The 124,112-nt window shown below is 47.1% G+C and overlaps 5 protein-coding genes and 2 long non-coding RNA genes across 11 annotated transcripts in view; 4 read left to right on the top strand and 3 right to left on the bottom strand.

The window, feature by feature from the left end:
• Positions 1-35,688, bottom strand: part of MIB2 (MIB E3 ubiquitin protein ligase 2) — a 43,173-nt gene extending 7,485 nt beyond the window's left edge. The window contains exons 1-13 of one of the 2 annotated variants that reach the window (XM_020782323.3): positions 35,547-35,688; positions 17,379-17,705; positions 15,845-16,016; positions 8,412-8,518; positions 7,778-7,972; positions 6,255-6,397; positions 5,915-6,022; positions 4,500-4,604; positions 4,024-4,186; positions 2,506-2,639; positions 1,532-1,680; positions 1,154-1,310; positions 661-815 (exon numbers count right to left, since the gene is read on the bottom strand). In XM_020782323.3, the coding sequence (XP_020637982.3) occupies positions 661-815; positions 1,154-1,310; positions 1,532-1,680; positions 2,506-2,639; positions 4,024-4,186; positions 4,500-4,604; positions 5,915-6,022; positions 6,255-6,397; positions 7,778-7,972; positions 8,412-8,518; positions 15,845-16,016; positions 17,379-17,625 (1,835 nt within the window). In that variant the 5' untranslated portion in view covers positions 17,626-17,705; positions 35,547-35,688. Of the gene's footprint in view, positions 1-660; positions 816-1,153; positions 1,311-1,531; positions 1,681-2,505; positions 2,640-4,023; positions 4,187-4,499; positions 4,605-5,914; positions 6,023-6,254; positions 6,398-7,777; positions 7,973-8,411; positions 8,519-15,844; positions 16,017-17,378; positions 17,706-26,054; positions 26,148-35,546 lie in introns of those variants that run through there. The other variant, XM_020782324.3, reaches the window with a different exon arrangement.
• A 5,125-nt stretch (positions 35,689-40,813) lies between these two features.
• On the bottom strand, positions 40,814-43,035 carry LOC144584090 (uncharacterized). The gene is made up of 2 exons (XR_013538130.1): positions 42,685-43,035; positions 40,814-41,232 (listed from the first exon to the last, which is right to left on the bottom strand). It is a non-coding gene; the product is annotated as an uncharacterized LOC144584090 (long non-coding RNA).
• A 324-nt stretch (positions 43,036-43,359) lies between these two features.
• Positions 43,360-44,561, bottom strand: LOC110073302 (uncharacterized). The gene is made up of 2 exons (XR_012080548.2): positions 44,440-44,561; positions 43,360-43,408 (listed from the first exon to the last, which is right to left on the bottom strand). It is a non-coding gene; the product is annotated as an uncharacterized LOC110073302 (long non-coding RNA).
• A 230-nt stretch (positions 44,562-44,791) lies between these two features.
• On the top strand, positions 44,792-69,270 carry LOC110073301 (uncharacterized). 4 transcript variants are annotated; one of them, XM_072977653.2, is made up of 15 exons: positions 44,792-44,855; positions 45,082-46,083; positions 54,465-54,539; positions 55,534-55,583; positions 55,853-55,906; positions 57,205-57,355; positions 58,031-58,113; positions 58,310-58,462; positions 59,105-59,407; positions 60,239-60,387; positions 62,141-62,349; positions 64,288-64,376; positions 65,586-65,756; positions 66,177-66,248; positions 67,416-69,270. In XM_072977653.2, exons 2-15 carry the CDS (start codon positions 45,897-45,899, stop codon positions 67,515-67,517), a joined length of 1,848 nt encoding a protein of 615 aa, XP_072833754.2. In that variant the 5' UTR covers positions 44,792-44,855; positions 45,082-45,896; the 3' UTR covers positions 67,518-69,270. The 4 variants fall into 4 exon arrangements, with proteins under 4 accessions (XP_072833754.2, XP_072833755.2, XP_020637978.3 ...); XM_072977654.2 differs by lacking the exon at positions 44,792-44,855 and having other exon boundaries at positions 45,004-46,083; positions 62,144-62,349; XM_020782319.3 differs by lacking the exon at positions 44,792-44,855 and having other exon boundaries at positions 45,004-46,083; positions 64,288-64,355.
• Positions 69,271-71,613: 2,343 nt separating this feature from the next.
• Positions 71,614-75,681, top strand: FNDC10 (fibronectin type III domain containing 10). Its single transcript, XM_020782000.3, has one exon. It carries the CDS (start codon positions 71,940-71,942, stop codon positions 72,684-72,686), a length of 747 nt encoding a protein of 248 aa, XP_020637659.3. The 5' UTR covers positions 71,614-71,939; the 3' UTR covers positions 72,687-75,681.
• Positions 75,682-80,848: 5,167 nt separating this feature from the next.
• LOC110073140 (uncharacterized) lies at positions 80,849-84,033 on the top strand. Its single transcript, XM_020782010.3, has one exon. It carries the CDS (start codon positions 82,796-82,798, stop codon positions 83,894-83,896), a length of 1,101 nt encoding a protein of 366 aa, XP_020637669.3. The 5' UTR covers positions 80,849-82,795; the 3' UTR covers positions 83,897-84,033.
• A 1,714-nt stretch (positions 84,034-85,747) lies between these two features.
• On the top strand, positions 85,748-122,627 carry SSU72 (SSU72 homolog, RNA polymerase II CTD phosphatase). Its single transcript, XM_020782317.3, has 5 exons — positions 85,748-86,025; positions 104,657-104,800; positions 119,354-119,493; positions 121,090-121,208; positions 121,922-122,627. The coding sequence occupies exons 1-5, from the start codon at positions 85,946-85,948 to the stop codon at positions 122,021-122,023; spliced, it is 585 nt and encodes a 194-aa protein (XP_020637976.1). The 5' UTR covers positions 85,748-85,945; the 3' UTR covers positions 122,024-122,627.
• Positions 122,628-124,112: the final 1,485 nt, after the last annotated feature.

The raw sequence follows: 124,112 nt of genomic DNA, 5'->3' as shown, positions 1-124,112 counted from the left end.
ATGATCTAGACCAGTGCTTCCCCACCTTGGCTCCCCAAATATTCTTGGATTACAACTCCTAGAAATCCTGGCCAGCCCAGCTTGTGGCGAAGGCATTCGGGAGGGCTAGTCCAAGAACACCTGGGTAAATCGAGGATGGGAACCTTATGGTAGGCGTTCCAGACGCCCGGACTACTTCTGCCATAGAACAGGGAGGTTCAGTCTACCTCCACCACAGAGCGGGATGAAGAGCCTCCAGGTCTCCCAGATGCTCAGTCTAGTTTGGCGCAGAGCAGGTAGACCTGGCCTCAGGTTTTCCAGATGCCGGGTCAACTCTCAGGTAGACTGGGGCCTTCATCAAGCACCACAAAAATGTGGACTGCAACGAATCAGTGCTATATGGGGCCACATTATGCGTGGTATTGGTGTAACGAGAGGAGTAATGACTTCTCTCTTCCCTCATGTAAGTTTGACCTGTTTGTGAACATTCCGATGCTGACAGATTTTTCTCCTGTGACATTAAAACGTTCCCGGTACTTTTTCTCTGACATCACAAAAGTTCCACTAATGAACAAGAGGGCAAGACGGGGGGCTACCGTCAGCATCCGGTTTAGGAAATCTTAAGTTCGACAGACAAGATTGCGTGGTTTTAGATGTTTTAAAAAGGTCTCGACTGCTCACAGTTTGTTCCCCTTTAGAGCGGCGTGGTGCAAGAGGTTGAATCCTTGCCGGTTCTGGATGGTGAAATCGATATTGGGGACTTCGGTGAGGGCCTCGATGATGCACTTGAAGTCGGCGGTGATGGCATAATGGAGCGGGGTGTCGCCGTACGAATCCTGAGGGGGGGGGAGAGGCTAGACGTGAAGACCGTTCGCATCTCTGCATCAGACAGACGGGTTCGAGATTGGCTGTGTGTTTGTCGCGCTCACAAACGGTCGCTTTACCGAAAACAAACTCTAGAACTGCACCTAGCTTTGGCGCGAGACCCGGCCTGAGGGCAGGGAGAGTCTCAAGCGGCAGAGGAGTTGGAGGCACTGGCGGCGGCGATGGCCGCTTCCCAGCCATTTCTCACAAACTCCTGGACCCCCGCACACCGCCGGATCCCGAGGCACGCTGCCCCGCCACCCTTCTGCCTTCACGACGCAACGCTTCATGCGACTGTCGGGAGACTCACCGGCAGGTTGACATTGCAGTTGTGTTCGCACAAGGCCTGCACGACTTCCGTGAAGCCTTTGTTGACCGCGATGTACATGGCCGTGCATTTGGCGTTGTTCAAGAGGTCAGGGTTGGCCCCTCGACTGACCAGGACGCTGGCAATCTCGGCTTGGTTCCTAGTCAACGAGAGGAATGGAAACAGGGAAACAGAAATGTGGGCTAGCTCAGGGGTTGAGGCCTCTGTCTGCGGAGCCAAAGGCTGGGGGTTCGATTCCCCCACTGGGGCGTCCCTGACCTTCCACCTCCTGCAATTCTAAGATGATGGTGATTCTAAAACATCTACAGATCCCTGGCGCTCTTCTAGTTCTAGATGAAAGCTGTTCCAAGGGTCACCTACCCGAAGGCTGCGTAATGAAGGGCGGTGTCGCCTTCCTCATCCCGCAGGTGGATGTTGGCGTGGGCCTGCAGTAAGATCTTCACCACCTCCACCTGGCCCAGGTAAGAAGCCACCTGCAAAGCCGTCCTGCCTTGGTTCTTGATATCAACCTGTGGACAGAAAGGCCAGCGTCCCCTCACGGAGTGAACGTCTAAAATGACAAGCGATGGGTCTGCCTCCCATCCAACGGTGTCATTAGTCATAACACCCTTGAGTACCCTCATTAAACTCCCCCATTATTTAGACCATTAGTCGTATTCCATTAGGCCTTAACCAGTTCCTGGTTAAGGTTATCCTCGTTGTTAGGTGCCAACAAGTCACATCCGACTTACGGCGACCTTATGAATGAATGACCTCCAACATATCCTGTCTTCAGCTATTATAAACTACAGCCCATGGCTTCCTTTATGGACTCAGTCCATCTCATATCTGGTCTTCCTCTTTTCCTGCTGCCTCCCAACTTTTCCTACAATTATTAAGATCATCATTGTTTTAGATCTTGTGGCAGTTTCAGTTCTTGGGGGGGGGAGGATGACAACGGATGCCACCCCCATTCTATTTTTGCCCCCTATTACTGACGGATGTGTTGGGAAAGACAATAATGCCAGCAAAGTAGAAGACAGCAGGAAAAGAGGAAGGACCAAATGTGAGATGGATTGAGCGAGTAAAGGAAGCCATGGCCTACGAGTTTGCAAGAGCTGAGCGGGGGCTGCTTAAAAGAAGAAATTTTGGAGGTCGCTCATTCATAGGACGGCCAAAGATCATGGCACTTAACCATATAACAATTTTTTTAGTTTTGCAGATATCGTGAGTCTTTCAGTTCTCCAAAGCTGGAAGCTTCCTCAAGAGCGCTTACGAGGCAGAAGGGGAGGGGATGAATAAAAATAAATCAGGGTTAAAAAAAAACAAGCCTCTCGCCACCGCTGGGGACCTACCTTGTCCGGATATTTCTGGACCAGGTCCCGGACTTTGGAGATGTTTCCGTGGGCCGCCTCGATGACCAGCCGCCCCGGGTTGTCTGACTCCATCTTCTGGGAGAGCAGCCTCCCCAGCACAGAAAGCAACGTGCCTGTTGATGGCCAAAACGAGAAACATGGCTTTCACGATGGCAGCACTACAAAGCCCATCCATCACAGCCGGAGCTGCCTTCAAGCACTCAATGAACCCCGGGGGGGGGGTGTCCCTTCCAGTTTTGCAGGTCTGAGATGATCATGATGATGATATAAATTCCCTTCTTCTTGTGGCACCCCTGGGAATTGTGCAGCTGGCCCGAGGCTACCTAGGCTGGCTCTTCCCTCAGGAGGCCCAGTGGGGGTGGGGAATCGAACTCCCAACCTCTGGCTCCCTCCTAGCCAGAGAGCTAAACCACGGAGCTACCCAGACCACTGGGTTTCTTTAATACCCAGAAATCTTAGCTCTTCTTCCCAAAATGTTGAATGCCTTCCATTAGAGCCCAGAAGGAATGGCTGGAATTTTAGTTGTTTAACTTGCCAGGCGCGTGGCCGAGGACACGTCGCAACACTTTCCCCGTGGCCAGTTATGCAAACCTTGCATGAACACCAACAGGATTCCAGCCGAGCTGTTACAAACTGTGTGCTTTCCTGAAATAAATCAACCGGCCAAAATCTCTTTGTACGGGGGTAGTAAACTGCATCAGAGCAGACCCACTGAATCCGGAGGGATTTGGCGAGTCAGTTCCTCCCACGAGATCCTTGATTCGAGTGGGCCTACCTCTAACTGCAACTTACCTTACCATACCAAGCTGCGGTTAGAGTAGGCCCGTTTGAATCAAAGGAATTTACATAGACGTTGACAGGATCGGGGGCCATAACGGGTATAATTAAGCAATGTTTCAGCGCCAAGGTGGCTTGCGAGTGGGTACAGCACTACTTAATGAGGAAAGGCTTTAAGTACTTTAAAAAGTTACTTTTGTGTGTTTGGGCTATTGAAGTTCCTATGACTTTTCAAGTTTTGCACCCTTCTGCTTTGAACCCTAAGGTTCAGTACAGTAAGGAGAAACACAGTGCATAATGCGAAGACGTTACTTGGCAAACCCTGGAAGGATTTAAGGTGAGGAATTACTTTGCAAACATTATAATGAGTAAAGAGAACAAATTATTCCCCCCCCAAGTTGTGCGTAATGCAGTCGTGTGCATCTGCCAGCGCTGTAACTCCCACCCAATATTTTCCCTTTCAAACTCTCTCCTGCTTTCAGATCTCCTGCTGTGTAAAATTTCATTCCTGTTTTTTTGCCAGCCCTGCAAAGCATGGGGAAGGCAACGTTTCCATTTCCATCAAAAGCTGGAGTCCAGCAGCTTTATTCCGCACGACGTTGGAATGTCTCTGAGCGTTCCGTGTCGCCACACCAGCCCCAAGACCCCTGGCATCGAGTAACGGAAAGGGAGAAACCCCATTGAACAGACAAGAGCTCAGCCGGCTTTCAGGCTCCTCACTTTTAGACTCTTTCGCGTCCTCCGTGGTCATGAAGTTTGCATCTTCCTCTCGCTGGTAGGCTGTCAGGCAGGCAGGGTTGAACGTCCAGGACTGGCCAGCAAAAGACACCCGAAGGTCTCCATCTCCAAACACTTTAATCACCTTCCCGATGTGCCCCAGGGTCTACGAAAGGGAGAGGAAAATTCCTTTCACGTGCAAGCAGAGAATAACAGATGCGTTACATATTTTTTGTTATTGGAGTCTACAGGGAAATGGGCAGGAACAGCAACAGAATGTTGTAGTGCGGGATGAACACCCCACAATTTCAGCCGGCTTTACCTCCTTTCCAAGATGCTCCATTCAACCCCTGTCTCCGCCACCACAAAGTGCTGTTCAAAATAGGGGGAACCCCCAAACAAAAGACCATGCGATGGAAAACCCCGAGACCGGATGTTTTAAAATCACTGCACGGCTCTTGGAAAAGAAATGTACTTACAGGAGCCATTTCATCTGTCCATTCCCCATGACCAGCTTGTAGCTGCTTGACTGCCTCTATATCATCTATCACCCGAACCACATCATCCACCCAAAAGGTGTTCAACTGCAAGAAAGGTGTAGGTGGAAAAAATAAGAATAAACAGAACCATTTAAGTATGCAGGAAAGACGTATTAGGCAACGAAGTCTCTAAAGCATCAACTTGGAGGGCACGGGTGGGGGTGGGGGTAAAAAGTGCGATAAAAGAAGAAGCCTCCTATCAGATTTTCCTTGGAAACAAGAAATATTAGTATACCAGTAATCAAGTAAAGAGGGATGTGGTGGCACTGCGGGTTAAACCGCAGAAGCCTCTGGGCTGCGAGGTCGGAAGACCAGCAGTCGTAAGATCGAATCCACGCGACGGAGGGAGCTCCCGTTGGTTGTCCCAGCTCCTGCCAACCGAGCCATTCGAAAGCATGTAAATGCGAGTAGATAAATAGGGACCACCTTGGTGGGAAGGTCACAGCATTCCGTGTCTAGTCGCGCTGGCCACGTGATCACCGAAACTGTCTACGGACAAACGCTGGCTCTACGGTTTGGAGACGGGGATGAGCACTACACCCTCAAGTCAGATACGACTGGGCTAAATGTCAAGGGGAACCTTTACTTTTAGCTAATCAAGTAAAAAAGGGCTAAATCACTGCTTTAGTATTTATGTTCTTAAATCATTTTTAAGCTGCCTTGAGCCCCTCTACTGGAAATGTGGGAACAAATTACAGTAAATAAATTCTCTCCCCCCCCTCACTCACTCACTCAAAACTGTATATTGTTTTTTTAATACTGTGAATGTTCAAAATGTTGACAAAATGTCAGCATTCAATACAAATGGCAATGCTATTTTTTTAGCTACTTAAAAAAGAGGGTGGCTTTAAAACCATCTCTGCTCTCATGTAACGTACATGGAGATCTGCTTCTGAGACAAAAGTCTGCAAAGACGGACCATAATTTTTAAAGGACTGATGGCATTTTACTGGAGTGGCTCTTTCATTTCGTACATTTATCAGGTTTGTTTGGAGTAATCACCAACATTCAGGCGCAGATTGCCAGACCTTGGGACACCCGCTGAAATATACACATGCAAGAGGAAAGCCAAAATTTTACTTGCCCCTTCTTATCATCACCCCCCCAAAAGGGGGGGGAAAGAGAGAGAGATAGAGAGAGAGAGGAAAGTCCACTCTGATTCTAATTTTCTAAAAGATTCCCATTCAATTGGTGAGAAAAGTGCCGAAGAGGCAAACCAAAACTAAATCAGGACAAAACTGAAGAAAACCTCATCCTATGCACGATGCATCTTTTTCTCCTGGTTCTTCCCCACTTCCCCTTGAGTTATAACAAGTTTTGTGTTCCATTCATGGTACAGACAAAGTGCCTCTCACCTTGGTAAGAGCACCAGGATGAAATGTCCACCGCGTATCACTGTTGAACTGGACTCTCACGTCCCCTCTATCCGTGATCCTATGTACGGTTCCAGTTTGGCCAATGAACTTTTGAGGGTGTGCAGGAGAGGAGGAAGAGATCAGAATTGATGGGAATAAAATGGGGGGGTGGGATGGGGGAGTACGCAAAAAGTTAAAAGATTATCATTCAAAAGCAGTAGACACATGATCATCATGTATTTGACATACCCTATCTTTCTCTAAGATCCAAAGTGCCTCATAATAATGGGTGTGGATTCTCTTCAAAGCCTGGGGCAAGAAACAGGGAACCGGTTCTTACCTCGGCCATTTTGGGGTTCCAACCCCCATGTCCTTCCTGCATCTCCCTTAGGATGTCTATGTCCAGCAAGCATTTCACCTTGTCCCCGTGTTGGAAAGGATGACGGTCCGTACTCTCCTTTTTCTGAAGCTCAGCAGGCTTCCCTAGAAAGGGGAGAGAAAAGACAGGCAGGTGGGCTGGTGGATATATGCAGAAGATCTTCTGACAACAAGACCGGTCTATGAACTTATTCACGGCATCCTGCCACAGACTGCTGAGTTGTGGTGAACTTTTTCTTACTGCATCCAACAGGAAAAACAGCTTTCATGCTTCTAGGCAGGATATTGAGCATCTCTTTCTTCCTCTAGCTATTAAGCCACTAAGAAAAGGAGTGTAACTCTCCTCTTGTCCGTTTCCCCTAACTTTGGGGGTGCTTCTAGAGGTGTCAGAGAGGAACCTAAAATCCACAGGTAGGTAACTCTCCTGAACTTTGTCTCACAACCAGAAGATGTCGATTTGTCTATTAAGGATGGGATTTTTGGATTCCCTGGATTACATATACTATTATTCTCCCTTCTGGGAATTCTAGCTACTTGATAGACACCTAAATGTGGCTCGCCTGGGAGACAGGGCCTAAACAGGAAGACTTTGAGGCCTAGCTAGGCCTAGTTCCACCCAAGCTTCCTATTTCTGCCCCAAGGCTAGCTGGGAATTTTTCCCCCCAGCTTGGGCAAAGCTAGGCCTAGCTAAGTCTCAAAGCCTTCCATTAAGTCTTGAGCCACATTTAGGTGTTTGTAAGGCACATGTAGGGTAGGAAAAACTCCCAGAATGGAGAATTATGGGATGTGTAGCCCAGAAAAACCCATCTATATTGTATATATAGCAAGTGTTCAGGTTTCTAAGAACTTTCCCGCTGGGAGAAGCCCAGAAGCCACTTTAACTGAAGGAAGTTTGTAGTAAGCTTACTCTTGCCTCACATTTTATTTGTCTGTGTCCAAGATTCATCCTCACTCTTGGAGAACCTTGTGCTATTTCCGTCATACAAACAGGCCTGTTTTTCCTTGATTCCACTCAAAACTGGCTGGTGAGACTCTGAGTGAATCGGACCTCACAGTAAGACTAAAAAGAGGACCGGCATAAATTTGCTTTCAGAAGGATGTCCATGAAAAATGTTTCAGCATAAAACGAAAGCTCAAGAAAACTCTGCCACATCAATTTAACTGTCGATGAAGGCCAGCACACTCCGTGGTTTGCGATGAAAGACCAGCCGTGAAGTCAATTGAAGTAGCTGCCTGGATAGCTTTGTGGTCTAGGTCTCTGGCTGCAAAGCCAGAGGTTGGGAGTTCGATTCTCCTCCAGGGAGAAGAGCCAGCCTGGGTAGCCTTGGGCCAGCTGCACCGTCCCAGGGCACCCCCTGGAGGAAGGGAAGGGGAAAAACCATTTTCTGAGTGTTCTCTATCTGGAAAACCCTGAATGGGTTTGATGGTGCGTGATGATTATTTATGTAGTACACAGCCCACTAGTAAGAGAAATTCGGCATGTACCTAATTTAGGGAGATGCTCCTTGTAGTAAAATCCTCCCGAGGCTTCCACGATGCACTTGAGGTCAACTTTTCCCTTGTGCCCGACGCGGTACACGTTCGTGGTGCCGTCGGCCCACGTCACACTGGCCACGCTCCGCCCGGTCTCCACGTCCCAGCCGCGAATGTCAACCACGCGCCCAGTTTTACCTTCGCCGCCTGAGAGAAAGCAAGAGTCCGGTTTACTGAAAACTCAGGCTGAAAATGCCTCTCTTACTTTACTTTATTTAGATTTATACCCTGTCCCTCTAGACAAAGTCTACCTCTAGACCTCCGCCGCAGAGGTTTGGCAGCCATGTTGGAAAGAGGAGCGCCACGGCACAGAGGTGAAGAAAAGTATATGGCATCCGTGACTTGAGGTCATTAAAGATGCCTCCCTCCCTCCCGCGGCCTCCACCGGCACCCTCATAATGAAAGGGATTCTACAGGATGTGGACAAGAATCTGAATTTTGTTATTTCTGAAAAATCGCCGCTGTCCGACGTCAAGGATCTGTGTCAGCCCGGATCTCCGTCTGTCCTTCAGAAAAAAATTCGTCAAACCAAGTCCTCCCCTCCCCGTTACAGCCCAACCGTCATGTTTTAACAAGGAAACCTCACCGTCCTGATTTCCCCATTCCCAGTCGGGGCCCCGGACCACTTTGGCGCCTTGGAAAATGCCCTTGAGCGTGACGCGGGGCAAATTCTGCCGGGGACTCACGGTGACTCTGCAGGAGGGAAGGAGAAGGAGAAGAAAAAGATCACACCATTTATTCACTTGCTTATTCCGCTGGAAACCCCCGACCGAAGCTTGGCGGGACCGTCGGCTGCCGAATCCCACAAAAAAAATAAATCCAACAACAAACGTCTTCCCCAACCAAATTGGCCAGAAAGCTCCTTTTTGGGCCCCAATACATTGAAATGGTATTTCAGGCTCATAACAGAGCTTGAAAAAGTTTTGACATCAATGCAGGGATGCCCACCTTCCCAAAATCTCCCAGAATTCGACAGAGGGACACGATTGCGACCCTGGATGGCCCAACACCGTCTCCCACTTCTCCCCACAGTCTGCCGGTTGCACCAGACCCTCCTCCCACCATTGTTTTCAACGTCTCATCTCCCCACCTTTTCAAAGTTCTGATCCTACCTGAAAAGAGTCACTGTGAGGAGGAATTGACTTGACTTATCTGTCTGTCTATCTCATTTATCTTGAGAGTCCCCTGGACTGCAAGGAGATCAAACCTATCCGTTCTAAAGGGAATCAACCCAGAGTGCTCCTTGGAAGGACAGATCCTGAAGCTACAGGATCCAATACTTTGGCCATCTCATGAGAAGAGGAGACTCCATGGAAAAGACCCTGATGTTGGGAAAGTGTGAAGGCAAGAGGAGAAGGGGAGGACAGAGGACGAGATGGCTGTACAGGGTCATCGAAGCGACCAACATGAATCTGACTCAACTCCGGGAGGCAGTGGAAGACAGGAGGGCCTGGCGTGCTCTGGTCCGTGGGGTCACGAAGAGTTGGACACGACTTAAAGACTAAACAACAACAATCTCATTTATAGACCAACCCGTTCGTGCACAGCGCTATTCTAGGCAGTGAACCCAGCGATAAAATCCAAAAGTACCCCAGGAACAAGATGAAATGAGGCAGTTATAAAATTAATGAACAAACAGAATTAAATTAAGCTGAAGGCACGTGATGGGGATGATTAAAACAAGGTATGGGTCACTTTGTTTCAGAAGAAAATTAGGACTCTGGAGATTTCTAGAGGTACACGTTTTCTCTTGTTTTGGAAATAAAAAAAAACATAATGGACAAATGGGGACTCCAGAGGGGGTGGCAGAAATAGCCCCCAAAGGCCACGGCTGTCTTCCCCCCCCCTTTGCTTTTTTAGAAGAAAGATATTTGAATAAAAATCACAGTAACTTCTTCCTGTAAAAAGAAGCCAGGACAATTGGTCTTGACATTTTCAAATGCAAGGAAAAATGAGAGATTATGATTATTATTATCATTTGAAGCTCAGTGGTGCCACATTCTTAAAAGGCTCTCCCTGGGGAGAAATTTGCCCGGCGCCTATTCCAGACATCACTTGAGAGAGAGAGAGAGAGACCTTTAAAACAATATAATTCCCAGACTGTTGAAAGCTTTCTTTTTGGCCCTCATTGTGCCCTGCTCTGTCAAAAATTGATTTCAAATGTTTCCTGTCGTCAGCATTGTTCAAAAAAAAAAATCTGATTTTTACAGCCTGTGTTTTTTTTTGTCGTGGGACTAAGATGACGCAAATCACCCGAGAGCTACAGTCATACTGAAGGGCAGGAGGGAACGATGAGAATTATTTACCATCTATCGATCCGAGCGGTTTATCTCTAGCCCAGAATGATACAAAGCCTACCCGGAAAGCTTGCTTACCAGTTGAGTGAAGAACTACGTAATAAAATTACAGGAAGGCGAGCATTTAAAACCAAGCGGCCAAATAGCCATCTACGCACAGATCTACAAAACGCGATGAAATAGTTCTCTCTTATACAAACAGCTCTCAGTTCCTTGCTAGGTTCTTTCTGTGGCCATTTTAACGACATGACTAGTTAAGGAAAAGCCCTCTCTCCCTGAGATGTAAGCAAATGGATATCAAAGTAGACAATATTAGGGATATTTTTTAAAAAAAACTGACCTGGAATAAAGCGTATTCTATTATGGGAAAACTCAGCTCTTTCTATGTTTTCCCACCAGTTCTCGGCTTCTAAGAGGGCCTTCTAATGGAAAACAGACATTATGGGAAGGGCTCCCGTTGAAAGGTTCCAATCAACCCATTAAAACCAAGCCTTGTTACCTATTTTAATTTATAGGAAGCAAACTACAGGTGGCATCAAAAGCCAAGAATGACTCCCCTTTTTTTCTCAAGAGATTTTTTTTTCCAGCGCTACGGCGTTAAGATACCCACACAATGGTGAACGTTGGGTCAGAGGTCCGGTTGAAACAGCTCCCGATGCCCATAACGCTGACGGCAAGACCTCGGGGGGTGCTCCCGTGTCCCCCTCCCACGGCCCGACCGGCCGCCCCCCCTTTTTTGTCTAATCGTCCAGAGGAGTCAAGACCCACGTCCAACCGCCGAAAATCCTCCCGTTGTCTTAACCCTTCTCCAACATCCTATCCGGCGACACAGAAGAGTTTCCGAGTTGGACGTTTCCTGTATTTACACATGGCTAGACTCGCCACCCCACAAAGCCGGATTCCACGGAGGACGTCAGAAAAGAAAATTCCTCCCCTGTTCTACACACATTCCCGTTTTAGACTGTCTCTAATGCACGACGACAGCCGGTGAAGGGTCGGGAGGTTAAGCCACTTAACGACGCCTGGGAAAACGGCGCCCTACCGGCCCACTTTGCAACGAAGCAGGTGGCTTTAGGGGCATGGCATGGCACGTCACGCCCCGCAGGGGCACCGAGGAGAACTAAGGGCAGGTTTATTTGCACACAGAGGAGGCTTGACTGGGAGTTTTCCGCGAGCCGGGGATAGGGTCCTGCGGAAGAATCAGAATTCTGCAGCCTGAATTCTGCAGTGAGGATTCCGCAGGATTCCGCAACCAAACAGAATGAATGAATTTACATCCCACAGATCTCTGGGCAGCGCAGAACCGAAATTATGTCATACGCATCGCCGCTGGCTGGCTACCTCAGTTGAGGTAGGCCTCTGGTTGGTGAGCTAGAGGTTGGGAGTTCGATTCCCCAGGGCGCCTCCTGGGAGAGAAGAGCCAGCCTGGGTAGCCTTGGGCTAGCTGCGCAGTCCTAGAAATGCCCCCCAGAAAAAGGGGATGATAAACTACTTCTTGAGTACTCTCTACCTGGAAAACCCTGAAAAGGGTCAGGATCGACTTAACAACACACAGTTGTTATTTTATTAATAAGTATCGTACACCGTCCAAAACGCTCCGTTCATCAAGGGGTCTAAAAGTACTAAATTAAAACAAAATAAAATAAAAGGGAGGATTGATTCCTGTGAGAGAAAACATCAAAGGCGCTGAGAGGTTAAAGGAGTGCCTGGAAGCCGGCCATCCCTTTTCTCCTCCGTTTGAGAACCTCGGCCTCGGGTTAACGCTCTTAATAGCCAGGCGTGCTTTCATAAGGAGACGAAACAGACCCAAATCCCTCTTAAGTCCCCCTGGCCGGCTTCCAAACGGAGCTCAGGAGCCATTGTCAATGGTGCCTTGCCGAGCATCGCATCCGAAGCCAAGAGGACATCCTTGAACGGCGGCACGACAAGCCTATTTCGGGAAGCAGCGGACCAAAATATTCCACGATGCTAGCCTTCTGTTGAGAGGAAAACCCAACAACCGCCAAGCGCCAAGAGCCCTTTCAAATCCTGGGGGAGCACAACAAGGAGGAGGGGACATAGATGGATTTCAAGTCTATTAGAATCTAGTCCATTAGTAAAATAAAGGTGGGAAACTCTTGCGACTGTTGTGATGCGCCGTCCAGTTGCCCTTGACTTACGGCGACCCCATGAATGAGCAATCTCCAAAATGTCCTGTTTTCGACAGCCCGGCTCAGCTCTTGTCGACTCAAGCCTGTGGCTTCTGTTAGGGAGTCAGTCCATCTCACTTTCCGTCTTCCTCTTTTCCTGTTGCCTTTCCACCCTTTCCCAGCCTGACTGCCTTTGCCAGAGAATCCTGCCTTCTCAGAATGTGTCCAAAACAGGAGAGCAACATTTAAGAGGGTAACAGCCCGGAGTGGTTAAAACTGCCCCTTCCTCGTCAAAATATGGGCACACCGTTTTGTACCTTAATTTCTACCCCAGATAAACATTGCAGCTCCAATCTTACTAGCAATTCCACTCCTTGTACAGCACATTGCATATCATCAGGAGGAGCTGGATCGAAAGACAGCCTTTGATAATGTCAGCATTACCAACAACCAATCTGCAATAGGGTACTATCCAGAGTTACAAAATTACTATTTGTCCACTCCAAACAATATGCATTTTAGAATGTCTTATTGTTTAACCAGCTTAAAAGCAGTCTCTCTCTCTCTCTCTCTCTTCCCGAATCAAAGAGTAAAGACCCATTCTTGTGTTTACATGGGGAGGAAATTAAGGTCACTTGAATGAGTAGCAAGGGGGCTGACCTTCTCATCTTTGTGGGCTACAGCTTCGACCCCAACTTTCTGCTTTACACCAAGGGCTCCGTGAACCCCTTTGAGAAAATCTGCACGAATCAGCTGTATTTCCTTTTATACGAAACACAGATATCCCTCCGATTGGGTAATTTGGATGCAATTTTGGGATAGGTTTTTTTAAAAAATCCCACTCCTTGCCTCCCCCCTGAACAGCTACACATTTCCTCCTTTGGCCCTGAAAGGAAGAGAGAGGCTGAGATCATGAATTGCTTTCTGTGGAGATCTGAGGACACAAGCCGCTCCCTGCCTTTTATCCGAATTCACCGGCCCTCGGGAGAAATTCAAGGCCACAACGGGACTTGAACTCGGGACCCAAAGGAAAAGGCCGAAGAGGCGGGCTGTGTGTCAACACAAGCTCAGGCCAAGGAGAAAGTTTGGAGAAACAACTTGAGCTGCAAACAATCTCATCCACAGACAGGGCAAGCAATGTGGTCGTTGTTGTTATTATTGTTATCATTATAGAAAATAGAAAATAACTGTAGCTGTAGAAAACAACATCATCCTTATCATCATCTTAGAATGGCAGAACCGGAAGGGTTCCTATGGATTATAGAGTTCAGCCCCTGTTAAGGAGGCCCCGGGGGGGGGGATTCGAACTATCGCTAGTTAACGAGTTGGGAAGCTGGTTAAAATAGCTCAGGGGTTTAGGTCTCTGGCTGCAGAGGCTGGGAGTTCGATTCCCCCACTGGGAGAAGAGCCAGCCTGGGTAGCCTTGGGCCAGCTGCACAATCCCAGGATGCCCTCGGGAGGAAGGGAATGGGAAACCATTTCTGAATAACAGTTGAGTAGTTTAGGTCTCTGGCTATGGAGCCAGAGGTTGGAGGTTCGATTCCCCCCTTGGCCTCCTGGGAGAAAAACCAGCCTGGGTGGCCTTGGGCCAGCTGCACAGTCCCAGGGCACCCTCGGAAGGAAGGGAATGAAAAACTATTTCTGTGTATTTTCTACCTTGAAAAATCCTGAAAAGGGTTGCCGTTACATCAGAATGGATTTGACGGCACACCATTGTTAATTAGAAATCAAACTTCTCTTCTGTGTCTTTCAGTCCCTCGCAGGACGAGGAAAAATTAAATCTTTCAGCAATAACATCCTAGAACTCCCATTTTAAAATTATTATAACTCCCTGTGTTAGACAGGGGGGAAAAAGTACAGTACCTGCACAACAGGTATTAAGTTTGTATCTCTGCTTGTGAGGTCTCCAGGTAAATGGCTCAGGTAGAGAGAAAGCAAGGGCCGGTTCTGGTTAGAGAGATCTAAGCTTCTTTCCGACCATAAATAAACCTTTTCCTCCTCTCTACCCAACCTGGCGCCGCCCGCCGTGTCCAATGGCATAATTTTACACCAAGCCTCAGATTGAAGAAAAAAAGGAAAAGGGGGCATTCAATGCAACCCTCGATCTTGCCAGTTCAAAAGAAAATCCACTTAGCATTCAAAGTGCAACCTCCAGAAAAGGGGGAAAGAAAGGAAAGGAGGAGAAAGCAGCTGAGCTATTTAAAAAAAAGCGAGAAAAGGTTCTTTAAAATGAAAATTAGGTTTTCCATGAGACACTGCAGGGGGTGAGGGAATGAGCCAACGGGAGAGCCTCTTTACAGCTAACATGCAGGAGGTTTTTCAGAATCCAGAATCGTGTCCCCTGTTATGCTTTGGCTAAGTTCAAAGGTCATTCATTCATACGGAGGCTATTTCACCCTGCTCCCTTCTGTGGAGGAGAAAAAGCGTGTGCCTTTGTGCGCGTTTATATACTTGTGTGAAGGATTTCAAACTACATGAGTTTTGAAGCTCCTTCCCCATCTTGTAAGTGACCAGAGTAGCGTGGATGAGCTGCCCCGGGTCCTTTTACGGAGAAAGGTGAGGGGAAAATATTTCAAATAAATAAATATGGATGAGTGTCACCCTGGGGAAACCACCTTCACGATCCTGGCATCTCTTCTGCCAAGTCAGTATGGAAGGAGACGGCAGAAATAAGAACTCTTTGCGTCTTGAGTGGGAAACCCTCTTGGGTCAGCTTTGCTACTTAAAGTGGTGGTTTCCAAACTTGGGTACCCAACAGGTTCTTGGACTACAACTCCCAGAAATCCTGGCCAGCCCAGCTGGTGGTTGAGGCTTCTGGGAGTTTGCTTCCAACAGCATCTGGAGGACCCAAGGTGGAGAACCACTGTATTCGGGCATTCAACAGATCCATTATATTGCCAACTGTCCAGAGTGGCCTTGGTAGCCAGATGAGCTACCGGATGGATGGATGGATGGATGGATGGATGGATGGATGGATGGATGGATGGATGGATGGATGGATGGATGGATGGATGGATGGATGGATGGATGGATGGATGGATGGATGGATGGATGGATGGATGGATGGATGGATGGATGGATGGAGAGAGAGAGAGATGGATGGATGGATGGATGGATGGATGGATGGATGGATGGATGGATGGATGGATGGATGGATGGATGGATGGATGGAGAGAGAGATGGATGGAGGGATAGATGGATGGATGGATGGATGGAGAGAGAGATGGATGGAGGGATAGATGGATGGATGGATGGATGGATGGAGGGAGGGATCTATAAATTCTCCTTCCCTCCCTCCTCTTCTGCAACGTTCCCAGAAGTGGCCTTTCAGCCAAGGAAGACCCCATTATGAGATGAACCGACTCCCTAAAGGAAGCCACGAGCTTGAGTTTGCAAGAGCCGAGCCGGGCTCTTGAGGGCAGGACATGTTGCCGAGGGCTCGTTCGTGGATGGGGTCACCGTAGGACAGGACTGACTTGACAGCACATCAGAACAACCAAGAGCCGCTAAAAAAAAATCATCTCACACACACACACACATAACATTTATTCGACTCCTTTGCCGATGGGAAGAAGAAAGCCTGGGGAACTCACGGGCGGGAGTGGGCCGTCTCGTAGCGCTCGAAGGCGTGGGAGAGGTCGTGCTTGTTGTTCATGTAGCACTGCATGCACAGGTCGTAATCGAAGCACACCTTGCACTTCCAGCGCATCCCTCGGATCCCGTGCTTCTTGCAACAGTCGCAGATGATGTTGTGGTGGCGGACGCCTGTCCGAGGGCAGAGAGCGGAAATGCAAGGGTTACTGTTGCCGGCGGATCCCGCACCAAAGCAACGACAGAGGCTCCCGCCTCAAAAGTTGGCAACGTACAGTAGGATTTGTGGTATCCACTGATTCACTTATCTGCTGCCCAAAAGAATTAAATTTTTAAAAATCCCAAAAATAAATATTTAGATATATTTCTAGGCATTTAGAGGCCATGCATTCGATGTGTCCACATTTTCTGGCATTTGCAGGGGGCCCTGAACTAATTCACCATGGACAGTACAGTCCTACTTTATATGGCATAGTCTCTGGTTCCCTCTAGTGGGCAGTTCTGTTAATACACCATGGAAATACATATTTCCGGGGTTTTTTTATTTAATATTTTCAGTAGACAAGTGACACCGTAGGTACTGATCCCGCGGAGACGGCAGTCCTACTACAGTATAATTTCCAAAATTTCCAGTGACACAGGCCCTAGCTGGTCCACCCTATCTTATTTTAAATCCTGACCCATTTTTAAAACCATTAAAAAACCTCAAAATATTTTGGTGTTCACCTAGAGAGATCCTGATTCAACGCATGGATCACATCTTTATTTGTACATTTTCACCTTGACCTTTCACAAGGGTTGGCCCTGAACATCCCATAATACTAACCATGAAGGCAGCCAACCTTTGCACTCCCAGAACTGGAATCACACCTTGAGCAGACCCCTCCCCCCAGATCAATGGGATTTGTGCAACGTTAAGAGATTCAGTGGGTCTAGAGAGCTGCGTAGTCTGGTGTCATGGAGGGGCTGTTGGAATAGGACTCAGGGGATCCGGGTGCAAATCCCGACTCGGCCATGGAATCCGAGACTCGTCTTGCGTGGCCGCAGAAGCCAACAAGGAGGCCACACGATCATCATTCCAAGAGGTCGCTGGTTGGACAGGACACATCTGGCTCCTTCAGGGGGAGAGCACTCCATAAAATGTAGAGGGCTCCCCCAGATCAGGGGTATTCTCAGAGGACATAACCCTTCCAGGTTGGACTAAAAGCTTGCAGCTGGTTAGAGGGGAGACTCTGGAGGATGTACGCCTTCATTTCTGGGTTTCCCACCGCAGAAACCACAGAGTTGACCATGGCTTAAGAACCCCCCTTAGTTCCTCAAAGCAGCCCCTGTTCCACGGTGCTTAACTTCAGCTGTATGCTGGATTTTTGCCTCTGGACCTCTCTCCAGACCTGGTGGCTCTTCCACATTGGGTTCCAGATGGTTTCTGGACCTGTGCCCTTCTAGAGCGCCTGTAACGTGCAGGCTGCAGAGGGGCAGAGACTGGTAATAACCGGTCGTGTCTGTCCCACAACCGCCTCCCTTCGCAAAACGTACCTATCTGTGCGTTATCGTACAGAAGCAGGTCATAGGCTCCTTGGAACCCAGTCCGATAGTTGGTCCGGGTCCCGTGATCCCACTGCACCACCACCGTCTTATCCGGCGTCGTCGGGCTGCCTTGCCGGCCGATCTCCACCACCGTCCCGGCGTTCCCTTCCCCGTTGTCTTGGTTGTTCCACTTCCAGTCCAGGCCACGGACCACCCGCATCCCGACCTGCATGCTGGCGTTGGGGTCACAGGCCATTCCCCGGCATGTGGGCCCCCTCAGCTCGCAAACCGGCCACCAGCGGGTTCACGAAACAGCGGGCGAAGCATCGAGCCAACCTACAAGAGATGCAGAGGGGCAGATTTGAGACGAATGGTTTAAGAATGCAAATACTGAAGCCATGATTTTTTTTAAAAAAAAATCACACCACGAAAGACTAATTCTATAAAGTAGGACCTTTCTATCACGATCCGCTGATTCGTTTATCCACTGTCTGAAAAGACTAAAGAAAAGAGTGCTTGTAGCGCTATGGGGCGGTATATAAGTCCAATAAATAAATAAATAAATAAATAAATAAAAAACCTCAGAAATACATATTTATATGTATATTTCCAGGGCCAGCCACTAGAGAGAGCCAGAGATCACGCAATGTACAGCGTTCCCTATTTCTGCAATTTTCAGCATCTACAGGGTGGGGGGGGCGCGCGTGGAGACCATCCCCTCTGGATATCAAAGTCACATCCCATATTATTGCTTTACTTCATCGGGAAAATTTAGCAGAGGCGTTGCTGCATTCTCTCCATATGTTTCCACCGAGGGAGCGTGATTTAGACCTTGCAAAGCTGAAGTGAATCGCTGAAATGTATTCTGTGTCTTTAAAATAAGAGTATCTGCCTGTTGATTTAATTGAAAGATGCATTTAGTTGCTGATTGGGGTTCTTTATTTCCTTTTTGTAGCTACAGAAGGTGTTACATGTATCAACGTAGCCCATCTTGAATTTGTTGCACAAATTCACAGCTGATACTGTGTTGCCTCGGTTTGTATTTGTCTACTTTTCAAAACTCTAAAGCCCCCTTCAGAGAAGCCAACCGGTCTAATGACATCGGTTTCGTATCTTTTCCCGGAGCCGAAACATTTCCTGAAGGCAGAGCAGACATAGCGGAAGTCCTTCTAGAGAAGGCATTTTATTCAAAAGAGAGACGAAGCCGGAGAGTTTGTGAATCAAAACTGGGTCACCGGATGCTTGGGAGTTTGCCTTGTATCCTAGATATACGCTACCAGTCAGAACACGTCCAACGGGGTTCTGTTTAAGGAGATATGATATTAAAAGAGACAGCCCCTCGGTCCCAAATCCAAAGCCTGCTTTTAATTTCAGAAAAGGGAATCATGGGATACTGAGTGAGCCATGAGCTCTTTAACAGCAAAGAGAAACGTCCGCAAAGGAGAAATTTGAAAAGTCACCGATTTCGAAATACTTGGTTGTCCCCCAGAAGCCCAATGACGTCAACTCAATGCTGACTTTTCAAAGTTTTCCCGGTAGAGAAGACACAGGTTTCCCTTTCCCTTCCTCCAGGGGGCGCCCTGCGATGGTGCAGCTGGCCCAGGGCTACCCAGGCTGGCTCTTCTCTCCGGAGGGGAATCAAACTCCCAAACTCTGGCTCCACAACCAGAGACCTCAACCACTGAGCTATCCAAATAATTCTTTCTAGGTATATGGTGCTCAGACTGTGGTTCATTATTCCCTTCTTCTGAGGCTACTCTGGGACTGTGCAGCTGGCCCAGGGCTACCCAGGCTGGCTCTTCTCCCAGGAAGCCCAGTGAGTCCAGTACTCTAAAAAGTACTTTAACAAGTGCAGCATCGGCGCCACTGCTTCCACGGTGAGTACAAATTATATGAATTTGAAACTGCGGACAGAATCCTTCCCCCCCCCCTTGAAAATATTTCTGCTTTCATTAATGTGGGGGAAGGTTTTGAAGCCCCAGGCAGGGGACCAGCCATTCATTCCTGAACAGCTTTATGGGCAAGCTAGAAAAGAGAGGGAGGTGGAGAACGGGATGACCAGAAAATGTATTTATTGGTTGATTTTTTTTCTCTTTAGGCTGCTTTTCTCCCACAATGTCGAAACAGAGAATACTAAAAGTGCAATCCATTCTGAAGTTTTTTAAAATAAATAAATAAAGACGCATTAGTAATTAAACATCGCTCAATTCATGATGCAATAATTCAAGAGTGTTTTAAACAGCTCAGTGGCTTAGGTCTCTGGCTGCGGAAAGCCAGAGGTTGGGAGTTCGATTCTCTCCGGTGCCTGAATGACAAGAGGATGGATTCGGTGATCCACAGGGTCCCTTCCAGTTCTGCCGTTCCAAGATCAGTATTATTACAACTTTTAAAAACATACTTAGAAGATGAGAAGGAGGAGGACCAGGTGAGGGCAGAGAAAGAGGGGAGGGGGGTCAGAGAGGAAAGAAAGAGAAGGAGGAGAGAGAAATGGAGCCCAGCCTCCATTTCTGGGGTCCTCGACAGGAAAAAAACAACAACGCACAAGACGTTTTGCACAGGTGTAGAGTTTTTAAGAGGCTTTAAACCCTCCACAAGCCCTCCGTGTGAAATTTCGAAAGGAAGGGACTTCCCACAGAAAACGGCAAATCTTTCCGGTGGAGTCCTGCTTCCCCCCCCCTCCCAGTTTGGTGAAACCGTGCTAAAATTAGATCTGAAGCTAAAAATACAATGGGAATTGGGGGCCCTTTTTGTCAGCTCTCTCTCTCTCTCTCTCTCTCTCTCTCTCACACACACACACACACACACACACAGAGAGAGAGAGAGAGAGAGAGAGAGAGAGAGAAGAGGGCCATAAATTAAAAACCGTGGGCAGTCGCCACAGCAATCCTGCCTCAGAAGGAAAAAACTTTGATAAAAATAGAGGCATAAAGGTCATGGGTTTCTTAATCCCAGTTCCTATTATGTCAATATGTAATGCCCCGGAGTCACACCAGTGTTCAAAACGGGCGCACTTCAGGCCACAACCGCACACCCACTGTGTGGCGGGCTTTCTTGTTCACTGTGCGTCGTGGGGAATCGGCACAGTGGCTGTTTCCTCGAACCTGATTCCCACCCAGAGTTTTCTCCCAGCAAAGGCCAAGCCCTGCTGTTTAAAAGCATCGCCTCTCGCTGAAGGCAGACGGGTTCCATAAATATCTTCCTGGATGCCACGGAAGCAGGGGACGTTAGTTTACAAAACAGGGCGCTCTTTTGTAGCTGCTGAGCAACCTGAAAGAACATAACAGACAAGAGAGTTCTGGCGGGCCACGGGGTTATTTTGCTGCCAAGAGAAGATCAAAAGTCAACCTCCCCTCCCTCCAGAGGTTTGAGGGAACGAGTTACATGTTAGAGAGAAGGAGGGCTACTTAACAAGGGTTTGGAAAAGGTGAACAAGCGGAAGCTTGGTAACTTATAATTTGAAACATCCTTCCATTGACCATCTCACCAGCAGCAACCTGATGGACTAAACCCATCATCCGCTTAAACAAACAACATAGGTACTCCCCTCCTGTAGATGCTGGTCCTGTTTCAATAAATCCCATCACATTAATTTTTTTCTATTTCATGGGGGCTGTGGGATTTTTTTTCAAAGAGTTCTCGTGAGAGACAAGAAGGCTCATGGGTGTTCCGGTCTCTGGCTGTGGAGCCAGAAGTTGGGAGTTCGATTCCCCCACTGGGCCTCCTTGGGAGGGGCTGGAATGGATGATCCCATAGGGTCCCTTCCAGATCTGCAGCTCTAAGAGGATGATTATATCACCACCCTAACAATCACTAGTAGGAGACGGCTAGCTTTGGAGCATCCTGGGGCCAAAAGCTCTCGTTCACCCTGTTTGAAGCTCCTGGCACTTTCTTAGATAGACATCTACTAGAAAACAGTCCAGACAGGAAAGTCTGAAGAGAGTTTGAAGATGTTGCAATAGGTAAGGGGGGAAAAATAAGTCAAGGTCAGACCGAAAAGGATTACTCAGTAATTAATATCTCCGTTCCCAGCAGTCAGGGGTTGTTCTTGCTAACTTCATTTGGCTAGATTTAGTATCCTTCAAAGAAGGCGGAAAGGAAGGGTAGCTGTATTGACAAATAAAGAGTTGACTGATGGGATTTTTGCAATTCTGAAGACTACAAGCCCCATCATTCTCCATGCTGGGAGTTTAACCTGACTTACAGATACTGTAGAGACGCCTCACTCTGGCTCACCTGGGAGAAAGGCCTAGACTGTAAGGCTTTGAGGCCTAGCTAGGCCTAGCTTCCTGTCCAGAAAGGCACTGGGGTAGGAACAGGAAGATGGCACGGAGCTAGGCCTAGCTTGGCCTGAAAAGCTTGCATTTTAGGCCTTTTCTCCCAGGTGAGCCGTATTTTATTTATTATTATTTATTTAATTTATATGCCACCCACTCTACCCAGGTAACTGTAAGGTGGGTGTAAGCTAGGACAAACTCTCAGAATCGAGAATGATCAGATTTGTAGTCCCTGAAATCCGAAAATCCCATTCCCGTTGACCACGCTGTAAGGAACTGCAGATATTGCCGCCCTGTCTAGGTTTGGTTCCTTGCCGAAGGTGACTTTATTGTCAGACACGTTCAGAGCAGATGGTCTTGCTATGATCCATGCCAACCTTTTCCCCAAAGGCAGGAAGGAGCATTCAAAAGGAACTCGAGATCAACAAACGTTTTGACAGGCCTGCTCTGGGCATCGGGAGGAACAGATGGGGAAACTTCCTTGAGCCACCTCTTCGACCTTGAAATCACGGCTGCTTGTCTACACTTGCAATTTTAGGCCTTCCAGTCTCTGCCCCGAACCTCGATGTAATGAGTGACCATGGTCCTGTCTCTTTTTCAGGGGGACTACAAATCCCATAATTCTCCATTCAGGGAGTTTTGCCTCAGAGACAGGCATCTTGCAGAGAACTCTGTGTAGTTCACCGGGGAGAAGGGCCTCAACTGTAAGGCTTGGAAGCTAAGCATCCTCATCAGGAAGAAATTTCCCAGCTAGCCTTGGGGCAGGAACAGGAAGCTTGGATGGAGCTAGGCCTAGCTTGGCCTCTAAGGCTTTCAGATGAGGCCTTCCTCCCAGGTGAGCCACATTTAGACGTCTATGTGTCAGCCGGAACTCCAAGAATGGAGGATTGTGGGATCTGTAGTCCAAAAAACACCCCAAATCCCATCTCTCCTCTCTTTCTCTCTCCCTTTCCCTTAGCCTGGCTTGATTGACTCACAAGATGGTTGCTGTGATGACAGAAGAGGGAAAAGGGAGGGCTATCTTGCAGTCACTGGAGGAAATTCACATGCTCTTCAACTTATTAGTAAACATATTTATGATGGAGTTGGGTGGGGGGTTTCTCTGCGCAAAAGAAAGGAAATGTCTCCAGATCTCATTTTCCTAAAGTGTTGTTTCTGCAATTATAAAAGTTTTTTTTTAAAAAATATGTTCATTAAAAAAAAGCACTGAAGTGAAACCACAGACCAACATGTTCCCCCAACAACGTTACTATCTCTGATCTACAAAATTACACTTCCGCTTTTTATTTCCTGTTGTAAGCGTTTAAAAACCGTTCTGAATCAAGGAGAAAAGGAAAGTAAAAGCTAGTCATCTGCTCTCGGTTGATCACCCACAACCAGGTCTTGAAAAGCGGTCTGCCTGCTTCTCTGTGGTTGGGGGTGGGGGCTACAATACATGCAGAATCATGAGTCACCCTTGCCTTGTAGAAAACTCTCCTGTTTCTAAAGGAAAGATGATGATGGAAGTATAATAACAGGTAAGGAGGCTGATTTTGACTCAGAAGAGCTTGGGCAACCAAAATCTGTCAAGAGAATCCAGCACAGAAAGGGTTAAGTTTTGGAATTCTCGTTGGCCAATGTTCATCTAGCAGAGCTCCCTTATTGTGTTTATTTGGGGTGGAAGTTAAGGTAGAAAAAGTGCATTCCAAGCTGCCAGTGTTCAGAATGATGGGTGGCCAATGAGAACTGATTCATTTCATGAATGTATTTGGGCTTTAAGAGTACATGTTTATCCTTTTTCTTTTCTTTCTTTCTTTTTTTTTTTTGAAGGACTCTCCACCCTAATATTTTGCTTCGAATCATAAGTTACTGTCCCTTTCAGAATTGCCTTGCTTTTTTCTGAACTGCAGAATCAAACACACTTGAGGCTGGGAACAGAAAGTCTGTCTTTACACAAGTCAGGCTAATGTTAATCAATATTAAATGTGACTCATCGGGTGGGTTCAGAGGTGAACGGTGAAGCCGATCTATAGGATGTGGCCATACAGCTCCTACCTGCACGATCTCCCCTTTTCTGTTTCAGCCTGAAATAGCTGATAGCTGCATATCTGAACACCCTCCCCCAAAAAGAATCACACCTTCATCCTAATAGGCCTACTCTGAAAGCAGAAAGTTCGGCGCTTAAAATCTCTCATTAAATAAGAAAGCAGCAAATTAGGGAGAGCTCTCTCTGGCTATGGCAGACGAGGTGGGACATACTTTGCCTTTTTACTAGAATTCCAAAGGCTGTCAATCAGAGATATCTCAGCGTCTGAGAACAGCGCTAATTCCCTACTACAACTACATGGGTTGTGTCCTATATACACTGTACTGTATATGCAAATATAAATCTTCATCTGAGATGCCACAGGGCCAGGATACGAACCAAAAAAATACCATCCCCTCAAATTGGTTGGCATACCTATAAGATCACTTGTTGAAACACATAGAATAGCAGAACCGATCTCTATCGACATACACTTTCTAGCAGGCTTCAGTTTCTGCCAGGAGCAGAGTTTTTGTCAGGCCAACGGCTCTTGACGACTCATTCGAGACCAAACGGCTTGCAAAACCTCTAAAACATTGCAACACAAATAGCTGCAAGGACAGCCTCCAAGAATAAATTTTTCTGGGGAAAACTCAATTTCTCCTCCTGTTATCTGGAGCACGGCAGCAAAACCCAGAGGAAAGTCTGAATGGGAGAAAATTATGTCGTAGTCCTTGCCGATGGGGAAGCCTCAGGGTTTTCCCCTTCTGACACCACCGACTGGGAGTAAGAATCCCTTGGAGGTCTTTCCCAAATGACACAAGCCTCTGCTGTATAACAGGCTCAGCTTTCTTCCTGTCTTGGTATACGCCATTATGCACTCTTTCCATGAAAGATCACGCTCCGTACAGTGGTGTAGCAGCAAATACGGACATGCACATATTCATCACGACAGTCTCTGCAACAACCCCAACGAGAGAGTCCAAAACTGCAGGCCACTAGCTTATTTGATACTGACAAACGAGAGGTGGGTCTTTTGTTAAGCTAATGCTTCTTAATGGCACATTCAAGACCAAGCCCCCCCCTGCCCAGAACTCTCACAGTAAGATGGTTTACAATGACACCTTGTTCCCGGAAAACACACCATTCCTCTTCCACCAAACTGTGAAAGATGCAGAAAAGTTGGGCGCAAAACCCAGTGGGGGTGTGTGTTGAGGAATGTTACTCAGAAAGTTCTGGGGCTTCCGCCCTGTGAACGCCGTTTCCACTACACCACAGCTCCCGAGCGACATTAAAATCCCTTCCATGCATAAAACCCAGACCATCCCCTTAATAACCCCCCACTTCCTCGGTTGGAGAGAGATCTGCCCCACAAACAGCACTAAGATTTATAATTGTTACCGGGATGTAAACTCTGCAGAAATCCGTCCCACGGGGCTCATTTCTCTTCTTCAGTAATCTTTTTTACTCGAGTTCCCTTTCTGTCACAAACCTCGGCAAATTGCTGCACAAAGTTTTCACGGTTTCACCGGGCAACACCCACAGGCCTCTAAGCACAATAATAGGGACTAGAAACTTGTGTGTGTGTGTTTTAAAAAGAAACATTCTCAAAGGAGCTGATGCTTTTCTCCTGCTTCGATCGACCACAAAATATAAGAAACACAGAGGCTCACCCCATATGACCCCCCCCCTTCAAAAAGCATCTTCTCCAAGGGAATAAGAAAAAGAAGCATTTTTTAAGGAGAGATCCCAGCCTTCCTTCCTGGCATCGAAAAGCCAACCGTCCCGTTGGTTTCCCGGAAACGTAGCTATCTCTAACCATGCGAGTGACGGTGGGGTCCTCCCTCATCCCACCCTCTCCATTTTACATCCTTCCGACACCCCAAATCCTACTGGACTTGCAAAGGGGCAGGATCACTTGGGAACAGATCCAGGCCGGGTAGAGCGAGCCATTACCCCAGGAGGGGACCACTGAAGCAAGAAAGATTTGGAAAGGGGGGGGGAGAGGAAAGAGATGCAATTTGTCAAGGCAGAAGGACCAGAATCCGGGATTATCTTGTTTACTCCTGCCTGGGCCCCCGGCGTGCTTTTTTATTTTACGAGCTTAAAGGGCAGTCGGATAGGATGAGGTTTAAAGGGGTGGGGAGAGACAGGGATCGTGAGGGGGGGCTGTAGGAGTTCTGGCAGTTTTGAGGGGCCATCGGTGGCGGCCGAGGGCCCCCCCTCTAAATCCCTCTGAATTGGATCACATCCCTTTAGGACAGGGCTTCCCGGATGCTATCCTAGAAAGACCACCCAAGATTGAGGCAGCACCCCTTCTTGGCCCTTCTCCCACCTCCCCCAACCCCCCCCCCCAAGTGCAGCCATTGGGGAAATAAAGGCAATGAAGAAAAATAAAGCAACAACCTCCATATTGCTCATGGCCCCCCGGCCATCGCCTGCCTGGCTTCCCTGATCCGCGTTGGCATCAGCCCACGGCGAGGAGGCGAAGCCGGTTTTTCTTCTCAGGGGGGGTTCCCTCTGCACTCGTACAAGGGGGTGGTTTGGCGCATCTATGTGCCCGGGAATGCCTGAAACCCAGGCAAGAGCTGGGCATGTGGGGCAGCCAGCTTTCCAGATGGTCCCCCTTCCTCTCTCTCTCTCTCTCTCTCTCCAGGAAGGAAAAAGCTTGGGAGTCAAGCCTGCCTCCTCTGGAGCAGAAAGGGCAGGATCCAGGTAAGAAATGGTGGGAAGATGCAGGTAAAAATCAAATCAACCTTGCCAGCCAGCCTTCCTTATTTGCAAGAAGGGCTTAAGGAGTGAGTCTTCAAGGCTCACTTGAATTGGGGGGGGGGGGGAGAAGAGGAGGTGTTTGCTCTTCTCCCATTGGCTAGACCCTCGCCAAGGGCCCACCCACAAACCTGCCTCTGGAGGAAAAAAGAAAGGGGGGGGTTCCTTAAATTCCCCCCCCCTCATTCTCCCCATTGCATCAACCACCGATTGAATTTCTAACCCAGAAGACAGAGCCAGCCCGGGGGGGGGGGGGGGGACTTGGGATCCTTGGTCCCGCTCTGTTGGCCTCCCCCTCCCCGCCGCTCACCAGCACAGCTCCTCCCCCTTGTCAACACGCAGCTTATGGCAAGAGATCGAGAGATTGGGGGGGGGGGAATCGAGAAGGAAAACACTGAGACTGAGCATGTGAATGAGGCATCTCCAAACGGCCCTTCCCCTCAACGGCTCTGCTCCGGTCTTGCAAATTCAGCAGTCGTGGCTTCCTTTAGGGAGTCTGTCCCTCTCACGTTTGGGTCTTCCTCTTTTCCTCCGGCCTTCAATTCTTTCCCAGCACAATGGTCTTTTCCTGCCTTTTCATGATGGGCCCAAAATAGTACAGTGGTGCCTCGCATAGCGACGATAATCGGTGCAGCAAAAATCGCTGCAAAGCGATTTCCTCGCTATGCAATATTAAAAAGCCCATAGGAATGCACTGAAATCCCTTCAATGCGTTCCTATGGGCTTAAGACTCACCTTTAAGCGAAGATCCTCCATAGGGCAGCCATTTTCGCTGCCTGATAAGTGAGGAATCCGTCCTCAAAAACAGCAGGCGGCCATTTTTTTTACCCGGCGGCCATTTTGGACCCGCCGACCAGCTGTTAAAAATCATTGCTTTGCGATGATCGGTAAGCGAAACAGGGTACCGATCATCACAAAGCGATTTTTGCCCATGTAAGACATCGCAGTGCGATCGCAAAATCTTCATCGTTATGCGATTTTGGCATTAAACGAGGCGCCCGTTAAGCGAGGCACCACTGTACTACCTGAAGGTTTCATACATAGCTTCTCTGCTGCCTAATTTTTCCTTACAACCACTCTGCGAGGTGGTCGTGGCAGGCGACTCCAATTTTGGTGGTGCTGTGAATCTGCTCCGGCTCTTAGCCAAAATTTCGCAGGTGCTCAACCCTGCCCACAATATAAATTCAGCACTTTCCAACCTCCGTAAAATGCTGATTACAACCTTTGTGGATTCTCAGTCGTTGCCCAGCTGAGAGGCTGTGACTGTTCCAAGGCCAGATGGGGATTCAAACCCAGGCCACTCATATCCCAGTGTAATACTCTTAACTGTGACACCAGATCTTGTACTTCACATACTGATTTTTGTCATACATGACAAAAACACACTCTGCACATGCTCAGAGCCTCATTGTTTTCCTCCTTCTGGATTTAACATCTGCAGAATGTACAGAAATATAAACCTACTGTAAGGAATATAATGTACAGTATTTCTCTGCATACTAGAAAACCGTTTTCCCCCAAAGTTTAGATTCTCGACGTATGGTTTTGATACCCTCTAAATCAAACGAAACAAACAAAACCAGGTTTTCCCACAAACCTGGCTTCTCGGGGAATTGCAAGGCGGCGAAGCAAAAGTGACGCATTTGAACGTCTGCATACTGGACCCAGAATCACTGTGCCCCTGACCATATGCAGAGTGCCTGGAGCATGGAACCTGGAATCAACAGCCAGATGTCACATCCCTGGATACACCTAAGGGGCCTGGCAAGTTTTATACTCCAGTTGTACCCATTTCTTTCTTTATTCTTTCTTTAAACACACACACATACACACACACGCACACACATTCTCTCTGGCTGATTTATTACTGGGTAGTGGTAAATCTGGGGGTTGGGGAATGCCATGGAACTGACAGATGATGTTGCATCACAGCTTCGGGGCTTTGCAGATATAGCCCGGTGGCTAACACACTCTGTTAAAAAACAAGAAAGCCCAAGTTCAGATCTTACCTCTTAGCATGGACCACTAACAGAGGAGATCTATAAGTAATGATGTAGAAACAGGCTTTGCTGAGATAAGAGGGGGGAGGGGTCTTACTCCCAGGTGTGTCTGGATTGCACCATACAGGTCTACACCACTGGTTCTTAACCTTGGGTTACTCAGGAGTTTTGGACTGCAACTCCCAGAAGCCTTCACCACCAACTGTGCTGGCTGGGGATTCTGGGAGTTGCAGTTCAAAAACATCCGAGTAACAAAGGTTAAGAACCACTGGTCTACAAAGGGATCTCCACTCTTGCTTAGTCCTTAAGTCGTATCCGACTCTTTGTGACCCCATGGATCAGAGCATGGTCCATGCCCTCCTGTCTCCCACTGCCTCCTCTCCACTCTTAAGTCTCCCTTATTTGTTATGTTGGATTGTAAGAACCACTAAAGATGGGATCTTTTTGATCTTCTGGACCACAAATATGAACATTCTCAATACTGGGAGTTCTACCAGCCTAACAGGCACCTAAATGTGGCTCACCTGGGAGACTAGGCCTAAATCGGAAAGCTCCAAGTCCCAGCTAGGCCTAGCTCTGTCCAAGCTTCCTGTTCCTGTCCCAGGGACAGCTGGGAACTTCCTTTCTGAACTGAGCCCAGCCACCAGGACCATCTTAAGGTAAAGGTAAAGGTTCCCCTTGACAATTTTTGTCCAGTCGTGTTCGACTCTAGGGGGCGGTGCTCATCCCCGTTTCCAAGCCATAGAGCCAGCGTTTGTCCGAAGACAATCTTCCGTGGTCACATGGCCAGTGCGACTTAGACACGGAACGCTGTTACTTCCCACCGAGGTGGTCCCTATTTATCTACTTGCATTTGCATGCTTTCGAACCGCTAGGTTGGCAGGAGTTGGGGCAAGCGACGGGCGCTCACTCCGTCGCGTGGATTCGATCTTACGACTGCTGGTCTTCTGACCCTGCAGCACAGGCTTCTGCGGTTTAGCCCGCAGCGTCACCACGTCCCATGTAGGACCATCTTAGGAAATGCCAAAACAAGAGAAAAAGCTTGTATTGGTGGGGGTATCCAAAATCCATACGTGATACATCGGTCTCTTGGGATCAGCTACAAATTCACAAATTAACACAAGCAACACCCGTTTTGACCCCCTGGGCGATTCTGAGCTCCAGCTATAAAAATGGCGATCTCTCTAAAAATAAACATTTGCAAACAAAACAAAAGCTAGAAATCTGTATCACAGCTTGATCTTTAACCAGTTATACAAACAATGGCTCAAAAACCAGGGAGTCTTTCAATTTTTAAACAGTAGCCTCAACGAGTGGTTTGCAAAGATATGGGCTGGTCAGTCTTTCTCAGCATAACAACAATTAAAAAGAAAAGAAAACATGTAGAGTGTGCGCTTTTGAAAATTCCCAAAACAAGGGCAAGTGAAACAACGGCCAACCTTTTGAGATTAAACAGACCTGTCTTCCAGCAGGCTGTTGCAAAGGTCAAGGGAGAGAAGGGGGAGACATACAAAAATCACAAAATAATCCTAACAAGATATTGTGGATCCAGGTCCCGAGTTCCAATTATGTCCTAAAGGCAAACTCGTGGAATCAACTTGAGGCATTGCCAATGGAGGCAGAAGAAACTGCAAGCTGGAGAACAAATTTACTTTGACACTGTGGGTTAAAAAAAAAAAAAGCAAAAACAAGCCAACCGCCTAAAAATTAAGAATATTCCTAAATGGGTAAGAAGGAAACAGAGATCTAAGTAGAATTTGGGGAAGCCCTCTTGCTGAACCCTTTAAGACAAACAGATTTATCTTGGCTGAGCTTCTGTGGATTATGATCCATCAGGGAAAAAAGGGTCATCATCATCCTCAAAACCTCACGCTAAAACAAATCTGTTCAACTTTTTGTTGCTAGAATTGAAGAGTTGATCATTCTACTCGTGTATCTGTCAATTTTAAGTCCTTAGGTCACGCCACGCCACTCTGTCTCACCGATACTTTCCTCATTTTTTCCCCTTCGACCTTTTTGATTTTACTACGGCGGTGTCACCCCGGATGATCGAACAAAGCAATCCACTCCGGGCGGGAGGAGGAGGTCACCTTTTGCTGTCGGAAAAACAAGTCACTCAAAATGTGAGAGACAGAGAAGGGAGGGGAGGCGGATCCTCTCCCAGGCCAGCTCCTGAAGCGGCACATTTTGTGTTTCACAACAGAGAAGGTCAAAAACTGCTCGGAAGGTGAACCCAAAGGGCGAGAGCTATTCTGAAGCAAAAACTTCACGCCCTTCGCTTTTAGGAAAAGGAAAAAAGCAATGAAATGGATGTGTGTGTCCCGGCCCGGACCTGCTTTGTCTGACACCGTTCGCCCGTCTAGCACACTCGTTCCCAAAAATGACACCTTCCTTTTCCGATAAAGCCCTTCCTACCCCCAGCCCAAGCTGCTGGCGAAGAATTTTCTTAGTTCAAGGTTTCGGCTTCCCTCCGTTGTAATTTTATCGGGTATTGGCGAGTTACTTTCACAGGCATTATGCTTCCTCCAGTGAGTTTCCCAGCAGCATACATGGGTCTCCTTTTCGCTTCTTGCTCTCCGTAATGACCACCCTGCGAGGCAGGCCGGGAGAAGAAAAGCTGCCATTGAATGGGAGCTCACCAAGGACTAGAACCTTGAATGACCTAAGTCCAGAATGACCTACACCACATTGTTCTGATAAAAATCTAGAGCCACTCCATTAGCCGGGATTTTGTGCTAGCGCGCGCGGGGGGGGGGGGGGAGAGAATCTCCTATGTCAGATCATGAGAGAATGCAATAAGAGAAACAAAAACCTAGCCCAGGCCTACAGAGCTAGGAACAACTACTTCTTGTACTAAAACTCCCATCATCCCCCAGTCTCACTCAATGGAAGAGCATGAGTCTTTGGTCAGCGGTACTGGGAACTCAACATCTTGGTAAGTGTTTATCACCTGTTTTTCTTTTCTTTTCTTTTTTAGCATGACTTTGCCATCCTAAGGACTAGAAACTTAGGTTATAACACAAAGCCAAAGCTCTCTGGAAGCCAGCTTCTAACGCTTGTACGCTGTTCCTTCTGCTTCCCCCAGCATACCCCACGATATATCCAAACAGGCGCCCTCGAAAACCAGAAGAATCAATGCTGTTGGCACATGGTTTTTTAGAAACAAGTCAAGCCGGTGACGAAGCGGCAGTCAGCTTCGAGCTATGAACAAATCTATTTAACAATCCGGGGCGGCTGCGTTTGCACTCAGAACAAAATGGAAGGTCTATTCCTTGTCTGGAAACGCGGCTAAGGGGTTTTCCAAAGTCCTGGTTTCTGCTGATTATTATTATTATTAAAAATAATTTCTCAGTCCCCCATCCAAAAATGTCACATGAGTAAACAGAGCCAGGGGGTCTGAATCGAATCCACGTCGTCTCAAGGGTTAACACCTCCCTTTCCAGCACCCAGTGTTACCACAGTTTCTTACAAAGTTTTCCCAAGGGTCTGGATCCAGAGGGAACGGAACTAGCAAGCAGCTTTTTGCACCAGAGAAAACGGAAGCTGGAGGTACTCCAGAACAATACACACCACCCAAATATCTTTGCTTCTGCCCTGCACGATGCAAAGCTTACGCCCTTGACCCACCGTTGCTTAAAAAGCCAAGCCATCACTTCTGTCTGCCTCAATTAAATTCCAAATCCATCATCACGACAGCCGCTTTTCCCTTCTGTGCCATCCAAAGGGACCCTGCGGGGGGGGGGGGGGAATGTACATCTTGCCAATGTCCTCTTTCCGGACTACAAACCCCAAGATCCCCGGCGACAGGAAATCTAACGGAGCCGGAGAAAAGCCAGCGGCCCCAGCAAGGTGGCTACTCATGGGTAAGAAATAAATTAAAATAAGTAAAGGGTGCAGCAAGGTGAGCCCCAGGATAAGAGAGAGAGGGGGGTCATCTAAAATTAATGACAGCAGACTATTGCTATATGGAGGTGTGTGTGTTGGGAATTGTAATTATTTCAGTTGTAGGGTAATTGACAATGGATGGATAGCTCAGGGACTTAGGTGTCTGACTTCAGAGTTGAGAGTTCGATTCCTAGGAGAGGAGCTAGCCTGGGTAGCCTTGGGCAAGCTGCACAGTCCTAGGGCGCCCCCTGGAGGAAGGGAACAAACAGGGAACCACTTCCGAGTAATCACTGAATGGTTGAGGTCTCTGGCTGCAGAGACAGAGGTTGGGAGTTTGATTCCCGCTATATTTCTCAAGAAAAAAAGCCGGCCTGGTTGCATCTGTAAGCCACGTACCTCCAAACGATGGCAAAGGATCAGGTCAAAAAGGTTAGTCCAAAAAGCCACGATGGAAAAGCATGTGGAGAAGGAGGAGGTTTATCTCTGTTTATCTTTCTGGCCGTTCACCGGATCCATAAAGCTCTCCCCCCCAAGCGCCACATTTCATAGGAATCTATGAATACAAGAGTGTTAAGAAACACACCCTGTAGTGGACAGGGTCATGAACTAGGATTCTGGAGGCCAGGCTTTGAATCCCCACTCAGCCATGGGTTCGAATCCCCACTCAGCCACGTAAACTCCCTCGGAACTCGTCAAACCAGTCCTTATAGATCTCACTTACTCTGAAAGCCCCAATTGGGTCCCTCTAAGTCGGTTTTGCCTTGACGGCGCAGAATAACAGCATTTGTCACTTGTTAATATTCCAAACTTTTAATAGACTACAACTCCCAGGATTCCCAGCGACAGGATTTGTACTCCAGAAAAGGAACATCCTCGACCTTTACTACCCGTCTAATTCTGCTCTGATCCCAAGTAAACAACTTGGCACGTGGCAGCATATATATAACACCTTGGATTATGCCCCGCGAATTGAAGAAAGAGGCTCGTAATCCAGAAAAGTATGCTGTGCCTCAGGTCGCGTATTCGGAAAAAAGTGGCCTCTTGCCTGCTCCGTGGATGATGTGGCCCTTTGCCCAATGCCACCCGTGGGCCTCCACGTGAGATTTCAGGAACCAATTTTTAAGGAAAGGATGGGTGCGAGGCAAGGAGAACAGACATTCTTCCCGAGACTCTCCAACCCACTTCCACCGGGAATATTCTGGGTCCCCAAAATAGGGTATCAAATTCCTGACAGAAACTGGTTTACGGCCACCACACCCTTCTCCTCCTTTCCTTGGCGCTTTGCCCCCCCATCCAAAAAACTCTCTTCGCTGCGCCTCTGCCAGGCTTTTATCATTTCCTTTTCACTTGCCTCGTTTTGAAAAGCACTTGGTGATACAGGATGATCAGGCATTATTATGACGGAGCCTTAAGGACTAGCAGCTTTGATTTGGCGTAAACTTTGGTGGCTCCACAGCCAGCTGCATGAAATGTACGGGGGGGGGAGCCCTGCAAGTTTGCTCCACTAACAACAACAACAACAACAACAACATGCTGAGAGGTAAATTCTGACTCCGGGCAACCCTTTTCAGCGGTTTCTAGTGTGGAGATGTTATTTCCCTTCCCTTCCTCTAGGGGGAGCCCTGGGACGGTACAGCTTGCCCAAGGCCACCCAGGCTGGCTTTTCTCCCTGGAGACACCGCAGGGATTCGAACTCCCAACCCTAGCTAGAGGCTTAACCCACTGAGCCCGCCTGGTCCACAGAAACGTACAGTATGCCAATTCAAATTTATTAGTTATTAGGATGTGACAGGAATCCTTGTTTGGGTCCCTTCCCCCCCCACTCCCGGTAACACACAAACGGCCCCGTCCTCATTAAAATGCACGAATTCATAACCATTATTACTATGATATGTATGTTTGGAGCACCTTCTCTGGAGGGAGGGAAACAAAATGTTTGCAGACAAGCAGACAAATGTTTTAAAAGCAATGTGCAAAGTTTAAAGAAGGGGAGGTGCCGAAAGTTGCAAACGCACCTCAAGCTTTACGAAAGAGGTCAAAATTCAGTAAATATCCATCAGCCAGAACCCAAACAACGACACATATATAGGTACACTAACAAAACGTTATTAACAGAAGATGGTTGATTACACCTCTCTATGGGATGTGTTTATTTCCTTAAAAGCTACTTTTGGCTACTGGAAACCCAGTAGAAAAGTTACAGCAGGAAGCTGGGAAGCCCTGTTGATTTCAGGAGATGGGGTTTTGCCGGTTGACCTGCAAATTCTCCTGAAATTAAAGGTCTTCTGTTGCATCTCTGGTGTGACTGTGGGGCCACAGCGAATGAAAAATAAAAATTAAAAAATATATATATAAAAAAGTGTTCAACCGTTGTCACCAGTCTACAAACTGCTCCATGCAACCTACACCTCTCAGGACCAGATTTGAAAACCCAGGGTTTTTTCCCAAGAAGAGAGGCAGGATTAAAAAAAAATAAAGATCTCCTGCAGAGGCTCTTTCTAACTTTTCTAACTCTTATCAAGCCAGATTTTGGGGGGGGGGGGGTGTCTCCCAACCTTGAATGACTTTTTCTCTCTTTGGTTGATTCCTTTCTATCATTCCCCTCTGGAAATGTAACTCCTGTCAGCTCCCGGCTAAAACAGATCATGGGGTGTGAAAGTTGCACGGGGCCAAGAGACAAGAAGAAAGGCTATTTGGGGGGGGGGGGGGGGTTGGAAATGGATGTCAAGCGAACCTTTTGCCATATGATCTAAAAGGGTGCACGAAGCTCTTTAGGAAAAACCAACCAACCCACACTTTCTCTCCCTGGGCTCCCACCACTAGGCCGGCCAGCCTCCCCCCCAAAAAAAAAATAAACAGAGGCGAGAGGGGACTTCACATGGCATTCAGACGTAACCAGACGCAAAAGCCACGCCACCCTGAACACCGACGCTGAGCTTTCCCTGCCCCAAAGAGAGAATGATGCCAACTTTTTTTAAAAAAAGAGGGGCCTTGTAGCTATGCCTCTTCCCCCCCCTCCTCCAAGCTGGAAGGGCCAACCCACCCGCCACCCCAGGAAGATACACAACATCCACTCCCTCTCCTTAACCATGCAGATCTTGCTCTTTTTTTTTTTTTTCCATTTGGGGGCCAGGTGGGTAAAGAGGGGAAACCTCGGTCCCAAAAGCACAGGAGCGTCGGAGGCTGGCCATTTGGCAACCCGGTGTCATCCCCCCCACCCACCCCCTCCAGGAGTCAAACTTACTGCAAAGTTTGTAGCCAGAAAAACAAGCTTCTTCTGAGCGACTTCCCAACCGGGCTCCTTCCCAGCTTTATTATTTTTTGTGGTGGGGGGGGGCGGCTGCTTTTGTTGAACTCCAACACCCCCCCCTTTCTATTTCTTCAACTCCTCCTCCTGCCTTTTTGACGCCTCTTCCTTTCACCGCCGCCTAAAGCCAATTTCTTCCCTTCCCCTGCCTCTCATCGCCACCCCCTCCCTTTGGGGCTTTCTCCGTCCCCAAAGCTTTCCCTCGTAAAGGCTTTCGGGAAGGGTAGTTCCTTCGGGCGCCTCGCCCTGCCGGCTTACAGAAGCCCAGGCGCCGAGACTACATTTCCCAGCCACCCTTGCGCCGCCCTAAGCTGCAACGAACCAGCCGCCCGGGTGTGTGTGTGTTTGTATGTCTTTCGCTCCCTCCCCCGTAGCTGTGCTTTCAACACGAAGCTTGAATAATTTGGGGAGAAGCGCCATCTCGTGGATGTCTTTTATTATTATTATTATTATTATTATTATTATTATTATTATTATTATTATTATTATTATTATTATTATTATTATTATTATTATTATTATTATTATTATTATTATTATTATTATTATCATCGTCATCGTCATCATCATCATCATCATCATGATGCAAGGAGCTGCGCCTTCTGCTTCTTAAACGTGGTGGCAGCAGTTTCAAAATAAGGTAGGGTGGCAATGGAGACGGGGGAAGAACGAGTGGTCTCCCCCAGAATGAACTCAAAAAAATGAACCATAAAGTTTGTTTAGCAGATAATTTTCATCTTTTCCATGTTTTAATCTTTTAATGCTATTTTATATATTTAATTTGCCTTTGAATATTTAACTTTTTATGTTTTAATTGTGTTACTTTTAATGTTGTGAGCCGCCTTGGGGCCCTTTGTTGGGAGAAATGTGGCATACAAATCATCATCATTATCATCATCATCATTAAACACCAGGTCCAGTCAAATTATAAAAACCTTGACTGCTGTGATATAATAGATACAAGTTTTAACCAAAAACCTAAGTATCTTTTAATGACCAAACAACAACAACAATGTATGCTGTTGCTAATATTGCCCTGTTTTGTAGCTCTGATGATGTGATTTCTGAGATCTGCAACCGCTTAGAGGACTGTGTGAAATTTCTTGATGTTGCTCCCAAAGCCCCAATGACGACGGGGACCACGGATGTGTGTTTCATCTACAAGCCAGATGTTTCTATGTCCAGGTCTCTGTATTTTGTTAGGTTTTTTTCAATTCTTTATTTTCAATTCTGACATTGCAACGTCAGTGATCCAGACATTTCTTGGTTCTATTACTATGATGTCTGGTGCGTCATATTCAACGTGTCTTTCAGTTTGGATCTGGAAATCCTATGAGATCTTCCTCATTTTCTGACACCTTCTCTACCTGATCTTCCCATGGGTTTTTGAAGGCCGGCAAGTTATATTTTTTGCACAAATGATGGTGACAGCATCAGCCAAACAAACAGGTTTGAAACCTTGCATTTCTGCAGGAAAAGCAGAAGGCCAAATGTGAGATGGATGGAAGAAGCCACAATCTTGACTTTGTCACCCATGAGCGGAGCTGTTAAGAAACGGTCCTTTGATAAGTCAAAGATTCAACCAGAGAAGTTTCTGCTCAAACATGTCAGGGAAGAACAACAACTAATGGGAAAAGTTACTTCGAAGAATCTAGAAGAGTTTAACCCACATTTAAAATGCTAATTTTCCCCATCCTAGATGGTAATGTATTTTTCTCTCACCTATTTTAAAGAAGGCCACCAAGCCCACGTCCCAACCCTGAGATAATCAGCTTTTTGGCTCCAAACTTGTCCCTCCTTTAATCCCAAATAGATTCCCATTGCTTTGAAACTATTACCAGCTTTCTCCTCTTTTGGATTATTTTAAGGTCCCGGATGCCCTCTCTGGCCGCACGAGGGAGTCATGGCTCCACGCTTCAATGTGATTATTCCGCAAATGTGAGAATAAGGAGTTGCCGCATCAAAGGGTCTCTTTACACACAAACTTGCTATCGTTTTTTGTTGTGTGTGTGTGTGTGTGTTTTAATTCCCCCTGAAGCCACAGGTCTGACTATGCAGCAGAATAAGAAAAGCTTTCAGCCAAAAGCTGCATCTCGAGCGCCCTTCAGAGCAAAACCCCAGACATTCAGCAAAAAAGTGTGCATGCATCTGCCTTGAATTTATTTCCTCCAAGGTTTAAGAAAACACTGTTTTTTTTAATGACACACCGCCTGCGTCGTGATGATGAGTCACCAGCAGCAGCTCAAAGAGGCCATGACGGTGCCTGAGGGTAGAGCTGGGGAAAGTTGGCTCTGGGACTACATCTCCCAGAATCCCCGCCCAAGCCAGCATGGGGCATTGTAGCCCAGTTTCCCTGGGGCCTCAGGTTGAGACCATTTCTGGCTAAACCTGCTGCTGCTTTTTGTTGTCATTCCGGTCACCTCCAAATGGAGTTAGGGGGTTGATGATGGGTTAAAGTTATAGGGTTGATGATGGGCTTTGTAGTCCTAGCAGAAAGGGTTATTCTTGAATTCCCTCCATTGCACAATAAAAAAAAAAGGCTAGCAATGTTCGGAGACAAGATTGATTCGCAAGCCCTCGACAAAAACACGCACCGACTCACCATCGAACTGGTTTAATTACTTGCTTGGACATGGCTTTTAAGGTAAAAGAAAATACAGTAGTTATTTACTTGCTGAAAAACATGCACACTGCAGGCACAAGCTGGATTCAAGATGCAGTGAAATGCACAGTAGCCAACTGGCTTTCTCAGAGCGTACTAGCAAGAAAAACAGTTAAAACAGTAAAAAGCAAAATGTATGGTTTCTCAGACAGCATTGTCAAGAAAGCCACCATGGTGGATGTTGGGAAGGGGCTCAGGGCAGCATCCTTCCTGCTTTGAGCTCCTCCCCAGCATCCTGTCATTTACAGCCCTGCTCAGCTCTTTAATCCCTTGGAAAAGAACCAGAAAGTGGCCCACAACTCCTTTAACGCAAGCTTTCTTACCCCTGTCTTTGTATGTAACAGTGGATGTTGGGTGAATGTCCTACTCTTCACAAATAGTAATGGCCTTGGGTAGAAAAACTGAAATTCCCACTTGGAAACTGGAAATCAGTGAGTAGCGTGGAAGAGGAATGGCATAGAATGTCATCGGTGATGACCCAGAGGTGTGGAGGGGTCCTCTGTTGGAAGGGAATACTGGTCTGAATGGACTGAAGAAGCCATGCAACCAATTCAATGGAAGCTCTATGTTTTCGGGTACTTTCCTAGCAGAAATTGAACATACAGAAATCAGCAGCCTCCCTGTCTTTCTAGAAATAGGCTGCTGGTGGAGTTAAAAACAGGATGCGGCTCAAGACTTGGGGGAGAAAGGGGGAGCCCCTAGGATCCTTCAGGGGTCAGAGCCGCTCGTACTGCAGATTGCGGGATTCTGGGAGTTGTAGGGCAAAAACAGAACAATCCCAATCACATACCTTGCGTAGATGGCTAACACGTTAAGGTTTGCCTCTATCCCTGGGCACTACAAAACTGGAGAGGAAAACAAGATCCTACACCAAGCTACATTAGCTTGGTCAATATTTACCCTTTTGCCTTGAAAAAGGAAGCTGTTCTATGGGAACACACAATGCGGCAGAAATAATATTTTTCCTTCCAGCCCTTCCAGTTGACTTCCCTCTGTATTCCCAGTTCCCCAAAGGGTGATCAATGGAACAATAAACGTCCACCCACCCGTTTCTGTAATGTTCCACTAGGTTTGTGGTCACTTATTGGTTGGGATAACTGCCAGGCTTACTTACTGTTTGGGAGAAAGCCAGGCTCACTAAGCGTATGGGATATAATCTAAGATTAGCAGATTGGATTCTGGAAAAGGGAACGGAAGGCTTCAGCATCTCCTAGCTGTAATGTTAGTTATTGTCCTTAATTAGTTCCATTTATACTTTGCCTCGAATCAAGCCTGAACTATCTCTGGAGGTAGAAAAGAAACTGAGGCTGTTTGACTTCCGGCACATCATGAGAAGGCAGGATTCTTTTTTTTAAAAAAAAATAATAATGCTGGGAAAAGTTGAAGGCAGCAGGAAATGAGGAAGACCAAATGTGAGATGGACTCATTCCCTAAAAGAAGCCACAAGAGCTGAGTAGGGCTGCTGAGGACAGGGCATTTTGGAGGACACTCATTCATGGGGTTGCTGTAAGTCGGAGGTGACTTGACGGCGCACAACGACAACAGTGCTCTACCTTCCTCTGATGAGGTTGAGCGCACACATGATCATTTCTTCTTCTTAGCTTTATCCTCAGAACCTCTGAAGCACGTCAGGCTAAGGTAGAATGAGTGGACCTAAGTCACTCAACGAGTTTCACAAAAACCCAACCAGTGGTTTTTTTCCCATTTCCATGCAACCGGTGAGTTTGAACAGCCGAGGGGTGGGGTGGATTTGAACCCAGATCTTCTACTCTGTCACCCAATGCACTGGGACCGGAGATTCCTGGCAAATGAAACCATCTCCTGTAATAAGAAGCTAGATGTAAAATTACACTGCAGTCTTTTTCTTTCTTTCTTTCTTTCTATGGAGAATGCAGGGGAAAATATATCCATTTTGAGACTGCGAAGTCCCTCTGAATCAAAGCAACTTCCAAACCTTCAGGGCCATTCCACTTCAGATTTGATCCAACTCATTTTTGTTGAGACCTCTCTTGATCTTCTCCCAATGAATTGGGACCTAGTTATGCCTAAAATAGGGACGTGGTGGCGCTGCAGGTTAAACTGCAGAAGCCTCTGTGCTGCAAGGTCAGAAGATTAGCAGTCGTAAGATAGAATCCACGCGACGGAGGGAGTTCCCGTCGCTCGTCCCAGCTCCTGCCAACCTAGCCGTTTGAAAGCATGTAAAAGTGCGAGTAGATAAATAGGTACCACCTTGGTGGGAAGGTCACAGCGTTCCATGTCTAGTTGCGCTGGCCACGTGACCACGGAAACTGTCTTCGGACAAACGCTGGCTCTACGGCTTGGTGATGGGGACGAGCACCGCGCCCTCGAGTCGGACATGACTGGACTCAATGTCAAGGGGAACCTTTACCTTTACCTACGCCTAAGATATAAACAAATATCAAGCAGGATATAACTTAGTAACATATTAACAATACATCACTTTTCCCCCTCGCCTGGGATAATTCAGAAAGGCAGGTTCTACTCCACCTGTACATGGAAAAACCAGGCAGAGAAAGGTTAAGTAAATATAGCTAATAGTATATAAATAAATAGAATCAAGTGGGATCCAACTGTAAATGATATATAAACAAGTCCATTACTTCCCTTTTGCTACCGAGGACTCAATCATGTTGAGTCCATCTGGGCTAGCAAAATGACAAGCAAGGCTGTCTGCTCAAAAGTTATACAAACAGAATTAAGGCATAAATCAATAAGTGGATATCAAATCCATCGTCGTCATCATCATAGCACTGCAGAGCTGGAAACGACCCTATGGATCATAGAGTACCAGCTCTGTGGGGAATCGAACTCCCAACCTGATGGCTAATCCACCAAGCTATCCAGCAGTTCATAATGACAAGTGATACAACAACAAATATGGTTTTTTTCCCTCTCCGCACTGAGAATGGTTCAATCCTGTGGATTCTTCTCCCCCTGTAACTGAAAAGCAAGGAGGTCTAGTTAACCAGTGGAGCTGCAGCCAAGCCAAAATTATGTTTATTTATTTATTTATTTAAAAGCTCTAAATAGGGTTATGTTTGCCTCCTGTTGGCTTAAAGGCAAAAAAAAATTATCTTTATAAACACCAGACACGGTTGTAACAAACTATCTTTAACTTTACACCCAGTCTAAACAAAGTCTCTGTTCTTTTTTACGGGCAGGGTGTTTCCTGGGGAAAATAAAGGGAATTTAGATTGTAATCGTAAAGCCCCAGGCTGTGGAGGAGGGTGTAATTAAATCATGACTGGGGGATGGAGGGCCTGATGGTCAGCAGGAAGTCGAGCGAAGGTATATTTTGGCACCACTTTGCTTCCTGCCCCAGCTGTGTTCTCTCCGGAGTTGACCTGCCTTGGTTGCACTCTTTCCTGCCTCATTGGCATGCCGTCTTGACTACTACAAAGCACTGTTCATAGGGTGACCCTTGAAGAGGGTACAAAATCTGTAAGTGCTGCGCTGGTGCAGCTGTTAGGCTGCTGAATGGCACCCAAGATAGAGATCGCCCTGATACCCACAGGTATGCCAGTTGCAGACGGGGTCCTGATTCAAGGTGTTGGCTTTAAACCTTAAAGCCTTTGGGGGCTGGCTCACAGGGAGACCACGTCTCTTGTTAAGACCCCGCTTGACCAGGAAATGCTAAAGAGAGACCCTCTTGAAAAACTAACAATACTTATTCCGTACTTTGGATACATGCCCCATCAGTTCTGAACCACTCTTAAAAAGTTTGTGACGACACTTTAAAAAAAGCAAACAAACTCATACGGAATATTCCGTTCCTCGTGTGAGTATTTTAATTGCTTTCGCTCTTAAAGTACGCGGTTTTTAATGTTTTTTATAGCTGGGTCTGTTTTTAATCAGTTATTTTTCTTCTGTCTTATGGTAATATGTACTCTGCCTCAATCCCTATTCCATCCTAGAAAAATAATATAATCTTAGAGTGAAAGAGCTGGAAGGGACCCCATAGATCATCCAGTCCAGCCCCTGTCAAGGAGGCTCCGTGGGGAAATCAAACTCCCAACCTCTGTCTCCACAGCCAGATGCCTTGAGCCATTTCATTTCTTCTCCACCTTTCCCAGAGAACAGGGACCCAAGGCAGTTAACAATGCAGTTAAAAAAGCACAGACCAGTCGCATTAAAATTACAAATTTTAAATAGCGTTTACTTTGTTTTGATATTAAAATACCCGTTGACATCACAACACTTCAAAATCTATTTAATAAAGTTGGAATGATGCTTTACCTTAAAAAAAGAAAGAGAGAGAGAGGGGGAGAGAGAGAGAGAGGAAAGAGTACCACCACATCAACCAGAAGATGGCTGTTAATTCTGGGAAGGCAGCTTAAATAATAAGAACACGGAATAATAAGGTCTTTGTGATATATGAATAATAAAGCTCACCCCCAGGGCTCTGCCACAGGAGGGGGTGGGGTAAGTGCTTCTTTCCGAGTGTCCAAAGAGAGAAGGAGAAATGTGTTTTTTATTTTTGCCAGGAGTCGGAAATGTGTTCCAGTTCTCATCAAAATGCATGGCATTTGAGCTGAGTTCTGAAATAAAACGAGGACAAGCTTCACATATCTTACAGAAGAGAAACAGCATCTCTCTCTCCCCCCCCCCCCTTTGAATCCCTGCCCTTTGCTGGTCTTCTGGCGTTTTAAAAAGGAGCCGGAGAAGAACAGAGGAGGCTTCAGCAGCAGTTTAACTGGCCGTCTCTGTGAAGGATCATAGCCTCCTGAGGGTTGCCAACATCTTTCAGCAGCCCCGCTCCTGCACTTTTACCCACTGGTGACTAAATCTAAAAGAAGAATCACATGTTTTTGAATCATTTGCTGTGCCAGGTAAGGATTTTAGCCCAGTGTCTGGACTACCTCTTCACCGGGTGTCCTTCGATGGGTGCTGAAACACAGGAACAATAAAATCGGTGCACCTCTGCACGGATCTTGAAACTTAGGATCTTCTGAGGCCCAAACAGAACAATCATATTAGCACATCATAAGTGGAGCATCCTTCAAAGGCTGTTTACCCTAGCACACTTTCGTTTTCCGATTGGTCATTTCAGAGATAAACACGGGCTTCCTTTGCATGCCTGCATGCTTGGGCACACAGGTTTGAAGGAATCAGGTGTCTGGAGGGACAAATATGGCAGCATAAGGACAGCTACATTCCCTTGTAATTTGTCCATTAGACTCTCACATCGGTTGGCTGGAAAGCAGGGCTCGTTTGTTTACTTTTAAAAATGTGTTTATTAATTGCTTCTGCTGCCCAGCAGATGGGCGATGAAAGGTATAAACACATTTCTAAAAGAAGAATTTAAAAACAATTTCAAACACAAGTTTTTAAAACTGAAAAAGAGATAGCGTGTTTAATCCAGGCGCTGAATAAGGAAGGAATCGACCTAATTTCTCTCCTGGGGGGGAGTCCCTTCATTTAAAGGGAAGCAGCACAGAAAGAATTCCCTTGTGTAAGGTTCGGCTTGACTTATTGGAGGCAGACAACAGAGTTTTCACTGAAGATTTAAAACTCTGTACATGCTTACGAAAGACAGTCCTTCAACCCTCCCAGTGAGGGACACAAGGCTACTCCACATTGCTAAAACATGTAATACTAAAAGCACAGTAAACTAAAGGTTAGAAAGCAATTTAACTGCAGTAATGATTCCATTTAATGATTCCATTTAGTAATCATTTAAAATGCATTAAGTAATTAAAAACACTGAAAAATTTAAAAGCAAAAGGATGGGTGATCACTCAGTTTTTTTTAAAAAAACCACACACACGCAGCAACCCCAAAACCAGGATTTTTGGATATCACTCAAAATCCAAAGAACCAAAACTAAACTTTAAAAAAGATACCAAAACAGGGCGGCACCTTAAGGACTTAATTATTATATTTTAATACAAGCTTTCGTGGATGCGTCCACTTCGTCAGGCATATGGGAACAGAACGAATGAAATATTAGTTGTGCAAATAGAACATGCCAGATATTGGAGTGACCCTACCTTAGTGATGGAGAGAGAGAGAGAGGACAGAAGGAAGGAAGGAAGGAAGGAAGGAAGGAAAGAAAGAAAGAAAGTCCTTTAAAATTATTTCTGGAACAGATATGTGTATGCACAGAGACATCATGCACATATGACATGTAGACAAAAATGTACATACACCAAGAACTGCTCCCAGTCCGGTCCCGAAATCTAAACAGATCCCCCTTGTCTAGAGGCAGTCTATCCCCGCATACCCCCCAGCGCAGGCAACAGGGGCGCTCCGCCAGCCACCCCGCGTCCAGGCCCCTTCCTCCCGAGCTCCCCAGCCGTCCCCCCGTCGGGAACGGATCGAGGAGCCCAAGATCCGGGCCTCGGCCCAGCCCGAGCGGCGGAGGCGCCGACCCCTTCCCGAGGGGGGACGCGAGTTCGAGTCTCCCGGCGCGCCCGCGGCCTTTATGCGCGCCTCCTCGCCTTGCTTCGCCGCGGAATCTCCGCCTCCCCCCCAGTCCCCTCCTCTGAGCCCCCGGACGGCCAGCCCCTTTCTCTGATGCTGCCTCGACCACCGCTTTCCTTCCCAGTTCAGCTCCGCCCCGGGTAGGCATCTCTCTCTTTCTCTCCCTCCGTCCGCCCCTCTCGCGCGCAAGCCTCCAAACTTAGGGGGTGTCTCGCCTCCTCCCGCCTCCAACCTCCCCACCCTCTTCCTCCAGCCGCCGGAGACACCCCCCCCCCATCTCCTTGCCAGTGGCCGGGGCTTGGAAACTAAAACAGGATTCCGGATTTTGATTAATTTCCTTTTCTCTCTCTCTCTTTTCCCCTTTAGCAGAAGATCCGGCGTTCATTCCCTTTGGTCAATTTCCTGGTCAATTTCAGCCTTCCCTTGGGAGTCGCAGTTTTTTTTCCCGCTCCTCGCCTGCTTGCCCTCTTTGGCGAGGGGAGGGGAAGGGGGGGCAATGAAGCCTTTTAATATTTTATATACATCTATAACCCTCAAGTGCCTCCCGAGCGCTGAACGTCGGGGAGAGGAGAGCAAAGCGCCTGGGGCCGTCTCCCACGTGTTGAGAAAGTTTTCTTAGACCTAGATCGGGATTTTTTTTTGGGGGGGGGGGAGTTGTTGATTTGGCTTCCAGGGGGTGGAAGAAGCCCCCCCCTCTCTTTTGAGACCAGGAAGTTTCGAGGCTGAAAAAAAAAGAGAGCAAAGTTTTCTCCCTCTCCTGCGACTCACGCCTCTGGGATTCAGGAAGGAAACTATGGCCTAAGAATCAAAAATTGTTCCGAAAGGGGAAAGCGCCCGCTTGGATTTCCTTTTTTCAACTCTCTAAAGGTTGTTGGCTTGAAGGCACAGCTCTTGGCTTGAAAGAGAAGCAGAGATTTTTTTTTCCCCTTTTTCCTCTTTTTTTTTTAAAACCTCCTTTCCGTCGACAACAGACGATGAGCGCACGGCGAGCTTGGAATTATAAAGAGGGAAAGCCGGAGAGGCTCCCAGCTGGAAGAATTTGAAGGGGAGTTTTTACAGACTGGGAAGGAAACAGAGGGGTGTGTGTGTGTCTCTCTGTGTATTTGGGCTTGCGGACCAGATGGGGTGGTAGAGACGAAGGGGAGAAACTCAACTCTGCTGTTAAAGAAGGCTCTCCAAGGATGGGGGGCGGGTTGTGTACCCGGAGGCAAAAGAGCCTTTTGCAAACCGGGTTTTGCCTGGTGGCCTTGGCCTGCCTGGGGTCGGGGGCTTTTTTATACAATCATCTCCAAGAGAAGGTGAAAGCCGCCGAAGCTCTGGCTTCGAAATACAAGCAGCAACAGGATGCGCTCTCGGCCCAGCTGCAAGGTAAGCCGTGGGTCCCTCTCTGGCTGGGCTGGTGGGGTTGCTCTGTAGGCCACCCCCCAAATCCACTAGCCTTCCCCCCCCCCAAAAAATATGGTAATACAACTTGCAGGTTAGCAGTGACGGGACGGTTGGGTTGGACTTAAAACCGAGCCTCGCTCCCTCTGGTGGGATTCCGAGCCTTGGAGTTTGCTGGGGTAAAAAAACTCTGCTCTCGAACTCTAGACCTGGTGAGCCACCTAATTTTTTTAGGGGGTGTCAGAAGTGGCATACAGGGTTTTGTGGGCATGGTGCATGTCCCTCCGGCATATTGTATCCTTCCATGTGTAGTAAAGTAATAACTTTTTGATTTTGAGGGAGCATTTGCAGTGCTTCCCAAATTGGAGCCAGCCAGGTGTGTTTTTTTGGACTACAACTCCCAGAAATCCTCACCAGCACAGCGGGTGGCGAGGGCTTCTGGGAATGGCAGTCCCAAGAACACCCCAAGGTTCGGAATCGCTGCTCTGGTGTATTCTCTGAATGAAGGGCCTCTCTAGACTACAGCTCCCAGAATTCCATGGGGTGAAGTCATACTTTGAAGTGGGGTCAAACTTATGCAGCTGGGTAGGGTCAGAGGTGTAGGAGCTCGGCCTTCTTTTCCAAGTTGAGTGAAAGACAGAGGCCTTACGGTCATGAGCAAAGCATGGGGGGCGGAAAAGGATCCTGTACCCTCATGGTGGAACATGTGCTATAGGTAGAGAAAATCCCTGGTTTGGTTTCCCATCATCCTCAGTGGCATGAACCAGGGGGCAGAGAGCTGGGAAAGGAGCTGGAGGATGGCTGCTGGTCAGTACATAAGCCAGTTTTTGGCACCCACTGGATGCTTTAGGTGGGGATTCTCATCATCCTTGAGCATCACTGCGTTAGGCGGATGGGAGTTGTCCATCAAGAAGGCATCATGTTAGCAAAGGTTGCTCTAACCACTGCGCCAAGCCTCTCCTCTACTCCCTGTCCACTTCCACAGTTCAGGGGAGCAGTCCCCTCCCGAAGGTGTTTTCAAGTATAGGAAGGGGAGTTGGAGGTGGAACAGATTTATATCAATATTTTGTTTACTCTCAGCTTGGTCCTCATTTGAGTCCTAATTCACAAGTCTGTGTTTAAACAGCCAAATTCCTCTGCCAACAGAAACGGAGTCCTCACCCCTCTTCAGTTTAGCGAGTTGAAAAGATTCTATAGCTTACTCCATCAACCTGAAATCAATTCTATTCTCACTTGTGACAGGAGGCCAGTTTAAGTAGACCTCTGGAGCCTTAGAAGCTAAAAACGGTGTTCTTCCCAAGGCCCCCGGGTCTAGCCCCGGTCTCAGGTTGGAAGAAGCAGGTTTTATTCCAGTCTTGCTCTCACTGTGCATGCGTGAGAGCCATCATAGCACAGCTGCACTAGGCCTGAAAATGTTGAGAAGAATCTTGTCCAGTTGGACCATCCTGTAGCATTGAGGAGACCTAAGATGGGCAGCTGATGGTTCTGAGGTCAAAAAGGGGATGAATTTGCTGCGGGCAGGATCCACCCAGAATTAGAATATGGAGTCGCAGAATTTAGAGCCGGAATGGGTGGCCAAAGGGTGATCTACTCCAACCCCTTAACTGCAGGGAACCCACAGCTAAAGTACCCCTCAACAGATGGTATTCCACACTGTCTTTACAAATGCCCAATGGAGGAGCCCCCCAGCACCTGGCAGGATAATCAAATCCTTTTATCTCACTGTTAATTATCTATTGACTTTAATTGACTTAAAATACTTAAAACTGGCGTCTCTGAACCTTGTCTGCCAGCGATAAACAGCCGTACAGCCACAAAGAGGAACCCCTATGAAAACGAACGGTGTACGTTGCGATCCGTAAATTCAGATAAGAGAATGTGGGCGGTTTCTTGATTTGGCTGTTATGGCAAAACCTCAGCCGCGCTTTTGAACTGGAGACCACGACTCGAGAGGCAGGAAAAGGAAATGGCTTTCACCGGACCATATTGTTCTGGGAAAAGCCAGCTGGCGAGATTCGCCGCACAGAGCTTTTTAAAAAAACACACACACCAATGGGTTGCAAATGTGTTCAGACGTCTCTCTCTTCCTTCCCCATCATACTTTCTTTCAAAAAAAAATCTGGCGAGGCGGATTTGGAAAGCGGGTGGCCAAAAAAAGAAGCCTGAAAGAGGAAAGAAGATCAGGCCTGAATGGGATAAACCGTCATTTACGTTTTGCAGGCCACAGACTTTGAAAATGGCCCTCGAAGGTGCTGATCTACTTTGTTTTTTCCATTTGTTTTTGATCTCGCTTGCAAGTTTGAGAAGGGGTGCTGGCATTCCCCCCCACCCCCCAAATTATAGAATCCTTGAATACAGGAGCTGGAAGGGGCCTCTATGGCCATTGAGTCCAACCTGCCGCTCGAGGCAAGAATCCAAACTCCATATTATATAGCTGTGTTTTTTTTCTGGAGTCCAGAAAAACAAACAGACAGACAGGAACCTTTGTAAGTGTGTGTGTCTCTCTGTCCCCTCTTGTTTGCTTAGAATCAGGTCCTCATCTCCGGCGTTCTGGCGGGATGCCAGGTCTGGTCATTATGGGCAAAGGGGTGGCCCTCCTCTCTTCCAGCTGGTCACCGTTTCCCAGAATAGAGTAGCAGAGCTGAAGATAAAACACACACACCCATCTCTCTCTCTCTCTCTCACACACACACACACCCCCGGAGATCCTCTAATCTCTGGCTTGGCTTGTTTGATTCAATGTTAATAATATTAAGGTTGAATCTGCTTTTTTTATTACTCCTCCTGCTAGCCCCTTGTCTCGGGCCCTAGCGACCTGTGGGAAGCAGGGCACTAATGTAATAAATCTTGATGGGGAGGAGGTAGTTTTGAAGCCCAGGAACACAGGTGAATTTGTGAATTGCGCTAGATCACTGGTTCGGATCTCTGGCTATGGAGCCAGAGGTTTGGGAGTTCGATTCCCGCACGGAGCCTCCGTGGACAGGGGATGGGCTGGATGACCCGTAGGGTTCCCTTCCAGCTCTCCAGTGCTGAGATGATGAGGATGAAGAAGAAATGGGGACAGAGAGATGTGTGCATGTGTGTTGATCCAAGCTGGAGTGTGATGAACTGCTGAAAGAAGCATCAACGGTGGTGTCAAATCCTGCAGATTCCGTGGCTCTAATCAAGTTTGGAGAACAAGCTAAACTGAGCCCGTGGTCCATGCGTGTCCTGTGTTGCTAAGTCAGAACAGACTTATAGTGACCCTAACAGGGCTTTCAAAAGGGACGCGCTGGCGCTGCGGGTTAAACTCCAGAAGCCTCTGGGCTGCAAGGTCAGAAGACCAGCCATCATAAGGTCGAATCCACGCAACGGAGTGAGCTTCCGTCGCTCGTCCCAGCTCCGGCCAACCTAGCAGTTCGAATGCATGCAAATGCAAGTAGATAAATAGGGACCACCTCAGTGGGAAGGTAACAGCGTTCCGTGTCTAAGTCGCGCCGGCCACGTGACCACAGAAACTGTCTTCGGACAAATGTGGGCTCTATGGCTTGGAAACGGGGATGAGCACTGCACCCTAGAGTGGGACACGACTGGACTAAATGTCAAGGGGAAGTGTTTGAAGAAGTTTCTTTAAAAAGTGTGTGTGTGTGTCTAAGAAGCAACCATGACTCCTTCTGCGCTGCCCAATTAAGCCTGAGCATAATGGGTATCCAGGGGATGTTGAATGCTGGGTAGGTTTTTAAAACAACAACAGAGAAATAGGGGCTGCGAAGCATAATGGAATCGCCTGCGGATGGCATCTTGGACAGGAACTTGGTGACTAGGAGAGGAGATGATGGCTTGTAAAGCCCGTGGGCAGGATCATGGGTCCCTTTGTGTGTTGACTAAAAATGGCCTGAATGGGTTGGTTAGGAAAATACTCACATTTAAGAGAAGACTTCAGGTTTTTATATGCAGCTATAGAAGGTTTCCTCCCCCCCCAACTGTACCTGGCAAGCACAAGGTTCAAAAAGAGCCTTCTACCCTCTCTCTCTCTCCGTGAACATATATGATCCCTTGGCAAGGAGTTCCAAGGTCTGGAGAGGATACAGGGAAAAAAAGCCCTTTTTCATTTCTGTTGGGAGTCTTTGCAACCTCGCTTGCTGCCTGGTGATGGTGCGGCTGGGAGGGACCTTTCTGAGCCGGGGTGCCTGTCAATCAAGGCAACACTTCCCCATCATTGGGTCTGAATTCAAAGGCAGCTCCGCCTCTCTGCTCTGTTGTCTCTTGCCCTCTTTTTTTAGTCTGCTGAAAGCAGCCGCGTTTGTCAGGCTGCTGTTTGATCTGTTCACAACAGTAAGGAAAGACAATTTTTAAAAAATTCTTTCTGCTATGAATGTCTCGGCATGAGTTTTTGAAACTGTAAGTGCCTGTGGATGGGATGAAGGGGTGGACGACTCTGGGGAACTTGAAGCTATTCTGTTCTGCGAACCCCTTGAATTTAATCAAACATTCAAAACTCAGCAATTGTTTCCTTCCAAGGCAATCCAAAGGCTCTGATCAAGGCCACCATCTCCCCTTTTTCTCTGACAGCATTGTTTAATGGCTCCCCAGTTTTCCAACTGGTTTCCTCCTCTTTGGACAGGTCAAAACATCTCTCCTAAGACTGAGTTACTGGTGGCAGGAGGTTAAAGTTGAAATATTGCTGGTTTGGTTTTCCTAAATGCCCCCCCCACCTCCAGAAAAAAAGCTAGTTTACTCCTTCGTTTAAAACAGCCTTATTTATCCAGATGTTTAATGGAAGAATCAATGAATTAGCTCTAGTTTTTACAATCAATGACAAATGAAAAATATACTCAACAGGCTGAAATACATGTATGTTTTCTTAATTTCCTCCTCATGAAAAACTGGTGGCTGGTGCACTATATTTCTGCTGGAGGGGTGCTTTATTATTTTTATATTTTCATTAGCTCCATCTTTTAAAAATTCGGCTTCAAGTCGTCATACTTCTATTCATTTCATATTGTAATTGTCTTCGTTTTTATTTAATTAGGAATCCCCCCCTGGGTCCTATGCTTCGGAGAAAAAAGAGAGAGAAATAAAAGTAACAAATCAATCAAAAGGTCCCTGCGTCCATTGGGGGTGAGACTAAATGACCTTGAGGGTCCCTTTCTGGTTATATAAAAAAATTTACAGCCCACATCTTTCCTAGCTCTTGAATTCTGAACCGATCTTCCATAGACCTAATGTTTTTTGACTGGGGAGGTTGGATTTACTGCTGGGGGTATTTTATCCGCCTTGCTTAATGGATTTTTGGGGGTCATGGGTCCAAAATTTCAAACAGACCACCAGAGGAGGGGGGCGGTGGATGTTTTAAGTGGCTTAGTGAAACCTCGTGTTATTTCTCAGCTCGGTTGTTTGTCGGAGCATCTGTTTGGCTGAAAGCAAAAGGAAAGAGAAGGCTTCTCCAGAGTTTATGGCTCCCGAGGGATTATTATTATTATTATTCTTTTTTAAAAAGAGGGATGTTAGGAGCTGCCTGGAACGAGATGATGGGTTGGCTAGAGCCAGCTTAAGCGCAGATTCTCATCCGGCTGCTTGCTTTATATTTAAATGCAGTGCAAACTGGGCTTGGCGGAAATGGACTACAGGTCCCAGAATCCCCCTGCCAGAAAACCGAGAGGTGTGTGGGGCTGATGGGTCTTGGCAACATCTGAAATCCTTGAGTCCCTTCTTCCTGATGGAATGGTTTGAAAGTAAGGCGTGATATCTCTTGCATAGTGCCTGTGTTGGCTGGGGGATTATGGGAGTTGTAGTCTGAAAGTCTCCCAAACTCTGGCTCCGTGCCAGGTGCAGCTTTGTATCAGGCTGTATGTATATTGGCTGCGGGATCTGCTGAGACAGAGAGAGATGGTTGAGCAGCAGCTGGGGACTGGGAGGAAACCCCCCCCCGGATGTTCCTGGACTCTGGCTTCCATCATGCTTCACCAGGGAGGGCTCCTTGGGACTTGTAGTCCTTCCACATCTGGATGGCTTCTCTTTGCTTTCTGCTGATGTCAGCTGGTTGCTTTCTGAGCAAGGGGGACATGAGAAAGAGAAAACGTAGCCATTGGGAGGGAGGGAAAGCCGGCAATTGGATGCCTTTTTCCTCTAGTGCTAAAAGAACTGCTGTGTAGCTCAGTGGTTGAGGCTACAGAGTTTGGGAGTTTGATTCCCCACTGGGCCTCCTTGATGGGGCAGGACTTAATGATCCACAGGGTCCCTTCCAGCTCTTGCCATTCTAAGATGATGATTCTTTGCTTTCCTTTGGAAGAAAAAAGGCTAGTGTGTTCCTTTCCCCCCACTACAAAAGCCTTTCAAAATGTCATCTATTGGTATCTGGCTGCGGAGTTGAGAGTTCGATTCCCCCACTGAGAGAAGGACCAGCCTGGGTAGCCTTGGGCACGTTGCACAGCCCCAGGGCACCCCCTAGAGGAAGGGAAGGGTAAAACACTTTTGAGTTATTCTCTCCCTGGAAAGGGGTCACTGTAAGTCAGAATTGATTTGACGGCACCAAATTATTATTATTTTGGGGCTCAAATCCACTGCTAGAATACGCTGACTTCCTTAACAGAGTTTTTGAGGAATTATAGGTGATGCATTGCTTTCATTAGAGTTTCTTCTGAATTGGGCCCACCACCGATGGGGTCAACCCTAACCTCTCTGGGCCGCCGAACCCGAAACGGGCTTCTCCATTTTTCTCTTCTTCCACAGACCCGAGTCGATCAAAGCCTCGCTGCGCAGCCATCCCTGACTTTTTCTTTGAAAAAACAAACCCATACTCTGTAGGGTAATGAGCCCTTTCCAAGCTTATTTTAAAAGCATTGTTCAACACGGTAAGGTTGAAAAGAAAGCCTAGGGTCCTTTGCATTTAACAGAGGAAAAAGCAGAAGGGAGAAGGGGAAAAAAAGCTAGATTCTTGTGTTCTTTCTTGATCAAAGCCCTTTGCTGGCAGCAAATGCAGGTCTGAGTGAGCTGAAAAATGGGATTTCTGGAGCTCAGCCTCGCTTTCCTTTTACCTGTCCCCTCAAGCTAAAATAGGCTTGCTTTTCTCCATCTTCTCGATGTCCTTAAATGTTCCTCAGGCCAGCGGATAGATCTCTGGTGGAGTGCGAAGGATGGCTTTTGTGAAATAGCGGGTGCCTCTAGACATTTCTGTACGGATATATATATATATATGAAAAGAAGCGGAATGAAAAGAAATGCTGGCTTGGTCCGATGAGTTGTGATGTGTGAATCACCCTTTCTCTCTCCTTAAGCGGATCAGGGGAACAATCCAAGTTTAGATTTTTAAAGAAATTATCTTTCCGGATCAGTGGGGAATTGGTGACTCTGGTGTCACGGAAGCTGTGGGATGCGCACAAGGATTTTAGTCTGAACTTTACAGGGAGCTCTCCATGGTGCTGAAATATCTTCAGCATCACAGAAGCTGTGGGATGCGCACAAGGATTTTAGCCCGAACTTTACAGGGAGGTCTCCATGGTGCTGAAATATCTTCAGCATCTCAGAATGGGGCACTTTAAAGTTTGGAGCAAAACCTAGATTGGATTGAAAAACCATCACTCCCCACAACGACTGGCCAAGTGGGGTTGGAGATGCCATAAATTGTGGCTCATAACTTTTCTGAGCCTGGGAGCTACAGAACAAGATTAGGACTGGGATGAGTGGCAGGGTGTCAAAGTCATCTCCCCATCCAGGCCTAACAAGGCGAAAATAAAATATGCAGAACTCAGAATGTGCATTTTAAAAGGAGTTTGTGTTTCTTCTTACTTCTCCACTGCCCGTGACCATTATTATGCTTCAATTGTCCAAATAATACATTCTTTGGCATGCTGTCTTGTCGTTCCCAGCAGGACAGCAAAAGGTAGAGAAATACTGTCTGCTTCCCTCTAGTGGCCGCTTCTGATATTACACCTTGGAAATAGAAAAACAGCCAAAAGGCAGAATAAAGGAGTTTATTTCCCTTGCTAGTTAGGACTGATAAGACTTGGAAAAAGTCCTGCCAAAATGCCCTTTAAAAGCAGCATTGAAAAGTAACTAGATACTATCCATTCCTTCTAAATAATTTAGGTGATGTTGATTACACCTAGAAAGTAACAGTGTCAGAAGTAGTTACATTACTTATCACTCAGTAATTCACTAGTTACAAGGAACTAGGTTACTTCTGGAAAGGACCGCACAATGGCAGAACATGCCGGACAAAATATGAGAACCCACTCGTTTGGTGGGTTTGTAAAATCATGGCTTCGTTGACACAGAATTTAGATTATTCCTTGCCAGCAGTAATCAGTGCTGGAAGGTGAATTTGGGAAGGCACCCCACTAATGATTTTTCCCCTATCTCTGCCTCTCTGCATTTCCCATCCACAGTTGTTTATGAACACAGATCCCGGCTTGAGAGGTCTTTGCAGAAAGAACGAGGTGAACACAAGAAGACAAAAGAGGGTGAGTTTTTGGGATAGCCACCACTGCCTGAACACTGGGATGCATAGAGTTCCTTCCAGGTCTGCTAAGATGATGATGATGATGATGATGACTACCACCACCTTTTCACAGCAGCCTCTTTCCCAGCCACTCAACATACATTAAAAGTACAAAGCATTGGAGTAAAACCACCATATACAAAACTACAAAATTAAAATTTTACATCTTTTGTATGAAAATAGCCAGCTCTGGCCAGAACTGGCTATTTTCTGCGAGAAAAAAATAATTTTTTAAACCCTCTCTCTCAATCTCTTTCTACAGTGGTGCCCCGCTTAACGAGCGATTTGTTTAACGACGAATCCGCATAGCGATTGAGTTTTTGCGATCGCAAAAGCGATCACATAACGATGTTTTAAATGGGAAAACATTGCTTTGTGATGATCGGTAAACTGTTTCACTTACCAATTATCGCATAACGATGTTTTTCCAACAGCTGATCGGCGGTTCCAAAATGGCTGCCAGGTAAAGAAAATAGCCGCCTGCTGTGTTTTCGCGCCCTTTCCTCGCTTACCGGGCAGCGAAAATGGAGGCCGCATGGAGGATTTCTGCATAACAGTGAGGTTTGTGCCCATAGGAATGCATTAAACGTATGGGTGTTTTTGCCCCGCATAGCGACGAATCCACATAGCAACAATTTTTTCGGAGCGGATTATCATCGCTATGCGGGGCACCACTGTATTTTTGTATTTTCCTTCCTTCCTTCCTTCCTTCCTTCCTTCCTACCTACCTACCTACCTACCTACCTACCTACCTACCTACCTACCTACCTACCTAAGCAATCAAGAGAGCGTCTGAATTTTTGAACTTTTCAAAATTTTATTTCCCTGGATTTTTTTTTTAAAAAATTGTGTCCATCTTTCTGAGTTCCTACGCTTTCAGTTAGCTTCCTTCTTAAAGTGGAGATCTCTCTCCCTCCCTCACATTAACTCGCTTGTGTCTCTTTTTTGCCTTTCAGATTTTTTAGTGTACAAGTTAGAGGCTCAAGAAGCCCTCAACAAAGAGAAGGTGGGTCAAACTAGTTCCCTGTGGGGTATGTCAAAGGGGATGAATACACACAAACAGAAAGGCCATTTCGATCATTCTGTTGTTGTTGTTGTTGGGTGAGTCGTTGTGGTGGCTACCGGTTGGGTAGATTCCTCGTCAAACTAAGCTCCATTCATTCCCTATCAATACAAAGTTAGGAAATTACAGTAATGGCATCAGGTTCTTCTGATTATGGAGTCCTTTTGATGATGAGGATGATGATGACGATGCTTGGCCTCTTTTCATTGCAGCAAGATTCCATGAACCGATACGGCGCCCTCAGCTCCCAGCATAAAATCCTGAAGGTAAACACATTCTCCTCCTCCTTTTAATGACATCTTCCAGATGTGGTTGCAACTGGTTGTCTAGGACTCATGGGAGGTGGAGACCTTCCACATCTGGAAGGCCACCAGGGCTTCATGCCTGATTTGAGCTATCCCATAGTAGTTCCCAGCTTTGGGTCCCCACATGTTATTGGACTACGAATCCCAGAAACTTTCACCAGGAGCTGTGCTAGCCAAGATTTCTGGAAGTTGTAGTCCACGAACATCTGGGGACCTAAGACTGGGAACACCTGGCGTAATTTTATTTCCCCTTTTAAAGAAAAGATCTAACTTCTGTCCACCAGCTGCCAGCCCCTGCCCTTCTGGAGGCAGGCCACGACCCTTTGACCACACCTCCCTATTTCTTAGCCACATTCTTGGCTAATTCAGACCCCTGTTCTTATTTCCATGGTCTGTGAGCTTTGTGGGGTGTGCTAATTACTTGAACTGTGCTCCATTCATGCATTAAAAAATTAATTTACACTTTCTCTCCAGACCTTTTGTGCCTTTCATTGACCCAGAATCTACTTCTGTTTGTGTTCCCATGGTTACCTGCATCAATCCTGAGATTCTAGTGATGCTTTTGGAGGGAGGGAGGGATGGATGGATGGATGGATGGATGGATGGATGGATGGATGGATGGATGGATGGATGGATGGATGGATGGATGGATGGATGGATGGATGGGTGGGTGGGTGGGTGGAGGGAGGGAGGGAGGGATGGATGGATGGGTGGATGGGTGGATGGGTGGATGGATGGATGGATGGAGAGAGAGACGGATGGATGGATGGATAGATGGATGGAGAGAGATGGGTGGATGGACGGATCAACTGATGCTTTCAGTTAGATGACTGACTCATTGATTGATGAGTCATTGTCTACAAAGTCTTCATTTGTACACTCATCATGCATGTGCAGATGAAGACTTCATAGGCAATCGCTGATTCTCTCCAGCTGTTCTGTTTGGGACAGGAACTTTAATCCCAGCATTGTTTGCAGGAGTGAAGGAAAATAGCAAACTCCATGGGAAAAGATCGGGCATATGGGTTTAGAGAGATGCAATGTACTTCCTTGAACTTCAGCAGAGAATTCTAAGCAAACTACAAATCCCACGGTCCTCCAGGACTGGATTGTCACAGTGGAAATGGCATCAAGCAGTTGTAATGGTCTGGTAACGATGTTCCTTGAGAATCAGCTTCTCATTCCTTGGGGAGGCTTTCAGATATTCCTATTCAGGCATTTCCCACCCTCGTCATCCCTTTTCGCTCTTTCCGGATCAGAACCAGCATGAAGAGGTGAAGAAGCAGCTGATTGACCTTCAGCTCCAGCACAACGGCTTGAAGCTGGAGCATCGCAAGATCACAGAAGCCCACAATCAGAAATATGCCCAGTTGCAGCGGGAGAAAGACAGCGAGATTGCGGGTTTGCAGGGTGAGTGTGGGACCCACTTTGGGTATTTCTTCAACTCCCCAGGCATGGGGTGAGTACGGCATCTGCTGATTCATTTACCCAAGGTCTGAAAATATTAAAATACCTAAAATGTTTCTTATACGTGTTTCCTTTTCCTTTTTAAGTTGCTATGTTAGTTGTGTTTTGTTTATTTGCTGTTGTTATATTATTGATTTTTTTTTAAAAAATTAGAATTCTAGAAATATATATTTCCAAGTGGAAGTTACAAGAACTAGCCACCAGAGGGAGCCAGAGACCAAACTAAGAAAAAATAGATTACCAGAAGGGGCCACTAGAAGGCGTCGGAGGGCATGCTATGTAAAATGTTCGCTATTAAAATAGCATTTGCTATAATCTGTGTTTGCCAGCCTCTGTGACGGGCTTGGAACCATTCCTCCACAGGTACAGGGGTCCTACTGTCTTGACTCACTCTGCCCCCCCCCCATTAAATTGTTGAGTAATTTTACTCCCAACAAGGAAATGGTCTTGGTTTTAGACCTTGCAAGCGTATGTCAAGAAAATAAAATAAAAAATGCCGAAGGCTAGCGAACGATTTCCCTGGAGAATAATTGGCAAAACATGGCATGTTAACATTTCGTTTGGGCGAACGTAGGAGCTTTGAAACAACCTTCCCTGCTTTGTGTCTGTGTTTTATAGACACAATTTACAAACTGCGAGAAGAGAGCAAGTTGCTTCGGAAGGCTCACCAGGATATTCATTCGCAACTCGTCAGCGCTCAGGTGAGTCCCCAGAGGGCCCGCCTCCCAGGGCCGTCCCACCATTTTTTGCTGCCTGAGGCCAAGAAGGTGATGACTCGCCCGCCTGATCCTCTCTGAGATGCTGGAGAGTGGCAGCCGTTCAGTGTCGGCCATACTGGGCTAGCTGGGCCAGACCGCTTCCTTCATTCCTAGCCTTTTCCTCTGCCGCCATCTCTAGGTCCAGATGGAAGAGTTCAGACAGCTGAAGGAGATGCTACAAAAGATGCCAAGTTTCAAGGAAGCAGGGGTTGGGGAGATTCTGCCAAAGCCACCCTCGAAAGACCAGCCGCAGGGACCAGGATCTGCCCCGTTGCAAGCTGCTAGACTGAAGGTACGGCACCCAGGTCTCTCTCCCTTGCTGTTTCCCAAAGCTGATCACCTCTGAAGGCAAGCTAGAAAAGCGGGCCTTTTAATTTTATTCCATCTGTCTATAATTATTTTAAAAAAACACTTCAGGACACCTGGGAGCTATATATAGTTTACATCATTCTAAGGAAGGGAGGTGCCCCACAGGTCAGTGGGAGACCCCTTTCATTCTGCTGCTCAAATACTTCCCGTGGTTCCAAATCGCAGCATCAGCAAACCTCTGTGTTGGTTGGTGAAGTCTGCCACCTAGTGACTGAAGATAGTACTGCAATCTTCAAATATAAAGTTAACTGGCATTTTATGCACACACACACGTATATATAAAATGCCAGTTAACTTTATACATGTGTGTGTGTGTATAAAAAGGCAGTTAACTTTATGTTTGAAGACTGCAGTACTGTCTTCAGTCACTAGGTGGCAAACTTCACCAACCAATGCAGAGGTTTGCTGATGCTACAATTTGGAATCATGGGAAGTATTTGAGCAGCAGAATGAAAGGGGTCTCCCACTGACCTGGTGCTGTGGGGCAATGGAATGATGGAAACAGACCTTTGTTGGTGGTTGTAGTTGGGAGCTGGTCCTCTTCCTCACCTACTCTTCCCTCTAGGTCTCTATAGGCAATGAAGCAAAAGTGCCTCTTGGGCCTCAGGACCAGTTGGCCGCTCCAGCTAGGAACTCCCCCCATGCCGAAGACCCTGTCATCAAACGCCCGGGGGAAGGGAACCCAGCCGAAGTCCGGGCTTCTCATGGCAATCAGGAGCTTCGGCCCCTAGGCAACATGCCGTTCGGCCAGCTGGCCCCGCCGGACGGAGCTCGCTCGCCACCCGAAGCCTGGCCTCAGGCCGCCCAGAGAGAGAGCCCCATTGTCCGCTTCACAAGGATGGTAAACAGCTTTCAGAAGGAGGAGCAAGTAAGCATATATTTTCCAGATTCCACCTGTTCTTCTAGGGCGGCTTTACTTTTTTTTATCCACAGAGGAACACACGGATCGTGTGAAGATTCATTTCCACCTGCCTGTCTTCTGGTCAAAGAAATCTTAGGTGTTTTGTTGTAAGCATTCAGGGAGCTCGAGGGGAGCGTACGTCATTCTTCCTACCACATAATCATTTGGCACAATGTGAAATTTTGGCAAAAAAAATCTCTAGCTACGCAGCAGATAGTGCAGAGACCTAGAGAGCAGAATTAGCTTCAAGTCTCCTCACGGTCAGCCACCCCTTATTGCCTCATCAACTGGCACTTACAATCTTAGTAACTCGCTCAGAGACGTTGGTAAGAGAAAGAATAAAAGTGTTCTATTTACTCATAGTTCTGAACAGATTTAAAAAAACCAATATATTGTAGGAAAAATTGACTGGTTTCACAAACAGGCCTTTACTGACCCATAACTGCAGACTGAATGCACACCTACAGTAAAATGACTGACTAAATACCGACCCCAAACTGAGTCCTGACTGAAAAAGAGCAGGAAAAAGACTCTTAAGCAAAGAGGTGGGACTCCCTTCTAAACCAGAGGCAGGGAAGGAATAATTCATTACTGTGGATTGATTAAACTAGAAGTAACCAGAAGGCACTTCAGACGGTGAGGTAAAATTCCATTTTTTTTAAAAAAAGCTGAGTGTTAGAGGTATGGGGATGCTGGGGTCTGCCTTTGCTGCCTCTCGCTCCACCCACTGCACCGCACTTCCTCCCCCCCGTTCCCATTTTGAGGGTTTTTATTTTTTTTGTTTATTTTCTTTTTTAGGACCCAAATATTGTGAAGAATTTGCAGGGAGAAAGTGAGCGGAAGGCACCCTCGGAGGCTCTGGCACCCGAGTTTGGGCTCCCTCTTGTTTCCTTGGAAGAAGAGGGGGTGGAGAAGGAACGGATCCAGTCCGATCCAGCGGCGCAGAGGTAGGTCCTGCTGTGGTTTAAAAGCGTCATGCGTTCGCACAGCAAGGGGTGGTTCTAATTTTCTAATTCTCCGCACCTCGTGTGTGGCCTTCCGGTTGGATCATGGCTCCCAGCATTCCCATCTGCGGCTGGGGCAGATGGGAGTTGTACTCCATCCAAATCGAGAGGGCTGGATTCTACCCACTCGGGCACACGAACTTTGAGGCCGCTCTCGGTCGCAACAGCTGGTTCCGTCCATCAGAGCCGTCCTTGCCGTGAGGGAGAGACCAGCCGCGGCCTCGGGCGGAAAATATGGTTGGGAGGGCAGAGCCTCTGACCGCCCTTCCAACCTCTCCCACTGCCTCCAAACTCTGCTGTGACATCTGTGGGTCTCGGGGGCCTCTCCTGGAAGCTTTGAATTTGGCTCCAGTGCGGGGAGATGTTTTCCGTGTCCAGCGTTGCAGGAAAATCCGGCCACCAACCTGGTAAGCTTCTGCGCAGGGATCGGGGGGCATCTTACCCTTTGTCTCGGGTGGCAAAATGCCTCGAGGCTGCCCCCCTGCCGTCCTTTCTCACTGCAAAGTATTAAGCTGCATACTTGGAATTATTGCTGCCGTGTGCTTTCCTCTAATTAATCACTAATCCGTCCGACTCTGGGAGAAGCCCGGCCCGAGATGAGTTCTCTTCCACCTTCCCCCAAGGTTATACGGTAAATATAGGAAAATAATAATGGAATAGAAAGTTGGCTTTTTCCCAAAGTGTGGGTAAAGCCCAGAAAGGGCAGGAAGGGATAGCAAGCTTCCACACAGTTCCGATCGCCTCCTTTGGAGCGTAGTTTTCCAGCTCATCAAATCTCAAGATCTTCACTTAAAAATAAAAAAGAGGAAATTTTGATCGTTCCTAAGGCTGCTCCTGGAAGTTTGTGGGGAGAGAACTACGAGCATGTCACACCTCATCAAGAGCCAGTGTGGTGCAGTGGAGAGAGTGCTGGACTAGGACTTGGGAGATCTGAGTTCAAATCACTGCTCAGCCATGAGAACTCCCTGAGGGTGAATCCGGTGAAACCGTTCCTTAAATATCTACCAGACTCTGGAGACCTTATTAAATTTGTAAAGAGTTGACAGCACATAACATTTGGGGTTATGGGTTTGGAGATTGGTTTTCAGTCAACATGACTACCTTTGTGGTTTTTGTGTGTAGTTATCGGCAGCAACAATAACATCATCCCTTAGACAGTATCTTCAAACTATCTCCACCTTTTGAAAGCTGCTGACGGCCTGTGTCAACAAGACTGGGCTAGCTGGCCTTACTGAATTTTTGGTAGGATTGTTTGGCATTGATGTTTGCAGAGAGAGCCATGGCCTAAGGTGGGTTTGTGACAACTGGAGAAGAGTTAATTGCTTGGAGACCGACATTAAGCAGAAAGAAGCAGAGAGAGAAGGCCATTTGTGAATAATGCAAGAGGAAAAGATGGCTCAACTTACTTAGGAAACCTGGCAGCCATTATGAAGAACATATCTGCTGCCTTACTCTAAAGAGGAACAAAGAAAAAGTGACTTCCAAGGAGGAGGAAAGAAGGGAGGCTAAGAGTAGCAATCTAAAGGCAGATCTAAAAAAGACAATAGAAGAACATGCCAGGTCCCCTGATTCAGGCTACTTCCTCCATGCACTGGTGCTCAATTACCAACAAATTTACCCGTGTGTAATTTGCCAACAAAAGAGATTCACGGGTGACATCCTAGGACGTCAAACGGCTCTCTCTTTCTTTCCATAGCAGCTGGCAAGACATAGTCAACAAAGTGAATGCCCAGATGGATGAGGGACAGGTGCCAGCGTACCCACACCGTCTTGCCCCAGGTGCTAGACCTGTGCCAGCCATGGCCAATGGGCAGCCAGATCTGGACAGCCAACAGAGGAGGGCGGCTCAGCCACAACCAGCTAGCTGGGCAGATGGTAAAGGAGACATGGATGAACTTCAAATGGGTATGTTATTCTGGGGTTTGGGGTGGCCTCAAGAATGTGGGTTTGGGCCCCGTGAATTCCAGAGCAGAAGAGAACGGTTCTAGAATACCTCTGTAGGATGATGCAGAGCAGAATCCTGTGAATTTATGTATTTTTAAGCATTCGGTTGAGGTTAGAGGATTATGCCATCTTCTGCTATTTTTCTCCACTATGTGGTATTGCAACTGGTGTGACCCATGTTTTTGAGATTACTTGGTAGCGGCAGCAGTAAGGGTAGTCTCAGTGGGTTAGTGGCACAAGGGCTCTCAGGGACTATGATGCCATCCACTACACCCAGCACCCCTGTATAGCTTGCATGTGGCCCCCATGGATGGTTGTCAGGCTCCCCTTGTCAGAGTTCTGGGATCTTGGGAAACATTTTAGTCTTCACTCCACTGTTACGGATAATATTTTAAGTCTGTAGGGGCTGATCTTTCTCATTCTTTTATCCTCTCTCACTCTTTCTTTGGAATAATCTGAACAGTTTGACTGATCATGGACATTCCGTAGCATCCTAGCGGCCTCATCCGATTCCTCCAGCCAAGAGCGGGAGGTTTTTGGCAGTAGTCGTTTTTAAAAGAGGGTTTTCCCCACTCCTTCCCCCACTCATCCTAAAGTTCTGGGCTGAATCTGAAGAAATGTTTTGTGTCCGGAGGAAATGGTTCATAGCCCGGAAAAGGAATTAGATGATTTGTTGTGTAGGTTATTATTTTTTTTAAAAGTATCCTAACAAAACTGCAGGCCAGGCAGATGATTTGGGAACGAAAGCAACCTCTAGCTTGGAATGTGGACAGCTGTGGCTTTTACCCCCATGGTGCACAGCAGCATTTTGGCATTTGTTTGACCCACTTCCAAGGTCCCCGTTGGGGGTGGCATTAATTGCTTTACATCAAAGCCAGTTCCTCGGCGGTAGAGGAGACTGGGTCACAGTGTGGGGTGGCGAAACAGGGAGCATCTGACCCTCCGTGTCTTAATTTGGATTCAACCTTGACAGAGGGACCCTGCTATGAAGATGCCTAATTGGGAGTCTTGGTAATTGTTTGTCCACCTCTGGAAGAGGGGGACAGAACCGGGAGCGAAACCTGGAGGCAGACAAATAATGAGGAATCAGAAGAACCCAGTTGAACCCCCAGTGTCTCTGGGTAAAGCTCTTGGTTGCAGGCCATGGTGAAAACGTTGGCCCTCGAGATCCATAGCCAGGTTGAGGTGGTCCAGTAGACTGATGATATGGCTTTCTCTAGAACCGGGTAGGTTCTAGAGCAGTAGTTTCCAACCTAGATGTTCTTGGACTACAACTCCCAGAAATCCTGACCAGCACAGCTAGTGGTGAAGGCCTCTGGGAGTTTTGGTCCAAAAACATCTGGGCACACAAGGTTGGGAACCACTGCTCTAGAGGCTACCACGCTCAACATCTTCATGCCAGCATGGGCCAGGGTGGCTTTCTGGTAGCTCTAAAAAAAGTCAGTGAAGAGCAGCCATCTTGCTTCTGCCTGGTCACTATGGATACCTCCCTCGTTTCTCAGTCACCTGAGGGGGATAAAGGTCCCCAAACATTAAAAAAAGGCTGTAAATTTAATTCTCCTAATGGGTATAAGAAATCGAGCAATCGCAAACATGATGGTAGGTCTCTAGTGACCCCAGACACCAAGTTTTAGGAAGTGTCGGCTCATCTTTCAACCATCTTTTTCTGGAGTCTCTTATCGCATCCTCCATAAGCAGTTGAGTCTCTTGTGTTCTTGCCTTACTCTCGATTCCTCCTGAATTTTGGGAGACAGGCCGGGATCCTGTGCAATATTTCCATGAACAGAAACCCCAGTTCTGGAAAGCTGCCCTGGCGGTCTGACAAGGCGCAGGTCTGAATTGAATTGAGAATATGGAGGTAGGCAGGATATATTCAGTATTTCCCCTTCCTTTCTTCAGACGCCGGTATGATTGAGCGAGAAGACAACTCCCGCACTCGGAAAGAGACTGTCATCCTGCAAGCAGCGGTAAGAGGCGAGAAGCCTGGGGTTTGTACATGGAGCGAGAAGCATCTTGAGGTTCTGTGGTCTGGAGAGTTCCTATTTTGAGGTCAGATTGGCACAAACTCATAGTCAGAAGCATTGGAAGATCAAGATGGCAACTTCTGGGGGAGTTATGAGCCCCCTGTGTCTGAGATCTAGGGATGGGATTTTCAGATTTCTTGGACTACAAATCCCATAATTCTCCATTCTGGGAGTTCTGCCTGACACCTTGCAGACACCTAAATGTGGCTCACCTGAAGGGACAATACCTCAGCTAGAAGGCTTTTAGATCTAGCTGTGCCCAAGCTTCTTCTTCTCGTCCCAGTGCTAGCTGGGAGCTTCCTTTCCGAACAGGAAGTTAGGCAGTGCAAGGCCTAGCTAGGCCACCAAGCCTTCCTGTTTAGGCCTTTCTTCCAGGTGAGCCACATTTAGGTGTCTGCAAGGTGTCTGTCAGTGGGGTAGAACTCCCAGACTGGAGAATGATAGGATTTATAGTCCAAGAAATCTGAAAATGCCATCACTACTGATATTTTATTCTGATAGTGGCAGCCAGATATTTCCACGAAATGCAGATACAGGACCTGCAGTGCTCCTTAGCACATTTGTTTTGTTATGTTCCAGCTGGTAGGAGGAACAGAGGTGCCATATGGCCATGCCAGATGATACTGCCCGCTAGAGAGCTCACAGACCCCAAGTGGCTCTCAACCGATAAAAAAACAGATTTGAAAAACACTACACAAATACTATATTTTTTTAAAAAAACACCCACACAATTCACCCTATATTAAGATTTTTTTAAATCAAGTTTAACATCATTTAAAAAACATTTTAAAATGTGTACGTTAAAAACCAGCGTACCTGGGACAACTTATTGCTTAAAAGCCTGCCTGACGATGGAGGGACAAGAGGGAGGGGGCCAACCTCGTTTCTCGGGACGGTGTGTTCTGAAGCCTGGGAGCCACCACCGAGAAGGCCCTGTCTTGTGTCCTCACCAAATGAGCTTGGAAAAATGGTGGACACAAGAGGAAGGCCTCTCCGGAAGATCTTAAAAGCGGAGAAGACTCCTATGCGGTAGCTTTGACCCAGCGGGGCCTGGAAACAGACTGGCAACTAGTGATGCTGTTGTAATAAGGGAGTTGCGTCCTCCCTATAACCAGCACTGACCAGTAATCTGGCTGCAGCATTTTGGAACTAGCTGCGCTCTTTCCTGCCCAGGTACCTGATAATGCCTCGGATCCTGCCCAAGACCCCAATAACCAAGGGGAAGATGAGTTTGAGGAGGCGGAACTGGAGCGTCCCGAATTCGAAGAGAGAGCGGGCCAGGCCGATGAACCGGGCCAAACCAACCAGCCTGCGAAAGGTGTCACCAAGGAGAAGATCCGTAAGGTGCGTGCCTTTGGGGCAAAGCGGTCCGATTGATCGGAGACCAAGGATGGGGGTGATTAGAACGGGGAACGGAAAGGGAGATTTTAGGTGCCCCCCCCACACAGCCTTTCCTGCTTCTCAGCTTTCCTCGAAGCAAGGAGTTTGGCGCTTCCACCGAGGAGCCCATGCTTCTCGTGACAGGCTGCCAGCTCTCCTCCAAGTACCCCGTGAGGTCAGATCATGACTAGCCCAACATCGGGCAGTGAGCGGTGTGGCACAGCAATTCCGGCACGAGGGCCAGAGTCCTGCGTTCGAATGGTTTCGTCGTAACCACTGCATTCCCCATTACTGTGATGTCACAGTAGGCTTGGGGGCTAAACTCGAGTGAAACTCAGTCTCCTGTTCCAGACCAACTCTGTGTGTGCCTTTTTTCCTCCCCAGGAAGCCGGAGCACCCAAAACAAGAGCAGATTATCTGATGGATGATTATCAGGAAGACGAGGAACAAGATCTTGTACGAAGCCCAGGTTCTTCTCCTCCTCCTCCTCCTCCTCCTCTCTCTTTTCCCTTCCTTGATTTTTTTAATGCTGCTTGCATCTTGAGCAAGTTTCCCAATCAGCTTTTTAGCTCATCGCCTAGGGCAAGTAAACCTCTTTTCCAGACGATCAGGTAGGGTGATTTTAGCGAGTTGCAGTAGAATGATTTCCATTCCCCCCCCCCTCTATTCACTGGTGTGTTAAAGATGATTGCGTAGAAACACACCCTCTCCTTTGCTTCCCAAAAGATCCTTGTATTGCAACTAACTTAAAGGTGAGCACAGCTTGGCCAAGTAACGTGTTGGGTCTACAACAGCCAGAATCTTCCCAGTAGCAGTGGCCATGTGGGCTGGGGGATTCTGGGAGTTGTAGTCCAGGGAGGTCATTGCAACACCACTGTTTCTATGTGGCAGTAACATGGAAGTTGGCACCCCTTAGTAAACACCTTCCAGCTTGGATGTTCTTACTTTGAACCTGTCAGGGTGTAAAAGCTAGGCACACGACACTCCATTTGCCCCCAAATGGAGGAAATCTTTACTGACGAGAAGTTGGAAGTTCCTACCTTCTCAGCTTTATGTCGTTGGTTGTGCCCCAGCGTACAGGATGGTGGTTCTATCCATTGTCCAGTCATCCTTTCCAAACAGTTCATTTTAAGCAATCTTGTGGCAGTGAGTTCCACAGATTTAACAATACTTTGAGGGAGGAAACTCTTCCTTCCTTGGTCCTGAAGTCAGAAAGTGGCAGGGCCATCTCCGTTTATATTGCCCTTTTTTGTGAGCAGCAGGAGGGGGGAAGAGGGGAGTGGAGTGGGCCCTCCCCGAAGCAAGCAACGAAGTCTCCTGTCCTCAGACGAACCCTCTCGCTGCCCTCCCATCTCCTGAGCTGCTCAGAAACAATTAATGTCAGACCTTAAGAGTACCCAGGGAGTGACGGACTGTGAAGGGGGGGCTCCATGCCTTTGGGCAACGCTTGCGCCTATATGCACCACTTTGACTATTTCAGATGCCATTGGTCCTTGTCCATGCAAGGAAAAACAGTGGGTCTGGGAGATGCTCCTGGGAAACAGGGGCAGAGATGTTAGTGAAGTCTTTCCCCTTGTTCTGCAACAAAAGAACCGGCTTTTCCTCTTTTCGCCCTGACCACAGGAAGACCACCAAGGCGATGCGGAGGACCCTGACGACGCAGAGCTGGCCCACGAACCCAGAGGCCCTGTGGGGAGAGTTCACAAAAAAGAAGATTACTACTGAAGGCGCTCGGAACCATTTCGGGAAGGAAAAAAATCCAGAAGCCGCCGTTTCCGCCGGAAGGACTTAGCACCGATTTGTGTTCCCGGTAGCTCAAGATCCACAGGGACAAACGCCGATATATCCGGGTGTCTGCTTAGCAGGAGCTGGAGCCGGTCGCCCGTGAAGCCGAGAGGCTCTTCTGGAGATCTGAACGAACTTGACTGCAGGTCAAGAATTAAATGAGATTTCTCTTTCCGTAACCCCCCGTCCTTTCAGGACTGATTAAGGTTTTGGCCACGAAGGAACGGCTGGCACGATGCGACGAGGGTTGGCTAGCCTTAGGCCGACGCCACCTCTGTCTGTTCTTGCCCCGTCTCAGGCACACCCGGCTGCTTTTTAATGTGAAGTATATTAAAAGGAGGCAAACCGTTTTGATCGCGAACCCTCTTGGGCATTGCTGTCTGTGGGTGTTGTGGGAACGATGTGGGGGTGAGGTGGGCTGGCCTCTGGCAATCACAGCGTCGACAGAAGCCTTTGTGTTCAAGGGGAAAGTGTGTAGTCAGCATGCTTCCTCGCAGGTCGTAGCGGGGTTTACTCGCAGGTAAATCGACGGGCGTCGGCCTTTGCAACTGGAGGTGAGCTTCTAACAGGGAACTCAGGGTGGGGACTGGAGCCAAAACGCAAGAGGGAAGCATGCTCAGAAGAAACCTGAGTGGCACAGAAGGTATGGCAGAGAAAAACAGTGGCGAAAACAAAGCCCAGCGCTGGGAGAAATGAGAATCCATGTGCTGCACCAGCGTTCAAATGATAGGGAGAGGATTTTCTTTTTATTTTGCCTACAAGTCCCAAAACTCTCCCTTCTGGGAGTTCTACCTGACATCTTTAACTATGGCTCACCTTGGAGAAAGGCCTTCACTGGAAGGATTTAAGGCCTAGCTAGGCCTAGCTCTGCCTTACTTCCTGTTCAGAAAGGAAGTTCTCAGAGCTTGGCCAGGGCTAGGCCTCAAAGCCTTCCGGAGTAGGTCTTTGTCCCAGATGAGCTACGTCCAGGTTTTGTAAGGCGCCTGTCTATCAGGTAGGCCTCCCAGAATGATGGGACTTGTAGTCAAAAAGAGTTAAAGGTCAGATGACCTGAGGTGCATTTCAGTTGTAAAACTCACGGGACAGCCCCGGTCTCTGAGCCTCGTTTATCTCAAACGGGTGTTGTAAGGATAACGTGGAAAGTTGAAGCACTGTGTGCACCTTGGCTAGACGGGAGGGAAATTGAAAGATAAATATAACAAATCAATTGATTGTGAGATTTAATTAACTTTTTAGATAGGCTGATGGGTTGCTGAATAATTTTTCATCTTCATGAGCTGAAGTCATAAACACGCATGAGACAATGGAAAGTTGATGGAACAGTAAACACTTTTGTAACCCCGTGTAGTGGTTTAGGTGCTTGTTTTAATGTTAGAGAGAGAGAGATTTACAAAGTGTTTATTTGGCTTAACGTTGTTACATTGGTTTTACCTGGTGTGTGTTTGCTTTTAGTCTGTGATGGAAAGTTGTTTGCAAATGCATCAGCCTTATATAAATGTAGTAACGAATATTGTGTGGCACTTTTCATACTAAAAAAATTATTTTGGTGCGAGCTTTTGTCTATTATAGTCCATGTTTTCAGACACAGGTGGACAAAACAACATATTTATATTTTTTCTGGAAACAAACGAATAGGGTTACTTCTCTGAAAACTGCCACATATGTAAAAAGCTATTAAATGTAATCTTATCTAGCCCCAGACTTTTGGCCTTTTTTCCCTATGAAACAGAAAAAATCCCCAAGTATTTCCCTTCCCAAAGATCCAGGATGTGGCCCTCAAACCATACATCATGGCTAGACTACTGTAATATGATCTACCTGGGCCAGCCCTTGGAAGCCCAATCAACTTCAGTGGATCTAAAAGGCTGTTCTTATGATTTTGACCAGGGCTAAAGATCTTTATCGTACCAGTTGCACAGACCCATGGAATGGTTTGTTCCTGGATGAGATTCAAGGAATACTGGTTAATGCTTTAAAAAAGTGTGTGAGAGAAGTGATTTTTGGGATAGGGTACCGTCTTCAAACATTGCATGTTTGAAAGCTTTCCTTAAAGAATGGAATAGATGGGGACAGAGCTACTGAGAGAATGCCTTTTTCCAGATGGATTCGCCCCGCTTGTTCAAGATAGTTTGAGGTAGCCCTCTTGCATGTTTCATAGCCTTTCTGGCAAATCTACTGGTCAATGGCAAGGGGTCCCCAAAACCCTTTTTTGTGATGAAGACAGAGCCTTCTGCAGACCTCAGAGCCGGCTTTTGCTTCTTTCCAACAGAGAAATCCTTGGCGAGGCAAACTGTTTGACCTCACACGTCTGCCGTGTCTTGTTCGATCAATCTGGCTTCGTTTGCAACCAGGCGGTGGACCTGTGTCCCCAGCGATGTTTTATTAATGACTGTTTTTGCAGAGAAGGCCTCGTCCTGCGGGGTGGGGGAGGGGGGAACGGATCTTGCAAGGAAGCAGCCAAGCGGCCAAAGGCTGGAAGGAAACAGCAGCCGCATTAGTCAAAACTGACGGCCGGAGGGCTCACCCCGTGAAGAGTCCGTTGCTGTTGGATCCAGACTTTTTAACCTGTGTGCAAGAGGCTACCCGATGAGGGAAATGGAAATGCTTCAAAATGCCCCTTTTGGGCAGTGCCGGGGCTAGAATCCCTCAATCATCATCCCCATTGGAGGAGATGGACTCCAGAAAGCCGGATCGCTCAGTGGTTTAGGTCTCTGGAGGCAGAGGTTCAGCGTTCAATTCCTAGGGTGTGCCTTCCTTGAAAGAGGCTGGATGGGAAGATCCCTTTCAGCTCTGCAGTTCTATGATGATGATGATTCTATAAGGCAACTTTCCCAAGCTCTGGCTTGGCTGAAGAATGATGAAGATCATGGTGGAAGATCATGAGATTGAGATCATGCAGAAAGCTACATGGAGTGACTCCATTTCCAGGGGTGCTGTAAATCCATGCCAGGATTTACTCTGCTTTTTACAGGAAGGCTGGGCCTATTTTGGGGGTTGCCTTCAGCCTTAGACAGAGTAAATCCTGGAGTGGATTCATAGCACCCCTGAAATTGGAGCCCCTGGTAACCACTGGGGTGGTGACCGTGGTGGCTGCAATTTAGGACCTTATAGTCCAAAAAAGTAACTTTTCCCTAACTCTGGGAGATAGGAATGTTTGGAGGGAAAATCAAAGGGGAATAGTTGTCTACGGTACCTTTGCCAGGTCAAAACGATTGTAGTGCAGTGAGAGACCCTTCCAGAGGCAAAGCAATCTCCAGAGTGAAGACACATCAGATTCATGCTGGTTTGAGGTGCTCTCTCAACCTTGAAGGATCATCCTTAAGCCCTTCCTTTTGAGTGAAATGACGGAGAAAATGGATACAGAGATGGATGTCATGCTTTCTCTTCCTATCAGAATCCAAAGAGGTCATCCACTGAATGGTGGGAAATCTTCAGGGTGTTAAGCCGTGGAACTCATGGACACAAGAAGGAGTGATGGCAGGCAACAGGGATGCTTTAAGGAGGATTGGATAAATTCTTGGGCCACCCCTGGGTGACGAGTTGTGATGGTCATAAATGGACTCCACATAGGTGGCTTGAAACCAGAGCATTGGCGTTCTCCACCCCCAGTCTTAGCCCAATGCTCCATCCACTGCACAACACTACTGCATCTTCAAAAAAGGAAGTTACACCTAAGCTAAGCATCTTTGGGACTGCAGCATGACCCACCCTCCCCTCTGAACCAGGGTTTCTTCAGGACTCTGTGGAGGAATCTGGGATTTGTAGTCCTCAAAAACAGAACCGGGGGATTCCCATGTCTGTACTCCTCAAAACACAGAAGGCTGGGATTGATCATCCTCCAGAGAGAAGAGATTCTGGGCTCTCTGCCCCTCAGAATTAGATGCTGGGAAGGGTCGTTCGGTGGAATGTGGGATGTGTAGTCCTTAAAAAGCAAGGATTATGGGTTTTGTAGTTCTCCAGAGGGGCACTTGGCCAAGCTTGAGGCTTTCAGCCTGTTCTACGAAGAGAGAGAGAGAAAAGGGAGCAGCCACCACCAGCCCGGACGCCACACCTTGCCGGCCCGGCGAGAGTTAACGGGGCTGGCGGAGGCCATCGGAGAGGCGGCGCCGGAGCCTTCGCGCCCCCACCCATCCCGCTCCGCTCTCCTTCCTCCTCTTCCTCCTCTCTCTCCAGGCTGCCCCTTTGAAAATGACCGCGCCGATGGCCCGGGAACGGGCGGCCAAGGGGCGGAGGGCCCCGGCCGGCTCGCCCTCCGGCCCCGCCGGGCATCCCCGGGCGCCCGAGCCCCGCTAGGAGCGTCGGGTCGGCCGGGAAGCCCCCACACACACACACCCCGCCGCCCCCCATCCATGAGCCGCCGGCATGGGCTTCGCTCTGGCCATCGCCCGGCTGGCGCTGCTGCTGCTCCTCTGTCGGGCCCGCGGGCCGGCGGCCGGGGAGGCGGCGGAGCCCCGGGCGCCCCCCAGCCCCGGGGAGGAGCCGTGGTGCCCCTACAAGGTGCTGAGCGAGGGGGAAGCCGAGGGGGAGACGGCGGGCGGGCGGCTCTGCTTCCGCCGCCCGGCGCGGGGCTTCCAGTGCGCGCCGCGGACCTGCGTGGCTCACCGCTCGCCCGGCCCGGGGGGCCTCGGGGCCAACGTCCTGCTCAACGGCAGCGTCCTCCTCCAGTGGGGCTGGCCTCCCCGGCCCGATCCGGACCCGGGGCGGCGCTTGCGCGGCTTCTGGCTCTCCTGCTCGTGGGAAGGCGCCTACACGCGTTTCCAGTGTGACAGCGTGCAGCTGGGCGCCGCCTGCCGGGATTATCTCCTGCCCGACGCGCACGGGAGCGTCCGCTACCGCCTCTGCTTGCAGCCCCTGTTCGGCTCCCTCTCCGCCGCCCAGGCCCGTGGGCCCGATCCACCTCCGTCTTCTCCGCCGCCGCCCTCCTGGCCCCCGGAGTGCGTCGAGTTCACCGTCCAGCCGGCCGGCATGCGGGACATCGTGATCGCCATGACGGCCGTCGGGGGATCCATCTGCGTGATGCTGGTCCTCATCTGTCTCCTCGTGGCTTATCTGACCGAGAACTTTCCCCTTTCCGCCGCCGCCGCCGCCCCCGGCAAGCGGGGCAACTGAGCCCCACGCGATCGCGGAACCGCCAACAACCCGGAGAGCCAGGCGGAGACACCCCCGCCCCCCCGTGGATCGGGCCCACCTTCCCTACGTGAATCGGGCCCAATCTCCCTAGGTGGATCGGGCCCAACTACCTGGGGCTGAGAGCAGGGTGTGCGTGTAGGATCGGGCCCGTCCGACTGTAGCCCCGTGTTGGCTTGAGAGGTGACAGGCAGGCTCGGGACGCAGGCTTTCTCCTGAGTAAACCTGGCCAAGGGGGGGGGGGAAGTGTGCCAGGTGAAGTTCTTGCTTACTTAAGAGTAAACCCTACAGCATCGGATGGGTGTGTGTGTGTCTTACTGCTGGAGGACGACGTGCGTAAGAGCCAGTGAGCAAGAAGGTTGCAAAGATTAAGTGGATAATGGGTTATCTTTTCTTCAAGAAAACACATACACACAGCATCCTATGGATCAATTCAGTGGGTTCCTCTTTGAAATAAGAGCGGACTGGTGTATTTTATAAAAAAATGTTAATTTAAGGTGTCTATGAATTGGAACTGTAGACTGCCAGCGTCGCCCTAGAAGAGGCATTCTGTTAAACAGGAGTGAATGTCTCTCCTCCATTCATGGCACATGGGCACCGTGGTGCTGGGAAGCCCCTTGGGGGGTTCTGGGAATTGTAGTGAGAGAACTGTAGCGTGGCCAGACTTCACACATATGTTTCTTCTAGGATGATGCCTCTTCTAACTCATCTCTCTGGCAAGGGTGGGTGCTGAGCACCATTCTGGAAAAGATCTACCCTTCTCAGTTGCAAGAAATGCCTCTTATGTATGCCCTCTGGAGAGTGAAGTATTATGTTTTTTCCTTATGCCTCATTTTCATAGGCAAATTGTTTTCCTCGGTAAAATGGGGCTGACATTCAATCTCACCCACTACACCTGCATCTGTAATATAGACGAGAGGTACCAGGAGGTGGTGGAACTGAACTCTCAATGCATGGATTAGGCCTGCCAGCTAAACATTGGCTTCCCAACCTTGTGTTCCCAGATGTTCTTGGACAACAACTCCCAGAAGCCTTCACCACCTGCTGGGCTGGCCGGGATTTCTGGGAGTTGCGGTCCAAGAACATCTGGGAACACAAGGTGGGGAACCATGACTGTTTGATGTGGAGCTGGTATGAAATCAGAGGGAACTTTAAGACCCAGGGGAATGGCTGAGCAGGGCACATAGGTGGGTGGAGCTTACTTGCAGTATATAAAGACCGGCTGGAAAGGGGAAGGACCATTTTGGCAGCCACCCTGGAGGGAGGAGCTAGCTTCCAATCTTTCTGCTTTGGATCTCTTTTCCCCTGTTTCAACTGTTTTCTTCACCTCCGGATGTTAGATGTAACTGCCATTTCTCATGTATCTAGATATTCCCTTGTCCAGACATCTGCCTCCTGTTGTGTCTTTCCCCAGTGTGGGGGTCTCCACGGTGTGTTTGGATTACCCCCTCCCATGATTCCCCAACTAGCCAGGGGGATGTTGGGATTTGTTGTCCTCTGTGTCTGGGGAGCGCCAGGTGGCAAACATTAGTTTCGGAGGTACTGTAGTTTCTATGGACAGAAAAGAGCAGATACGGATTAAATGGTTTTCAATGCATTCCTATGGGAAATGCAGATTCAACATAAGAACTTTTCAACTTGAGAACCACCTTCCAATACAGATTAAGTTCTTAAGTAGAGACCCCACTGTACCCACTTCCTAATAATAACCTTTTGGGAGGTTAATTAAAGTCTCTCCTAGTAGTCTCTTCCACTGGTTGGAAAGGAGAAAAAGCCAGACTGGGTGAGGATTTGAACATCTCCACCTGAAATGCAAAAAATAAAAAATAAATTAAAATGCAGTGTTTTGATTGCGGGACGTTTTATTTTTAAAAAGCGTCTTATTCTGGAGCTGATCTCTGTTCTGTCAGGTCTTGTGTCACGTTGGGCAACTTTTTTTGCTGGTCATTAGCAGAGATGATTAAGGGAGCTCGTCTCCAATAGGGCACCCTGCCCTTATTGGGGACTACAAAGCCCATCACTCTTGACTGTAGGCCTGGGTGGATGGGTGCTGTAGTAGAAAAAAAGGGGGGATCTGGAGAGAGTCACCTTGAACAAGGTGGGCAGGAGCAGGAAGGGGGATCTGGCGAGGAGCCGGGAAGAGAAGATGTTTTAAGAGTGACATTGAACAATGGAAGGCAGCAAATTAAAATCCTGTGATCGCTCACGCTTCCCCCGCCCCCCCACTGCCGGCTTCTGCAATACACAGATGGTAGCCACTCCTCAGTATTAAAATAATCATTTTGTGCCTTAGTGCCAAAAGTTTACCCTTGCTTTTCCTGCTTGAGTACTCTTAGTTGTATGGGGGAGATAAATTGATGTATTGATGTATTTGTTTATTTACTCCTTCCTTCCTTGACCCTATGCCCGCAAAAGCCTTAGGCTTGATTACCTACTGATTTCCCTCGAATTGCCTTAACTGCATTGGTGGACGAATGAAACGACAGCTGGACCCTAGTCCAGGATAAATTTGTGAATCCATTTCAGATTTCCTGGTGGTTTCTCTTAAATAGATAATGCAATTAACGGGGCATTTTTCTACAGCAATACTGATGTGGTTTTGGAAAACCTGCACCCCCCTTATTTTTTTTAATGATTTACTTTATTTAAATCTTGCCATTTCCTGTCTTACTGTAGAGAGAGAAAGTTGCTCGAGGTTGCCTGCTAAGTTTTGGACCGAGTCGTATTCATCGTAGTGGTTCGTTATTTTTAAAAATGAAATCAAACCCCCAGCTTTCAGAAATGAACACACGCAAGGCAGCTTATACACAACGATAGGTGTTACTTCAAATTAGTTTCTGGGCACTGTCTCTTGATCCCAATGTGGGAGAACCAAGAGACCAACCCAGGGCGGAGCTATGCAAATTAGGAGCAGCCTCAATTGTCATTGGCTCTCGTTACCATCTGTCAGGAGCAAATAAAAATCAACAAAACTTCATACGACTTGGTATGTGTTTTTTTGGGGGGGGCACGTCCCCATAGAGGCATGGGTTAGATTGGTGCCACAGGATTTACGAAATAAAAGAAAGGGAATCTTTTGACCTGTCGTTCTGTGTCTGAAGAGTTCTTCAGGGCTGTGTTCCAGTGGCGGGCAATGCCGAAGGCCAAAAAAAGGGGATCTAAACTACTGTACTCCAAAACACCAGGATGCTTGTAAATAAGATTTCTCAAGCTTTTTGAAAAGAGAGGAGGGGGAAACTGGGAAACGAAGTGAACAAGGATGTTATGATGAAGTGGGCATGGCCATTAAACAAGACTTTGGAGTGTTTATTTATTTCCTCGGACCCCATCCCAGAATACTGGTGGCTATTGAGCTACAAATGATCTGATCATTTTTGGATGATTTAATAATCCCACAGGGCAACCACCTTCGAACTGATCTTCCACAAATGTTTGAGGTTCCCAGCATGGCACAATGTGACTACTGAGGGGTGGTGTTGGCAAGGCAAAAGAGAACAAACCCGAGTCTGGTATTCCCTGGCAGAGTTGCAGATGATGGATAGACTCTGAAGACCACTCTGGAAGACCCAGGACTGATGCTCCAGGAATTGGGGTGGCCTTCCAAAGAATATTCCCTTTTGTTTCTGGCCAGGCTGCAGATTCCTTGATTCAATCTAGGCTTTTAAAAAAAGCACATTCTTGGGTCATCGTAGCCCCATTTGCTAGCTGGTGCTGCCCCACCAAACAGATGGACCCACAAGGTCTGGCCGGCCGCTGGAGTTGTGGCAAGAGAGAAATAGCATGGCTGTGCAGTTCTCCGTGGGCATTATTTCCAGGCACAGTTGCATGGCAGCTTCGCCTCCGCGGGCTTCATTGGCATCAGTGCCACCCTGGCCGCCCCTCCGTGCATGGCCTCCAGGCCCTGGCAGCCCCTTCTGGCCACTCACCCAGCGACTCTTGTTTCAGAGGGCTGATGGCTTTCTGCCCTAAAGGGATCTGGCCACCTCCTTGATCTATTCCAAGGTCAGTTGTATTGATCTTGGCACTTTGCCCTCCCTCCCTGAGAAGCAGAGAGAGAGAGAGAGAGAGAGAGAAGTAGAGACGAAAGCAAGCAAGCGGGGTGGTGTGGATGGGCAAGGGGGTTGAGTTATTTTCAGCCACTTTACCAAGCCAGAGCAAATTAAGACAGCTGATAAAGAGAAATGTCCCAGCAACATTTTATTAAGAGCTGTAATTACTTTGTGGCCGCAGAAGGGAGCGAGCGCCTGGCTTTTAGGGATATTAATGCCCTTGGGCATAGAAAAGATCAGGCCAGGAGCTGGGGTGGGGGGTGGGGGGGCGTTTGTTCCCTTTTCTAAGACCAGATGGATCCAGAGCTGGGAAATGTTTATTCCTTTGGGACTACCTTACCCATAATCCAAGCAGAGGGCTTGAACCGGCATCTTCTGAGTCTTGCTGCAACCTTCTGACCCTGTTAGAATGCCTGTACTGTATATGTTGGGGAATGGCATGTCCCATCTTCCCTAGCCTGCCTAGGTGATGATGAAGGATGATGGAAGTTGTAGTACCCAACCCACTTGTGTCTCCACTAAACGGTTGCACCTGGTCCCAATCCAGTACCTGTTTTGGTAAAGAAAGGCGCCTCGCCTGGATTCGGCAAGGATCATTGCCAAACAGATGCAGTAGAAGCAAGGATGGATGAAGGTGACTTTGAACGCCAGGCGGCTCCCCAGGAGAACTCAAGAGTTTTTGATTTACATCATTTATTTGCAGGAGGTTAGAATTCAAATGTTGATTTCACATGAGGGAGGAAGCCAAAACTCAGATCCTGCTGGAGAATGAAATTCACTGGATCAAAAAGTCTGCTCCGTTTAAAAACAAAAAAAGGGACCATCCTTCAGCAGGCAAAAGGCCTTCTGTTTAGACCCCTCTGGTTCCTGAATTACACCCAGAATTTGACTGCCATGTGATGCTTATGTAAGGGGGGGGGGAGAAAACTGGGTCAATCTGGTGGCTAATTGCTGTTTCTGAATGAAATACTGATGGGGTTCTCACATGATTAGTGCCTGATCATGCGATTATGGGCCCAAAAAGCAGCGTTTGCAAACTCTGCTGAAACTAGGATTAAGGGCTGCCGAGATTAGCCCAGGTTCAAGGAGGTTGTCTCAGAGGGGGGGGGGGAGGAAGACACCAGCATCATGGGCTCTGGTTGCAGGAAAGGGGTTCCAGCCTCTTGGGTTCAAAGAGCGTCTGAGCCCCAAACCTTGTTCCCCCCCCGGCTGAGATAATTTTTTCCATCACTGAGTCTTTTCCAAGTCGCTGCTGGGTGCTGGCCTTATGACAAGGAATACATCATCATCATCATCATCATCATCATCATCATCATCATCATCATCATCATCATCATCATCATCATCATCATCATCATCATCATCATCATCATGTGCTTTCAAGTCACCTCTGACCTATGGCAACCCATTCCATGGTTTTCCAAGGTAGAGAACACGCAGAATTCTCTTCCCTTCTTCTAGAGGGAGGGATCCTTGGGACTGTGTAGGTTGCCCAAGGCTACCCAGGCTGGCTCTGCAGCCAGGGACTAAACCACTCAGCCAGCTAGCCAGCTCAAGACAAGGAAAGATGTGTGTGTGTGGGGGAAAGCCTGGCATGGCTTAGGAAGCTGTTCCTCCATGGGCCGTCCCCCTTCTCTAGTTGGGTTGCTCTGTTCATACATCTGTTCCTCCTCCTCTTTTGCACGGCAGAGGTGTTCCGCCTGGAATGCAGATTTTAAAGTTCAGGCTGAGAGGGGTTGGGGATGCGCTATTTGTTTTGGCTGAGTCATTGCCTTTCCTGTGGCTGCTGGAGAGAAGCCAAGGCAGAACAGGTGGAGGAGACAGAACAAGGGGACATGGCCCTCTTGAGAAAAACCCTTTGCCTTCATTAGGATCTCTCATGAACAAGACTTCGCCTGTGCACAGGAACTCAACACAAATGATGTTCCACCATCTGCCAGCCAGCAGCAGCTGCCTCAGGGATTCTGGAGTTTGTAGTCCACTCTATTTCCCTCCCAGTTTTTCATGACCGCCTGCCATCTGTTTCAGGGGCCATCTTGGCCATAGATAGAGTCAGGATATCCTAGCATAGAGGAACCGAGGCGTCTTGAGCTCAGGGAAGGCAAGGCGGGGGTAGAAAAGGCTGGGTTATACCCAAGTCAAGGAGATGTGAAGGTGCTCCTGAGCTTGTGCAGAGTGCATTTCCTTTGACTGTGAGAAACAGTCAAGCCGCCTTGCCCAACAGGGTGTTCTGCAGATCCAGGGAGATGCATAACCTTAGCCGTTGAGGGGGGTTGATGGGATGTGGAGTCCAACGTGTTGGAATCGTGCCGCATTGGGACAGGGGGGAGCTATGGAGAGACCTCTTGGCTAAGGGATCATGAGGAGAAGGCTTCCTAGCACCTGCAAGACCACTGGGGTGGAGTGTAGCCCCTTTAAGCCTCCCATAGTCTCTCAGAGAGGGGCAATCCTAGGTGATATTAAGGGTACTCAAGTGTCTATGAGTTCCACAGTAAGCTATGAGATCATCTCTGCATCGTTCTCAAACCCTGGGCTCAGGACAGAATATCATCTCAGGTCGAGGAGGTGCTACCTTAGGAATTCCGGGAGCCGTGGTCCAACCCCATAAATATGCTCACATTTCATTTCAGGCTGCCTGGGGTTGGATTGCTCCATGGTTGAGTCCTCTGTTTGCAAAGCCAGAGGCTGTGAGTTTGATTCTCCACCGTGGCTCCTGGGCAGGAGCAGAATCGGACTTGATGATCTATAAGGGCCCCTTTTAGCTCTGCCGTTCTAAGATAGCCTTGGAGTCTTCTCTAAGGTGATCCCTGGTGGTCAAGGTACCTTCATTGGGAGCTGGCCATGGTGCTGAAAAAGCATGGCCTTTTTCACCCTCCACAGCCTGCAAGCTGGAATAAGGCTTCCATGAGTACTGAACTCCACCTGCTTCCTTCAAAGGTGTTCAGCCCATGGCCAACCCTATCATCCTTCAAGCCAAGCCATGAGAGAGAGGTAGAATTTCCAAAAATTTTTGAAGCTATATGAAACAGCTTAGGGGGTAAAATGGGGGTGGAGGGGAACCCTCTCCCCTCCACTCCCAATTTTTTCTGTTCCCTCCCCAGGCCTTCCCATCTATAGACAGGACACAATGGATGTATTTTCTGTTGGTAGGAGTGGGTTGCATCATCTTTGATATAAAACAGGGGTGGAGAATCTCAAGGTGCGGGGAGGGGTGCAGAATCCAGCCCTTCTGAAGGGGGATTTCCAAATGCCAGGATCTCATTCCCCATCAGTCCAGTTTTCATCATTTTTCCAGCTTTTGCCATTTTGTACCCCAACACTTAATCCATCCTACAATCTGGAAGAGGTCACCCCCTCCAGCTGGTGATGGGTTAGGAGATGTGAAACATCAAACTTGGCCTTCAGCCTTGTCTTAGTTGTGTTATGCTTGCCCCTTAATGAGTTAGCGATAATCATCACTATGAATCACCCTGCTCGGTCCCAAAGAGGCAGCCAGAATAACAGCACTGCAGGAGGGGGTGGGTGATTTAACAGTGGTGCAGTGCCATAGTAAATTGGTACTAATTATTTAAGCTAGTGCCACCTCCAAAAAAGTATTTAATTAATTAATTAATTAATTTCCCACCTATCTGGTCAGTTATGACCACTCTAGGCAGCTAAAACACATTATAAAAGTCCCAAGAGTCCTGTATCTCATCCTCCATTTAATGTTTCTTCAAACCCACAATTAAGCACTTAGATGGGTTGAATGAGGGAAGGCTGACACGAAATTGATTGTACAGCTACCAAAGCATGCAAAAGACCTGGATTTTCGATCTCTATAAGCAGCCCCATCTTCTTTCTTCCGCATCAGTGCTTTGCAAACGTTGGTCCCCAGATGTTCTAGGACTACAACTCCCAGAAATCCTGGCCAGCATAGCTGGTGGGGAAAGCTTCTGGGAGTTTTAGTCTGAGAACATCTGGGGACCCTTGAGCCTCAATTGTGTGTGTGTGTGTTTTGCTGTCAAGATGGAACCAATTTATAGGGACCCTAATAGAGTTTTCAAGGAGAGGTTTTTGCCATTCCACCATCAGTTTCCACAGCTGAGCAGGGATTCGAACTCTGCTCTCCAGAGTCCTAGTCTCTCATTCTATCCACTACACCACACTGAGAATTTAGCTTCATTTTTTTACTGCCTTCTAAAAAATTATTTTGACGATGCAAAGCCTAGGGCACCACCTAGTGTACACCTGGGGTTATGATGAATAGCTTCCATCTCCCGGCAGAGAAATGAAGAACTAGGGCCAGGATCCTGCGTTCTAAACCCAGGGTGGAAAGGAAATCAGGTAAGCAGACTTCCTGTTGTGCGGTCACTTTCGTGACGGATCGCAGGGAAGAGTCACACACCACAAGGATCTGGCTGGAGCAAAGGAAACACTTACTGCCATTTCCCTTCCACTCCATGTTTTCAGCAAGATTATGCCACCCTTGATCTCCTGGGATAATGGTGATGATAAAGAAAAAATAAATAAATCAAAATATTATAAGATTCTGTTCTAGATGATGGCTTGACTCTGGCTTCTGAGTGGGCATTTGCCTTTGCTTAAACGTTACAAGCTCCCAAAGTTTGCAAAATGTTGACAGCCGGTTTTTTTATTTCTTTTTTTCCAGTGAGCGTCTTACTGAGACAACTGCTCCCGATCGGCTTGAAGTGTCAGTTTTTAGATGAAAACCCTTAATTTGGTTAGTGTCCATTCCCAGATGCTCAAGCCGTTGGGTTCCACTGCAGTCTAATTACGTTCGTTGCTTGGCTGGCTGCAGGACCAGTTGATTTCATTAAAAAACAGAGCAAATCCTTACCAGCCCATGTCTATGAATACCCATATTGAAGGGTTTTCAGTGCATTTCAATGGGCTTTTTTATTTCACTTAACGAGGATTTCACTCTACAGCGATTTCACTGGAATTGATTATTATTTTTATTACTATTATTATTTCATTTTTAAAAATCGGGACTTCTGCATTGTGACATCACCAGCCTTGCCATTTGTGACATCATCAGGCCCCACTCTATGACACCATGATGACACCACTTGGCTTGGACGTCTCACCCTTTGGGATGTCAACGCAGCTTTCTCACAGTGGGTCCTTCTCCTCTTGGGGAACTGAGGTACCATACAACTTTGACCAAAGAAAAAGGTTTTTTCCTCCTATCATTCTAATATGATCTTCAGGCAACAGTTTGTAGCTTCATTTGGAAATGTTCAGACTAAACTTCCAGCAGGTGATGGACTTTGGGAAAGTTCCTTTGGGACTAACTCCCCAGAAGCCACCTTTTCTGGAGGACTTGGGAAATATGATAAAAGCGTAACTTTTCCAAGCTTACCCGAGAACAACAACAACAGATTTGGGGATAGAAGTTGTATCCATTTATGGAAGGAGGAAGACCATCTCTCAAGCTGAGACGCAAGCCTTATTTAATAGTAATTCCTAGTCAGAGCAGGGATTAACAATAGCTCAGTGGTTTAGGTCTCTGGAGCCAGAGGTTGTGAGTTCGATTCCCCACTGTGGCTCCTTAACAGGGGCTGGACTTGATCTATAGGGTCCCTGACAGCTCTGCAGTTCTTGATGATGATGATGTAGCTAAAATCCCTCCCACCCCTCTAGTTAGGACTACATTTCTTAGTTTCCTTCTGTGGGTAGCATAAGACATTCTGGGAAATGTAGTTCAAGTGATGATCAATGTCTCTTGGGCCATATTTCATAGGAGGGTCAGGAAAACTACAACTCCCAGGATGCAAAGGGCTTTGAATCTCTCTCCTCCCCCAAATAGGTCTTAACAAGGAGATTTATTCTTTCACCCAAGGAATCCATGGCTCTTCAGGTATTTCTGGGGAACTACAGCTCCCATCATCCCCAGTCATCACATCCTGCAGGAGGAGATGTTGAGAGTTATAAGCCCCTCAAAATCTCTAGGAATCAGTCCTTCCCAATCCTGGGTCCCCAGAGCTTCTCAGACCACAACTGCATTTTGTCTTAATTTTTTTTTTAATTGAAGGAACCATGTCGGATGGGAACGTCTTGCGAAAACCGGCGGTCGTCATTGACAATGGCTCTGGGTGGTGCAAAGCTGGGATCGCAGGCCAATCTCTACCATGGTCAATCCTCCCGTCCGCCGTTGGCCGCTTTGAGGAGGATGCCAACACCTGCTACATCGGGAAGCGAGCTCTCTCCAAGGAAGGGGTCTCGTTGAATTATCCGGTCAGGAGAGGGGTCATTAGCGATTGGGACGACATGGAGAAGCTGTGGCGCCATGTCTATGAAGAAGAGCTGAAGGTAGAAGCCAGCACATGTCCCGTGCTGCTCTCTGAACGCCCTTTGAACCCACTTCATAACCGGGTGAAAATGACAGAACTGATGTTTGAACGGTTCATGGTTCCCGCTTTGTACCTCTCGGTCCAAGCTGTTCTGGCTGCTTACGCCTCGGCCCGCATCATGGGTTTGGTGGTGGACAGCGGAAACGGAGTGACTCACACGGTCCCAGTCTATGACGGGCATTGTTTACCTCACGGGGTGGTCCAACTTGATCTGGCCGGGAAGGATATAACCGAGCACCTTGCCAACTGCCTTTGGAAGAACAACAATGCGCCATTAAGCAGGAAAAAGAGAAAAATAGTTAAGGCCCTCAGGAAGAATTTCTGCTATGTGGCTTTGGAGCCCCACCTAGAAGCTCAGAAGAAGGTGGAGAAGCTCCTGACCCTCCCAGATGGAAACGCTATGAAGATCAACTTCCATTTCCATCAAATGCCGGAAATCCTTTTTGCCCCTCAAACAGTCAGTGTGGACGCCCCTGGCCTTCCCGCCATGATCACCGAAAGCATTAAGAGGTGCGACAAGGATATTTGCACCCCTCTCTACAAGAACGTGATCCTTTCGGGGGGTTCCTCTCTTTTCCGAGGCTTGGAGGAAAGGCTTTACAAAGAGGTTGAGCAACATATTCCGGAGGGCGCTTTGTTACGGATCGCAACGCCGTCCAATAGATCCTGCGCGGCCTGGATCGGCGGCTCCGTGATTGCCCGACTGGCCTCTTTTGAACCCATGTGGTTTACACGGGAGGAGTACGGCGAATTCGGTGCATCCGGGGTCAACCGGAAGTGCTTTTAAGAGGCCGGAAGCTGCAGCCAAATTAAAGTCTGCAGGGTGAGGACTTCCAAAAACCAAAGGTTGAACTTTAATAATAATAATAATAATAGTAATAATACAAAAGTTGATTTGTGAGAATAAACATTAATAGTGCAAAAGCTGATTTGTGAGAATATATATTAATATTTTGTGGGACTATAAACTGAATAAAAGTTTAAGGGGTGATCAGCTCAACAAGGTATTATACACATATTTATAGGAACAATTTTAAGGAGGGCTGGCCAGAGATTGGGGGTTTGAATCCCCTGGGAGAAGAGCCAGCCTGGGTGGCCTTGGGCCAGCTGCACCGTCCCAGGGATCCCTCCCCAGAAGAAGGGAAGGGGAAACCACTTCTGAGTCTTCTCATAATTGACTTGGCAGCATGCAATTATTATTATTTCATTCAAGGATCCTCCACATTCGATTTTGGAAAAACGTTCAGGGTAATCGAGGATGGGCTTTGGTGAATGGGCTGAAGCAACGTTGAGAAAAGTTACTTGGTAGACCCACACCTTCTGGACCTTTCACAGCCAGCATGGACCCTAACTGCTCTGGGGTTTGGAAAATCTTAGTCCGAAATAGTAACTTTTTAAAGGTGGCAAGTGATCGAATTTGGGAAAGTTCCTTCGGGACTAACTCCCCAGAAGCCACTTTTTCTGGAGGACTTGGGAAATATGATAAAAGCGTAACTTTTCCATGCTCCCCCGAGAACAACAACAAATTTGGGGATAGAAGTTGTATACATTTATGGAAGGAGGAAGACCATCTCTCAAGCTGAGACGCAAGCCTTATTTAATAGTAATTCCTAGTCAGAGCAGGGATTAACAATAGCTCCGTGGTTTAGGTCTCCAGAGCCAGAGGCTGTGAGTTCGATTCCCCGCGGTGGCTCCTTAACAGGGGCTGGACTTGATCTATAGGGTCCCTGACAGCTCTGCAGTTCTTGATGATGATGTAGGTAAAATCCCACCCACTCCCTAGTTAGGACTACTGTATATTTACAGTATTACTTTCCTTCTGTGGGTAGCATAAGGCATCCTGGGAAATGTAGTTCAAGGGATGATCAATGTTCCTTGGGCCATATTTCATAGGAGGGCCAGGAAAACTACAACTCCCAGGATGCAAAGGGCTTTGAATCTGTCTCCTCCCCCCAATACTGTAGGTCTTAACAAGGAGATTTATTATTTCCCTTGTTGTTTTCTTTCACCCAAGGAATCCATGGCTCTCCAGGTATTTCTGGGGAACTACAACTCCCATCATCCCCAGTCATCACATCCTGCAGGATGAGATGTTGAGAGTTATAAGCCCCTCAAAATCTCTAGGAATCAGTCCTTCCCAATCCTGGGTCCCCAGAGGTTCTTGGACTGCAACTCCCAGAAGTCCTGGCCAGCACAACTGGTGGCAAAGGCTTCTGGGAGTTGTAGTCCAGGAACCTCTGGGAGCCCAAGGTCAGGAACCACTGCTTTTAGGGCCTATGCTTTTTTCATGATAGGCCCAGTGAACCGTTGCCATGGAATTCACACATTAAAAATATTTATTTTTGTTTAAAATATTTTGACGCCGCCTTTCTCCTCCAAAAGCACCCAAGGCGGCTTATTGAGGCGGATGGGAAGGGGTGGTGGTGCCGGTCTCCAGCAAGCCTCCAGGATGACCATAGAGAGAGGCAGGAAATGGCTAGATCGGAGAGGAATGGAATGGAGCCGTGACCAGGAGGGGCCACTCTGTTTCCCTGACTTCCGTTTCTCTATGGTCAGGGGAGACCGCTAGCGGGCGGAGCGAGCGTGGAAGGCGGGGGCGCCCAAAGGGGAAGCCAGACACGTCGCCAGGCCCCGCCTCTTCCGCTTGGCGCGGCCGCCATTTTGTGAGCGCCAGAGGAGCCCGGCTTCGTCGGCAGGGAGGAAGGGAAGCTTCGCCGTGGGCCTTTCGTCGTTGTCGCCGCCGCCGGTGGTCCTTCTTCGGCCACCCCCTCGCCCTCTCCATCTCTCCCAGCCCCCCGCGTCTTTCCTTCGCCGGGCGGGCAGCCACAAGCCGGCCATGCCCTCCTCGCCGCTTCGGGTGGCGGTGGTTTGCTCCAGCAACCAAAACCGCAGCATGGAGGCCCACAATATCCTCAGGTAAAAAAGAAAACAGAACAGAGGAGAAAAAAAGCCACCCAGGGCCGGACGAGGCCTCCCCCGCCAGCCTCCCTCCTTCGCGCTTGACCTCTTTTTCCTCATTTGTTGTTATTATTATTATTTAAATTCCACCCATACGACGAGGCAGGGGCTGAAACCCCCACTGCGTCTGGACCCTGAGGTGGACCGTAATCCCTCATTAATTAGGAGCTTGGCTTGAAGAACAGCGACCTTCCCCGGTAACAGGGTGTGCTCATTAAGGCCACGTCATGATGAGGAAAAGGAGCCCCCTTGGCCTGCTTTTTTTTAACCACCTCTAAATTACTTGGGTCTTTTATTTAAAAAAAAAACCTTTTAAAAAAACGCCTATATATGGAGACTACAACTCCCATGGGCCTGTGGGTTGGAGACAACGGGGTTTGTAGTCCCAGCGCCCCCGGAAATGGGGCGAGGGCCCGCCTTGATTAGCCAAGGGTGTATCCCAGGAAGAGAAGGGAGGGTTTCAGGAAGTCTACGGTCACATGACTTGCACGAACGCCCATTTTGGAGGATGATGGTTTCCTGGCTCTGAAATGGCTCAATTTTTTGTTTTATCAGATGCTTGAGGGTTTTTGTTTTAAAAAAAGGAAACCACCTCCTCATCCCATAGCAGTTGCATCACTTCAAGATCCCTCGGGTCCTTTAAAGGAAAAAACCAGGGTAAAATATTTTAAATAAATAACAAATAATAATCAATTTTATTGCAAGTGCAGTATAATAATGAGACAGTTTGTAGAAATGTTGGAAGTTCCTAGGGCTTGGTTTATTTTATTTATTTGAAATATTTTTACCCCGCTTTTCTTCTGAAAGTAGACCCATTGGTGAAAGACAATATCTTAAAGGGTGGATGGAGAGAGAGAGATTGAATGGGGAAAATGGAAAGAACACATGGAGCAGGTGAAACACATGAGGCTGGGGGGAGAACGTATTTAATTTTATTTATTTAAAAATGTTTTTACCCTGCCATTTCTCCTTAAAAGGAGAAGAGGGATAATAATGCTGAACATGCTTCCTGTAAAACTTGATTTTGTCCATCTGTCTGTCCTCATCTCACCTTGTCCCAGCATGTTCCTGAAAAGAAGCAAGAATTTGCTGTGCTGTCACTAGCCGTTCCTTTCTTCAGCTGGAGTAAGGAAGGAAAATGCAAGGCTCTTTAAAAAAAGAGTTCTGTGTTAATTCTTGTTCCCTCCCACAACCATAGATCTCAGATTCCTTCCAGAAGATCATTTTCTTCATTTTTATTTTCAATCCTTGCTCAATCACATTTACCATTTATATTCTGCTTAGAAGGTGTTCAGAATGTTTCACACGCATCACAAATTGTAATGGGGAACAGTATTTATTTATTTATTTATTTGATTTATATTCTGCTCATCTGATCAAATCGACCACTCTGAGCGGCAGTAAGGTTGGAGACAGCAGTAACACTACAGTTGGGCCATTTGAAAACAAGAGAGAGTGTTCATGTTCTTAGGAGAACTTTTGAGACTTGGGAGTTCCGGATTTTTAATATTAACAGACCTTCACCTTTCAGCAGCCGAGTGAGTACCGAGCCTTTCCTAGAAGAATACCGAATGGTTGGAAAGAGTGAGGGTTGGGTGGGAAAGTAGAATGAAATATCTCAGAGGAGGAAATGAATGTCTGGAGCTTGGAATAGGAGCAGTCTGGCTGCAAATGATGCAACTTAGTAAGCAACTGGCAGAGGGGAATCCAAAGTATTTGACTCACTATTTTAATTAAGACACAACATACACCAGCTCTGTGGGCTTTGGAGTTCTCTTTCTGAGTGTATGTGTGCGTGTGCTGTCTCTTTCCAAAGTCTCAAAGTTTCGGATGTCCCAGGAGCAATACCACAGGAGGGGCTACATAAGCAAGTATGGCCTCCCTCGTACGCATCTTGAACTGGAATTTCATTCCCAGCTATTGATCCCTGCCTGAAGAGAGACTGTCCCATTACATCTGGTGCTGAGCATGCGAATTTACTTTTGAGAAATCAATAATTTAACTTGGAAGAGGGACTGTCTTATTCTTCTGCCATCCGGGGATGTTCCTGCCCTGTTTCATGTTACGACATTTCCACGCCTGACCTGTAGTCATCTTAGATGAATGGGTCGGTTGTTCTTCACGTGACTGGGCTTTCGCTAAGCTGCAGTATTAGTGATGGGTTTGTTTCCATTTCCAGTATTAATTGAGGTCAGCCCTTTTTCTGGAGTTCAGGCTAACTACATCTGGATATCCATCTAGAACAGGAGTGAGCAAAGCCTTGGGCCTCTAGATGCTATTGGACTGTAGTTCCTCTCAGCCCAAACCACTACAGCTAATAGGGAATGCTGGGAATTGCAGTCCAACAACACTGGGAAATCCGTGCTTTGCCTACTGCTGAGCTAAAGATCCAGAATTGTTATAGTTCGTCTTAGCCCTTTTTATTTCTCGTTATTCAAAAAGTTAGCTTCCTTTTTGGATAAAAAGCACTTGATTTCGCAACATGGCTGACAACCAACACGATCCTTACTGAGAAGTTTCGTTTTGCCCAGTGTGGTGATGGAAATAAGAGTACGCACCTAGCTGATGTAAACATTTACCTGCTAGCATATATATGTATTAAGACAGATGATATGCTGGTGAACTCCCCCCCCATGTCATCCAGCACTACATCTTCCCAGATGTAAAAGAGACACAGCATTCTAGGTTTCTATTTATAGTGAATACTCCCATTTCTTCTGATTTCAGATTGACTCAAATCCTTAGTAGGAAGTGTGAATGGGGGTGGTCCACCATCTCAGAGATAAATTTGGAATTGCTAGAGGGTGGAATTTCCTGGAGGGTCTCATTCTTCTGCACCCTTTGTGACCTGGATCTAGACCATCTGATGATCAAAAGCCACCACCCCCATCCCCTGATCAAAGAGGGAGCTGCCACTTCCTGGGAGAATGCGGTTGTTTACAGTGCTGATGAAAGATGTTTGGTCAGAGCGCTGTTGAAAATATCAGAAATTTCCCCCCTCAGTTTCTGCTTATGTAAACTAAATCAGCAGGCATGCCATGGAAAGAGTCTCTTAGACACTATTTTTCTATATTTGAGGATAGAACTCTTCATTCAGTCTCGTGGGTGTAATAAGAATCTGGTTCTTTAGCGTTGAATCAAATGCTCCCTGCCAGTTCTCCACTAACATTTGTACAATCTCTGAAATACCTAGCACTGAGCATCACTGTTAAACGAATATACAGTGGTGCCTCGCTTAGTGATGTTAATCCGTTCCAGGAAAAACATCGCTAAGGGATTTTGTCACTAAGGGAAATAAAAAAGCCCATGGAAACGTATTAAAACGTGTTTAATGCGTTCCTATGGGCTTGAAAACTGACCTTATGCAAAGATCCTCCATTGCGGTGGCAACACAGCGGGCGGCCATTTTGGAACTGCCGATCAGCTGGCTGAAAACGGGGGCTTTGGGATGATCGCTTCCGCGCAATCATCACAAAGTGAAATTCCCCCACAGGAAACATCGGAAAGCGATTGTTTTTGCGATCGCAAAAACAGCATTGCAAAGCGATTTTGTCGCTCAGTGGAGTAATCGGTAAGCGAGGCACCACTGTACCTCGGATTATGTGGCTGAAGCCAATGCTGTTAGGACAATTTGTTCTTAAAGCATTGCTCTTAGTACTTTTTTCTAAGGAAAATTGAAGTCTCATTGTACTACGTATAAATGGAGGAGATTTTATCAAAGTTGAGGTTAAGAATTTTTTAATAAGTAGGAAGGACCATTTTGTTGATTGTGTATACAAACACCTATTTGCACAAAGGCTGTGAACGTGGACATTTCCTTGGTTATTGAATTCTGCTTCAGTTTATCATTAGCACAGTTTTCCAGTCTGCAGATGCTAACATGTAGATGTAAAAGAGTTCTGAGTCCATGCAAATATTCCATTTCAAGCAAAAATGAGGCACTTCTGGCCAGATTCCCTGCATTTTGGAAGTACACACTGCTTCTTGACACTGACACATTTTAGTTTGCAGGAGAGCCAGCGTGTCCAGTCCTGTGGTAAGTTGCATATAATGGATAGGTTTTGACATGGACTTGTGTATGTTTCCTGACAAATCTTCACAGCAGCTTATGAACAACAAAGGCTATAGCACAGCAGTGTTTTCAATAAAATGTTCTGTTTTAAATGTGAATTTGTGGTTCTTAGCTAAGTTACTAGGGTGGCTGTTTGAGTGAAATCAGTAACAGGCCATTGCTTGTATAATCTGAAAAATTGTATCTCTTGCCAACAAGTAATGCAACAGTTTACAAAACTAACCATAATACAGGGGGGAAATTGGAGTTATTGTTCCTTGTTTTTCTAAATAGCTTAAAACTGTCATGCTAGATACATTTATTTATGTGCTGTATTAGTTACATTTATGTTTGCCTATCCCCTGATAAATTCACAATAGTGTAGAGTAGACTGTAGAAGAGGATTTTCTTCTCCACCTGATCTTCACAACAAAATCTGTGTGGTGGGATCAACCTAAGCAACTGAGAGACAGTAACTGAGCCAGGGCCCTACAGTGACTTGCTTCCTGCAGCCCCACTTCCCATGTCATCTTTTGGTCAGAGATGTTATTTATTTATTTAAATATCCCCCCCCCCCCCCGCCGCCGCCGCCTTTCTCTTTAAAAGGGACTCAGGGTGACTCCCAAGTGATTAGGAGGAGAGGTCAGCAGCTTGAGGCCCTCTCGATGTTTCAGACCACAGCTCCTTGAACATTGCCCACGCTGGCTGGGGCTGAGGGAAGTTGCAGCTTTCAAACATTTGGAGAGTAGAAATGTGCTGCCCCCGATTTAGAGAATCGTGGCCTTTGAATTAGGTTTGCAAACCAGGACTTGACACTGCTGTTAACGACAGTCTGGCATGGTGGCAGTCCAGTGTTCAGTCGTGTCTGACTCTTCGTGACTCCATGGACCAGAGCACGTCAGGCCCTCCTGTCTTCCACTGCCTCCCGGAGTTGGGTCAAATTCATGTTGGTCGCTTCAATGACTCTGTCCAGCCATCTCATCCTCTGTCGTCCCCTTCTCCTCTTGCCTTCACACTTTCCCAACATCAGGGTCTCTTCCAGGGTGTCTTCTCATGAGACGCCAAAGTATTGGAGCCTCAGCTTCAGGACCTGTCCTTCCAGTGAGCAATCCATAGTTCCAAATAAAGGCCTAAAAAGAGGGCTAGGAAGACTAGCATGGGAGAACGCACACAGACACTTCCGTGTCTCCCCAATGGTTTGGTGACCGGTTGTTTTCATGTTGTAACCTCACCTACCATGTTGCCTATTTAGAGGAGGCAGAACAGACAGCTGATGTTTGTTTTTGTGGCCACAGGGCATGTGTGATACCTTGCTTTTCAGTTCAGCCTAGTCATTGTTCAAAATTTTTTAGTCCCTGTGTCTTTTTCCTTGCTAGCCTACTACTAGCAAGCTAGGAGCCTACATTTCCTTGCTAGTCATGGGGGAAGGAGTGTTAATTCAGTGAACTGGCCAAGTCAGTCGAAAGTTTCCACTTTGGGATCTGATCAAGAAGGAGTAAAACTGTCTACCCCTCTTTTTCCAGATGAAACCTCCCTTTCTGCACTCGTGAAGATGTGCAGGGTGGGTAAACCAATGAAAATAAAATTAATTTAAATCACAGTTTAAAAACACACACAGCACAGTTTGATTTAAATCAAGCCCACCCTGGGATGCGCCTTCCTTAGTGGCGTGCAGAGGAGTGGAGAGGACTGCTGTTAGCAAGGGCTTCCTTCCTGGCCATAGGGACAGTGTTTAATTACAAGTTCATTTTAATCAACTTGCAGTCTTCCTAGCCTGTACCCTTCAGGTAGGGTGAGCCAGAAGTCTTTAAGTAGCATAATCAGGAATCCCTTTTTTCCAAATGAACCGGCTTGTGAACTGGTCCGTCCTTGAATGATTCTATCTGGGCCTCTTGCAGTTCCTGGGAGACTTTTGGTTCCACATAAAACAGGCATCACCAGTTTGAACTTTGAGAGCGTGGGCTCTTCCAACCCAGAAAACTGTTAGTAGGATGATTTTGTTTTAACAGGTGTTCAGTGTCCGCCCCACACCCCTGGAAACAAAGTTGCCCTGATATTTTCGAAGCAAAAATGAGAGAACATTTATATGAGATGAATCACATTCTAGAATTGCGGGCTGGTGGCCTTTTAAGCAGATGACGTAGGTGAACTTCCCATCATAAGAGTTTTATAAAAGTCTGAACTCTGTTCTGGATGGATGTGAGGAGCTTTGTGTTTATAGCTGTAGTGGGTTTTTATTTTAAAATCTTGGGTGTTGCATGCAGGAATTTGTCTCAAGTTCTCTTTAACAAAGCCATATACTGTACAGCGCTGTGGTCCTGTACACAGTTTACTTGCTTGTTTTGCTGTGTACTGATTGAAGCTTATTTTGTCAGGCGCTTAAAGCAAATGGGCCAGAGCTGTAGGTTTGTTTCAGAATTTTTTGAATGCTGCCCTTAGGCAGTGGTTCCCAGTCTTGGGTCGCCCAGATCTTCTTGGACTAAAACTCCCAGAAGCCTTCACCACTAGCTGTGCCAGCCAGGATTTCTGGAAGTGTTAGTCCAAGAATGCCAGGGGACCCAAAGTTGGGAACCTATAAAATGGGTAAGTGTGGTTAGTCCTCCTTTAACTCTTATAGTGGAGGTAGATGCTTTTGCACCCGTGGGAAGTTTCAGACTACAGCTTGCCCAGGAGCCAGATGGCTCAGGCAGTTATTGGCGATACGGGAGTTGTTGTCTACTCTAAAACATCTGGAAGCACTCCACTTTGCTTACCCATGCCTGAGAACAGCATGGCCAGCAGGCTGCATCCAAGCCTCATTTTGCCCACCTCTGCAGTAGAATGACTGAGGCAGTTGCAGGATAGATTTGCTTTAAATCAAATTAATTTAAATCACGTAAATTAGATTTTTGGATGATTTAAATCAAATCAGTTTTTAAAATTTAAATCACTATTTAAATACATTTCATTTTCTTTTCTTTTTTTTTAATTGATTTTTATCCATCATAAAGTTGGGTGAGGTAGAAACCTTTTCATTCTCCAGGTGTTTTTGACTAACTCAAAAGGGTTAGTGGTCACAATAACCAGATAGGCGGGGTATAAATAGAATAAATAAAATAAACTCTCACAGTCTTTTATGATTGGCACTACAGGCTGGGGATTCTGGGAGTCGCCATAGGTTTGCCACCCTGGATTAGGTTGAGGAGGTAGGGACTGTGTGAATTTCAGGGCGAAGCATGGATTTGAAACCAGATCTTCTTGCTGAGTCCTAACCCTGTCTGCTGCGTTATTGCCCACAAGAGCTTGGTCTCTGAATAAGTTAAGGTTACGTTTGCCCTTTGATTGTCCTGTCACTTAACTGCAGTAGATGACTTAGAGGTGCTATTCTTGAATTCTTCGGATTGTGGGCTCCTGGACGTCAACTTCTTAGTTTCAGCATCTTCACTGCATGGTGAATCATTCAAGCCTTGTTCAAAACAAGAAATTCAGCAATGTGTTTTGCTCATAATGTGTTCCTCATCCAAAGTGTTGCAGAACCATCTGTTCAGCACATACACTGAAGCCCCAGCTCACACACTCACCATCCCAATAAAAGAAAAATGGGTGGTGCTGTCAGAAAAGCACATGCCTTCAGCCATCTTCTAGAGGAAGGCAGATGTCTTCCGTACCAGCACACCGTTTCTTCCCATCCCATAGGATTTACCGGGTGTGGGAGTTGACCATCCTCGCTTCCTCCAAAGTGACTTTTTTAAAGGGCAGTTTTCCATGGCCTCCAGTATATTAGACTACAATGTACACTCTCCCCAGTGGGATTTTCATGCAGCATTTGTAAAGGACACCAGGTGGAAGAGAGCTGCTTAAGGGTGGGAGTGGCAGGGGGCTCAGCTGGCTTCTGGTGGCCAGCTCTGTTGTGGGTCTTGTTCTCTGTTGTGTTACATACAGTAAAAAAAACACGTCCTGTGGTTTGGCTTTGATCTCCCACCCACCCCAAGGTTGTCAGGTGTTTCTGAAGACTTGGAGGAGCATCGAGTCATCATCTTCTGGAAAGAAGGGAGAGCTGGGGTTGGTGTGTGGAGGATCGTGTGCCCCCAGGGGTACCCTTAGTGCACCCCTGCTCTAGATCATAGATTGCACTTCACTTCCGTTACTGTGCTAGGCAATAATTAACATGCCTGCTAGAATTTAGAATCCCAGCTGTGGTTTAAGCTTCTTGATACATAATGAGGAAGCTCAAGTGTAACTATTTGCCTGCTTTTTTTAATTTTGGTTTCCTTCCCACTGGACTTCCTGAGTTCGCTCCAAGATGTAGAGAGATTGGTAGCTGGAGCAGTGGCTGAAAAGGGTCAGCTGAAGACGCTGTGGTGGATCATGGTTTGCAAATCCAGTGCAACCATGGTTCATTTCCCACAACTCTTTGTCATTAAATCTGAACTCAGCAACTCTGTCTGGGGCTCGCACTATATAGCATCACAGTTGTTTTTCAGCTTCACAGTGAAAACCAGCCTGTGACATCTGTGTATATAAATAGTTTGTTGGGCAGCCTTTTCCCCCTCTTTTTTTGGGGGGGGGTGTCTCTGATATGAATTGCAATCATCGTCCCTGTGACATGCTTGATTTTTTACTTCACTGCTTCTGCACATGGCCAGCTGCTGTGTTCGGAGCCCATTGTGGTAAATGCAGATGTGGCGATTTCCAGCTGCACCAGATGGGAGACAATCCAAGCGTGAATTGCAGCCCTTGCTTCCCAGGGAGGCAGGACTCAAAAGGGCTGTGATTAATCTGGAATGCTGATTACTGCCCTTCAGTTGCAAGAGATGGGGTGGGGGGATTGTTGGTTTAAGTACAGCAAGCAGAGGAAGCAAGTCTGGTGTGTGTGTGCAGGGGAAAGAAAGATATCAATAGATAATAAGGAAGGTATTGAATCCTTTCCAGAAATCTGTGCTCTCAAGTGGGCCTTCTTCTCCAGCTTTATGCACAATGTGGGCAAACCTGTCTCTCAAATCACTTATTTGCTACTCCCCTGCACAGACAGTCTTTGAAAAGTCTTGAAGCAGGAACCGGACAAAGGGCGGTCCCTTCATATGTTGTTGGACAGTACCTAACAGTACCGTGCATCAGTGGCTGCGTTTTGTGAGGATCGATGGGAGCTCCGTGGCCGCCATTGGAACGTCTCCTCCTTGGCCCACTTTGTCTTAAAGAGGTGGTCGTGCTTAGATCCCACATTTATGAGGTGCCTTGCAGAGTTCTTTGCCAGTGGTGCCGAAAGTCCACATTTTTTAAAAAAATTAAATTGTGATTTAAAGCAATTTGAATCACATCAAATCCACCGTGGCTTCATCCTGTTCCTACTGATTATAGATAGCAGAGTCTTGGTCCTTAGCTGTCCTGTCTTAAAATCTCATGACAAACATGAATACTGACGATTGCATGGGGTATGTCAGTTGTCAAACCGGAGGCCCATTTGTAACCAGTTCTCGTTGAAGCCTGACTCATCTCTGATAGACTATAATTAGACCCATCATTTGCATGCGCTTGGAGACACAATGTTTCCTTGTTTGGTATTCACAGCTGATGGAGCCGGGTGCATTGTATGAGGTGGAGTTAGTGGTGGGTAGAGAAAAGAAAGAAAAAAACAAGTGCTTTTCGTGAAAAGAGAATATTTCTCTTAAATTGATCTGGGCCGCCTCTGCGCGAACCTCAGTTCCGATTCTGTACGTTTGTGTTTGTGAGTGGAGAGTGAAGTCCTGACCATTTAATAATTAACTTCCTACTATCTGAGCAGTGGTGATCTCCTGGAAAGTCCATGTGAGAATTCCCTGAGTGACACCCAAGAGGAAGTGGTTGCTATGTTCCCATGTCTGTCAGATGTTCCCTGTCGCCTGCTAGGGCTGTGCCAAGAGCGGCGAACCTTCCACGCGTAATGACTCACCAGTCACGCTGACAAAGAACCAGGGTCCCATCGTGACATAAGCAAGTTCTTCCAAAAGAAAAAAGAGACAGGGTGTTTTTAATTCTTACAGACATTCTGATACTTCATTGTCACACCGTCTGAATATATACTCTATTTCTCATCATTGAATAGGCAAGGGGAAGAGAATTAGGAGAAACGCTTCTGTGTCCAGAGTTACTGTCATTGTATGTGATAGGTGGGTTGGTAGGAAACAACACATCACACTCGCTCCCCTCAGATGGTAAGCGTAACTGCGGTTTGAGAAGCACAAGCGTCTTAGAGGGTGGGGGAAAGAGTGGCAGGAAATAATCCTTCTCTAGGCAATTTCTTCAGGCTTTCTCCCTCCACCAGAGTTGATCCAGAGTTGACTAGAATGTGGATTTCTATCTTTTCTTTAGTCCAGGAGCATGAGAAGGTGTTTTTGAGCAGTCGTAAGATGCTTTTTTTCCTGGCCTAGTAAAAGCCTGTCCACACTGGTGTATAGTTATGGGATGTGGTAGCACTGTTTGGCACAGGGAAAAAAAAAAAACTCTTGTCCACTTGTATTTGTACTTAAAATGATCCACCCTTCCTCTTTAAGAGCTGGCTTTTTCTGGTACAAGGCTAGGGCATGCAGTCTTTTTGGGACAATTCTTTGAGATGCAAAATAGCACTTTGTTCTGTTTTTGTGGATAGGTACCAAGAGTTAAAGCAGATTGATCTGAGGAAAATAATTTTAAAGCACTACCTGATCGGACCAAATTTCACCATGTGGACAGGCCGTAAGCTGCCTCTCAGCCTTAGATTCCTTAACCAAATGATCTTCTGGGTTGGTTTGTTCTGGTGCCGAACCAGGTCTACCCCAGCAATGCAGAGGCACCACGAGCAGAGTAAAGGAGGTGCTGCTATCTCTTAGCAGCCCATTCCATCTGTGCCCTGGCTGTTCTCACTTCACCCGGAAATACCATCCTCAGCACAATCGGGGCAGCATTGCAGGGTTGCTTTCCATCCGTCTCCATAAGCGGAGTGCCGCCTTGCACCGCTCGAACTGCTGTGTAATGATGTCTCCTGAAGATGACCCTCTAAACAGTTTGGGGAAATCCATCTCTTAAATGACTGCTTTGGCACCTCCTTGCCTTTGGCCTGTTCTGCAGCAAATGGCTAATTAAGAGTTCACTTCACACCTTTCCCCCAGAGGCCATCCTCTTGCAAGGAAGGAGGTAAATAGCAGGTAAAAGCTCTTTTTGAAGACTCTAGGATGCCTCACCAGCTGCTGATTCTGCCCTTATTTTAACTTCTTGATTGGAATGAAGGATGTGACCAGCAGGAGACTCTTGCAGTAAAAGTCTCTTGCTGTGTTTTTGACAAGTATGCCTATTCCTCTCTTTCTTTTAAATACATTCTGATTTTTAAAGAGCAAGGCTCATAACAGGCAGTGTGTTGCAAACCAAGGGCCCAGAATCATCACTGGGGCAGCTTTCTCTTCTCTGGTGGCCTCTGGGCACTCTGTGTGTATGCATGTGTCATTTTTTTTTTAAATTCTTGGACAAATTTCTTCTAAAGTAACCCAGCAAGTTAGAGCAGTACGTGATGTCAAGATATGGGTCGTGACTTTCAGGCTTTAAAAGCAGGGAAAAGCTACATCTGCAAGGGAAAAGGGCATCTGGAAAGGGGGGAGGAAGGTGGGGAGTTATTTGTTCTTAACAGTGCCAAAACAAGTGTAAGGTGTAGGCATCGATTCACATCCTGCTTTCCCTTCTCTCCTCAGGCTCCCTGTTAAAGGACGGAAGTCCTGGGCATGTGACAAAGGCCCTTGGTGATTTTTCTGTTTTCTGTAGCATGTAAGGGGAACTGGGGGGAGCCTTAAGTATTGTGAGCAAGAGGAGGAGGACCCCACTTGTAAAAATATAAGAGGCATTGGATGCAATCCTTTGATTTATGTTCAGGGCACGGTGGATGGAACTGGAGCGGGAACCACACAGGCATGCAGTTTTTCTACAAAACTGAAAACATTCCCAATCCTTGTGCTCTTGTAATAACAAAGATAGTTCTTTTGGGGGCTGGGGGCAGTTGTCGTGCTTTTCAGTCCAGCAAAACCTTGCCCCCTGGCTCCATTATTACAAAGTGGTCTGTACTATAACTCCCTCCCCCCCCCCCAGAGGATTTCCTTGCCTGATAAGAACCATGATGCTTGAAAACCACAGAGGGACTGTAGGAAAAGCCAAGCTTCGGCTGGGATTTAAGTAACGGGGGGAGGGGAACCACGTTTAACTTTTCTCAGTGGTATAAAGTGTTCCCTTTCTCCTTCTTGGTATTCAGCCTTACCTCAGTCCATAGCTCTGTTGTTCTCACCTTCTCCCTCATGATCGGAGTCCTCCGTTTTGCAGGAACTGATGCCCGCACCCATAAACATGATAAGACTGTGCAGCACAGATGCGAATACCCATCCTCCCCCCCCCCAAAAAAACACCTCACCTGTGATGAGAGATCTGAGTCAGCCATGGTGATGACTACCCTTTTCCTGTCTCCATGGATAGGACCATTGATTTCTCATTGTGGAGCCGGGCTGCTGGAGGTTTTTTTTGGGGGGAGGGGGTGTGCCTTCCACAGAAAGCCTTCATTTTTACCCTGTTCAGCATTCCCGACTGGCCGTTTCGTTTCCTGTACATCCCCTGCTTCTTGCTGTGAATTTTCCTCTCCCCTTTTTGTTCCTGGCTGCGTGATTAAAATAGTACAACTTTCTGCATTTCATGTTTTCTCGGTCCTTCCCCGTTTGCTTTCGTTCATTGGCTGCCACCTCCAGCCAAGATGTCCCTCGGATCCCATAATAAAAGCACATTGATGCATTCATCTTTTTAATGCATCAGCCTTTCAAGAGTTGTCGGTTTAAAAGTCCCTGATTTTGTACTGTACAGTGCTACTGAGAATAAGTAGCACAATGCGATGTGTATTTTGAAAGCCACTTATTAAGCATTTTCTTACCAATCACATTCTTCTCTGGGGAAACTGCTACAGGCCTGGCCTGCGGTGACTTTTATTGTGTGACCCGCTGTTCTTTCTGCCAGATTTCAAGATACCAGTATTTGCCAACGTACACCACACTTCCGTTTTTCCATATTGGGGTGCTTGCTTTCAGTGATTACCTTGAACATTGCAAGCTTAAAAAGCCCACATCACAAAACCTTTCCTCATTGGCCAGTTATTCTAGTCTCTGAGTCGTTTGGGGTTTGCTCTGTTTAACCTGTCTTCTGTGATATACTCTCTCAAGTATGCAGTCTATTGAGTTGGTGTGTTTTAGAGAAAACTTTTTGTGATCTACAGTGTACCTCTTTTACTGTCCCTTCTACTGCAGTGGGCGATGCCACTTCTTTGTGTGGCATCACCCACTTCCTGACAGCTTGAAGAACCCTCTGGCAAAGCTGCCCAGCTGATTTTAGTCTGGAAATGCCAGCAGTGCAGTTGACTTGGTAGAATATATAGGAACGCCTTGCACTGGCTATTCAGGTATTGCTGAAACTTACTGTCCCTGTTCTATCTTTGTTCTGTGCTGTCTCTATCATCCAGCTAGTTTAGGCCCTCCTCTCTCTCTCAGAGAGCGTAAGAATTCTAAAAATATGCTAGGCCAGAAGGGATGGAACAGCCATGGCCTGGGCTCATCCGTGGTTGAAATGCGCAGCACCACGTATATATTAATCAGCCTCCAGCTAGCAACCGGCTGGTGGCTCCTCCGCATCGCCTCCCCGCCTCCCTAGAGTTGGCAACAAAAGCCAGTGAAGGGAAAATAAAATTCCAAGAGTTAAAAGCACCCTGAGGCAGATCACTTATTTGCTATTTTGGAGGCGACTGCTGCAGTAGCGCAACTGCCCTGCATTGTTTTGCTCCCCTCTGAACCTCGTCGTTTGGTCCGGGTTGCGGAGGGGGCAAAAGAGTTGCAATCCGGGTATTGCCCAGAAAGCTGATGCAGATGCTTAAGGAGGTACGCTATTTCTGTGGGCCCTCCTGTAGGCTGCTTAAGCTTAATTCCCCTGACTGTCATGTACAGACTCCCCAAATGTGCTGCCTCAGAAGACTGCAATAGAGCACTGCGGTGCGGTTTGTGTTTGGGAGGTATGAGGGAACCAAGGGAGGGGGACTCAAGAAGAATATTCCCCACGGTGAGGTAGGGGTTGAGCTGGGGATCCCAGATTTGTCTGAAATCTTCATTACCAGTTGAAGTGGGCAGCATTATGTTCTTGCTGGAAGGCAGTTCTATATATAATTTCCTCCCCACCACGTGAACGTCCCCTCTGGAGGATGAGGAATGTGTTTCCACAACACAAAAGGCCGGCTAGAGAGTTGCGGATGTAGCGCGTGTAGTTAGATATGTATGCGTGACCGTGTGAGAGTAGAGGTGATACTTAGCTTTCTGAGATGGTTTGATCAGTTTCCTGAGAAACTTATTTTTTAAAAATCCCACGTTTCTAGCTTCTGTGTCGCACCTGTATATTCCTATGCATTTTTTTGGCAACCTTTTGTTGGTTGAGATGGGCAAACAGAAGAGCTTAATCTAGATTAAACTGCCCAACCTTGTCATGATAGGGCAGTAATCCCACTGAGTGAATTCATCTTGCCATATATAGCCATTAATCGAAACTCCTGTGTTCATAGGCATGTGTCCCTAGGTGGTTGAGGAAGAGCACGTTAAGACTCCTTTTAATTGGACGTCAGTTCCTGAAGTGGAAACGAAAAGACTGGCTGTTTTCTTGGACTGCGGGCGTTCAGTTTGCTGACAGATTGCGTTGACCTGCTTCATAGCGATCCGTCAGATGCTATTAGCTGAGTCTGTCACGTGTTTGGGGAGGGCCTTCATACACTCTTCTGGACGCTATTCACTTGGGCCACTCAAGGGACGAACGGGGCAGATAATTAAGTGCACCCCATAGACTGTTGCCTACAGGACCTGGATGAGGAAATCTCCATGGAAGTCCAGAGCAGAAGAAATGCCATAATCTCTTAATGCCTAAGAAGCTATTTAGTACAGGGAGGGGGGCGGTGTCTTTCTCCTTTCTGGTTTAGTGTTAGCCCCCAGTCTGGGGAAAGTTACCGTTTTGGATGAAAGCTCTCAGAACTCCACAGCTGGCCCCATATCGGTGGCATTCAGCTAGCTGGTTTAAATCTGTAAGAGAGCAATTACTTTCCCTAAGCTTGTACAATTTCCTCCCTTTTTTTTGGATTTTGCTCAGGCTGGTGGAGGGGGGGGGTTATTGGAACAGTAATCTAAAAGAGTCACCTTTGCCATGCTCTTGTTAGTCCTGCTGCGGTGGAGGAGAAAAATCAATGATTTTTTTTAAAAAAAAATCAAGTTGATTTAAATCCAAAAACCATTTTTAAAATTTAAATCATAAAAAACTTTTTTTTTTTAAAAAAAAAAATTAAATTGTGATTTCAATCACTCAGCCCAGCCCTGCTGTTTACCTTTGTGTTTGTATGTGTAAAATGCAAGCACTAAATTGGAGGTTGAGATGCACAGTTGTAGCTCATCTATAAAGAGGTCAGTAGCAGGAACAATATGGTTCACGTTGACATTAGCTTGAGCGGGAGCGAGCCTGTTGCGTTCTCTCTGTTTTCGAAACAGGTGGTGTGTGTGAGAGAGAGAAAGAGAAGTCTGGGGAAAAGGAGGAGAAGGAGAAACTATGAATCATGGTGGGTGGGTTTCAGAAATGTCTTGCTCTTATAAGATGGATCTCTCAGTAATTCCTCTCCCACAACGATTAAAGGCTCTCTATCTCTCGCTCTTAGAAACAAGGGGTGGCATGGTGCCTTGGGAACTGTGAAGCATGAGGGGATATGGGCACATTCCAGGTCCAGAAGAGCTGAAGCATATTTTCCAAAGCCAGCAAGGCGCATTCTGGTGCTCCATCTACTGAACATGCAAGTTGGGGCCTTAACAGATTGTTTTAATGGTCTGAGTGTTAACGGGAGTGTTCCAGCTCCCTGGTGGGGAGAGGGCTGGGCTTCTGAGTGGCTCTCCATGTGTAGCAAAGCACCATGAACTGTGGTACTTGCATAACGTTGTTTGGTAAGCTTTTATGCAACCAACGGGCCTTGATTCCTGCCGAGTGGCATTTAACACAGTTCCAAAGCATTTATTTCCTGCTTCGAGGGGTGGGAGAACGATAGTGTCCTCGAAATGCCAAACGGGCGATAATAACGCTAATATTAAGAAACCCAACGCCTTTGCTCCTGTTAGTTCTTTGCCTTCTGCTCTTCTTGGGCACGTCCGTGATTTGCTAGCTTACGTCTTCTCCCTCCCAGAAAAACACACCCTTCTCCTGGCTATCAGGAGAGGGGACAGACTTGAAGCAGAGGAGCGGAAGCAAGACTGCTCGCGCTCATGTGAAGAGAAAAAACCGTGATATGCCAGGAAGACGGAGAATTAACTTTCCCCACTGTTGGCAGACCTGGGTGATGGACACAGAAGGACTGTCACAGGAAGCAATTAGCGATGCATCCAGACTTTTTTCTGGGGTGTTGAGCCTTGACTTTAGTTGGTGCTCAGGGTGATGGTGGCGTTCTGTAACGGTGATGCCTCTGTGGTTTAACCACCCAGCCGCACGTAACCACGAGCGAACTGTTCTTGAGAAGCAATATTCCTATTGGAAGGAGTGACGCCATCAGAGGTCTGCCTTTTCCAAAGTGCGTAGCAGAACCGCAGATGGGAGGAGAGTCAGGCCATTCTGGATGTTGACAGTGTACAGATGGCAGAAACCACGGGATGGCGGAAACCCAATATAAAAAAAGTTACTGGGCATGGGGAAAAAAATAATGACTTGAGGAAGGCTGGGCTCCGTTGCCTTCCTCCTTGTTTTGCGAATGGCCGGGAGAGAGAGTGCATGTGCTTCTCCTTGGGCTATTGTGCAGCCATTTTGTGTCCCCAGAACTTGGGAGTTTGGGAATACTGTAGTGGCTTGGAGAAATAAGCCTGGGGCTGCGAGTTTTCTCTTGTGCCCTTTTCAGTTTGGTGTGTGTGTGTGTGTGTGTGTGTGTGTCTCCAGCTGCTTCCTCCCAAGACAGTTCAGCTGAACCTGACAGAACCTTGCTTGTGCTGGTTATTGAGTGCAACTGAATGCCCAGTCTTGGGACTGCTGGATAGTTCAGCGGTTTAGGCACATGGCTGCGGAGCCAAAGGTTGGGAGTTCGATTCCCCCCACTGGGCCTCCCTGACGGGCTGGACTAGATGATCCATGGGATCCCTTCCAGCACTGCATCTCCGAGAAACAAACGGTGGCTAGCTAAGGAAGCAAGCCAGCTGGCCATTGGGTATTTTCATCAGACTTGATTTTTTTTATTTATTTATTTATTTATTTTTTTTGGTATCTCAACTCTTCAGTAGACAACACGGTCAGTATCGCCATACATGGGTCCCTCTGTATGGCGAACCGTGCATTTGGGAGCGGCTGACTAGTAAAATGTATTTCCTTTTATAATGGCAGTCCCCATTCTCCCTTTATGGCATGCGCACACAGAGACTGGGATACTGACGTCCCTAAATCTACTAGGCAAGAAATGGAAAGTACTTGGGCGCCTATGTGTGTGGAACAGTTCTTTCCATCTGTGCACTCTGCTGTCAATGGCGAAACTATACTTCTGCAGAGGGTGGAAAACAGTGGTCCGAATCCTGTCCCCAGTTTATTCTTGTGCAAAGGAAATCGCGTTGTCTTGGTGGCAGTATGCTGCCCGATTTCCTATCAGCAGGGGGTACGCTGGCAGTCGGATTCTGCCGTGTATTTGTCTCCTCTTTGTCTTGATGCCCCACTTAGGAGCTTCCTGGGGATATTTGAGGATAAAAGTAGGTTCTCCTTTACTTTGTGAAGGATGTAGAAAGTAAGAAATAGTGGGGGCATTCTTCTTTAGGAGAGGTTCCGTCCCTTTATTACAGACACATATAAAAAGCATTGGAAACAAGTGTTTTTGATGCTGGGTGGTCCTGCCCAGAAGGCAAAACAGCCCTTGCTCCATATGGTTGGATTCATGGTTGCCTGAATATGTGAATGCCTGTCACCTTGGGTGAACGTAGAGTAGGCGCTGCCTTCCAGGAACACTCACCTCTTGTCTGTCTCCTCTGCTGTCCGCTCCTTCATTAGCTGTAGCAGATGGGTTGATCAGTCAGCCGTTATTTGGGTGGACGGAATTTTTTAAAATTCTGCTGTCAGATGGAGCACGAGAACAACTTTTGGTGTGTTAGAGACACCCAACATTTAAACTTGTGGTATTCTGCCTCCCCGGGGTGCTTGCCGAAGCTTCATTGATCTGCAGCAGAGACGTGTTCTGCTGTGTCTACACAGTCACACTTCAGTACAGATCATGGGGGGGTCCAGTTTTGGTTCTGATGGAGTTCATGCTGTGAACTTGACTGACCGGAACAGCTCCCCTCCCCCTGGACTGCTGTTTCTCTTCTAAATCCCCAGTAGTATAATGAATATATGTGCTGTTTCAAGGGTGGTTTGGTATATTTTTTTCAGAACCCACCCTTTTTCTCCCTTTCCACTATGAATGATTGACATTGTTCTTCTGAGAGATATACATTCGTTATCTTTCCAAATAATAAAGCTCCTCTCTTCTCTCTTCCTGTCTCTTTTTGTGTCTTCCAGCAAACGCGGCTTCAGCGTTCGATCCTTTGGCACCGGGACGCATGTGAAGCTTCCGGGACCCGCGCCAGACAAGCCCAACGTTTACGATTTCAAAACGACATACGATCAGATGTACAGTGACCTGCTTAGAAAAGACAAAGAACTGTATCCCCACGGAAGGCCGATTTTCAAACCCTACTATTCCCATTTTCCGAAAGGGGTCCTTCGCCTGTTTGCATACGGAACATGCCGCTACTTGACTGTGGCAAGGTCTTGGTATTTCACAAGCCTAGGCAGGCGCATCACATGACGGAATGTGCTTAAAAAACACATCCCCTTTAATGGCTTTTCCCTCCATTGAGTAGGGGGCGCATGCGTCGGGATCGTTAGACAACAGGCTGACGTGTGCTGTTTTCTGAGGCTGGGATTGCCCTTCCGTGCTCTGAAGAACCCCCTCCTGGATTGCCCCCCCCCCAACTGGCAGCTCCACTCATACTTAGGGTGTAGTCGTGAAATCATTTGGGAGGCCCAGGGCCAAAGACCGTAGGCTCAATGTCTTAATTCCACGCAGTGCTCTTCTCCCCAGTGTTGTGTGGTGGGGAATTCTGGGGGGGGGGGGGGAAGCAGGTCCTCTGAATGACCGTCTCCTAGGCACTGGGCAGGAGGAGAGTTCAAAAACACCTGCAATTGTGTTGGCCCAGGGTTTCATCTCCATGCAGGGACAGGTCTTTTGTAGGACTAATGGGTCTTAGTTGCCCATTCAAGACTCTGCCGGCTGCTAAAAGAGTTCGCGTGACAACAGGGGTAGCTAACAAGTCTGTTGTTCTTGGGACGCTTTATCCACCCCAGTTATTGTGTAGGATGTAGCAAGGAAGGAGGAGCAGGGATGTAGTTCAAGGCAGGCTATTTAACTGTTTCTGACTCTGTGAACACTAGCACCACTATGACACCGTTTCTAAGTTGTTATCACACCCTGTCCCCCGCCTCAGCTCCCATGTCCACTCTGTTCCCCTTGGCCTGCTCAGATTCAGGGCTTCTGCTTTGGTATCCCGTGGCTATTTCCATTTCTCTCTTCCTGGATTTCTGATCCTCTTTCATCTCTTTGACAATAGGGTAGCGCAAACAGCTACTGCCCAACACTCCTTTGCTGACACAAAACATTGTTCTGATTTCTAGGTAAGGTTGATGAAGCGGTAGGTGTCCAGTTTTTTCTTTTCTCTCCTTCCTCTTCCTCCCCCCCCCCCTCCCCGGCCCTTCGTGGTACTAGGAAACCCCTCTGGGAATGCCTGTTCAGAGATGGAGGAGAGAGTAGCTGCGTAGTGTCCCAGAGTTATGTGAAGGGATGCAGAGCTCCCCCCCCCCCTGGATAGTCAAGTATAGCATATGCCCTGTGCTAAGAGATTTACCATGTTCTGCCCATTAACTGTGCAAATTCCCCTATGGAAGGACCCTATCCTGTTGTCGTTGCAACAGCACTGAGCTGGTGCCAGCGCAGCCTTAAAAGCCACTCTGCTTGTCTGGCACTGTTGTTCCTTTCGATTCTCCTGGTGCGACCTCTTCACCAGCACAGAGAGGGTTCTTGGTGTGGGCAGGCTGTTGGCGACCCCCACAGAGCCTTCTAATTCAGTTAAAGGAAGCAGGTAAGAATGAACACGAGACCGCCCTGTGCCTTGAGCAAGAAGGAAGAGTGTGGTTCGTTCTCACCACCCATTCAGAGCACCTAAAATGTCAATTCTTCCTCTCCCCCCCCCCGAAACTAATCTTCCCTCCCTCTATTCTAGCATGAAAAGGCTGGTTGCTCTTTGGCACCCATTTCTGGGGCTCAGGATCCATGGGGATCCTGGGGGCTGTGTTTCCTTTTTAGGAGAGCTTGAGATCTTCTGGTGAAACCTGGACTTCCTTGAGCCAAAAAGTAACCAGGGGGAAAAAAACACAAACCAGGTGGGGCTTTGCATGGGATTAACGCAAGGGGATCTGGAGCCAGGATGTGGTGCTCCTTAAGAACCACGTGTTCCGAGAAGGGTCTTCCAATTCCCCTTAATCTGACCTCATTTTCAACATAGCAACCAAAGGGGGGCATGCATACACTTCGGAAATGAAGAGGCTTGAATGAGGCAACGGCTGGGAGCGTAGGCTGTGAAGGTAAACTAGAGCCTTGGTAATGTCAGTCCGGTTGCTCGGCTCTCTTGAGAAGTGGGAGGTAAACTCTGAATCCCCAGCCTCTTAAGCAGCTGAAGTTAGGGGAGGGTCTGAGTTGCAGGATACCTGCCTCCGTGAGGCTGAAAGTTCCCTGCCACATCCTTGTACATTTCTGAAATCTGGACAGGAAGTAAGAGGGAACCCAAAGAGCAGCATAGGCACCCCAGCAAATGTTACTGGGAAGTGGTGCTGCAGGACAGTAAAACTAGAGTAAAAAGTGGCCCTTTGGTTTTAAAATGACCTTCCAAGGTTTGGAGGGTGGGACAGTTTCAGAGATCCACGATTCCACTGAGGTTACTGAGTCAGAGTTTTGCACACCGATGTTACCAGACATGGGGAAATCATTGAACCCGAAGCGCCTCCCCCCCCCCGCTCCCACTAGTGACTCTTCTCATTTTGTCCTCAAACGGCCGCAGCTGTGCAGCAAATGGGGAATTTCTCCATGTTTGATCCCGTCGTTCTTTCCTTGGTGGATTCAGCCGTCGGGGATAAACATGCTGGCACTCTGGCCCTTGAAGCTGCGCCGAGCTTGCTTTCTTGCCCTTTATTTCTGTTAAACCTGCATCGTGTTACTCCACCTCAGATAGCAAAGGGGTAGGTGGAGGGGGATAATGAATTCATTTGATGGGACCACCCCCGTTGAGAGAAGCCGTCCTGCTTCTGAAACTGAGCCTTGGTTAGACCTCACCTTTTTGGCTGCTCAGATTCCACAGGATGCTCTCGAGCAAGGCTGTTGAAGCAGGCTGGCGGGACCTCTGGTCCTGGATCCGGTCTGATCCTTGGGTTTCCCAGATGACTTCGCCACTTTCCACATCATCCTCTCCCCCCCCTTTTTTTTTTTTGAGTTTCCTTTCGGAAGGTTGGACCCTTGATCGCAAGGCTTAGCTGCTGGCACTAGAACCCTTAAGCTAAGGTATGTTTCATCAGAGGGGTCTAAATAGGTTGGCACCGTGTACACAAGATGGCATCAGTGTAGTTCGAAGTCCAGTCTTTAAAAAGCAGATGGGCTGCCTTGTAGGCTGAAGTGGGGAAAACATACTAGCCCTGGGGACATAGCTAGTCTGTCCTGGAGTCCAAGACCAGCTGTTTGGGATTCCCCAGACGGCTGCTGCTGGATAGTTCAGTGGCCTAGGTTTCTGGTTGCAGAACCAGAGGTTGGGAGTTTGATTCTCCGCTGGGCCTCCTTGATGGGCTGGACTCCTTGATCCATAGGGTCCCTTCCAGCTCTGCGGTTCTAAGATGACGGTGTTCCCCCCACCCAATGCCATCATTTGGTATTTCCCAGCTTGCTTGCTTTTATTTATGCAACTTTCATTCTCTTCTGAAAGTCTGAAATAATCTCTCCAAAGGTTTAGTTGCTGGCAATCAGAGCTCTAAGCCAAATTATGCAGGTGTATGGGGCCTGTCTTTTAACCTTGCCCACTGCTGGCTGGAACATAGCCTGTCACAACTCTTCTGAGTTTGCCTTCTCCTCTTGGGATGAAAGGGCTTCCCAAGGCTTCCCCCGGCTTTTGGTTGCCATCCGTTGATTTTCACAGGTATGTTTCTTAACCCCTTGATGTTTCCTTTAAATGTCACCGCCGCCATGCAGATACTGATCTAGCCCCTCTTCAGAGCTGTCCAGCATTGGGCATGGCCCCGTGGGTGGCAAGATGCATTGACTCTCTTGTGCGGTCTTTGAAAGAAGCATTTTCTTTCATTTGACTTGTCCCCGGTGTCAATCATTTCCATTTGGCTGACCCAGTCTTAGGCAGGAGCTGGATGGCGACTGATTAACAGTGCTGTGTAGCAGTGAATGTCCTATATCGGGAATAGGGCAGGGCTAGATGGCCTTGGACTGTGTCAGAAAAGAGCAGTCTTTCTGTATTCCCTTGCACCAAATGTGTAATATAGTAGGCTGCTCATATCCCTGTGAGTTGCTTTGCTCCACTCTGCCCCCTCATCTCTGGCCCAAATGCAAAGCAAAGAGTGCTGCTTACATTCCGCCCCATAGTGCTTTAAGCGCTCTCTGGGCAGTTTGCAACTGGCTACACATTGTCCACCCAGCAAGCTGGGTACTTTGTTTACTGACTTCAGAGGGCTGAGTCAACGAGGTCATTAGTAGAGCCCTGACTGCAGTACTATAGTTTAACCAAGTACATCACGAGGCTCCTTAATATTTAAGCAGAGTCTTCCTCTTAAGTCCTTAAGTGTCGGTGGAGATTTTGCAGTTTGTAGCAGGAGAATCTACAGAACGTAGTGTTGGAGAAAACTGCTTTAGCTTGACCTTCCTATAGAAAGAAAAACCTACACCTGGGAAACTAGCATTTCCTGCAGAAGGCGGAGTTAAAAACCTTTTATAAACACTCTTTCAACAGATCATGCATTTGTTATTTGCAAAGAGAGGCTTTCTGTCCCATGACTAGTTGCCGGCAGCCTGAACTGGTACATGCAAGGTGCAGCTTTATCACCTTGTTGAGAACTGGCATGTAAAAATGCCAAGCAAGGGGAAAATCACTTACATAAAGAACGAGGGAGATTATTCTTTCTATTCCCCTTCCCTGAGATGGCGTTCATCTCAATGGGACTAGCAGTTTTTATTTTGAAAGGGTGAGAATGCATGTCCTTAGCTTCTCTGAGGATTTGTATGATGGTCACCGCCTCTTTTTTGTGTGTGTTAAATTATTGTACTGAGAAACAACAATTAAAGAAAAAAGTATTTTGCCCCTGTCCACTCTTGGAGTTGCTTTCTTTTAGTTCAGCGCTGCTCTATAGAGGGGCAGAACTGTGGCCACCAAGCACTCCTTTCTGCCAGGGGTTCAGACGGAGCAGTCTGTTGCCCTGCAAGGCATAAAGTTCTGAAGAAGATGGTAGAGGCTCCTCAAGGCCAGGAGGCAAGTTTTCCCACGCACTTGCAGTGGAGGAGGGCAGAGCCTGCCCTAAAATGATTTTTAAGTAACTAGCCCTGTGACAGATGTGCCAAAGGGCAAAACTGGCTTTGAATCTGGAGGCCTTTGGGATGGAAAAATGGGTATAGTTTCTAGTATAAAAGTTTCTAGGGACTTCTGAGGTTCCAAAGGATGGACGATCAGGGAACTTCACGTATGAGATGGGAGAATGGACTATCAGGGAACTCTCATGTGGTGGAAGGATTGACTTGGGCAGCTGTGTGTTGAAGGTGGAAAGTTCTGCCCTGTGCAAAGGAATGGCCTGGGGTACCTCAAAAGAAGCATGAGTGGAGGTTGTCCCACTGACACTGTCGGGTGTTCCTTTGCCAAGCACCCCAGTTCTGCTTTTTTCTTTCAGGTAACTGGGGGCTCCTTTCAGCCTTCAGTATCTGAAAGAGCGGTGCCTTTGGAATTATGCAAGCTCTTCCTGTTGGCCTCTTCCTAGTTTGGGGGAACTGGTGGGGGTTTCTTTACACTGAGGTAGAGCGGAAGCCAGGTTACACTTGCAGGTGTCCATTCAAAAAGGTCTCAGCTACCAGTCTTCCCCTCCAAACCCCTAACCCCCTTCCAGTCCACCTGGTCAGTCGAGGAAAGGTGCCATCCCACGCAGACAGAGAACGTGACAGCCAGGATCGCCGGGAAAATCAAGGTAAAAATAAAACCTGCTTAGATTGGCGAAGGGCGCGTGTGTGCGTGTGTGCAAAAGGTCCATTCCCTTCTCTTTATAGGGAAGCGTAGAGCGGCAGTGAGGGGGACAGGGTTCGAACGTGTTTAAGGTCCGTGGCGGACCCAACGTCTGGAGAGGAACACATAGTGGGACATGCTGGACTGTTCCATATCCCCAGCTCCTTTGGGAGATCCCTAGAACAGCAGGCTTCGGTGGATGCACGGGGAGCTGGTGGGACCTCTTGGTTGTGGCGTGCACACATTTCATGCCCAAGAGGGCAGGGCTTCATTCCTGTGGCCGCCTCAAGGGAGGAGAGAGAATTGCAAACGGCCACTGACTAGATTCAGTGTAAGACGAGTTTCATCCGATTCCATTCTCAGCTCTGCTAGCACGGGTTCATACAAACCCTTCTTATGGCAACTGGTAGCCAAGTGTAAGAGGATGATGGTAGACCATGCTTAGTGGTGGGAGCTTAGTACCTAGTCAGTGCTCACTGTTAGCATTGTAATAAGAGGGACTTCCAAAAGCATCATGAGCGCCAACCGTCAGGATTTGACCTTTGACTTCCGCCAAAACTGAGGTCCTTCGGGCTGAAACTGGCAATGGCCCACTCACACGTCTTGTGTTTCCTTGGCATAAGATTTTAGCTGTGTGTTTTTTAGGAAGCTGTTGAGCCTTTAAATCGCATCAAATACACTTACATAGTGTCTGACTGTGAGGTTCTTTTTTGAAAGATCGAAGGAGCTCTAAAGGGTGTTAACTTTAAACTTTTATCGAACCAAGGCTGTACTACACTTCGTTAGAAAACAAGGGCGAGGCTTCATTATTGCACTCCTTTTTATATCCCCCTGCCCGGGAACCAAATCAGTACGAGAAGAAGACCCAACTCTTTCGTACCCCGTTGCTAAAAGGTTGCACAAATGAATCCCAAGTTTTAACTGGTGGATTCTGCTGAGTTTTTTCTTGAAAATTATTCAGTTGCGACCTTTTTGTTTTTAAAAAAGCTGTAAGCATTTTGATTCGATACACCAACCTACATCTGTAGAATTAGAAAAGGTAGCTCCGTTAGTCTCAGCTAGCATATCAGGCTAAAAACAAAAGAAAAATAAAGAAGACTTTATTTATTTATTAGTCTTTAAAGTGCCACAATTGGGGTTAGTTTTTTTGTCTTTTTTTTTAACCTGAATCTAGAAATTCAGTTTGGTGGGAACTGAAAAGTTGCCAAAAAGATTGATTTTCCAGCCCTAGCCTGTCTGATATTAACTGTGAAACTTTGCCCTTTGGTAGACTTACTAAAAATAAAAGTGTTGGTATTTGGCATCACAGGGCTTATGTATTTTTTAAAAAACTAAAAGCAATTCAATAATACCATGTTTTCAGAGTAATTGGATTCTCCTGTAGCTTGAAGTGCTTCATGAAATACTTAGCTAAAAGGGGGGGGGGGCTAAAGCACAATAGAGGGATGGTACAAGAAGCCAGTGATCCATTTTCTAAATACAGTTGCTTTTATGCTATCTCTGCATAGAACTGAAGATAGGAAAATGGAAGTAGCCAACATTTATTTAAATACTTCTGATCCTGCTTCTTAAGAGCCTCAGGTGGGCTCTCATCGGTGAAATAACTTTAAAACACACCAAATTGTCATAAACAGTTTAATTGGCCCAATCATCCAAAGAAATGATTCAGCCATGCACAAATAAATGATTTAGTCCTCAAAGTAAAACCCACAGTTTGACAACTGGAAACCAAGGCATGATCTTATTGGGGCCCCAGAACATGGACCATAATGGCTTGGGTTTTCTCACTGAACCCTGAAATGAGGCCAGTGCCAGCCTCCATTGGATTTCCAACATTCAACACTCCTTGATTGTGATCAACATATGAGATGCACATTTCTTTTTCAATCGCCCAAATCTTTTGTTTCTAGCATGGATGGTGCGAAAGTTACTGAGCTTTTGCCCATTGCTGGGTTTGTGGAAATACCCACAAATTTATAATATTTGGCTTGAAATAATAGTAATAATTGTGTGTCGTCAAGTCAATTTTGACTTACGACCAGCCTTTCCAGGGTTTTCTAAGTAGAGAACACTCAGAAGTAAGTGGTCTATTGTTCTTAATAGACTAGTGCAGTATGGGACGCTAGATTTTGCCTACCTATGGCTTTGATAAAAGCAATACCCGATAAGAGTTCAGAGTTCAGGTTTCATAGCACCATTGAAGGGCTAGTGAAGTAGATCTTGCATACTTCCTTTTAAAGGGATTTCCATAACTCTTCCCTTCTCCCTGCCTTCTACCCTCTCTCTCTCTCCCTCCCTCTCTCTCATTTCCACTGATTTTGAACCCTCCCTGTGCTCTGACCCAAAACTCCCACTGGAACTCTTGGAATCTAAAACTTCTGGAGAACATTGATCTCACATGGGACAAGGTGCAGTTCTTGGTTCAGTGATGGAGCTTCCTCCGTTGCCTGAATGATGTCCCATTTTGGCTGTCTGCCATCTTCAGTTGGCAATCGTAGATCAGCTCCTCCTGTTGTTTCACCTTCCTTGAAACCCATCACCCTTGACCACCCTGGCTGGACTTTTTCAGAGTCAGAAGTCCAAACCATGTGGAGGATCAAAGGTTGCAAGCCACCGAGGCAGCCAATAGAAGAAAGAGCTTCTGCTCAACGCCATAGAGAACTCTTTCAGCAAATGACGAACAGATACGATCCTAGTGTAGGGTAGTCTCCTAATAACAGGGCTGCTGCTATGTCTTTATCCACCAGAAGTTGCAAACACCTCATTTAGTCACAACCTTGCCAGGGATGTGAGTTGTTAAATTTTGTGGACCTCCAACTCCCAGAGAATCCTCCATCATGGCTGGGAGATGCAGTCCGAACTTTTAACATTTCTCTCTCCAGAATATCCTCACCAAATCCTCCCTATCCTCACCAAATGTCATTAATTCCCTTGAGCATGTCATGGATATCCTGGAGTAGTTAGTTTTTGGCTTGCTTTCCTTTCTTTCATTCCCTTTTCTCAGGGTGGCTTTCCAGCCAAGAGCTAGAAATACCACAGTAGAAAAAAAGAGTCCATTTCCAAGAGAGAGAGAGAGTAATTAAATATAAATTTGTGGCAGCATTCAACCCAGATTTGAAGCCACTGCTCGATTCTGAGGAGGCCCTTCTGCCGAGGGCCAACTTCAATTCCCGGGAAGGTCTCGGACTCTTCTAGTGGACCAAAAATCCTGGCCTCTTGCATGCTGTAACGAAGCCCTTAGCCAAGACATTTAGAATGGAATGGGAGGAAGGTTCAAAAGCTGGGGGAAATTATCAGAGGATGGCATCAGAGGGAGAGGAATTGTGGCCATCTGTGTGTATGTGTGTGTGCGAAATTTGGCCCGCAGGCTTCCAATCCGCAGCGCTCTTCTGCTTTCACGGCTGTTGCGCCCAGCTCCCTATCCTGTTCTGATCTGCCTCTTGGAGACTCCTGGCCTGTGAGTGACTTAGGTACCACCATCCTTGCCGGTCTCAACGAAAGGATATTCGGTCCAGGGGAATCCAGTTGTGACTCATCCCATTGAATTTTATGGGGGTCTTTAGGCGAGTCAAAGGCTCAGATTTGAAGGCAAGAGCTCTCGTCTGCTAATAGCCCCTCTTGCAACTTTCAACATGGGTGCAAAAGGGATGTGAAGACCAAGGACTGCTAAAAGAATGCATGTCCTTTGGCTTCGTTCCCGTTGGGCAAAATGTTGCTCAGCTGAGCCCACCCTCTTCCGCTGGAGGCTGTGCTTCTTGTTTCCCCTTGGGCACCTTCTGCGGAGGGCCTGTTCTGTGGTTGAATCCTGTCTACCACTGAGATGGTAGACAGTATTCCAGGTGTTTATAGACTCCTCCTAACTAGAATTCTAACCTTCCGAAGCAGGAGAGGACAGGATGGCACCACCCTCTACGTTGACAGCCTTCCAGGTATTTGAAGAAGGCCGTCCCATTAAATTGCCTCTTCTCTGGGCTTCTTGTCATAGGACCTGATCATGCATCACACCACTGGCACCCCATCATCTTTTCAATGTTGATTTTTTTTTTTTAATGAGAGGAAGATAAGGTCTTTTTTCTTTCTTTTTTTAAGGCTCCCTATTTCAGGTTAAACAGATATATCTTGAGTCGTGAGCGCTAATCTGGCCTCCTTTCTTTCCCACCAAAATAGGGCACTCCCATTCTTACCAAATCCCTCTTTTTAGGTTGGGTTGTTTTCTCTTAGTCAAAACGAGGAGCTTCCTCTAACAAGAAGGCCTCCTTCTGAAGCTCTTTAAAAAAAAACCCAACCAGGTTAGACTGTCGCTTCTCTCTTTTGTTTCTGCATCAGTCTCTCCTTGATCCAAAAGACAAGGAAAATAAGCTCAGACAGAGACGATTTTCATTTACCTCTAAACGTTCGTGTTGTACTGCTTTTGAACACAGCGGCGGTCCTAGTATAGCTGTCGAGCTTGTGAAGTATGGAAGAGTTATTTTTAAGCATCTGTCCTTTATTGGGGGAAGATGGGCTTTCAAATAAAGGACCCTTACCAAAACAGTGTTCCCTGGTTTCTTAGCATCCTGAAAAAATGGAGTTGGAAAAGGGGGGTTGTAAGAACCTGTGTTACAAATCTCAGTGTAGGCCTCACCAAAATAAATCCTCCCACTTTTGAAAGCCTCCGGGATCTTAAAGAGGAGAGGAAGAGATTCACACTTGTGCTTGAATGTGCTCCAGCTTAAGATGACCTATCCTTTTGAGTTAGTTTATCAGCACAGAAGATCGGGTTCCGGGACCGCTGGACGGCTCGCAAGAAAAACAGCAGCAGAGATGGACCCCGGGGAAGCATTTTTTAAAAGAGAAAAGGGGGTCCTTAAATTCAGAAGAAGGATGGCAAGTCCTCAGAGGTGATTTTTCTTATTTATTCATTTATTTAAAACCAGAGTGAAAGTTAAAAGAGATCCCAGTTCACCCCCACCCCCAAATTACAGGTTTTCTGGATGTCTCCCTCCAAAGTTCAACGCAGAATAAAATCGTACTTCTGCCCTTCTTTTCCTCCGAGGAGCTCAGGGGCGGGACCGCATCTGGTCATGAGCGCTGGACCTGCTTAGCTTCAGCGTCATCTGGATCTCCTGTTCACCCAGAACATGGATGCTTCAGGGGGAGGGGGTTAGTTTGCCTTAAGGCACAGCTAAAACTCAGCATCTTTCTCAGGTGCAAGGAGCCACTGCGCATTTGAGGGCAGCCTTCTGAGCCAAGGATGCTCTGGGTATTTCATATCCCTGCTGTGTGGAGGGAAAAGAAATATGAGTCACTGTTTATACCGTAAAGAGCTAGAATCAGAAGAGGTGTGTTTCATTCTAAAGGAAAGTATAGTACCTCTTCTACGTAATGCAACAGAACGAAAACCTTCCTAAGCTTTAGAAGGTGTCATGGACAACTTTTGGCAGCCTACTAAATTTATCGATAGGATGTGTGTCAGCCTTAGCAGACCGTGATCCACATTTTGCTAGCCCTTGTGGGAAAAATCAGCGCCGTTCCTGCTTTTGGATTACTAGACCTCATGGCCATCGTCACCAGGCCTCATAAGACTTCTGCAGATGTTGCTTGTAGGGGTTCCAAGCTCATCTTCAGTCTTATAAAAAAAATTATCCAATCCCACTGTTTTCAGAATGAGTGTACTGGGGAAAAAGACCATTTGCTGGGTCAGCAAAAGGGACACATGGGTATCTTGAGATATTTTAAGAAGAGTTCAAGATGAATCCCTTCTGCTGAGGTCCATGTCAGCTGTCATCCTTGGTCATTGCAAGAACTTGTAAAAGGCAGGGAAGAGAGTAGGTTGAAAAGGGATGCTAGAATTGAAATTTGGTGCGAGAATCCCAATTTTATTGCTTATGGCTCTGTCCACCTGATGTTAGACAGGGGCAACACCCCAAATAACACAAGATAGACATGTGCATTTTGGACAAGCTCACCCTGCTCAAGGACTGCAGATGGTTTGTAGACCTCTCTTTGACAAGAGACCAAACCATAAAATGGGTCACCACCAGGAAGAGATGTTGCCACTCACATGAAGTCTTCTAGGGGTGAGTCATTTGTGTGTGCAAACCTCTACAGATGTGCACTGTATAGGATTGGTGCCAACATGCTGTGAGTCTCTCTGCGTTCTCCTGCTGCTGGGCCATGTAGAAAATCCAAAACGTGACATTCCATTGCATGGCAAATATTTACTTAGTTTGAGAGGCAGAGCATTGGCCCTCTGGTTGTTCAGTTCCTAGAAGCCTTGGCCACTGAATGGGATTGCGGGCGACATCACCCACATATGGAAAATCAGAAGTCCCCAAGACTTTTGTGATAGATGTTGAAGCCAGGATACCCATGCTTTTCTGCCAGGTTGCCATTTTCAGCAGCACCTGCTAATGGCATGGCTATAATATGCGCCAGTGCAGATGCTACTATGAAAACATACCCCCACCTTCCCCAAATCCACACCTCCTCATGTGTTGGACTGTAATTCCAGTCCTTCTCATCCAACACAGTTTGCCAGTTTTGGTCCAACATCTGGAGACTGCAAGATGGGATGCGTTTGCAATTCAAGGATGGACAATTTTAAGGGTGCAGGGCATTAACCTTAGTTCCCTCTATGAGAGTTCCATTATTGTGCAGCTACAGATGCATCAGGCAGCTGCGCTCAAGGGATTAATCATGGTTAGCACTAACCAGGATAGCACTAATCAGGATTTCCTCCAATGCCACGGCTGGAAACTAGTTACAAACCTTGGTTAGGAACGAAATGGGCCTTTTAAACACCTACATCCCACCCAAACAGTTGCCATTCATGCATGTTTATTAATGGGTGTTACTTATTAGCTGTAGAGACCAATTCCATGGGGACCAGTCAATCTGTATGGGATGGAGAGCAGAGGGGGTGGTGGTTTTGGTATCTCTAGACACCAAACTTTACGTGTCGTATGCATGAACACCCAGCCTAAACTGGTTTCTATTCACATCGCTGGATAGCTAGATGGTTTATGTCTTTGGCTGCGGAGCCAGAGGTTGGGAGTTCGATTCCCCCCACTGGGCCTCCTTGACAAGGGCTGGACTTGATGATCTATTGGGTCCCTTCCAGTTCTGCCATTCTAAGTTGATCAGCAGCAACAATATACGGTGCTTCAGAGCAACAGGAAGGCAGGTCTCCTCAGTTTCTAGTATAAAACACTATGCAGGTAGAAATTTAAAGTGTACTTCACATTGAGTTAGGGCCTACCACCTGCCCCTAATCAGTGACGACAACTTGAAATACATTTTGCTTCTTCCTTGGGTTCTTCCCCCCAACCTTTCGGCAGTGTGGCTCTCCAAGTGCCCAAGTCCTTCTGTATTGCATGGGGCTTGCACCCTAGCAGATGCATTAATGATTGCAGGCTTGCTTCTCTCAGTATGGGATGGTGTTGTAAGGGGACTGGTTAATTTCACCGTTGACCTTCAGGTCCTTTCAAGTTCTACTGAACCCAGTGCTCCCAAGGATGTGTGGCTGCATATATCATCGGATGAACCCATGGACCCAAATCCTGTTGTTTAGCGTAGTAAATTAAACTCGAGTAGGCCCATTGAATCAATGGGCAGTTGAGGAATCAACCCCTCCATAGCTCCCATTGATTCAAATGGATTGATTCTAATGGTGATGTACTTGAGCCTCGTTATCTCACCATTAGAGTAGACCTGTTTGAATCAATGGAACGTGCAAAGGACTTGACTCGTTAAATCCTCATAGATTCAATGGGCAAGTTGCTAGGCTGAGCAACAGGATTTTAGCTGTGGAGTTGTGTGATTCTGTGAGTTAAGCAAGTGTAGTTATAGAAGGAGTAGCCACATTAGTCTGTGCAAGCATTATAGGTGAAAACTAAATCAAAATGACAAAAATTGCGGTGGCACGTTATGATGAAGTGGATACATTAAAAAAATACACCAGTCTTTAAGGTGACACATTTTGGTCTCTCTTTTTTTCACCTTTTAATTTTTATTTTGTTTTCACTGAAATAAGTATGTGCTTCCCATTCAGCAGTCGATTCAATGGGACCATTTCTTTCTGACTAAGAGTTGGGTTTCGTACGTAACACATCTGGAATCACCCGTTTCGAGAAGGTGAACGTTTTAGAAAACTTTCTGTCGGCTAAAAAGATATTCAGCTGGGCAGTAGATTATTATTATTTTTTAAATGCCAAATAGTTGTTAAGTTCTAGCAGCTACAGATCCTGTCAGTGATACACTGTTGAAAAAAGGTTTTCCCCTTTTCTTTCCTGCTCCCTGTCTCTTTTTAAGAGAATCCCTGCATTGAGAGACCTTTGTTTTAGAACGATGGTGGTATTCATTCACCAATTTGCCGGTCAATTCATAGGCCCTTCCTTTACTCAGCTACCACTTATACCATGAATGGATTTCAGAATGAGACAAGGCACTGTTCTTTATGAGGAGCACAGTGGTGCCTCGCTAGACAATGATAATCCATTCCACTGAAATTGCTGTTTAGCGAAATCATCGCCTAACGAAAAGCCTTTCCCCATTGGAATGCATTGAAACCTGTTTAATGCGTTCCAACGGGGAAGAATTGTCGTTGTCTAGCGAAGATCGGCCATAGGAAAGCCGCTTTGTGAACCGCCGATCAATTGTTTAAATTGCTGTCTTGTGGGGTAACTGTCTAGCGAGGCACCACTGTACAAGGTTCTCTGTGTCTCTAAAGAGGAGTTTGAGCTTGCAAGGGAAAGAAAATCTTGTAGAGTGAGGTCTACTCAGGGTAAGGTATTCATTTCTGGTTTTGTTTAAGCCTGTGGGTTTTCCCTCCCTGGGAAATCTGTTCTCTCCCCCCCCTCAAAAAAAAGGCCAATGAAACAATAGCACCTCTTTGCCTTCTACGTTCCTTAACTCTGGTCCACCTCAGCTATACCCAGAACGGGATTTTGCATATGCTGGACAGAAACAAGCGGATCAAGCCGCGGCCGGAAAGATTCCAGAACTGCAAAGATGTGTTTGACCTCATCTTGACGTGTGAAGAAAGAGTCTACGACCAAGTTGTAGAAGGTAAGGGCAGCTGCGGGGTAGGTGGGGCTGTTGTCTGCTTTGGGGGTGAGCCAGATCTTGAGAAACCAGCAATCCTCCTTTCCCTCTTCTCTTGAAACCTCTTAGGTAAGACTCATGGGATATGTCACCCATTATATCTGTAGGAGGGGGCTGGCCATCCAGATTTTGGACTTCACCTCCCATGATCCCTCGTCACTGCTATACTAGCTTACCTGATGGGGATTGTAGTCAAACAATTCCCAGAGTGCCCTCATTTTATACCTCGTTAAGAGTTTGTGTGGTGCTGGCTGGACAGCTCAGTGAGTTAGGTCTCTGGCTGCCGAGCCAGAGTTTGGGATGTGCATTCCAAACGAACCAGCCTGGGTAGCCTTGGCCAAGCTGCGCAGTCCCAAGGGCGCCCCCTGGAGGAAGGGAAGGGTAAACCACAGGTAGAGTCTTCTCTACCTGATAAGGGTCACTGTACGTCAGAATTGACTTGACGGCATACATTTATTATACCATTTGTTTATGGAGGCAGCCCAATGCAACAGGTTCTAGAAGTGCAATAAAGATAAGGCTGAGCTTGTGTGCCTGTTAGAGGCTCTGTAGGAGAGATCCTTACTCCCTCCCCCAAGTGCGCCAGATGTGGTTTGGATCAAAACCCCGCAGGATGTGGTTTCAAACGTACTGTTCAACTGCCAGCAGATCTTTGCTTTTAAACACTCAACAGCTCTGGCCCCTGGTGCTTAACAGCTGCAAGGATCACCCTGGCAGCGTGTAGGGTGTATCTTATCAAATTTTAGCAGCTGGGGGAGTTGCCATCTCATAGTACTAGCCCAGCTCTTTCCTTAGTACAGAGATTTTGCACTTATCATCCTCCCAGGCTAGCCAGAGGCTGCTTAAATTCTTCCAGCCAAGGAGAGCACACTACCTCCAGAGTAGACATGCCCAAAGTTACTTTTTTACCTGGTGTAGAATCCTTTCGTGGGTCTCTGCTCCAACAGCTTGCAGGATGAGATTTTCCGTGGCGGACGGAGATAGTTGGCTGTTGATGGAGGACCACTGTGGGGAAAACCTTTTCTTTGCAGTGTACGCAGCTGAACTGAACTGTGGAATTTTCTGTCCCGAAAACCTTAGCTTATAATAAGGAAACAGATACACTGGCTGCTCCTGTGGTGAAAGAATGATGGAATTTTTAAGCGGGGCCCACGTTCCTTGACCTGGCTTTGATCTCCAGGGGAGATGGATGTAGTAACACTCGACCCCAGTTAACGGAGTTTGCATCCCAGTTAATCCTACCCTACAGTGTAGGAATTACAACCACCTATTTGACCACCCGGGATCCATATATATGACTTGGGGTGATGGGCAGTATTAACATTTCTGGCCTCTTGGGGGCAGTGTAGAGAAGCCCTTTAGAACAGCACTCTTCAAAATGGCTCGTGGCCGAAATCTAGAGAGCACCCGAATCTAGAGCTGACCCTGCCTTTGAGTGTTATGAAAATAACAGCTAATACCTCCTGGCCCAATTCACTTTTTTTTAAAAAAATGCAGTTTAAAAAACTGTTTTGTTTGCTTCCCCTCGCATCATGTTGCCATTCCCTTGTGTTGTTTCAGATTTGAACTCTAGGGAACAGGAGACGTGTCAGCCTGTACATGTAATAAACGTGGACATCCAGGATAACCACGAAGAGGCAACGTTGGGGGCGTTCCTTATCTGTGAACTATGTCAGTGTGTAAGTAGAAGAACCTCTTCTGTCGGTCTGTCTCTTTGGGTATTCATCTGTCTGTCTGTCTCCCTTTATCCATCTGTCCATCTAGCCATCAACTTTATGTAATCTGATTTATCTATTTGCCTAGCCATCTCTCCATTTATCTCTCTGCTTCTGTCTCTTTGTCCCTCCATATATCCAGTCTGTCTGACTGTTTTTCTATTCATCTGTACATCTGTCCACCTATTATCCATCCATCCATCCATCCATCCATCCATCCATCCATCCATCCATCCATCCGTCTGTCTCTCTCTCTGTCTATCTAGCAGTACTGCAGGGTGTTGGACAGTATTAACATTTCTGGCCTGTTGGGGGCAGTGTAGAGAAGCCACTAACTGTGCCATTAACAGAAGATAACCATTCCTCCAAGCCGTTTGGGCATATCTGGGACGAACAGATTTATTTCGGTGTGAGCTTTTGAGGATTGCAGTCCACTTTCCTCCTCGCTCCATGTTGTCACATCTGCCGTAAATCACTTTCAAGGGTCCCAGCCCTCCCCCCCCCCGCCTTGAGTGTGATTTTTACTGATCAGCTCACGGCTCTGTGCCCTGTTGATGTTTGGGGCAGGTAGGAAACCGTCCGGGGAAGCGCCCTCCATGTTGCCCCCAAGCCCCAGGAACGTATTATCAGTAAGCAATAATAACAGCTTTTTTTCCTCTCTTGTGTTTTGCCTCAAGATACAACATACAGAAGATATGGAAAATGAAATAGATGAGCTATTGCAGGAATTTGAAGAGAAAAGTGGGAGGACTTTCCTGCATACGGTCTGCTTTTATTGAAGAAAAAAAAAGAAGAAGCATTCCCTGCTCTTTTTCCTAAGCCTTACCTGCAGACAGAAGAAAAGAAGCATGTATCGATTCCGAAGACTCTACGGGAGAGCAAACTTGACAGCCTTCTTCATTCTTGCTGTTTAATTTTTCCCATCATATATATATTTTTTAAATTTTTCAAGGGGTTTGGAAGGGGAAGGAAGGGGATGTTTTCTGTTCCGAAACTCAGAACTATGAACTTTTGCTCATTAAAAGAAAAGACATTCTAGAGACGAAGCTGCTTTATTTAAGAGATTAAGAATAATCAAGATTTTTTTTTCTTAATCCCCTTTCCCACCCAGCTCTGTTTCCGATGCCCTACTTGAATTCTTGTCTTGTAGGGTTTTAATTATAAAGAGAGTTATTTCCGAGAGGGTATCATTTATATTTTCCAGTGTAAAGATCTTATCTGTGGGACTGTTTTTGTTTTTTTATTTTGTTTTTTTGGGGGTAGGGGAGAGACTTTGTTTTAATGGAACAAAACTGAACGGCTGGGATATACAAAGGTATGAGTGAGTATCTGTATAATATTAGGAAGGAAATTGGAAAATCTCTAATAAATTTAAATGGCTCAGTTCCTGTCTTGCTGCTTTGATTATGAATTGTATTGATTCATGCATTTGGTGCATTGTTGTGATCCTTGCTGTAGCTGGCGTTTAACATCCATCTCACTGGGTTGCTTTGATGAATGTAAATTATGTGTTGCACATGGGGTTTTCGGATTTCTTGGACTGCTGATCCCATGAGTCGCCATTTTGGGAGTTTTGCTTGATGGACAGAACCTAAGCAGAATCTGACCAACTCAGCCTAGCTCCACTTAGCTTCCTCTTCAGAAAGAAAACTCCCAGCTAGCACTGGGGCAGGAACAGGAAGCTTGGCTAGAGTTAGGCCTAGCTGGGTCTCAGAGCCTTCCGATTTAGGCCTAGTCTCCCAGGTGAGTCACACTTAGGTGCCTGTAACATCTTTGTCCAATAGAACTCTCAACAGACATTTTAAAAATAAAGACAGAAACCTTATGGCACTGTAAAGACTATTATGTTTGAACATGAGCTTTTGTGGATCAAGTCCACTTCCTTCAGACATACGGAATAAAATAAACTGCAGAGTTCACAAGGAAAACATTTAAAACCCAGACTCTGAAAGCTAATTCATGTTTTGAAAGTTTTCCTTGTGAACTCTGTATTGTATTTTACTCTGTATGTCTGAGGGAAGTGGCTTTGATCCACAAAAGTTCACTGTTATAATATAATAGTTAGACTTTTAAGGTGCCACAAGATTTTTATTTTTTTATTGTTCTTTTATTTTTATTTTTCTCCCTTGAGTTTTGCCTGATATTTCCTGTTTCTGAGGCTTAAAAGTAAACCAAACAACTTGTCACTAATGTGTTGGTGTCGTTTTAAAGAGCAGCAGCTGTTCTAAAATCTGACAAACATGTTTTCAGAAATGTTTCCCAGCATGGCTCTCCATAGGGTCTGTGCTCATGTCCTGTTCCTGAAAATAACGCCCCTTTCCTCAGTTTCCCTTGATCCTTCCTCTATGACTCCCTCAAAAGTCTGAAGTTTCCATTCTTGGGCCTTCATAGCTGGTTGCCATGAGGACAGTGGGTCATGGTAAGACTGAAATTAGTTGAAGTTTCTTCATTTTGTTTTTGTGCTTTTAAAAAAGGAAGTCATTTTCTAAAGATGTCCCATCGTTTGGTTTTGCTTTCTACCAGCCTGCTGTCAACAACAGCCGGATCATGGAGATGGTAGATTTTTTTTCCCCTCCCTCAGGCATTGTTATGTCTCCATGCCAGGCAAACATTTGCCATCTTTCTGGACTCCTGCTAAGGTCAACAAGATATCTGGCTCAAAAAGACCATTAATGATTTTAATATGATGCTGTATTCTTCCAAAATGCAGAATGGAAAGAGCAACAACCCATACAATCAGAATCTAATTCTCCCTCTCTTTTTCCAAAATTACATTAGATTTTGCCTGCAGCGGTTTTGAAATAGGGCAGCCAGGAAAATAGGCGGAGCCTGGAAGCAAAAGGGCGGTGCCTTGTGGATCAGGGTGGA

Source organism: Pogona vitticeps, chromosome 7 (genome assembly GCF_051106095.1).
Source record: "Pogona vitticeps strain Pit_001003342236 chromosome 7, PviZW2.1, whole genome shotgun sequence".
NCBI classification, from domain to species: domain Eukaryota; kingdom Metazoa; phylum Chordata; class Lepidosauria; order Squamata; family Agamidae; genus Pogona; species Pogona vitticeps.
The sequence above is the reverse complement of the archived record's forward strand: the minus strand, read 5'-3'. Positions and strand labels throughout refer to the sequence as shown.

What these genes read in the sequence shown, in the direction of transcription:
- LOC110073301 (XM_072977653.2), top strand. Translation starts at nt 45,897, where the DNA reads ATGGGGGGCGGGTTGTGTACCCGGAGGCAAAAGAGCCTTTTGCAAACC. An exon ending in CCCAGCATAAAATCCTGAAG is followed by an intron (nt 55,907 to 57,204) that starts GTAAACACATTC and finishes TTTCCGGATCAG; the next exon opens with AACCAGCATGAAGAGGTGAA. An exon ending in TGCAAGCTGCTAGACTGAAG is followed by an intron (nt 58,463 to 59,104) that starts GTACGGCACCCA and finishes TCTTCCCTCTAG; the next exon opens with GTCTCTATAGGCAATGAAGC.
- FNDC10 (XM_020782000.3), top strand. Translation starts at nt 71,940, where the DNA reads ATGGGCTTCGCTCTGGCCATCGCCCGGCTGGCGCTGCTGCTGCTCCTC.
- LOC110073140 (XM_020782010.3), top strand. Translation starts at nt 82,796, where the DNA reads ATGTCGGATGGGAACGTCTTGCGAAAACCGGCGGTCGTCATTGACAAT.
- SSU72 (XM_020782317.3), top strand. Translation starts at nt 85,946, where the DNA reads ATGCCCTCCTCGCCGCTTCGGGTGGCGGTGGTTTGCTCCAGCAACCAA. An exon ending in GAGGCCCACAATATCCTCAG is followed by an intron (nt 86,026 to 104,656) that starts GTAAAAAAGAAA and finishes TGTGTCTTCCAG; the next exon opens with CAAACGCGGCTTCAGCGTTC. An exon ending in CTACGACCAAGTTGTAGAAG is followed by an intron (nt 119,494 to 121,089) that starts GTAAGGGCAGCT and finishes GTGTTGTTTCAG; the next exon opens with ATTTGAACTCTAGGGAACAG.